General features: G+C 44.3%; 2 protein-coding genes across 2 annotated transcripts; one reads left to right on the plus strand and one right to left on the minus strand.

The window, feature by feature from the left end:
• Window positions 1-34,994: 34,994 nt before the first annotated feature.
• On the plus strand, window positions 34,995-106,830 carry LOC141133580 (NXPE family member 3-like). The gene is made up of 6 exons (XM_073623043.1): window positions 34,995-35,286; window positions 53,719-54,216; window positions 82,777-82,997; window positions 86,771-86,844; window positions 100,165-100,371; window positions 105,882-106,830. The coding sequence occupies exons 1-6, from the start codon at window positions 35,233-35,235 to the stop codon at window positions 106,412-106,414; spliced, it is 1,587 nt and encodes a 528-aa protein (XP_073479144.1). The 5' UTR covers window positions 34,995-35,232; the 3' UTR covers window positions 106,415-106,830.
• Window positions 106,831-114,266: 7,436 nt separating this feature from the next.
• LOC141134183 (olfactory receptor 11A1-like) lies at window positions 114,267-115,241 on the minus strand. Its single transcript, XM_073623766.1, has one exon. The coding sequence runs from the start codon at window positions 115,239-115,241 to the stop codon at window positions 114,267-114,269; it is 975 nt and encodes a 324-aa protein (XP_073479867.1).
• Window positions 115,242-137,413: the final 22,172 nt, after the last annotated feature.

The raw sequence follows: 137,413 nt of genomic DNA on the forward strand, positions 1-137,413 counted from the left end.
ACAAGATAAAGTCAAAACATACATTAAAACTTCTTATATAAATAAGAGTTAATAAAATAAAGGTATGATTGTATTATATTATGATAGATTATATAATAAATAATGCATTGTGTTAGAATATTTGCATTGAAGAATAAAATAGAATGTACAAAATAGAAATTAGATTACAAGTGTAAGAACATTAGTCAGGTATTATTATAAATACCTAATGTTAGAGAGGGGTAGTGATAACATAATAATATAAAGCATTATAAAACAAAAATGGATTATAAACAGGCAGACTATTTCTAATCAGGACTTGAAAGAATGCAAACATGTAGTGAAAACATTATTAGTGCCGTGTGTACAGTGAGAGCAGTGTGCAATACATATAAAATAGAATACAATTGTATACAGAACTCACACATTTCCTTTACAGTCTCCTCTCTTTTGATCAATATTTTGATCATTAACCAAACCTGCGATTACCTTTAACCTGGAAACTCCACACGCTTAGGTGGAGGTAGTCCTGGCCAAAGAGGCAAAATTCCATTGTGGAGAATATAATAGCTGAGCAGCTTTTTCATTACAAAATGACTTTTCATTGTGAAAAAACGATGATAAGACATATTTACAGAGTACTGGCTATACACTCCTGTGGCCAGAATGGCCTTCTAGCTAAATTGTTGGCATGCTGACTTATCAGCATATGTAAACACAGACAATTCTACATAAAATGGAAGACGTACAAAAGTACAAAAGACAAATATGACTTCAACATTGCTAAACTACTTTTCAAATCACATTTTATATACATATATATGTAGGAAGGCCAGTATGGTGGCCTGAATTTATGGGAGGAGCCCGGGGGGGGTACTTAAGCAGCCCGCTCACCTGTGGTGCTTGTCGGTTTCCTGTGCGCGATATACGTCACCAGGCCGACTATTCGATATACCAGCGTCCGCAAGTTCTTGCCTCGCAAGTTCCCGTATTCGATATTCCGTACTCAAAACTTTCGAAGTCCGCGTTTTTGTTCGTAGTTGTACCACGCGTCTGGCTTGGCTGTCGCAGGTAAGGTCCCGTCGGACTTTTCGTTTTCATATCATGTCACTAAACCGTGATTTCAAATTTTCGTTTTCACTCGCATTTTACAACTGCAATGTGTATCGCTCGTACTTTCGATATGTTACCATTTCGACAGCACCGCGACGCAGATGTCGCTTCATTTCTAGCATGTCGGCATTTAAAAAAGGAAAAAAAAAAAAAAATATATATACATATGCGTCGGTAGACAGCCATAGCGAGTCGCAATTTGCAATTTATCGAATCAAGTCAGTTCGATACCAACCATTTCTCATTTCTGAAACATTTCTAGACTCATTTCTGACATTTCAAATCATTTCTCATTTCAGTCACTTACCGCGCTCCGATTCGAATCCAGTCGCACCAAAAGGTGCGCCGATTCGTTCTGGTGTGCCCCAGTTATTATGGCCTCATTTCTATACATGCTCCAGAGTTACGTTTTATCAGTCATTTGTACCTCTGTCATGGTTATCATTTCATTTCCACGTATCACATTCCGACATGAATTCAGTCGCATGGAAATGCACCGATTCGTCTCGGCGTGCCCCAGGATTGGCCTCATTTCTATACATGCTCCAGAGTTACGTTTTTCAGTCATACGTACCTCTGTCATGGTTATCATTTCATTTCCACGTATCACGTTCCGACATGAATTTAGTCGCATGGAAATGCACCGATTCGTCTCGGCGTGCCCCAGGATTGGCCTCATTTCTATACATGCTCCAGAGTTACGTTATTATCAGTCATTCGTACCTCTGTCATGGTTATCATTTCATTCCACGTATCACGTTCCGACATGAATTCAGTCGCATGGAAATGCACCGATTCGTCTCGGCGTGCCCCAGGATGGGCCACATTTCAGTACATGCTCCGGAGTCCGATTCGCAGTCAGTCGCTACAAACAGCACCACCGATTCGAGCCTCCGTCATGGTAAACGATATGTTACATCCTCACTTACCGCGCTCCGTTTCGAATCCAGTCGCATCTTCGATGCACCGATTCATTACGGCGTGCCCCAGGGCTTGGCCTCATTTCTGATACATGCTCCAGAGTCCGGATCATAGCTAGTCGCAGACATCGGGGGATTGATCCATATCTCTGTCATGCAATTACTACCATTTCACTCCCACAACGCATCACCGTTCCGAAACCAGTCGCATCTGACATGCACCGATTCGTCACGAAATGCTTCGCTGGTTCCGATCGCATTTCATACCTATACCAGAGCTCGGTTGGTTGCCAGTCGCAAACACGGCACAACCAATTCGAGCCTCGGTCAAAGTAATCATTTCTCCCATTTCATTTCATACTGCGCTCCGATTCGAATCCAGATGCATCAAACAGGCACCGATTCGTCCTGGGTGCACCAATGTTTTCAGTTGCCTCATTTCAATACATGCTCCAGAGCCCGGTTCACGGTCGAATAAATCATGACGACCAGGCCGGACCTCTGTCATGGAAGGGCATTCATAATCAAGGCAAACATTTCGAATCATTTCATTGTCACAAGATTGCAAGCACCATACAAATCGTTGCTTCAAGTTAGTTAGCAATCCCTTCACAAATTGTCACCTTTTCATTTTCCTCAGGTCAGTCAAAGTTCAGTAGGTCCACCCTGCACCAGGTTGGACGATATCCCCCCAGGTAAAAAAAAAAAAAAAAAAAAGGGGAATGGGAGAATAAGTCGGGTAAGTATGTCTCAGCGGATCAAAGGAAAAACTTGAAATTCATGTCACCCCCAATAGGTTACAGTCAACCAGGAAATAAAGCTCAAGAGATCCTCACCAGAGCAACCATGTCCCAGGCCGGCAGCGAAGACTTCACGGCCCCTCTGTCACCTTCTCCGGTCTCAGAAAGCGGCAGCGTGCAATCCCTCAGGGGATGGACTATCCCCAAACTGACGGCAGAGCTCAGACGCAGAGGTGTCCCCTTCCCCGCCACAGCGAGGAAAGGCGAGCTCTTCAAACTCCTCTTTCCCCCACCAGCAGCAGGACCCAGTACCCAACAGGCATCCCTCCAGTCGATATCATCGGCCATCTCGCAATTACACACGATGGTGTCATCTCTATCCACCTCAGTTGCAGACGTCCACACCAGGGTTGCACTTCTGGAGGCCCGACCGGCCACGGCTGTCCCCGATCCAACTGCAACTCAAACCTTGACACCTCTTCCTGCAGGTACCTCAGGCTCGAGCCCCATTGTCTACCCCTCCCATCTGGTCCCAACCAGTATCAGGAAGGACATTTTGGACGGCAAGGACGTCAACCTGGCCTCTCTCCTTATTTCCGTACATGATTTGGCAGAAAATAAAACCTACTCCTGGGGCGACATATCGGTGGTCCTTAAAGCCAAAGACCCCAGATTGAACCGCAAGCTATCAGTCCCAGAATTTACCCTGGCCTTTGGCATGCTCAGAGATGTCCTGTGCTCAGCCACCCCTAGCAGGCGTGAAGAGCTGGACTTGTATCTCCATACTGTGGTAGACTTGGGCCACAAGTATGGAGGTTTCGCCTTTTACGATTATCATCGTTCCTTTTCAGCCAAGGCCGCCGCCAGACTCGTACAATTCCAGACTACGACAGATTGGAGTCTCATGGACACAGAGCTCTTCTGCCGCCACTTTGCCGGCTTACGCTCACCTCTGTGTGCGATTTGCCAGTCTTCCACCCACACTGCCACCTGGTGCGCCAATACGGCGATCAGACGGCCCTTCGAGTTTCCCTCTACCTCAGGTACAGTACAGGGTCAGTCGATCCCTGAACCAACGCCTCAGGTGGACAAACTCGGACGCCCAGTCCGAACCGTGGGAGGGGCAGCCATCTGTAACAACTTTAACTATGGGTCCTGCAACTTCAGCCAGTGCCGTCTACTTCACATCTGCACCTTATGTCAAAGAGCACACCCTAGGAATTTGTGTGAAGTCAAGCAACACAAGAGGGCATGACTAAGCCGGATCAACCTCTTATGGTTAGGACTGTATCTCACTTCACATCCCACCCCTTCCCTGGCCACCTACCTTATCCAAGGCTTCACAGCAGGCTTTCACACCGGCCTCATTTCACTACCCCACAGTACTCACGAATGTGCCAATCTTCGTTCGGCAGCCATTGACGAACAAGCCATAGATCAGCTCTTACAGGCAGAGGTAGATCGAGACTACGTGATAGGCCCTTTCACTTGCCCCCCTTTCAGCACATGGAGAGTCAGCCCTATTGGGCTTGTCAAGGGCAAGTTCTCAAATAAATTGCGTTTGGTGTACGACTTGTCTGCGCCTCATTCTTCCCACATACCCAGTCTCAATTCCCTGATCCCCTCCGAAGAGTTTTCCCTAAAATATTCCTCCGTGGACATGGCAATACAAGCGATCATCAAAGCAGGCACAGGTGCCTGGCTCTCCAAAGCCGACATCTCGGATGCTTTCAAGCTCCTGCCCATCCACCCATCCCTTTGGTGCTGGCATGGCATCAAATGGAAGGAAGCATATTATTTTGCTACAAAACTCACCTTCGGTTCGAAGAGTAGCCCGTGGCTCTTCGACACGTTCGCCCAGTCCCTCGTTTGGATACTATTACACAAGGGTCAATGCCATGAAGTCATCCATTATCTGGATGACTTCCTACTGATAGAACCGCCCAGCAAGCCCCCAGGAGATCTCGACAAACTTAGAGTAATTTTTGGAAACCTCAATGTTCCTATCGCCGAGCACAAAGTTGATGGCCCAGTAAACATCATCACCTTTCTCGGGGTCAGCTTGGATACCTGCGCAATGCAAGCCAGTCTCCCCCCCGACAAACTAACACGCATTAGGGCAGTCCTTCACGAGTTTACACACACCAAGGGCTGTACCAAAAAACAGTTGCAGTCTCTCCTGGGTATGCTCAACTTCGCTATGCGAATTATCCCACAAGGCCGCACATTTGTAGCACGCCTGCTCAGATTTCTGTCAGAAACTCAAGACCCTGATCAGATTTTGAATTTAGACTCCGCAGCTATAGCGGACCTATCCATGTGGGAGGAATTCTTGTCCGCCTGGAATGGCATATCTTTATTTATACCTATGGTTTCGGTCCATTCACCCCAGGTGGTGACGGACGCTGCAGCCTCCACAGGTTTCGCGGCAATTTTTGGCCATCATTGGTTTTCAGGACCCTGGCCTCAACAGATACTATTGATACCCGGCTTTACTCAAACATCTGCCCTCTTTGAGCTTTATCCCATAGTGGCAGCCGCACAACTCTGGGGCCACCACTGGACAGGACAAACCGTAGTCTTCACTAGGGATGAGCCGAACACCCCCCGGTTCGGTTCGCACCAGAACCCGCGAACGGACCGAAAGTTCGCACGAACGTTAGAACCCCATTGACGTCTATGGGACTCGAACGTTCGAAATCAAAAGTGCTCATTTTAAAGGCTAATTTGCATGGTATTGTCCTAAAAAGGGTTTGGGGACCCGGGTCCTACCCCAGGGGACATGTATCAATGCAAAAAAAACTTTTAAAAACGGCCGTTTTTTCGGGAGCAGTGATTTTAATGATGCTTAAAGTAAAAAAAAAAAAGTGAAATATTCCTTTAAATATCGTACCTGGGGGGTGTCTATAGTATGCCTGTAAAGTGACGCGTGTTTCCCATGTTTAGAACAGTCCCTGCACCAAATGTCATTTTTAAAGGAAAAAATCTCATTTAAAACTGCTTGCGGGTTTAATGTCATGTCGGGTCATGGCAATATGGATGAAAATCAGTGAGACAAACGGCATGGGTACCCCCCAGTCCATTACCAGTCCCTTTGGGTCTTGTATGGATATTAAGGGGAACCCCGCACCCAAATTAAAATAAGGAAAGGTGTGGGGCCACCAGGCCCTATATACTCTGAACAGCAGTATACAGGCGGTGCAAACAAGACAGGGACTGTAGGTTTGTTGTTAAGTAGAATCTGTTTGTAATTTTGAAAATTTTTAACGTGTTTAGCTCCAGCCAAAAAATCTTTTCTAAGCTTTTTGGAAAACATAGGGAAGGGTTATCACCCCTGTGACATTTGTTTTGCTGTCTTTCCTCCTCTTCAGAAGATTTCACCTCACTTTTTTGTCCCAATGAAAAATGTTTTTTGAAAATTTGGGTTTTTTTGTGGAACAAGGATTGGAAAGCATCAGTGGAAAGGAGAACTTGTTTTCCCATATTAACTCTTACAGGAGAGAATTTCCCTTCCTAGGGGTAGATTTCATCTCACTTCCTGTTGTCTCCTTCCGTTTGCAAGTAGGAGTCGTTTGTAAGTTAGATGTTTGAAAGTAGGGTCCTGCCCTATATACTCAGCAGAAATTTGGGCCTTAGGTGTTGCTGTGGCCACAACACTGTAAGCCCTCACAGGGCCCTGCTGTGAAATATTAGATCAAGAATTGTAATTACATGCCCCTGTTGAACAGGAGCTGAAAAATTAGGCCTTAGGCACTGGTGCTGGTGCCACAACACTGCAACCCCTCACAGACACTCTAGTTGGAACGCAGGAACGAGCCCTGCTGCAAATTATTGCTTCAAAAATTGTAATTACACGCCCCTGTTAGACAGGGGCAGAAAAATTGGGCCTTAGGCACTGGTGCTGGTGCCACAACACTGCAACCCCTCACAGACACTCTAGTTGGAACGCAGGAACGAGCCCTGCTGCAAAGTATTGCATCAAAAATTGTAATTACACGCCCCTGTTAGACAGGGGCAGAAAAATTGGGCCCTAGGCACTGGTGCTGGTGCCACAACACTGCAACCCCTCACAGACACTCTAGTTGGAATGCAGGAACGAGCCCTGCTGCAAAGTATTACATCAAAAATTGTAATTACACGCCCCTGTTAAACAGGGGCTGAAAAATTGTGCCTTAGGCACTGGTGGTGGCGCCCAGAACCAAAAATGTTCTTACAAGCTATCAGCGTGATGATTGAGGAGGAAGAGGATAATTACTCAGGGATAGTCACTCAGCATCAGCATAGGCAGTCTTTGAAGGGATCTGAGATTTCAAAAAAAATTATTCGGTTACATCAGCATCAGGTGCTTGGTAGCTGGTGGTGATCCAAGACTCATTCATTTTTATGAAGGTCAGCCGATCGACCGAGTCGGTGGACAGACGCACCCTGTGATCGGTTACCACGCCTCCAGCAGCACTGAATGTGCGTTCCGAAAGAACGCTGGATACAGGACAGGCCAGTAGCTCAATTGCATACTGTGCAAGCTCTGGCCAGTGATCCATCCTCAAGACCCAGTAACCCAGAGGATTTTCGGTGGGAAAGGTGTCCAAGTCTGATCTTGCCCCTAGGTATTCCTGCACCATGTAAAACAGACGCTGGCGATGGTTGCTGGAACCGATCATACCTTGGGGCTGCGGACCAAAAAATTGTCTGAACGCATCGGTCAGACGGCCACCTTCTCCACCGCTCCTTCTTTGACTGACCGAAGCCTCAGCAACACGTTGTCCAGAAACAGGAGTTTGTAACCTCCCAGTCTCTGGGAACGCGTTGCACAGACCTTTCTGCAAGGCCTCCCGAAGATGTTTCATCCTCTGCTCCCTCTGCGATGGCAAGATAAGGTCCGCAACCTTACCCTTGTAACGTGGATCAAGGAGGGTTGCCAGCCAGTATTGGTCCTTCTCCTTGATACCACGAATACGAGGATCCTTACGCAGGCTTTGCAGGATCAGGGAGGCCATGCAGCGTAGGTTTGCTGAGGCATTCGGTCCGGAGTCCTCTGGGTCACTAAGAACGACATGGTCCGCAGCCACCTCCTCCCAGCCACGTACAAGTCCATGTGTTTCTTGGGACTGATCCCTTAAAGACTGCTGCTGATGCTGAGTGCCAGGCTCCACCTCCATACTGACACAATCTTCCTCCTCCTCCTCTTCCTCCTCGTCCTCTTCCTGTGTGATCGGCGGGCACGCAGGAACACTGTCTGGATAAAGGGGGCCTTGAGAGCTAAGGAAGTCCTCCTCTTCCTGCCTCTGTTCTGCCTCAAGTGCCCTGTCCATTATTCCACGCAGCGTGTGCTCCAACAGGTGGACAAGGGGGACAGTGTCACTGATGCATGCACTGTCACTGCTCACCATCCTCGTGGCCTCCTCGAATGGTGACAGGACAGTGCATGCATCCCTGATCATGGCCCACTGGCGTGGGGAAAAAAAACCAAGCTCCCCTGACCCTGTCCTGGTGCCATAGTCGCACAGGTACTCATTGATGGCCCTCTGCTGCGTGTGCAGCCGCTGCAGCATGGCCAACGTTGAGTTCCACCTGGTGGGCATGTCACAGATTAGGCGGTTCTTGGGCAGGTTAAACTCCTTTTGGAGGTCCGTCAGCCGAGCACTGGCATTATATGACCGGCGGAAATGCACACAGACTTTCCTGGCCTGCCTCAGGACATCCTGTAAGCCCGGGTACCTGCCCAAGAACCGCTGCACCACCAAGTTAAGGACGTGAGCCAAACAGGGCACATGGGTCATTTGTCCCTGTCGGAGGGCAGAGAGGAGGTTGGTGCCATTGTCGCAAACCACCATTCCTGCCTTAAGTTGGCGTGGCGTCAACCACCTCTGAACCTGCCCCTGCAGAGCTGACAGAACCTCTGCCCCAGTGTGGCTCCTGTCCCCCAAGCACACCAGCTCAAGCACCGCATGGCATCTTTTGGCCTGCGTACTTGCGTAGCCCCTTGAACGCCTACGGAGCACCGCTGGTTCCGAGGAAGAGGCCATGGAGGAAGAAGAAGAGGAGGGGGTGGAGGAGAGAGGTGTGTCACAATCAGCATTTTGGAGGCGTGGTGGCGGAACAACCTCCAACACTACTGCACCTTGTCCTGCATCCTTCCCAGCTGCCAGCAGAGTCACCCAATGCGCCGTGAAACTTAGGTAACGTCCCTGTCCATGCCTGCTGGACCATGAGTCAGCGGTAATATGCACCTTACCGCTGACCGCCCTGTCCAGCGAGGCATGGACATTGCCTTCCACATGCCGGTAGAGAGCCGGAATCGCCTTCCGTGAGAAAAAGTGGCGTTTGGGTACCTGCCACTGAGGAACCGCACATTCCACAAACTCACGGAAGGGGGCAGAGTCTACCAACTGAAAAGGCAGCAGTTGAAGTGCTAGCAATTTTGCCAAGCTAGCATTCAACCGCTGGGCATGTGGATGGCTGGGAGCAAACTTCTTTCGGCGGTGCAGCAGCTGGGGCAGGGAAATTTGCCTGGTACAATCTGACGTCGGTGTACCAAAAGCAGATTGCCCACAAGTACTTGGCTGTGACACACCTAATTCTACACCTTCATTCCTCTCACTGCAGGTCTCAGAGAGGACTGAAGGTCTAGTGGGGTTGGAAATCTCAGCTGATGAGGAGCAAGGAGAGATCCTCTTTGTTCTTTGGTGTGGGTCTTTTAGATACGCTTGCCAACGAACTGCATGGCAGGTCAACATATGTCTGGTCAAGCATGTGGTACCCAAGCGGGAGATATTTTGGCCACGCGAGATACGCTTGAGACATATGTTGCAAATAGCAGCGGTGCGATCTGATGCACTCGTCTCAAAAAAGGCCCACACCAAAGAACTTTTTGAATAACGCGCAGAGACTGCAGCGCCCTGCACATGTGGAGCTTTGGGGTGTGATGCAGTCAATGTGCTGCCCTTAGGCTGGCCCCTGGAGGGCATCCTGCCTCGTTGGTGATGTGCTGCCGCCTCCTCCTCCTCCTCCTCCTCCTCCTCCTCTCTCCTATCAGGCACCCACGTTGAGTCAGTGACCTCATCATCCCCTCCCTCCTCATCACTGGAGCAAACCTGGCAGTATGCTGCAGCAGGGGGAGCATGACTGCCAGATTGCTGTCCTTCTTGGGCACCCCCTCTGTCCGCGCTCATGTTACTGCCTTCATCGAGCTCAGTATCGTCATCAGAGCCTTCCAAACGCTGGGCATCCTCCTGGAGCATGTACCCAACACTGTGGTCAAACAGTTCGAGGGAATCCTCATGAGGACATGGTGGAGCTAGGGAAGGAGTCACTGATGACATTGAGCTGAGGGAAGAGGCCGCTGCTTTGCCAGACAAAGCACCCTGGGCATGGGTGAGAGAGGATGAGGAGGATGAGGACGGCTTGGTCATCCACTCGACCAAGTCTTCCGCATGTTGCGGCTCAACATGGCCAGCTGCCGAAAAAAAGGCCAAGCGTGTCCCATGGCCACGTGCTGATGAGGATGCACCGTCTCCACGACCAGCACTAGACACAGAGCCTGCTTGCCCTCTCTTATTGGCTTGTGACTGTCTGCCTCTCCTTCTTGGCCTTCCAGACATACTAATGGCCTGTAGCTGCACTAAGCTGGGATAGAACACCTGTAATTTTCTTCAAGTAGCTTTATATACTGTAACCAGACAAGCCTGCCTGTCAGTAGGAAGATAACAGGAACGGATCTAGCTGAACACTGTGAGCAGGACGCACTGTACTAAATGTAAATAGTCTAGCTGCCTGACCGTGGTACTAATAGGATCAAATAGAACACCTGTAATTTTCTTCAGGTAGCTTTATATACTGTAACCAGACAAGCCTGCCTGTCAGTAGGAAGATAACAGGAACGGATCTAGCTGAACACTGTGAGCAGGACGCACTGCACTAAATGTAAATAGTCTAGAAGATAACAGGAACGGATCTAGCTGAACACTGTGAGCAGGACGCACTGCACTAAATGTAAATAGTCTAGAAGATAACAGGAACGGATCTAGCTGAACACTGTGAGCAGGACGCACTGCACTAAATGTAAACAGTCTAGAAGATAACAGGAACGGATCTAGCTGAACACTGTGAGCAGGACGCACTGCACTAAATGTAAATAGTCTAGAAGATAACAGGAACGGATCTAGCTGAACACTGTGAGCAGGACGCACTGCACTAAATGTAAATAGTCTAGAAGATAACAGGAACGGATCTAGCTGAACACTGTGAGCAGGACGCACTGCACTAAATGTAAATAGCAGGAACGGATCTAGCTGAACACTGTGAGCAGGACGCACTGCACTAAATGTAAATAGTCTAGAAGATAACAGGAACGGATCTAGCTGAACACTGTGAGCAGGACGCACTGCACTAAATGTAAATAGCAGGAACGGCTCTAGCTGAACACTGTGCGCAGGACGCACTGCACTAAATGTAAATAGCAGGAACGGATCTAGCTGAACACTGTGAGCAGGACGCACTGCACTAAATGTAAATAGCAGGAACGGATCTAGCTGAACACTGTGAGCAGGACGCACTGCACTAAATGTAAATAGCAGGAACGGATCTAGCTGAACACTGTGAGCAGGACGCACTGCACTAAATGTAAATAGCAGGAACGGATCTAGCTGAACACTGTGAGCAGGACGCACTGCACTAAATGTAAATTGCAGGAACGGATCTAGCTGAACACTGTGAGCAGGACGCACTGCACTAAATGTAAATAGTCTAGAAGATAACAGGAACGGATCTAGCTGAACACTGTGAGCAAGACGCACTGCACTAAATGTAAATAGCAGGAACGGATCTAGCTGAACACTGTGAGCAGGACGCACTGCACTAAATGTAAATAGCAGGAACGGATCTAGCTGAACACTGTGAGCAGGACGCACTGCACTAAATGTAAATAGTCTAGAAGATAACAGGAACGGATCTAGCTGAACACTGTGAGCAGGACGCACTGCACTAAATGTAAATAGCAGGAACGGATCTAGCTGAACACTGTGAGCAGGACGCACTGCATTAAATGTAAATAGTCTAGATAGAAGATAACAGGAACGGATCTAGCTAAACTGAATACAGTGTATATATATATATGCAACACCTGGGATGCATATATATACACAATACACTGTAAGTGCAGCTAACTGACTGACTGTTCTGCCTAATCTATCTAACTCAAATCAAATGACACTGTCTCTCTCTCTCTCTATCTCTCAGCACACCGGAACACACACTACACAGGGCCGCCGTGTGGGGTGTGTACTAAATCCCCTGAGCCATAATTGGCCAAAGCCACCCTGGCTTTGGCCAATTACAGCTCTCTCTACTGACAGCGCTGTGATTGGCCAAGCATGCGGGTCATAGTGCATGCTTGGCCAATCATCAGCCAGCAATGCACTGCGATGCCGCAGTGAATTATGGGCCGTGACGCGCCACACGAATTTAGCGCGAACGGCCCATAACGTTCGCAATTCGGCGAACGATCGAACAGCCGATGTTCGAGTCGAACATGGGTTCGACTCGAACACGAAGCTCATCCCTAGTCTTCACCACCGACAACCAGGCCACGGCAGACATCATCAACAGAGGCAGGTCCAAGTCCCTAGCAGTCATGTCCTTCCTGCGCAGGTTGGTACAACTGTCTTTACAGCATCAGTTCAATATACACTGTACATTTATTCCCGGCAGATACAACTCAGCAGCTGATGCACTGTCACGTTTCAATTATCCCTCCTTTTTCAAACAGGTTCCCGATGCCGATCCAATGTCGGCCCCTATCCCTGTCTGGTCACAACTGACCCTGGACTAGTTCAACATCTACACGGAGCTACGCAACTCATAAATCATTCCCTCTCCCACAACACACTCAAAGCCTACCAGACAGCTTGGAAGGCCTTTAATAAATTCCTCACGTCCTGCCGTAAAGGACCAACAGATATCAAACAGGTACTGGCCTTCACTGCACACTGCCACACGCAGCTGGCCTTATCCTACAATACCATCCGGCTATACCTAGCCGGCATTCAACATTTCATGGCGCTTGAAGACCCCACGAAATCGTCACTGTTCTCATCTCACGCTATACGAGCCATTCTAAGGGGAATTCAGTCATCAGCACTAAGCGCTTGCCCATTACGGGGCCCATCTTTAGGGACATGTCAACTATTCTGGCTACTTCGCCATTCGGTCTGCTCCCCAGCACGGTCTTACAAGCAGCCATATATTTAGCTTACTATGGGTTCTTGCGGCCTGGCGAATTCACCTCTAACAAACCCACAGACCAAGTACTATGCAGACGACACTTGCTTCGATACCAAGACCACTTCATCCTGCACCTCAAGGTCTCTAAAACCCAGCAAACGGGCTCAGGAGTGAACATTCACCTCTACAAAACCAACAACAGCTGGTGTCCAGTCGCCGTACTCAACCGACTCCTGTCACTCCTGCCTGAGCAACCAGACAGCAGTCCCCTTCTACCATTCCCAGTTAAACCCTTAAACGCCTCTCAGTTTGTGGAACACATAAGGATACTTCTCCGCATTCTTCACCTTAACCCTAGTCAGTATTCCGGACACTCTTTCCGCATCGGAGCAGCCTCCTCGGCGTCCCGCCACGGGGTTCCAGACCACATCATCAAAAGACTAGGCAGGTGGAAATCAGCCTGCTTCGCCCGGTATATTCCCAATCCACAAACAGAGATGGCACAGGCATTCTGCAAATTGGCTCAATAAATAACTGAAAACCAATAAAATTATAACCCTACCTGAATGTTTTTGCCCCCTTATTTTGGCATACCGGCCATTAGACCAAGGCACACTTTCAGGTCCATTTCATATGGTAAGTCCACACTTTCAGGTCTATTTCCGATGTTAAGTCTTATCTTTACTATAAGTGTTATCTATGTACATATCGGACATAGGGCTCCAACCATAAGTAGGAAGGCCAGTATGGTGGCCTGAATTTATGGGAGGAGCCCGGGGGGGTACTTAAGCAGCCCGCTCACCTGTGGTGCTTGTCGGTTTCCTGTGCGCGATACCCACCCTCCCATCCCCATGCCCGGGGGGGTACTTAAGCAGCCCGCTCACCTGTGGTGCTTGTCGGTTTCCTGTGCGCGATACCCACCCTCCCATCCCCATTTCACAGCATTTCTCAAACTATTCATCTCATTCATTTCTCTTACAGAATAATCATTTCTTAAACCAGGGTATGCCCCCTTATTTTGGCATACCGGCCATTAGACCAAGGCACACTTTCAAGGCCATTTCATATGGTAAGTCCACACTTTCAGGTCTATTTCCGATGTTAAGTCTTATCTTTACTATAAGTGTTATCTATGTACATATCGGACATAGGGCTCCAACCATAAATACATACATATATATATATATATATATATATATATATATATATATATATATATATATATATATATATATATATATATCCCTTACAATTAAAGTATTTGAATAAATAGTACCCTAGACTGATTCCATGAGGGACAAATCAAACACAGAGATTTCTTTAATTTAGTCATTTTTGCAGTGTCTGGTGTGGATCCAGGAGACTTTTCCTTCAAGTTTTGCAAAACTGTACATGAAATAGTTGTATAGTATTGTCTCCAAACATTTCCTTCTATATATATATATAAATGTCTATTAACAATCCACAAGTCACCTGGCTTTAGTTATAGATCCTTCCAAACTTTTAGGATCTGGAATTGGGGAGAAAACACATAAATGGGTTTGTCAAAAACCTTAAAAGATCAGCAACGTTCTCTGTGAGTTCCGAATGGAGGACTTCAGCTGCTGAGAAGATAAAATATAAGCAAGTGAGTAACACACTCCCAAACCAAATCCCATAGGGAGAGAGTCCAACAACCCCTTAGGGGGCTTGATAAAATATAAGAAAACATTCAGGCAAAAGTTTTCTAATTTCTTACTCTACTTTTTACGCTACATTGTAGACAGTAGGGGGTGTAAAGATAAAACCTCAAAACTTCTAGTAAGGACTCTCTTATCAAAATGAATTCCCCTGTTACTCTCTGTTGATTCTGCACTCTGTACTTACAAACTACTTCTGATAACACTTTTTACTGTGGCCTTTGCTGTAGCATTTGCTACTGGACATCCAGAAAACATGTCCATACAGACAAAATGCATACTCGCAAGATCCTGACTTGGGCATCTGGATATATCTTTTTGTAATCTCTGGAAGGGATGTTCAGCTTTTGGTAACACCTTTGGTAACAGGTAAAACAAGAAGTGGTATGTTATAAAAACAACTGTGGAGAACCCTGGCTCTATCCCACGCTCATTTACTAAGGCAGCCATAACTGCTTGCGACCGATGACACGGTCCATGTGTCAAGCTGGTGGGAAAACATAAAAGATCGCATTTTTCCAAAGTCCTGTTTCATAAGAAGTTGCCCCCTGTGGACCACTTGTTCTTCTCGTTCTGGGGTCCTTAACCACTTCAGCCCCGGAAGGATTTACCCCCTTCCTGACCAGAGCACTTTTTACAATTCGGCACTGCGTCGCTTTAACTGCTAATTGCGCGGTCATGCAATGCTCTACCCAAACGAAATTTGCGTCCTTTTCTTCCCACAAATAGAGCTTTCTTTTGATGGTATTTGATCACCTCTGCCGTTTTTATTTTTTGCGCTATAAACGGAAAAAGACTGAAAATTTTGAAAAAAAATGATATTTTCTACTTTTTGTTATAAAAAAAATCCAATAAACTAAATTTTAGTCATACATTTAGGCCAAAATGTATTCGGCCACATGTCTTTGGTAAAAAAAATGTCAATAAGCGTATATTTATTGGTTTGCGCAAAAGTTATAGCGTCTACAAACTAGGGTACATTTTCTGTAATTTACACAGCTTTTAGTTTATGACTGCCTATGTCATTTCTTGAGGTGCTAAAATGGCAGGGCAGTACAAACCCCCCCCAAATGACCCCATTTTGGAAAGTAGACACCCCAAGGAAATTGCTGAGAGGCATGTTGAGCCCATTGAATATTTATTTTTTTTGTCCCAAGTGATTGAATAATGACAAAAAAAAAAAAAAAAAAAAAAATTTACAAAAAGTTGTCACTAAATGATATATTGCTCACATAGGCCATGGGCATATGTGGAATTGCACCCCAAAATACATTCAGCTGCTTCTCCTGAGTACGGGGATACCACATGTGTGAGACTTTTTGGGAGCCTAGCCGCGTACGGGGCCCCGAAAACCCAGCACCACCTTCAGGATTTCTAAGGGCATACATTTTTGATTTCACTCCTCACTACCTATCACAGTTTTGAAGGCCATAAAATGCCAAGATGGCACAACCCCCCCCCAAATGACCCCATTTTGGAAAGTAGACACCCCAAGCTATTTGCTGAGAGGCATGGTGAGTATTTTGCAGCTCTCATTTGTTTTTGAAAATGAAGAAAGACCAGAAAAAAAATTTTTTTTTTTTCTTTTTTCAATTTTCAAAACCTTGTGACAAAAAGTGAGGTCTGCAAAATACTCACTATACCTCTCAGCAAATAGCTTGGGGTGTCTACTTTCCAAAATGGGGTCATTTGGGGGGGTTTTGTGCCACCTGGGCTTTCCATGGCCTCCGAAACTGTGATAGGCAGTGAAGAGTGAAATCAAAAATTTACGGCCTTAGAAAGCCTGAAGGCGGTTCTTGGTTTTCGGGGTCCCGTACGCGGCTAGGCTCCCAAAAAGTCCCACACATGTGGTATCCCCGTACTCAGGAGAAGCAACAGAATTTATTTTGGGGTGTAATTTCACAAATCCCCATGGCATGTTTGAGCAATATAACATTTAGTGACAACTTTGTGCAAAAAAAAAAAAAAAAAAACAAAAATTTGTCTCTTTCCCGCAACTTGTGTCACAATATAAAATATTCCATGGACTCGACATGCCTCTCAGCAAATAGCTTGGGGTGTCTACTTTCCAAAATGGGGTCATTTGGGGGGGTTTGAACTGTCCTGGCATTTTATGCACAACATTTAGAAGCTTATGTCACACATCACCCACTCTTCTAACCACTTGAAGACAAAGCCCTTTCTGACACTTTTTGATTACATGAAAAAATTATTTTTTTTTGCAAGAAAATTACTTTGAACCCCCAAACATTATATATTATTTTAAAGCAAATGCCCTACAGATTAAAATGGTGGGTGTTTCATTTTTTTTTTTCACACAGTAATTGCGCAGCGATTTTTCAAACGCATTTTTTGTGGAAAAAACACACTTTTTTAAATTTTAATGCACTAAAACACACTATATTGCCCAAATGTTTGATGAAATAAAAAAGATGATCTTAGGCCGAGTACATGGATACCAAACATGACATGCTTTACAATTGCGCACAAACGTGCAGTGGCAACAAAATTAATACATTTTTAAAAGCCTTTAAAAGCCTTTACAGGTTACCACTTTAGATTTACAGAGGAGGTCTACTGCTAAAATTACTGCCCTCGATCTGACCTTCGCGGTGATACCTCACATGCATGGTGCAATTGCTGTTTACATTTGACGCCAGACCGACGCTTGCGTTCGCCTTAGCGCGAGAGCAGGGGGGACAGGGGTGCTTTTTTTTTTTTTTTTTTTTTTTTTCTTTATTATTTTTTTGCTTTTTTATCTTATTTTTAAACTGTTCCTTTCATATTTTTTTTTAAATCATTTTTATTGTTATCTCAGGGAATGTAAATATCCCCTATGATAGCAATAGGTAGTGACAGGTACTCTTTTTTGAAAAAATTGGGGTCTATTAGACCCTAGATTTCTCCTCTGCCCTCAAAGCATCTGACCACACCAAGATCGGTGTGATAAAATGCTTTCCCAATTTCCCAATGGCGCTGTTTACATCCGGCGAAATCTAAGTCCTAAAATGCTCGTAGCTTCCGGTTTCTTAGGCCATAGAGATGTTTGGAGCCACTCTGGTCTCTGATCAGCTCTATGGTCAGCTGGCTGAATCACCGGCTGCATTCTCAGGTTCCCTGTTGAGACAGGAGAGCCAGAGAAAAACACGGAAGACGGTGGGGGGGGGGGCATTCCCTCCCACTGCTTGTAAAAGCAGTCTAGAGGCTAATTAGCCACTAGGATTGCTTTTACATGAAAGCCGACCGCTGGCTGAAAAGAATGATACCAAGATGATACCTAAACCTGCAGGCATCATTCTGGTATAACCACTCAAAGTCGTGAATGGCGTACCTGAAGACAAAAAAATGGTTAACAATAAAGCACAGTAAACGGTAAAGTATAAAAAATTGCATACCTGAAAAGCAAACATGATAAAACATAATAACAATAAAACATTGCAGAATAGAATACAGTAAAAAAGAGCAGAACACCAGAGAGAGAATAGAGAGAGAGAGAACAATAAAACGACAACTATTTTTTTTTATTTTTGTTTGTGTTTTTTTTTTTTTTTTTTACACTTTTTTTTTGTAACTGTAACTTTTATAACTGTAACCGGTTCCAGGTTCGGGTCTCTCAAAATGCGATGGCATCTTGGGAGACCCTGTGAAAGTGTGCCTAGTCTGTGCAATGCTGTACCCTACGCTAATACTCAACTAGTGAATGGTAGCGTTCAAAACATTCACCAATGCAAAGACCAGGATTGTCAGGACAGGAGGGACAATAATAGCGGGTGTCATGTCTATATACGCGCTTGCTGCAGACACATCTTTTTTGGGGGGGTTCGTTGGGTAGGGGTACTCGGGAGGACATATAAATGCCTCTCATGCAGCCGTCTGCATTTGGTTGGGGATGTGAATGGGGGAAATACGGGCGCTGCAGAAGTGGTGGGTTCCCAATTAGGATTGGCGAATGCAGCAGGAAGGGCATTATGGGCACGACGGGCCTGTGTTTGTCTTTTTGGTGGCAGCGGGACACTACTTGTGCTTGCCACCTCACCAGCTTGAACTGCACTTATGGGACTCGCCACGTCACCAAGTGTTACTGCAGTGCTGGTATGACTACGACCGGGGTGTACTAGGCCGCTGGTGCTTGCCAGTTCACCAAAACGCTACAAAAAAAAGTGACAGTGATCGATCGATACTGCACTTGGGTGGGCTGGGCTGGGCCGGGCGGAGGGGCAAAACACAGGTGCTAGCAGGTATCTGGGCTGATCCCACTAACACTGCGTTTTTGGGAACCCTAAACTGCTGGGGACGCTAGTATAGATCTGATCGGATCAGATATTGATCCGATCAGATACTATACCACTAAGGGAGGCGTATGCTGCATGCGTGGGTGTTAGTGCTACTGGCGCTAATCTGACGCTGCCTGGGGCTGGTGCTTGCCAGTTCACCAAAATGCTACCAAAAAAACTGTTAGCGATCGCAGGGATCAGGCCTGACTCTGCGAACGCTGCAGTTATGCGTTTAGTGTTTTGTAAGTGACAGTGATCGATCGATACTGCACTTGGGTGGGCTGGGCGGAGGGGCAAAACGCAGGTGCTAGCAGGTATCTGGGCTGATCCCGCTAACACTGCGTTTTTGGGAACCCTAAACTGCTGGGGACGCTAGTATAGATCTGATCGGATCAGATATTGATGTGTTCAGATACTATACCACTAAGGGAGGTGTACGGTGCGTGTATGGTGCGTGCGTGGGTGTTCGCGGTACTGGCGCTAATCTGACGCTGCCTGGGGCGACGCATATCACCGCCGGGCGATCAGGTGGCTAAACCTTTATTCGGTAATAAACGGCGGGTGCCCTGACACTAAAAAAAATAAACGAACTAACCAGCGTCACCCGTAACAGTTATACGGTGATCAGTGGTGAAAGGGTTAACTAGGGGGCAATCAAGGGGTTAAAACATTTATTCGGTAGTATATGGGGGTCCCTGTCGCTATAAAACGCTGACAGCGAACCTAAATATTTACGTTCCTAACTAGCGTCACCAGCGACACTAATACAGCGATCAGAAAAATGATCGCTTAGCGACACTGGTGACAGGGGGTGATCAAGGGGTTAAAACTTTATTAGGGGGGGTTAGGGGGGTATCCTAGACCTACAGGGGGCTAATACTAACTGTCTTACCACTGCTAACTGTCACAAACTGACACTATGCAGTAATCAGGAAAAAAACAAAACAAAACAAAAAAACCTGCTTGGTGTCAGTTTGTGACAGGGGGGGGGGTGATTGGGGGGGATCGGGGGGCGATCGGGGGTGTTTAGTGTGCCTGGCATGTTCTACTGTGTGTGTGTGTGTGTTGTGCACTTACATGTCTTCTCTCCTCGGTGCTGGAACGGAAACTGGCCAGCCGAGGAGAGATGACATCACATCCTCTGCCTCTGTGTACTATACAGAGACAGGGGATGTTTCTCATTGGCTGGGAGCGATCGCGAGGGGGGGGCCACGATCGGATGGTCTCCCCCTCGTCTCTCATCGCTTCCAACCAAATGCCGACCGCCGATGGCACCGGGGGGGGGTCCGATCGGACCCCCCGCCCGCGGGAAGGCAATCACGTACCAGGTACGTGATTTTGCCTGCCCGTGCCGCTCTGCTCACGTATATATGCGTGAGGCGGTCGGCAAGTGGTTAAAGTTGAATTATCAATCCGAGCTATACTGGGCCAGAACTAGGGTGGAATCTGTGAGTTGCACAGACCCAGCAATTGTCCGGGGCTGTAAATGCAGCATCCTTATGGGGCGTACACACGGTCGGACTTTTCGTCTACAAAAGTCCGACAGCCTGTCCAACAGACTTTCGACGGACTTTTGTCAGACTTTTGGCGGACTTGCGGCAGACTTTCTTACGAACGGACTTGCCTACATACGATCACACAAAAGTCCGACGGATTCGTACGTGATGACGTACACCGGACTAAAATAAGGAAGTTGATAGCCAGTAGCCAATAGCTACCCTAGCGTGGGTTTTTGTCTGTCGGACTAGCACACAGACGAGCGGATTTCTGGGTCCGGCGTAGTTACGACGTAAAGATTTGAAGCATGTTTCAAATCTAAAGTCTGTCAGATTTGAGGCTGGAAAAGTCCGCTGAAAGTCTGCTGAAAGTCCGGGGAAGCCCACACACGATCGGATTGTCAGCCAGCTTTAGTCCGTCGGCGTCCGTACGTACACCCCATTAGTCGCCTGGTCTGCTTCCATGTGTGTTAGTATGGCTACCTCAGCAAGAAGCTGGAAGGCTGAAAACAGCCAATCAATTTATCTTGCCATGCTTGATTGGTTTACCTGCCGAAGTAAAAACAAACTTCTGGCCCTTCAAATTGAACTAAAAGCTCTCTATATCTCTACTATCTATAGAAATAAATATATACTCTTTTAATAGCTCAACGGCTTGCTAAAACATGGAGCTCTGCTTCTTGAGCTGGGCAAAAAGGATCCAATGACTGAATATCCTTCTGGGTAATAAACTGCATACTCAGTATGGGTATTGCCATCCTCAGTATACAACCGGGATCAGATCTACAAAAATTAAAGATCTAAAACGTAAGTTCGACTCAAACATCGGGTGTTCACCTATTCGCCGAACAGCAAACAATATGTGTTGTTCATGAGGAAGCCATGGGGAGGTCTCTACGGGGACTTCCCCATGGCTTCCCTGTGGTGTCAGAGGGGGACGGGGTCACCCGTTTATGTAACCGGGTGGTTCCCTCCCCTCTGATGCCACGGGGAAGCCATGGGGAAGTCCCCGTGCTGTCAGAAGGGGCGAGGTCACCCGGGTACCTCACCGGGTGGCCCCGCCCTCAGTTATATAAGAGCTGTCACAGCAAAGAAGCGTAACACGGCGGGAGTCTCCCATGAAGGCGGATCGGTTGCGGATTTTTTTTTTCTTTTTCGGTCCGTCAAGCGGTGTGATAGAAGAAGATGAATGGACATCATGGGACATTTTTAGTTATTTTTTTTTAAATAAAGGACTTGTCCCAAGCTGTGTCTTGTCTTTTTTAACATTTTGACACTTTTTTTGTGAAATGGTAGGGGTACAATGTACCCGGTTATCATTTCACACAGGGGGGAGAGCGGGGTCCCCTTGTTGAAGGGGGCTTCCGGATTCTGATAAGCCCCCTGCCCGCAGACCCCCACATCCACCAGGTAAGGGTTGTGGAAATGAGGCCCTTGTCCCCAACAACATGGGGACAAGGTGCTTTGGGGGGCTACCTCAAAGCACCCTCTCCATGTTGAGGGCATGTGGCCTGGTACGGTTCAGGAGGGGGGGCGCTCTCTCGTCCCCCTCTCTTTTCCTGCGGCCTGCCAGGTTGAGTGCTCGGATAAGGGTCTGGTATGGATTTTGGGGGGACCCCTATGCCATTTTTTAAAAAATGTTGGCGCAGGGCTCCCCTTAAAATCAGGTCTGGTATGGATTTTGGGGGGGACCCCTACGCCATTTAAAAAAAAAATTTGATGCAGGGTTCCCCTTAATTTCCATATCAGACCCAAAGGGCCTGGTATGGATTTTAAAGAGACCGCCACGCAATTTTATTTTTTAATTTTGGTTCAGGGTTTCCCTTAATATTCATACCAGACCCAAAGGGCCTGGTAATGGACTGGGGGGGGGGGGGGTCTCACGCTCTTTGTTTCAATGATTTGTATCTATATTGCAGAGACCCGACAATTCGTTACAGCCGCGATCAGTTTTATATGACAATTTTTCCTTTAGAAATGTCATTTTGCTGTGGTACTGTTCTAAACAGGGGAAAAATGCGTCACTTTACAGGCATACTATAGACACCCCCCAGGCACAATATTTAAAGGAATATTTCATTTTTATTGTTTAACTTTAAGAATTAAAAAAAATCACTGCTCCCGAAAAAACGGCCGTTTTAAAAAAAATTTTTTGCATTGATACATGTCCCCTGGGGCAGGACCCGGGTCCCCAAACACTTTTTATGACAATAACTTGCATATAAGCCTTTAAAATGAGCACTTTTGATTTTTCATGTTAGTGCCCCATAGACTTTAACGGTGTTCCGGCAGCTTTCGAATTTGTCGCGAACACCGCATGTTGTTCGCTGTTCGGCGAACAGGCGAACATCCGATGTTCGAGTTGAACTTACGTTCGAATCGAACATCTGGCTCATCCCTAGTTACCATTGAAATACACGGGATGTTAAGCGTTTAGGAGCTTCAAGCTACAAAATACTTAGGTGTGACTTGGGCATTAAAGCAGAACTAAAGCAGATTTTTTTAAAGCAAGCACTTCCAAAATTGCAAAATAAAAATTCAGCATGCATAATGGCAATTCTGCATTACCTCTTGTATTATGCATAACTGAAATGATCAATTTGCATTCTTGCTGAGTTTGTTCATCAGTATTTAGGAGAGGTGATGAAGGTGAGGGAGTGGGAACCATCTAAACGGAATGATGAAATGATTCTCTCAAAGGAAGTTCTCTGTAGAAATGACTTCTCTTTACCAGGAGCTGTGCATGTAATAGTTTTTTTTTCCCCATTCCCTTCAGTTGATGGTAAATAGTTTTCCATAAATTTAAAATGTTAAATATCACATTTGACCACTAGATGGTGCTAAGTATCATGGAATACTCAGCACCATCTAGTAGACAAAAGTAGTATTTTTTTTTGTCACATTAAAGTTTATATTCAGAAAAATACAGAGTGTTGTGTAAAAGGGCATAAACATATATCAACGTTTATTGTTACAGAAGATATTATTTAGATATTAGAAGATATTAGAAGATAATATAATGTGCCTCATATCAACACTGTACCATTATTATGATAAAGAAGAAGGTAGTAATATACAGTGGGGATGGAAAGTATTCAGACCCCCTTACATTTTTCACTCTTTGTTACAGTACCTGACCGCGAGAATGTGTTTCCAGCGCGATAGCATCGCGCTGGTTCTCGGCGACAGGGTACTGTGCATGTTGCGCTGGCTCACTCATCGGGAAAGGAAAACTTTGTTTTCCTTCCGCGATGAGTGACAGGCAGTGCTGACAGCTGTCTGGTATGAATCCTGAAGCGGGAACACCGCACCAAATTTTAAATGAAAAAAACGGCGTGGGTTCCCCCCCCAGGGGCATACCAGGCCCTTAGGTCTGGTGTGGATTGTAAGGGGAACCCCCTACGCCGAAAAATTGGCATTGGGGTCCCCCCAAAATCCATACCAGACCCTTATCCGAGCACGCAGCCCGGCCGGCCAGGAAAGGGGGTGGGGACGAGCGAGCGCCCCCCCCCACGCCGTACCAAGCCGCATGCCCTCAACATGGGGGGGTGGGTGCCTTGGGGGAGGGGGGCGCCCTGCGGTGCCCCCCACCCCAAAGCACCTTGTCCCCATGTTGATGAGGACAAGGGCCTCTTCCCGACAACCCTGGCCGTTGGTTGTTGGGGTCTGCGGGCGGGGGGCTTATCGGAATCTGGGAGCCCCCTTTAATAAGGGGGCCCCCAGATTCCGGCCCCCCACCCTGTGTGAATGAGTTTGGGGTACATGGTACCCCTACCCATTCACCTAGGGAAAAGTGTCAATATAAAAAAAACACAGTACACAGGTTTTAGAAGTAATTTATTAGTCAGCTCCGGGGTCTTCTTCCAACTTCGGGGGGTCTCCTTCCGACTTCTCCCGGTGTTCGGCCTCTTCTCCGGGCCCCGCCGCTATCTTCTTCCAGCTCTATTGCCAGCGAGGGGCCCGGTCTGCTGCCGCTGTCTCGCCGCCGCTGTCTCGCCGCCGCTGTCTCTTCTTCTCTTCTTCCCCGATGTTGACACGACGCTCTCTCCGGCTTGAATGCTGTGTGCGAGCTGCGGAGCCATTTATATAGGCGGTGACCCCGCCCCCTTACGACGTCATGGTCCCAGCATGCGCAGGGACTCTGGGGTCATGCCCCCTTATGACGCTAGAGTCCCTGCGCATGCTGGGACCATGACGTCGTAAGGGGGCGGGGTCACCGCCTATATAAATGGCTCCGCAGCTCGCACACAGCATTCAAGCCGGAGAGAGCGTCGTGTCAACATCGGGGAAGAAGAGAAGAAGAGACAGCGGCGGCGAGACAGCGGCGGCGAGACAGCGGCGGCGAGACAGCGGCAGCAGACCGGGCCCCTCGCTGGCAATAGAGCTGGAAGAAGATAGTGGCGGGGCCCGGAGAAGAGGCCGAACACCGGGAGAAGTCGGAAGGAGACCCCCCGAAGTTGGAAGAAGACCCCGGAGCTGACTAATAAATTACTTCTAAAACCTGTGTACTGTGTTTTTTTTATATTGACACTTTTCCCTAGGTGAATGGGTAGGGGTACCATGTACCCCAAACTCATTCACACAGGGTGGGGGGCTGGGATCTGGGGGCCCCCTTATTAAAGGGGGCTCCCAGATTCCGATAAGCCCCCCGCCCGCAGACCCCGACAACCAACGGCCAGGGTTGTCGGGAAGAGGCCCTTGTCCTCATCAACATGGGGACAAGGTGCTTTGGGGTGGGGGGGCACCGCAGGGCGCCCCCCTCCCCCAAGGCACCCACCCCCCCATGTTGAAGGCATGCGGCTTGGTACGGCGTGGGGGGGGGGGGGCGCTCGCTCGTCCCCACCCCCTTTCCTGGCCGGCCGGGCTGCGTGCTCGGATAAGGGTCTGGTATGGATTTTGGGGGGGATCCCAACGCCAATTTTTCGGCGTAGGGGGTTCCCCTTACAATCCATACCAGACCTGAGGGCCTGGTATGCCCCTGGGGGGGGAACCCACGCTGTTTTTTTCATTTAAAATTTGGCGCGGTGTTCCCGCCTCAGGATTCATACCAGACAGCTGTCAGCACTGCCTGTCACTCATCGGGGAAGGAAAACAAAGTTTTCCTTTCCCGATGAGTGAACCATCTCGGCGCTGGCTCCTGCGACGGGGCTCGCAGGTGTCAAATCTCGCCGAGAAATGCGGCGAGATTGACACAATCTCGTGGTCACCTACTGTATATTGCAACCATTTGCTAAAATCAGTTCATTTTTTTTTCTCATTAATGTACACACAGCACCCCATATTGACAGAAAAACACAGAATTGTTGACATTTTTGCAGATTTATTAAAAAAGAAAAACTGAAATATCACATGGTCCTAAGTATTCAGACCCTTTGCTCAGTATTTAGTAGAAGCCCCCTTTTGATCTAATACAGCCATGAGTCTTTTTGGGAAAGATGCAACACCTGGATTTGGGGATCCTCTGCCATTCCTCCTTGCAGATCCTCTTCAGTTTTGTCAGGTTGGATGGTAAACGTTGGTGGACAGCCATTTTTAGGTCTCTCCAGAGATGCTCAATTGGGTTTAAGTCAGGGCTCGGGCTGGGCCATTCAAGAACAGTCGCAGAGTTGTTGTGAAGCCACTCCTTCGTTATTTTAGCTGTGTGCTTAGGGTCATTGTCTTGTTGGAAGGTAAACCTTCGGCCCAGTCTGAGGTCCTGAGCACTCTGGAGAAGGTTTTCGTCCAGGATATCCCTGTACTTGGCCACATTCATCTTTCCCTCGATTGCAACCAGTCGTCCTGTCCGTGCAGCTGAAAAACACCCCCACAGCATGATGCTGCCACCACCATGCTTCACTGTTGGGACTGTATTGGACAGGTGATGAGCAGTGCCTGGTTTTCTCCACACATACCGCTTAGAATTAAGGCCAAAAAGTTCTATCTTGGTCTATTCAGATCAGAGAATCTTATTTCTCACCGTCTTGGAGTTCTTCAGGTGTTTTTTTTAGCAAACTCCATGCGGGCTTTCATGTGTCTTGCACTGAGGAGAGGCTTCCTTCGGGCCACTCTGCCATAAAGCCCCGACTGGTGGAGGGCTGCAGTGATGGTTGACTTTCTACAACTTTCTCCCATCTCCCGACTGCATCTCTGGAGCTCAGCCACAGTGATCTTTGGGTTCTTCTTTACCTCTCTCACCAAGGCTCTTCTCCCCCGATAGCTCAGTTTGGCCGGACCGCCAGCTCTAGGAAGGGTTCTGGTCATCCCAAACGTCTTCCATTCCATCTTCCATTTTTTGGTCGGCACATTTTTTGGTTAACACTTCTCTCACCTTCCCTCACAGCGCAAACACCATTACTATTTTATTTGTCTTCCCTTTAAGGATTATGGAGGCCACTGTGCTCTTAGGAACCTTAAGTGCAGCAGAAATTTTTTTGTATCCTTGGCCAGATCTGTGCCTTGCCACAATTCTGTCTCTGAGCTCTTCAGGCAGTTCCTTTGACCTCATGATCCTCATTTGCTCTGACATGCACTGTGAGCTGTAAGGTCTTATATAGACAGGTGTGTGGCTTTCCTAATCAAGTCCAATCAGTATAATCAAACACAGCTGGACTCAAATGAAGGTGTAGAACCATCTCAAGGATGATCAGAAGAAATGGACAGCACCTGAGTTAAATATATGAGTGTCACAGCAAAGGGTCTGAATACTTAGGACCATGTGATATTTCAGTTTTTCTTTTCTTTTTTTTTTTTTTTTAAACAATAGCTTTTTATTGGTATTTTTGCAGAGTATACGAAATTCAAAATTCAAGCAGGTTATACATTGTTCATATGTACATATTGTTCGACATTCAGGATCTTACTACATCAATAGCGTAAAACAGATTAACTGGTAGGGTTACTAGGAAATATTCTCAGTGAAGCATTGTGCATTTGTCAAGCCTGTCACCCCTTGTGGGTACACACTGTGATCCCGTGACCTTGTCCTGTTGTGACGAAACGACGTAGGGAGGAGAAGCCACGCCCCGACGACACTGCGATTTGAGTACCCGGAAGGAACGGGTTGTTTTGGAGCCGGCCGGCTTTTCCTGTATACGCTCATTTACCACTGACGTCTGTAAGTGCATTTCTGATCTTGCCATTCAATAAATGTAAGGTTTTACGCTATGTGGAGCTGTTTATTTCTTTTTTGGTGACCTATCCTAACCATTACGGTGCGGCCGGCTGAGGAGGTTTTTTGCAGACCGGATGACATCTAGTGCCTGTCACACAGATCCCGGGTTGGGGTTACAGCCATCCGCCCAGTAAGGTCTCCTATCATTTAGAGACCAACATCTTTTGGTAAGAGGCAGGAGTTTTTGAAGGTGGAGGTTCATCAACGCACCCTATTCACTGCAGCAAGATTACTAATATTCACCTGTCACTTGGGGATATTTATTATTTTCTTATTCAGCCTTTTGGACTATTACCAATTTTGCTTTATGTACTGTTATTAGGGACATCATTTGCACCTTGAAGATTTGTTTTTATTATTTAACTCACATTTTTTCATGTTTTTTCTGAGATACTTATGTGTTACAGTGATGTTTGTTTGCCATATTTTCGTTAGAGTGTTTTGAGGCATTTATTTGTCACCTTATCACGTTCCAACTTGTCTATTTATATATTATATATATTATATTTTTTGTAGACATAGGAGCAATTCTTGTGTTTCACCAGTTTAATTTTTAGGCACAGTGATTACCACTTATGTGCATATATTCCTCTAGGCTATAGACATTCGATTCTGGCCTTTTTCACATTTTAAGCGCAACTTTTTTATTTTACACACACTGTAAACAGACTTTCTGCTTAAGTTGTCCAAGTTAGCCCTGAGGGGACCTTACTGAGGGTCCACTCAAACAAACTATCATGTAAGTTCCTTTTAAGCTTGTCGTTAACCAATAATAATAAACTTAGATCGACTGATGTATATCAGTTAGACTTTCTCATTCCCTTAATATGAGGTAAACCGTGTATTATTGCTATGTTACGTGCTAACTATAATACCATTTCCTATATGACCATACCCAACATTGGATTTTACCACTAGACATTTGGTGGCTGGTGTTTCAGTAGTGGAAAGGTAGGGATAACTTTCACACATGTGAGGAGGCATATTTGGAGGAACTACAAGTTTCCCAATGTTTGTGGAAACTCGGGGTTTTCTTTTCTGTATAAGCTAGCATTTTTTCCATAGTGTATTGAGCATTCACTCTAGAGATGACTTCTGCAAATTTGGGAGGTGATGTAGAGCGCCATTCCTTGGCTATTGCTATACGTGCGGCAAACAAAACATGGGTTACTACTTTTCTCGTCAAGGGAGGATAGTTTTCGATACCTAGGCTTAGAAGAGCAAGAGCAGGACTAATGACACAGTCAGAGCTGGTCACTTTTCTAATTAGTGACTGTATTTTTTGCCAGAAAGGTTTTATAGTTGCACAGTTCCAGAATATATGGAGGATGTTGCCAATAACTTGGCAGTTTCTCCAGCAGAGAGGCGTGATGCTAGGGTTCATTTTGTTTAACCTATACGGAGTTATGTACCATCTATGTAAGAGCTTTTGTGCATTATCCCAGTGATCTACGCATACTGAGGATTTATGGTTATATTTTATCGCTTCATGCCATTGGGACATAGAAAATTATTTTTGTAATTCAAATTCCCATTTCACCATGCTGGGGGTGTTGGATTGCAAGTAGAGGGGGGGGTGGTGAATTTGTAAAAGAGTGATATTCCCTTACGAGTATTGGAGGTTTTGCTTAAAAGGAAGTCCCACAGAATCCGTGGTATGGCTATCTGTCGTGTTGGGTTTTTGCTCACGTAGTGGTGTATTTGATATGCTCTATATCTATCTATCGCATTTAAATGGGGTGGAGCAGGTGTGGTGAAGTTACCTCCCGAAGTTTTCCATGTTTGGACTGAGAAGTTTGGGATTAGGTAGGATGCTAGTGGTATGTTTAGTTTTCTAATTGGGGTGTCTGTAAAATGATTATGCACTAAGGAGGACCAGGCATCTATCGTTGCTCGTATAGTTAAGTAAGGTGGGGTGTCTGGTCTGCAGTGTATACAGGCTGCTATGGCCAATGCAGGGAGGTCATGACCTGGTGTTACGGTGCCAGTTTTTCTTTTTTAATAAATCTGCAAAAATGTCAACAATTCTGTGTTTTTCTGTCAATATGGGGTGCTGTGTGTACATTAATGAGGAAAGAAATGAACTTAAATGATTTTAGCAAATGGCTTCCATATAACAAAGAGTGAAAAATTTAAGGGGGTCTGAATACTTTCCGTCCTCACTGTATACACGTTGGAAATGAAAACATGTCACTGCCATTTACATAACATGTATCTGGAAAAAAAAAAAAAAAACAAACATAGTAGAGGAAAAAAATATATAACCTGTTCTGTGGATATCAATATTATGGTGACATTAGGAATTATCTAAGATTATTATTAACCACTTGCCTACCGGGCACTTTCACCCCCTTCCTGCCCAGGCCAACTCTCAGCTTCCAGTGCTCTCACACTTTGAATGACAATTGCGCGGTCATACAACACTGTACCCAAATTAAATTTTTATCATTTTTTTTTTTACACAAATAGAGCTTTCTTTAGGTGGCATTTAATCACCGCTGCATTTTTTACTTTTTGCTAAACAAATGAAAAAAGACCAAAAATTTTGAATAAAACGATTCTTAGTTTCTGTTACCAAATTTTGCAAATGGGTAAATTTTTCCTTTCACTAATGGGCAGTGATGAGGCTGCACTGATAGGTGGCACTGATGGGCACTAATAGGCAGCACTGATGGGCACTAATGAGGCGGCACTGATGGGCACTGGTAGGCTGCCCTGATGGGCACTGATAGGCTGCACTGATGAGGCGGCACTGCTAGGGAGCACTGATAGGCAGTGATGAGGCGACACTGATGGGCACTGATAGGTGGCACTGATGGGCACTGATAGGTGGCACTGATGGGCACTGATAGGTGGCACTAATAGGTGGCACTGATGGGCACTAATAGGCAGCAGTGCTGGGCACTGATAGGCTGCACTGATGGGCAGTGATGATGCGGCACCTATGGGCACTGATAGGCAGCACTGATGAGGCGGCACTGATAGGGAGCACTGATGGACACTGATAGAGAGCACTGATGGGCAGTGATGAGGCGGCAATGATGGGCAGTGATGAGGCGGCACTGATAGGGAGCACTGATGGGCAGTGATGAGGCGGCACTGATGGGCAGTGATGAGGCGGCACTGATAGGGAGCACTGATGGGCAGTGATGAGGCGGCACTGATGGGCACTGATAGGCAGCACTAGTGGGCACTGATGAGGAGGCACTGATGAGGCTGCACTGATATGTGGCACTGATTGGTACTGATAAGCAGCATTGGTGGGCACTATTGGGACTGCACTGATTATCTAGACACGGATGATCAGTGCCCTGATTATCAGTGTAGATGTCCCCTTTCACACTGACCAATTACCGGCTCTCCTCTCCTCACACTGTGACTGCGTGAGGAAAGGAATGCTGATAACCGGCAAGTGTGTTTACATCATGATCAGCTGTGATTGGACACAGATGCACACAAGAGTCTCTGTGATTGGATATTTACCCCAATCTACGATCACAGAGCGCCCTGGACGCCCGTCACGCAGCGGGCACATGGGGGGGTGTGGTTCTGGGAGGATGTCAGTAGGCGCCCTCCCAGAACTGGATAACCACACTGTAGTCATCATTCGGTTATAGTGCGGTCAGCAAGTGAGCATTTTGTATACTGGTGGTGGGAGATCACTGAAGCACCCCTGAGAAGAACTGTGTTATCAGGATTGGTGTCATTATTTTGCACTTATTATCACGTTGGACACTTTATCAAGATTACAGTTTTGCTATCTGGACTCTAATATAACATTTATTTATGTGTTTTTTTTTAAATATGTCTATGAGGTGCTACACTTTTATTTTGCATATTTACATGGAAGCACTGATATACTGCTTGCACTGAATTCAGTCTCTGCTCTCATTCATCCCAAAGATGTTCTATCAGGTTGAGGTCAGGACTCTGTGCAGGCCAGTCAAGCTCCTTCAACCCAAACTCGCTCATCCATGTCTTTATGGACTTTGCTGTCTGACCCGCTGCAAGGTCCCACCGCTTGCCGCCGTCACCCGCATGCCTCACCCACCACCGAGACAGGGTAAGTGCCGGGCAGACGGCAAGCGGGCGCGCAGGGTGGTGTCACAGTGGCAACTTTTGATCGGCACAGTTGCAACTTTTGACGGGCACAGTGGCACCATTTGATGGGGCACAGTGGCAGCATTTGATGAGGCACCGTGGCATCATTTGATGGGCACTGTGGCAGCATTCCATGAGGCACAGTGGCAGCATTTGATGGGGAAAATTGGCAGCACAGTGGCACAGTGGCTGTGCTTGATGGGCACAGTGGCTGTGCTTGATGGGCATAGTGGCTGTGTTTGATGGCACAGTGAACCTGCAATTGATGTTTTTTCTTTTCAGAATTTTTCAGTTTGTTTGTGCCCCCCCTAAAAAAAAAAAATTTGAGCAGCAGCCCCCACTGTGTGTTGACGCTGAAAGAATACTGTCTTTCTTCTACCTCTATTTCTAATTAACACCTTTGTATTATGTTATACAATACTGACCTTTGTCGGTCACCACACCCAGACACACAGGACACCTGTGGGATGAACACTAATCAAAGTCACACTAATGTCACGTTCACACGAGTGGTTTTGCCGTCGGAATAAACTCTGAAGGTTTCTCCAACTGAACTCCGACAGAATTCCGCTCAAGCTGTCTTGCATACACACGGTCACACCAAATTCAGACCGTCCATGAACGCGGTGACGTACAACACGTGCGATGGGACTAGAAAAAGGAAGTTCAATAGCCAGTATCCAATAGCTTCCGACTCGTACTTGCTTCAGAGCATGCGTCGTTTTTGGTACCTTGGAACAGCATACAGACGAGCGGGTTTCCAGATAGTAATTAATTCCGTCTGAAAAATTTAGAACATGTTCTCTATCTAAGTCCGTCTGAATTTTCGACAGAAAAAGTCCGATGGGGCATACACACGGTCGGAATATAGGATGAAAAGCTCCCATCGGACTTTTTCTGACGGACATTCCGCTCGTGTGTACGCGGCATTAGATAAAGACTGATTTCAAGGTATGGTACATTATTAAATACAGTGTACAAAACAAGATATGACCGGGCAATGTTAAACCAATAGGGACTCGTCCATCCACATACATGGGGTGTGTTCTATGTACCCCAAACATTCCTCATCCAATCATAAAACACGTATTAAAGCATACACTAAATATTCATGAGCATAATTAAAGATTCGCTTAATCAAGCAGTTTCTTATTTGTTATAGAAATATTCCATTAAGCAAAGTTCCTCTTTCCCCGCAAGCTTTACTTCCTTCTTTTCCTACCGTGGTGTTCTGGGCGTCTAGCCAGGTTTCTTTCTCTGCAATATACAGTATGTCACAGTATCTCACAAAAGTGAGTACACCCCTCACATTTTTGTAAATATTTTATTCTATCTTTTCATGTGACAACACTGAAGAAATCACACGTTGCTACAATGTAAAGTAGTGAGTGTACAGCTTGTATAACAGTGTAAATTTGCTGTCCCCTCAAAATAACTCAACACACAGCCATTAATGTCTAAACCACTGACAACAAAAGTGAGTACACCCCTAAGTGTAAAATGTCTTGCATTCACACATGGTTATATTTGTTTTGTGCTGTTTGATTAACCACTTCCCGCCCGCCATATAGCAGAATGACGTGCGCAAGGTGGTTTCATTATCCTGACTGGGCATCATATGACGTCTGGCAGGATAAGCCGCGATCGCATGCCCATCGGCTGATACACCGCATCACTGATCTCGGTAAAGAGGCTCTGACGTAGGCTCTTTACAATGTGATCAGTCGTGTCCAATCACAGCTGATCACAGCGTAAACAGGAAAAGCCATTTATCGGCTTGTCCTCCACTCACACTGACAGACGTGAGTAGAGGAGAGACGATCGGCTGCTCTCCTGACTGGGGGGGTCTGCACTGATTGATTATCAGTGCAGCCCCCCTGAGGATGCCCACCAGGGATGCCCACCCAGGACCATCAGGTATGCCCACCCATGACCACCAGGGTTGCCAATCAGTGCCAATTAGAGGTGCCAATCAGTGCCCATCAGTAGTGCCTGGCAGTGCCTCCTCATCAGTGCTGCCTATCAGAGCCATCTATACGTGCCCAACAGTGCCCATCAGTGCCACCTATAAGTGCCCATCAGTGCAGCCTATCAGTGGCACCTATGCATGGCCATCAGTGCCACCAATCAATGCCCATCAGTGCTGCATATCAGTGCCACCTATCAGTGCCCATTAGTTCTGCCTATCCGTGCACATCAGTGCTGCATATTAGTGCCTTATCATTAGTGCCAATCAGTGCCATCTTATCACTGCCCATCAGTGCAGCCTCATCTGTGCCCATCAGTGCCACCTAATTAGTTCCACCCAATCAGTGCCAATCAGTGCTGTCTTATTATTGCCCATCAGTGCAGCCTCATCAGTGCCCATCAGTGCCACCTCATCAGTGCCAATCGGTGCCATCTTATCACTGCCCATCAGTGTAGCCTCATCAGTGCCCATCAGTGCCACCTCATCAGTGCCAGTTAGTGCCATCTTATCACTGCCCATCAGTGTAGCCTCATCAGTGCCCATCAGTGCCACCTCATCAGTGCCAGTTAGTGCCATCTTATCACTGCCCATCAGTGCAGCCTCATCTGTGCCCATCAGTGCCACCTAATTAGTGCCACCTCATCAGTGCCAATCAGTGCTGTCTTATTACTGCTCATCAGTGCCACCTCATCAGTGCCAATCAGTGCCATCTTATCACTGCCTATCAGTGTAGCCTCATCAGCGCCCATCAGTAAAGGAGAAAACTTTCTTATTTACAAAATGTTATAACCGAAACAAAGAAATAATTTTTTTTTCAAAATTTTAGGTCATTTTTTATTTGTTTAGCAAAAAAGATAAAACCCCCCTGAGGTGATCAAATACCACCAAAAGAAAGTTCTGTTTGTGGGAACAAAATGCTAAAAATGTTGTTTGGTTACAGTGTTGTATGACCGCGCAATTGTCATTCAAAGTGCGACAGCGCTGAAAGCTGGAAATTGGCCTGGGCAGGAAGCGCGGGGGGGGAGAGTGCCCGGTAATGAAGTGGTTAATGTTATAATTATTGGTTTATACAACATTGATACACATTTGAGTTGTGTATTACACACATATGTCAGCGTAACACTGTAACATTTCTACCGGCTATTATTGATGTGTACAATATTGTGAGTGCGGCTGCTTCACCTCACTAATTATCAACCATAATTTCTAATCTTTTTTTAGTAAGTTGTTCGCTAAGTGTGGGTAATTTTACAAGACTGCCAGAGTGAAGCAGATGAACAGGTTCGGCAGGTAAAACAAGTTTCCATATGTAGATCAGCTGTAATCCAGATCTAAGATGTAATATATAACAAGAAACAGTTGGATGTACTCGGCATTCTGTACATAGCTCTAGCTACCCATTGATGCTCTCATTATTTACGACACCGAAACTTTATTGCTCTGGCTTTCACCTTGGGGTGTTAAATGCATTTTATTAATCCATTGTATTCTCCGATGTATCACAACAAGGCAAAGGGCTATACTGTTTGTCCTTCAAAACTGTCCAAGATACATTTGTTATTATAGAGTGGTAAGCATCCCTTGAAGAATATGAGGAAACCGGGTGTCTTTCTCTGTGCATTGGTCATCATCTTTTTTATGGGGGTAAGTCTAAATTTCAGTATATACTGTATATCTTCCAGGCAAATTGAACTCATTTCTTGAAGTCGTTTTTAGAAATATCAGGTTTCAGTGTTAAATGATCATTCCAATAAAAATGGATATTTCAGGTTGTGGTAGACACTAAAGATCAATTTATAACTAACTTTTGAAAGTAAGGTGGACACGGAAGGGCTTGGCATATCACAACCAAACAAAAGATTTCCCAGCACCCTTACCAGTTACCAAAATAAATAAATAAAATATATTTGACCCTGTCTAACAGCTTACGTTAAAAACGGAGGGTTTAGAGTTGCACACATTTGCAAACATACAGTTGCGCTCATAAGTTTTCATACCCTGGCAGAATTTATGATTTCTTGGCCGTTTTTCAGAGAATATGAATGATAACACAAAAACATTTCTTTCACTCATGGTTAGTGTTTGGCTGAAGCCATTTATTATCAGTCACCTGTGTTTACTCTTTTTAAATCATAATCACAACAGAAACGACCCAAATGACCCTGATCAAAAGTTTACATACCCTGGTGATTTTGGCCTGATAACATGCACACAAGTTGACACAAAGAGGATTGAATGGCTATTAGGCTGGATTCACACCTATGCAGTTCTAGCGCTTTTTGCATTTTGCAGATTTGCACTAGAGTCCATTTAACATGGTTTCCTATGGAACACGATCTGTAGTGCTAATCTGCAAAATGCAAAAAGCACAAAAAATGCATATGTGTGAATCCAGCCTTAAAGAGAACCATCTTCACCTGGGATCTGTTTGCTTGGTGTGTGTGTATAAAAGGTCAATGAGTTACTGGACTTCTGACAGACCCTTACATCTTTCATCCAGTGCTGCACTGACGTTTCTGGATTCTGAGTCATTATAGTGGAAATATTCCACTTCTGCCTCTAAAAAAATTTTTTTTTTTTCCTTTCTTTTCCAAAATAAAAAATTATTTATATAGTGATTAGTGGCAGCTTACACTTGCCACAGCTCCCAGCGATATACAGGATTATGGACCTGCTTCATAATGTAAGAACATTTTCAGAGACACTTATGCCGCATACACACGGTCGGACTTTTCGACCGGACTTGTCTGATGGACGCCGACGGACCAAATCTGCTCTATCCTGGTTCTCCTCCTACCTATCACAGTGCTCCATCAGTGTTACCTACAACTTTGTCTCCTCTGCTCCTCATTCTGTAGGGGTCCCCCAATGTTCTTGGATCGCTTCTCTTCTCTATCTACACCTCCTCATTGCGTGCCCCTGGGGGTGCGAGATCGCGGTGAGACTGAGCGACATCATATAATAAATTGAGGATACAAAATAAGGTAGTACTGAGTATTACCAGGGAGGCGGACTTTTTAGGCTAAGGAACAGTGGAGAAGATATAGCAGTATAAAAAATATAAATTTATTGAAAAATACAATATCTAAAAAACAATGACAATTGTAACATATAGCATCTATGATTATTGTGCAGTGAGCCCTTGTATGTCTACGTGTTTCACCGTTAGGCTTCCTCAGGACACGGCCAAGGTTCACAGATGAGACAGAGAAGGCAATATGTCTCTCTATCTTAAATTGGAATGCAAAATCATGCAAGTCACGGTAGCATGAGAAAGTTCAATCAGCAGTAAGAAAGTATATTAGATATAGCTAAATATCTCAGCAGAGGTATGTAAACAATATTCCTAATTAAGGGAACAGCCATTAGAAGGAGGAGGGCCAACACCGGATGCACCACTTAGATCCTGGATTTAGTATCAGCAATGCTGAAGGCTCAATACAATCCCATCGCTGCATATTCAGGATACAAATAATCCAGCGTGCCCCTGGGAGACAGCATTACACTGCAGAGGAAACCCATGCAGGCACAGGGAGAACATGCAAACTCCAGGCAGGTAGTGTCATGGTTGGGATTTGAACCAGCGACCCTTTTTACTGCTAGGCGAGAGTGCTATCCACTACACCACTGTGCCGCCCAACAGTCAGTTGGTAGATTGTATATCAATCAATTAGGTGGGTTGTATATCAATCAATCAGGACAACTATGTACCCAACACTTCTCTAATTTCTTCCTGCACAACTCTTGCTTGCAGACTATGGCTCTCTTTCTCTCTCTCTTCCTCCTGCACAACTCTTGCTTACATAGTATTTCTCTCTCTCTCTTCATCCTGCACAACTCTTGATCTCCCAGGAGCAGCTAGCACATGTTTAGGTCTGACACTGGCTCAGCCTGGCCTAAGTAACTTGCCCTTTGCAGGCAGGGGCCGTGGTCCTATGGTGTAGCAGAAAAAAGGAATTATTTTGTGCTAGCTGTCCTATAGGTGGACTACTGCTCCCAGTCAGTCTTCTTTAGGCCCTGCCAGCCCTCCTCGCTGCAACTGCCCGACTGCAATGCCCATGATATTGCAATCCTCCCTACTGGCTCTGCACCCAACTCTGTCTGTTTCCTCTCAGTCCTACCTGGCATGCCTTTCCAGTCCTTCTGACTGCACATGTCACTCACCAGCCCTCCTGGCTGCAACCGGGGGTTCCCTCCTGAAAACTTGCCCGTCAGTACTAGCTCCTGCTGTCCTCTCTTGCTCCTCATGTGCCTCCTGTTCAGAGCCTCCAGGAGGCACATGAGGAGCAAGAGAGGACAGCAGGAGCTAGTACTGCCGGGCAAGTTTTCAGGAGGGAACCCCCGGTTGCAGCCAGGAGGGCTGGTGAGTGACATGTGCAGTCAGAAGGCACGCCAGGCCCAGGGTCACCCCCCAGACTGGGGAGCTTCTTCCAAGGCCCCGACAGTCTAGTACTCCATCTCCAGTTCTTCCACCCGACAACTCCTCCCCAGCTGGGCTGACTCTAGGTATTTAAGAAGGCCTGCCCCCTGCCAATCCAGTTTGGAGATTGGTCAGAGCTCCTTAACACACCCCAGGCAGCTCCACCTCTCTTCTCCTCCTCTCTTTCTAGTACCTTCTAGAAGGCTCTAAAAAGAAGAGGGAGGTCTTAGTGACGCTGCCTGTAAGTCCCCAGCTGCTAACTCTGAGCCATTCCCAGCCCACACAAACTAAAACAAACAGGCCAGCTAGGCCTGCCTACATTTGCCTATACTCACAAAAAAAAAACAAATCGAGCACCTATCTATGTAGAGGGTGCTACATGGGGAAAGTCGCACCCAATTCGCACTAGTGTGAACCTGGCCTTAGGAAGGGAGGATTGGGGTGGGGACAGAACTGCCCTATTACACACACAATTCCTGGCAAATAATTAACATATTTTCTGCAGCAAAACTTTCTGTGCTACTCTCAGATGGTAGCACTGCCTCATCTGCATCTAATTTTGATAAATATAGTAGGCAAGACTGGATATAGATAATATAAAATAAGAATGATGCAAAAGGTTTAACAGATCTGCAATTATGCATGCACTATTTTTAACTGTGCCTTACGCCCACACAGGGCTGAAACATGTAAGCAAGGAAGAACACTTGGCTTTTTAATCCTGTGCTAAATAAAGGAGTATCGTATTTCCACCAACATGTGATGGTCTACAACTTCATATTACTATTTTTAATTTACATTTTCAGAGTGCATAAAAACTTAGCTCTGCTAGGGCTTGGCTAGATTCACAGTCTTGCAGGTTTGCGGCCCTTGTCTGTGCCGGCATGGCAGCCCATTCACTTTAAAAATGCAGTGGCTGAAAAGGCACCATGGGGTTTCCTTGTGGTTTCCGCACCCACAAAAATGCTGCGTTTTTTAAATGCATGGGCATGCCATTAAGAATGAATGGCATCCCTGTGTGTTTTTAAAGAGCACCACGTTTTGAATGCTGGTGGTTGCGAGTGTGGGTTTTGCTCCAATTCTTGCACCTGCAACCACCTAAAATAGTTTGAACGAGCCTAATACCTTGATTATCTGCTGAGCTACAAGAACATTTCCTGCCCTAATCTGATGCCAGTAGAGGTCTGAGGAAAAAGCGGATGCTTTGAAACGCGTCATCTAACACGTCTTGACGTCATGTCCGGTCCAGCTCTGAGTGCGTTCCATGCTGGTTCCACACACCACGTGGCAGAGACCTGGCCAGTTCAGACATCGACCCTGCCGATGCCACGGCAAACCCACAGTGATACTCCATGGGGCACCTATATTGACCAAAAACTTCACTCATAATGCTCTTTCATTTTCAATTTCATATGAGTAGCCATTTGGCTGTCTTTGAATAAATCCTCCTTTGACTTCTGCCACACTTAGTTTGACACGCCTTGCTGTTCCTTTGTTTGTTTCCAGAAAATTGCTTCACTCCCAGGGGAACTGCCACAAGTGTTATGCCCTGTACACACGACCGGTTTTGCCGTCGGAATAAACTCTGAAGGTTTTTCCGACGGAGTTCCGACAGAATTCCGCTCAAGCTGTCTTGCATACACACGGTCACACCAAAGTCCGACCGTCCATGAACGCGGTGACGTACAACACGTACGATGGGACTAGAAAAAGGAAGGCCAATAGCCAGTATCCAATAGCTTCCGACTCGTACTTGCTTTAGAGCATGCGTCGTTTTTGGTACGTTGGAACAGCATACAGACGAGCGGGTTTCCAGATAGTAATTAATTCCGTCTGAAAAATTTAGAACATGTTCTCTATCTAAGTCCGTCTGAATTTTCAACGGAAAAAGTCCGATGGGGCATACACACGATCGGAGAAGACGATGAAAAGCTCCCATCTGACTTATTCTGACAGACATTCCGCTCGTGTGTACGCGGCATTATTTTCTCACTCTAAGGACATTATGAACACCTGTTCAGTTTATTATAGATTATTGATTCCGGCTTGTCACTGGCAAATTTCTTTGCACCATTCTTTTTCTATTTGTTCTGATGCCAGTAAGCTCTACCACTCTCTATTGGAAGCCTTAGCACTATCTGATTGTAACACTCTCAGGTCAACTGTTTAGGCTTCAAATGTTATTCATAAAGCGATTTTTTTTTTAGAATAACAAACATGTTATATTTACCTGCTCTGTGTAAGGGTATATTGCACCGAGTGGTCCCAAACCTCCTCTTCTGGGGTATCCCACTGGCACTCTAGGCTCCTCCTCTCCTTGGTGTGCCCCCATAGTAAGTTACCTTTCCTATGGTGGTGCACCTGTGGGCTCACTCCTGAAGCCAGGCTGTGTGCTTCTATAGACACACACAGCATGGCTCAGCCCTGCCTCCTGTTCCATCCTCACAGGATTTGATTGAGACTAGCAAGAGCTAATTGTTCCTGCTGCCTCATAAAATCTGTGAGAGTGGGGACAGGGGAGAGATACATTACAGATGGGCACAGTGCTGGGTGGGCTAAGGACTCAGGTAAGTATTTGGGGAGGGGGGGGGTGAAGTGGCAATGCTGTCACTGGGACAGTTTTATCTGAATGCATAAAATGCATTAGATTAAACCAGGTGTAACCCTGGGGTCATATGAAGTTGCCTTCTCCACTCCACACAGGCTATGGTGCTAACCTGCAGGTAACCAAAGGAGCCAGAGCCTTCGCTAAAGGAAGAGTGGGCTATGAATATATAATTGGCAGTGCCTCCACCTAGAACATGGCTCCAGCGTATGTAGAGATGATCCCTTTCTAGGACAATAACTAGTAACTCACCCAAAACAACTGACAGCAGTAGTACTAATACAACAAGCATAGATTTCTAGGAGTAAAAATATGCAGACATACCAGTAGGTGATTAGTGTAACCCTATATATGGTAAAGTGATGGCATTACATACAACCAAAGCAATAACAGGAAGACTGTACATATGTCTGAAAAGAACAGTGTATATATGTATCCATATATCCAGATATACAGTATCTCACAAAAGTGAGTACACCCCTCACATTTTTGTAAATATTTTATATTTATATATATTGTCATGTGACAACACTGAAGAAATGACACTTTGCTACAATGTAAAGTAGTGAGTGTTCAGCTTGTATAACAGTGTAAATTTGCTGTCCCCTCAAAATAACTCAACACACAGCCATTAATGTCTAAACCACTGGCAACAAAAGTAAGTACACCCCTAAGTGAAAATGTCCAAATTGGGGCCAATTAGCCATTTTCCCTCCTCGGTGTCATGTGACTCATTACAAGGTCTCAGGTGTGAATGGGGAGCAGGTGTTTTAAATTTAGTGTTATTGTTCTCACTCTCTCATACTGGTCACTGGAAGTTCAACATGGCACCTCATGGCAAAGAACTCTTTGAGGATCTAAAAAAAGGAATATTGCATAATGAATCTGCATAAAGATGGCCTAGGCTATAAGAAGATTGCCAAGACCCTGAAACTGAACTGCAGCACGGTGGCCAAGACCATACAGCGGTTTAACAGGACAAGTTCCACTCAAAACAGGCCTCTCGCCATTGTCGACCAAAGAGGTTGAGTGCATGTGCTCAGCGTTATATCCAGAGGTTGTCTTTGAGAAATAGACGTTAGTGCTGCCAGCATTACTGCACAGTTTGAAGGGGGTGGGGGGTCAGCCTGTCAGTGTTTAGACCATACGCCGCACACTGCATCAAATTGGTCTGCATGGCTGTCATCCTAGAAGGAAGCCTCTTCTAAAGATGGTGCACAAGAAAGCCTGCAAACAGTTTGCTAAAGACAAGCATACTAAGGACATGGATTACTGGAACCATATCCTGTGGTCTGATGAGACCAAGATAAAAATATTTAGTTCAGATGGTGTCAAGCGTGTGTGGCGGCAACCAGGTGAGTACAAAGACAAGTGTGTCTTGCCTACAGTCAAGCATGGTGGTGGGAGTGTCATGGTCTGGAGCTGCATGAGTGCTGCCGGCACTGGGGAGCTACAGTTCATTGAGGGAACCAAGAATGCCAATATGTACTGTAACATACTGAAGCAGAGCGTGATCCCCTCCCTTCTGAGACTGGACCGCAGGGCAGTATTCCAACATGATAACAACCCCAAACACACCTCCGACCACTGCCTTGCTAAAGAAGTTGAGGGTAAAGGTGTTGGACTGGCCAAGCATGTCTCCAGACCTAAACCGTATTGAGCATCTGTGGGGCATCCTCAAACGGAAGGTGGAGGAGCGCAAGGTCTCTAACATCCACCAGCTCCGTGATGTCGTCACGTATGAGTAGAAGAGGACTCCAGTGGCAACCTGTGAAGCTCTGGTGAACTCCATGCCCAAGAGGGTTAAGGCAGTGCTGGAAAATAGTGGTGGCCACACAAAATATTGACACTTTGGGCCCAATTTGGACATTTTCACTTAGGGGTATACTCACTTTTGTTGCCAGCGGTTTAGACATTAATGGCTGTGTGTTGAGTTATTTTGAGGGGAAAGCAAACTTACACTGTTATACAAGCTGTACACTCACTACTTTACATTGTAGCAAAGTGTCATTTCTTCAGTGCTGTCACATGAAAAGATAGAATAAAATATTTACAAAAATGTGAGGGGTGTACTCACTTTTGTGAAATTCTGTATAACTAAAGGCCTTTAACACCAATACCTCCAATTATGCCCTGTGGCACAGTTCAGTTGCAGGGGCCCCTGATGAGCTGGCTTGCAGGGTGTAACACAATCCGGCTTGAGAGGACATACGCTGATGCATATGTGGAGCGGTGGCTTCCTGGGGAAGCTCGTACAGATGAACACACCGATGGCGAAGAAGTCTGGAACACGCCACCTGCAAGGCAAATCAGGCCTATCTAGCCTATCTCTTGGTCCCTAACCTGACTATAGGCTATCAATGAGACCGGACCTCTACCTATCTAAGTGGCCATCGGAAGCCTATAGTGACACTGCCCTGAGTTGTTTACTGTTCCCTAGGCGAATACCAGCTTGGAACCCCCCAGACCAAAAAGGAACACTGTTGCTTTAAATAATGAAGTGGCAGACATACACTTCAACACAAACCAGTCACTTGATAGGTTATAATCAAATGAGCTTTGCTCTCATAAACTTGAGAATAGCCTAAGTATATTGCAGTATGCAAATAGAAAGTTTCAGTGAAACAGAGAAGCCTCTAACAGATATCTCTGATTCCCACACAGGAGTGACAGTAATATAGCAAACAGTGAGCTACACCATGCAGTGACACTTGTCCCTTTTCAGCCTGGACGGATGTAGAACAAAATCAGCCTCCAGCACCTCCTGGCTTGCAAAGCATGTGTCTAGTCATACTCCCTTTCACTTCCTGTAAGACATCCATATATATAGCCTTGAAGGGTCTCCTGACCTTAAGCAAGGACAGGAAACAACCTCTTAACAGGAAGAATCCATTTGTAATAAGAAAACTATGATAGGAACCAGGCATGAATGTAAACAACCTCACAGGCAGTGTACAAAAGAACACTTCCCTACACATGTCTAGCCTTTTCACTTTAAAGGGGTTGTAAAGATAAACATTTTTTCACCTTAATGCATTCTATGCATTAAGGTGAAAAAACTTTTGACAGTACCGCCGCCCCCAGCCCCCCCGTTTTACTTACCTGAGGCCTCGAATCTTCGCTGCTCGTCCTCATTGCAGCTCAGCCTGGTCGCTGATTGGCTGCAGTGGATGGATTGAAAGCAGCGCAGCCATTGGCTCGCGCTGCTGTCAATCACATCTGATGACGCGGCGCGCCGGGGGGCGGGGCCGAGTGATACAGCGAGCGGCTATAGTCACGGGAGCGCGCCCGCAAGCACTCACCACCATGCGAGGGAGCTCGCATTAAGGTGGTAAATGCTTGCGGGGAGGAGCTGAAACAGCCGCCGAGGGACCCCAGAAGACCAGGTTCGGGGCCACTCTGTGCAGAACGAGCTGCACAGTGAAGGTAAGTATGATATGTTTGTTATTTTAAATTAAAAAAAAAATTACCTTTACAACCCCTTTAAAGTAGAACTCCAGTCAGATAACCTAAATGTGAGTTCTGGGCTGCTTCCACAAAGATAGCGAGGCACATGGTCAAAAAAGTACCTCCATGTGTACCCTAACCTGTTTTTATCTGTATAACTGCCTCTGATATTTTCAACAACATATGATATTGCACTATAGGTTTAAGCACAGCAACCCTTCAGTAGCTGCTTTTGAATAACAATAATTTGTGGTAGAGTTATGAATTATCAATTTTTAATGGCCAAAACAAGGGTCAAAATTAATGGTCAGATTTGGCCAGTTAGCCTACTTGCCCAGTCACCTGAACCGCCAGCTGCTGCAGCCAGAATTTATTAATTATTGGCAGTATTACTACTCTCACTAAATGATGCTTCCAGCTACCCACCTACAGTGCCTTGAAAAATTATCATACCCCTTGAAATTTTCCACATTTTGTCATGTTACAACCAAAAGCGTATTTTATTGGGATTTTATAGGATAGACCAACACAAAGTGGCACATAATTGTGAAGTGGAAGGAAAATGATAAATGGTTCTCAATACTTTGTAGAACCTCCTTTTACTGCAGTTACAGCTGCAAGTCTTTTTGGAGATGTCTCTACAACCTTTGCATATCTAGAGAGGGACATTTTTGCCCATTATTCTTTGCAAAATAGCTCAAGCTCTGTCAGATTGGATGGAGAGCGTCTGTGAACAGCAATTTTTAAGTCTTGACTCAGATTCTCATTTGGATTTGGGTCTGGACTTTGTAACTGTGCCATTCTAACACATAAATATGCTTTGATCTAAATAATTCCATTGTAGTTCTGGCTGTATGTTTAGGGTCGTTTTCCTGCTGGAAGATAAACCTCCGCCCCAGTCTCAAGTCTTTTGCAGACTCTAACAAGTTGTATTTCGCTCCATCCATCTTCTCATCAACTCTGACCAGCTTCCCTGTCCCCACAGGGACACAAATTGATGCTGCCACCACCATGTTTCACGATGGGGATGGTGTGATCAGGGTGAAGTACAGTGTTAGTTTTCCACCACAAACACTGTTTTGCTTTTAGGCCAAAAAGTTCAATTTTGGTCTCATCTGACCAGAGCACCTTCTTCCACATGTTTGCGGTGTCCCCCACATGGTTTTTCGCAAATTGCAAACAGGACTTTCCTATGGTTTTCTTTTCATAATGTCTTTCTTCTTGCCACTCTTCCATAAAGGCCAGATTTGTGGAGAGCATGACTAATAGTTGGCCTGTGGAGAGATTCTCCCACCTGAGCTATAGATCTCTGCTGCTCCTCCAGAGTTGACATGGGCCTCTTGGCTTAAATCCAGAAATGCAATCAAAGCAAAGAAAGCTCGACCGCTCAGGTAGGTCTGGATCAACAGTGGAAAACTAGTTTGAATCCTTCAGAGGTGGAGAGTCCCAGGTGCTGGCTGAATGCAAGGTAGAGCAGAGGTGAACGAGAAGATCTGGATGCCGCACACCGGACTGAATAACAAATGCCTTTATTATAAAAGCTGGATCACAGAGTATACAGGACACTATAGCAGGAATGTACAGGGCTCAGCTGATGCGTTTCGCACTCATGACAAGTGCTTACTCGCGATGGGCCTCTTGGCTGCTTCTCTGATGAATGCTCTCCTTGCCGGCCTGTCAGTTTAGGTAGACGGCCATGTCTTGGTAGGTTTGCAGCTGTGCTATACTCTTTCCATTTTCGGATGATGGATTGAACAGTGCTCTGTGAGATGTTCAAAGCTTGGGATATTTTTTTTATAAACTAACCTAAGCTTCTCCACAACTTTATCCCTGACCTGTCTGGTGTGTTGCTTGGCCTTCATGATGCTGTTTGTTCACTAAGGTTCTCTAACAAATCTCTGAGGGCTTCACAGAACAGCTGTATTTTTACTGAGATTAAATTACAGGTGGACTTTATTTACTAATTAGGTGACTGCTGAAGGCAATTGGTTCCACTAGATTTTAGTTAGGGGTATCAGAGTAAAAGGGGCTGAATGCAAATGCACGCCACACTTTTCACATATTTAATGTAAAAAAAATTGAAACCCATTTATCATTTTCCTTCCACTTCACAGTTATATGCCACTTTGTGTTGGTCTGTCACATAAATTCCTAATAAAATAAGTGAAAAATTTCAAGGGGTATTAAGGCATTGTACTTGCGTGTTTCAAATTGCTCATAAGCTGGCAGGCATCCCAGCTGATGACATTAACTAGGTCATGACGAATGGTATCTGCCAACATCACCAGCCAGTTTGTTGACATTCAGCTAGATAGGGAGCTGTAATTTGTGTTTATAGTGTGTCAAGAGAGGATCGTTGGCACTGATCATTGTGTTTGTGTGGGGTATCATTTATAGTGATCAATGTTTTTAATGTTTTACTATGTACCCTGTACACATGGAGGACTGGATAACAGGGGACACCCTTGTTTTAAAGAGGGCTTCCAGATTCTGATACATCCTTCCTGCAGACCCCCATATCATAATTACAGGACCCACTTGCCAAAGGTATTCTTCCCATGTTAAGGTCTGGTGGCTTGGTATGGTGCAGGTATGAGATGGGTGCAATTCACTGTCCTCCCTTTACTGGCCAGGCTGCATGCCTGAATAAGGATCTGGTATGGATTTTGGAGGGGACCTCCACCATTGTTTTGTTTTTTTGCATGAGGTTCTCCCGAATTCAGTGACATGGTAGCCGGGGGGGGGGGGTGCTGAGTCCTGCTGTTGGTGTCAATGGACACAGCAACAGGACACGGGAGCCACCCGCACGAATGCCCCCATGGAAAGTGGCTCTCCCTGGGGGCACTCAGTGAAGAGGAGGAGCCAGGAGCGCCATGGAGGGACCCCAGAAAAGGAGGATCGGGGCCGCTCTGTGCAAAACCTTTACAATCACTTTAAGTCTTCTGTAAACCAGAAGTGATGTCTTGACATTGCTTCCAGATTACTAGATCCGAGACCCCAACAAAACCGTTCAGGTCTCTGGCCAGCCTGCGGATGTGCTGGCTGGTTGCTTGGGCCTTCCGGTGGGGTGGGAGAGCCTGGGCGAGCCACAGAATGCGGGGGGGGGGGACGTCCCCTCCTGGTTCTTGGGGATAACAGCTGAGTGGCTTTTTAGCCACTCATCGTTTGGTATCCCAAGAAAGCCAACCGCCGGCTCTACAAAAAAATGTTCACAGGCCAGGTGCACGTGAATTCCTCATATGAAATGACAGGCTGGACATTTAGAAGCGGCGGGCCGGGTGCAGCCCGCGGGCCATAGGTTACCGATTCCTGCTGTAGGGGGTGAAAGACTTTCTAGTGGGTTTCATTGAATAGTGGTGAGTTTAGATAAAGTAAGGCGTGAGCAGTCCACCAGGGACTGATTCAGAGTAGTAGCAGCACTGTAAAGATGCGGGGGGGCAAAACTCATGTATTATTTTAAAGGGATTTCTTGCCTGAATACCAGTGGGAAGCTTCAAGTGGATTGGTTTAATGCTATGCTCCAGTTTCCTATTGGGCCTGGGCTAAGAATGTTGCATGGTATAAGTGCCTCGATCTGTGGTCCGATTTCTCAGCCGATTCTGTCAGAAAGAGACCAAGCTTGCTTCGAGCTTTATCTGGACATGTTTAATTATCTGTTGTTGGGGCGTTTTGGAAGGAGGTGTAGCAGCTTTGGAATTTGGCATCTAATTTTTGGTGTAGAAGGCAACAGTCCTTCTTGAATGGAGATGCTACTTGGATGCAAGTCTCTCAAATGGCTGGTTTATGAGCTTCCCACAGGTAAGCAGTAAAATTTCAGAGGTTGTGTTATGAGTGAGATATTCTTTGATTGCTATTTGTATGTCCATTTTAAGAGTCGGGGGAGTCAGTAGGAAATCATTAATACACCAGGATCGGTCAGGACTCAGGTATTAATGAGGTAGGAGTCAAGATAACTGTGTTATGGCCTGACCATGCTAACGAAGTATGGAGGACAAGATTATTACTGGGCTAGTCCCAATGGAGATAAAGATATGATCTATTCTCGAATGGGTGGGAGTAGAAAGTGCATTGATGGATTTCATTCCCCCAAGTTTACAGCAAGGAATGTTGGTGAAGAAGTGCTTGCAGGGTAGCAAAGTCCGAAGGTGTAGAGTGAGTTGCAAAATGGGTGTGCTGGAGACAAACTATATGGGCCTTGTAGGTGGCAAATGATTTTAAGGCCTCAAAAGTTATTCCTGATTAGTTAAATAATCAATTACCATCTTGATTTCTTCACAAAAAAAAGATATATATTTTCTGTTGTTTGGAAACACTGTTTAAGCCTTTATATGGGGTCTCATGCATTTAGGGATTGTGGAGGCGTGCTATAAACAGTTTTTAATGTGTTCTTTCCAGTTACAGTATACAGTATATGGGATAAATTGTTTATGGCAAATCCAAGTTAGTTAGACTTTTTAAATGTTTTAAGAGTTTTTTGTAGATTCAATAAACCTGTATTGGCAAGTGTCAAAACAATGTGATATAAAGTATATTGTGTTACTGATGCAGCCTAATCTTAATTTGGGACATTCATAGTAAAAGTCCTACAAGCATTTTTTACATTTTTTCAAAGTACAAAGCCTTATATAAGCTTGTCGTGTATACAATCCATAAAAATAAGAAAGTAACATAAGAAAGTTAGAGGTACATAGGTCATGAAAGTACAATAAAGCAAGTTGAAGGTTGTCTTATTAGGTAAGAGGGTTAGTAAACGCTAAATCTTAAAGTGAGAGAACTTTGAATGATTTGTAAATATAAGTCAGGAGGGGTAATATACATATGGGGGGGTTAAAGCCTAACTTACATGTTAGGAGTGGTTTGTGGCAGGGACATTGCATATGGGGGTGTTCGGATTGAGCACATATAAAAGCCTACATACATATCGTGCTAACAGTTCAATCATGAGAGGATCAGGCACTTAGGGTGTTTGTGCCAAAATTCGAGATGAGATGAGCTTTGTCATACATGTATTCTATTCAGGATGGAGATCATTTCTGAAATAGAAGGAGGGAAAGGGGCTTTCCAGTTTCTGGCAATAACCGGGCGGGTGGCTATGAATATTTGAGAGATGACTGTGTGGGAGGAGCGGGGTCAGGTATCTATGTCTAAGCCTAATAGTACCATCTGTGGTGAAAGGGAAAATGGTATTGGTAAAATAGAGAAAATAAAATTAGACAGAATGGTCCAAAATCTAGTTATTTTAGGACAGTTCCACCAAATATGTAAAGAGGATCCCGAGTTACCACAGTTCCTACAGCATAGGTTAGTAGAAGAAGGGTAAATGTGAGCAAGTTTGGAAGGGGTGAGATACCAGTTGTAAAATATTTTCTGGGCAGATTGCCAATGTAGTATGCAGCGGGAGGAATTCAGAGGCATTTGTAGGGAACAGTACCATTGTTTAGGGGTGTAGTCGCAGTGTAGCAGTTTTTAAGTTATGTGAGGTGTCGATGAGGAATTTATAAATATAGGAGATTCCTCGGCGGTGAGGGGAGACTTGATCGAAGAATTTGATCATGTGCCAGAATGTGAGATTGACTGACCATATTGCCCAGGAGAGGGCTGAGCGGTGCCTGAGGTATTTGAAGAAGTCCCTCGAGGCAACATTCCTACTGGTTTGCAAATGTTGGAAGGAGAGGAGTAGTGAATTCTCATATAAATCCCCAATAGTGGAGATGCCTGCGGTGGTCCATTCAGAAAAGGAGACGTCAGGCATGATAATTTGCAATACAGCAAGGGGTATGTAGGATAGCAGGCAACGTGGCACGCCTTTGGAGCATTGAATAACAGCTTTCCAAGTTTTGATAGTGGCACTGGCGGTATCATGGTAAGAGCGTGTTCCATGATGTTGTAGAAGTAGGGCACCAAGGATCAGCTTAGGTTGTGTGGCAAGAACCACTTTTCCATTTGGAGCAAGGTATTTTGTTGGAAGGGTCTCCACCAGACTTTAGTTTGGTCCAGGATGGTTGCTTTGTAATAGGCTTGGATATCAGGTACACCCTTTCCCCCAGAGGAGACAGGTGTGCATAACATATTACGTTTAAGTCTAGAGTGTTTTCCGTTCCATATAAAGGTGGAGATGATGGTTTGGAGCCTGTGAAGTTGCGATTGGAGGAAAGGAAGCGGGATAGTCCAGAATGTATATAGTATGTGCGGTAGCAAATACATTTTGGATAATGCGATTCTGCCTGCCCATGAGGCTTGGGTGTGTTGAAGAACTTGTATTGTCTTCTGAAGTTTTGAGATGAGATTGGTGAAGTTAAGAGATAATAAGCGGGAGGGAGGAGAGATCAGTTAAATTACCAGATGAGAAAGAATTGAATTAGGGGTCCACGAGAAAGACGTGCAGGCAGAAATGCTATTTTTAGTAGCTTGGTCAAGATGTATGCCTAACATAATGGACTTGGAGAGGTTGATTTTATATAGGGAAGCCCTGCTGAATAGGTTTAAGGTATGGTGAAATTTGGGGAGCGATTTTATAGGGTCGGTCAGGGATATGATGACATCATCAACATAGAGGCCAATTTTGTGTGTTGCATCACCAACCTCAATACCCGAGATGAGGGTATTGTTACGAATAGATTGTGCTAGGGGTTCCATGATGAGGGTGAATATTAGAGAGAAGAGTGGACACCCTTGACGTGCCCCATTAGAGATGCTGAAGGGGTCTGAGAGCAAATCTGGTGTTATGACTCTGGCACTGGGAGAGGAGTACAGAGACAGGATGGCTTTTAGAATCGCCCCAGAAAAGCCAAATATCAAACTCCTTCTCCGCATCAAGGGAAATGAGCAGAGAAGTTGTCTGTCCACTGTAGTAAGTCAATAAATCTACACGTACCATCCGATGCTTGCCCACCAGCCACAAAACCCACCTTGTCGATATGTACTAATTGTGGAATGATAGCAGATAGGCGCGTTGTTAAAATTTTGTGTAAAGCTTAGTATCAGTGTTAAGTAGAGATATGGGTCTGTAGCTGGCAGGATCATCAGAGGATTGGCCTGGTTTTCGGTATGGTGGTGATAGTAGCTTGTAAGGATTCTGCTGGGATAGAGCCTATAGTAGCAATGTAGTTGAAGGAAAGACATAGATCTATTATTTGGTTGAAATCGTCACAAATGATTAAAGGACCTTGTCTGAACGGTTCCAATTTTCTCATAATAGGCTGGTAGAAACGGTTTTGATTGGCATTAGGGGCAAAAATATTGGTAATGTCACGGTATGATTATTGATTGAGGCACTCAGGATTATGTATCTGCCATCAGGATCTATCTCTGTATGAAACAATTGAAAGGAGACAGAGGAGCATACAGCGATCATAACCCCAGCCTTCTTTTTAGTAGCATTAGCAAAGAAACAGTTGTGGGAACTGTTTGTGGGAGCAGGACGGGGGTTTGCAAGAAGAAAAATGTGTTTCTTGTATGCATATTAGGTTAAGAACCTTGAGCTAGTGCTTCTTTCCATAACAAATTTTGTTTGTACAGGGAATTTAGACCTTTAGCATTAAAGAGCATGATGATAATAGACATATTTGAGGGTAGCCAACAGATAAAAAGGGAGAGTATAAGGATTACTCTTTCTAGAGCTGCACACAGAAAGAATCAAATGATAACAGACCTATGACAATATTATCCAGCAGACAATTTTAGTGTAAATGTTTTAAAATTACCAAAATAAACAATATCACATATAAAAAGTTGTGAACAAAGATAAAACAAGGTAGAAAATGTAAGAAGGTGCTTGGCACCTTTTCCTTTTCGGGGGAAGAGAGAATAAAGTGTAGATGGTAGCACGCTAGCTTAGGGCAATAGTTGGAATGAAAAAGTGCTAGAGTGTCATACTGTAGATAACAAGGGTCATTTTTCAGATTGGTGGTATGCAGAAAGTGCGGTTATCTTACATTTTGATTAACAAGGGTCACCGTGGAACTTGGAGGTATGCAGAAAGCACTATTAGGTTATATTGTAATTAACAAGGGTCACGTTGTAACTTTTAAGTATGTGGATGCGAGGACAGTTATCAGCGTGTTGACGCAGAGGTATTGTGCCAAGGATCCTGGGTGCATGTAGGCGGATGGTGTGGTTGAGGATCAGTCGGAGACTAAGTGATCAGGCCCCAATTCAACAATCTCTTGATACCGCCTTTAGGTGTGAAGATATTGGTGGTTAGGTTCTGAAATGGTACCACTAGTTTAGCAGGGAAGCCCCACTTATATGGAACATTGTGATCCCTGAGGATCGCCATAACCTGAGAGAATTCTCTTCACTTTTGAGCGGTGGCATATAGATATCCGTGAATAGAAATGGATGAATAGGGGTCTGGTAGTGGAGATTTGGATCAGGCTGCAGCCCTGGTCCGTTCCTTGGTGTGAAGGAAGTGAATACGTGCCAGCACATTCTGTGGGATGGACACAGGGAGGTGATTAGGTTTGGCAATTCGATGGGTGCGGTCAATAATTAATTCTGCTTGACTAAGTTGAGGAATAAGCAGAAGGAATAGTTGTTAGATAGAATAGCTGATAGAGATAGGGGACTAGGTTCGGAGGTTTAACGGGTTCTGGTATACCCCGAAATTTTATGTTATTCCTCCTGGAGCTGTCCTCCAGATCAGCCACTTTGGCTTACAAAAAGCGTATTTTTTCAGTGTGGTGGTCATGGGTATCCGCCATTTCGTTATAGGTTGTGGTGTGTTCAGTTGCCAATTTTTCCAATTCATTCATGCGTTCCTCAACTATGTCAATTCTAGAATGTAATGTAGTGAAAGAGGACCTGAGCTCATTACACATGTCTTTTTGTAGGGACAGCAACATGAGTTTCAGGGTATGTTCAGATGCTGGCTGGTCTGTGGCAGGGAGAGCAGCAAGGGAGTCAGAGTAAGTCTCCTTGGAGCTGCTGTCTGCAGGGGAATCCCAGTGCTGCTTCTTTATTAAGGGAGCTTTATTAGGAGAGAGGGCTGGTGACTGTGAAGCTCACTTACCTCTGTCAGCAGGAGATAGCTGAGAGGAGTTGGGGTCAGGAGCTGTGCTATCCATCTCATCTTTTTCAGCGTCATGTTCCTGCAGTCCTCTGGTGTCGAAGGAGGAGGCACAGGCGCCTCTCCGGCGCCATCTTTGGTGTATTGCATGGGCATCTGAGAGAAATAGTCTGTGAGGCGGCACGGCTTGTGGAGGCTGCGTTCCGCCTTCTAGACATACTGCCGGAGTGACACTTGTTTTCTCTCCCCTCCAGTGTGACAGAGAGGGGAGAGCTGCTGCAGGATTGTGCTGAGAGCCGCTGTGAGTCCCGAGGCTGAGCAGAGAGATCAGGCAGCTATCTCGCTCCATGGCCGGCCATGCCCCCTCCTGCAAGCATTTTTTGAAACCAAGGGCTCAAGTGAAATTACACAGGCAATAACCGCATTTTTCTAAATAAAATTGACAATGGTGATTGGGCATTTGGTTGCCATACATTGTTGGCGGAAAGTCCGACAAAAATATGTAATTAGAAAATCATTCAGTGAACCTGTACTTTTACTTTATGGATACTTAGCATCAATTATTATTAACATTAATTCATCAATGTTTCTTTCCAGTTCATTTACAACATTTTATTCAGAAACTATTCCAGTGCAGACAGTCATCCAGCTCCACTGATGGCTACATCTACACCAACAAATCCAGTGACCAGCCCTCAAAGTGAAGAGCTTAGCAATCTGCTGAAGGTGATTGAATGGCCCCTGGCTCCACCCAATGTATCCTTGGAATTTTCCACCCACCCAACAACTTCTCAATATTTTATCATCAATCCTCGGGCTACTTATGTGATTGGTGAATCACTGGAGGTTCTAATTATAGCTAAGGACCACAAAGGTCGGACAAAGAACTATGGAGGGGATTTTTTTCATGTGAAGCTTCACTCTTTAAGTCTGAAAGCCGGAGTGAGTGGCTCTGTTACAGACCATAATAATGGTTCCTATACAGCAAGGTTTATTCTTCAGTGGTCTGGAGAAACTAAGATCTCTGTTAGACTCATGCATTCCAGTGAACTTATTGCAATTTTACATCAGCAGAGGGATTCTCGACCAGACAAGGTAATACAATTAATCAGATAAATGTAAATGCAAAGTAGTTAGTTAAAAAAATAATGAAAAAGTTCTCCAAGAAAGAGCAGAATGTATCACTATTTGCTGCTTATAGAGAGCTTATGGAGTAAAATTCGAAATTATCCCAATTTTGCTCATTAAGCTGCTGGTGTGAAAAAAACAAACAAAAAAAAACATTAATTCTGTGACACATGCATCACAGTTTGAAGGCCTTGCCTAGACCACTACACAAAATAGTAATACCACTCGGTTAGTCAACATTTCCACAGATGGGTACACATCCAGCTCAGGGCTGAAGAGCATTCTTCGAACAAGCAACAAATGAGGGTATTATCGGACATATAAGACAAAATCCTTTGTTGGAGTAATTGGGGTACATACAGGCAACAAGTATTTAACATGCTGCATGCTAATGTATCGGGCACTCCTTGTTTAGGTGCCAAGACTCTTTCCTAGTAGTAGCACCCACAGCCAGCACACAATGACAGTCACTCTCTTGGTTCAGTAGTCAGTATTGGGGTATGATTTGCTGATGCTTTATTGCAATAACTTGAACTTGGATAGGTGTAGGATAACTGTGGGATAATCCAGCAACTTTAACCGCTTCAATACCGGGCACTTTTAGCCCTTTATCTGCCCAGCGCTGTCACACTTTGAATGACAATTGCGTGGTCATGCAACACTTTACCCAAATGATATTTTTATCTTTTTTTTCACACAAATAGAGCTTTTTTTGTGGTGGTAGTTAACCACTTCACGCAAATTAATGTTCCCTTTAGGATTCCCTTTAGGATAAAAGTGGTCTCTGCGGCGGATTCACCACAAGATCAGTTTTATCGGGGGAGGGAGAGGCCCCATCTCCCGCCGCTAACCGGACTAGGCAGTAGTGGCGGAGACGATTGTGTCCACCCCCCTCACTGCCTGGATGCCGAGTGAGGTAAAAGATGCCCCCCCGCTCGGCTCCATATTTTTTATTAAAAGGACAGTATAAAAATAAAAGGTAAAATAAATAAGAAAAAAAAAAATTTAAAGTGCCCCATCCCGCCGAGTTTGCGCGCATAAGCGAATGCATACTTAAGTCGCTCCTGCATATGAAAACGGTATTCAGACCACACATGTGAGGTATCACTGTGATCATTAGAGCAAGAGCAATAATTCTATTACCAGACCTCCTCTGTAACTCAAAACTGGTAACCTGTAGAAATTTTTAAACGTTGCCAATGGAGATTTTTATGTGCCAAAGTTTGTCACCATTCCACGAGCGGGCGCAATTTTGAAGCATGACATGTTGGGTATCAATTTATTTGGCGTAATATTATCTTCCACAAAATAGAAAAAAAATTGGGCTAACTTTACTGTTTTCCAATTTTTAATTTAAAAAAATTGTTTGGGGGTTCTAAGTAATTTTCTAGCAAAATAAAAATGATTTTAACTTGTAAAAAACAAGTTAGAAAAATAGGCCTGGTCCTTAAAACACAAGGAAAAAATTAAAACAATATTTCACATTTTATGAATATACAGGGATACAGTTTGTGTGTGTTGACAGCACATCATTGAGAGGACTTTCAGGTGTCAAAATAATACAGAGAACAAGCAATAAGTCACAAACTTTGTAAAAAAAAAAAAAATACCGTATATATATATGATATGATGTGCCTATCATATGCAACCACTGTGCCCATCATATACAGCCAACTTTGCCCATGATATACAGCCACTATGCCCATCATATGCAGCCAACTGTGCACTTCATATGCAGCCAACTGTGCCCATCATATGCAGCCAACTGTGCCCGTCATATACAACCAACTGTGCCCATCATATACAGCCAACTGTGCCCATCATATGCAGCCAACTGTGCCCATCATATGCAGCCAACTGTGCCCATCATACAACCACTGTGCCAATTAGGGATGAGCTTCGAGTTCGAGTCAAACTCATGTTCGACTCGAACATTGGCTGTTCGCAAGTTCGCCGAACAGCGAACAATTTGGGGTGTTCGCGGCAAATTCGAATGCCGCGGAACACCCTTTAAAAGTCTATGGGAGAAATCAAAAGTGCTAATTTTAAAGGCTAATATGCAAGTTATTGTCATAAAAAGTGTTTGGGGACCCGGGTCCTGCCCCAGGGGACATGGATCAATGCAAAAAAAAGTTTTTAAAACGGCCGTTTTTTCAGGAGCAATGATTTTAATAATGCTTAAAGTCAAACAATAAAAGTGTAATATCCCTTTAAATTTTGTACCTGGGGGGTGTCTATAGTATGCCTGTAAAGGGGCGCATGTTTCCTGTGTTTAGAACAGTCTGACAGCAAAATGAAATTTTGAAGGAAAAAACTCATTTAAAACTACCCGCGGCTATTGCATTGCCGACAATACACATAGAAGTTCATTGATAAAAACGGCATGGGAATTCCCCAAAGGGGAACCCCGAACCAAAATTAAAAAAAAAAAATGATGTGGGAGTCCCCCTAAATTCCATACCAGGCCCTTCAGGTCTGATATGGATATTAAGGGGAACCCCGGCCAAAATTAAAAAAAAAAAAATGACGTGGGGTTCCCCCTAAATTCCATACCAGACCCTTCAGGTCTGGTATGGATTTTAAGGGGAACCCCGCGCCAAAAAAAAAAAAAAAAACGGCGTGGGGTCCCCCCAAAAATCCATACCAGACCCTTATCCGAGCACGCAACCTGGCAGGCCGCAGGAAAAGAGAGGGGGACGAGAGTGCGGCCCCCCCCCCTCCTGAACCGTACCAGGCCACATGCCCTCAACATTGGGAGGGTGCTTTGGGGTAGCCCCCCAAAACACCTTGTCCCCATGTTGATGAGGACAAGGGCCTCATCTCCACAACCCTGGCCGGTGGTTGTGGGGGTCTGCGGGCTTATCGGAATCTGGAAGCCCCCTTTAACAAGGGGACCCCCAGATCCCGGCCCTCCCCCCTGTGTGAAATGGTAAGGGCCTACCATTTCACTAAAAAACTGTCAAAAATGTTAAAAATGACAAGAGACAGTTTTTGACAATTCCTTTATTTAAATACTTCTTCTTTCTTCTATCTTCCTTCATCTTCCTTCATCTTCTGGCTCTTCTGGTTCTTCCTCCGGCGTTCTCGTCCAGCATCTCCTCCGCGGCGTCTTCTATCTTCTTCTCCTTGGGCCGCTCCGCACCCATGGCATGGGCTCCTGTTCTTCTCTTCTTCTTCATCTTCTTCTCTTCTTCTTTTCTTCTCTTCTTCATTTTCTTCTCCGGGCCGCTCCGCACCCATGCTGGCATGGAGGGAGGCTCCCGCTGTGTGACGGCTCACCTCGTCTGACAGTTCTTAAATAACGGGGGGCGGGGCCACCCGGTGACCCCGCCCCCCTCTGACGCACGGTGACTTGACGGGACTTCCCTGTGACATCACGGGGAATGCCACAGGGAAGTCCCGTCATATCCCGTGCGTCAGAGGGGGGCGGGGTCACCGGGTGGCCCCGCCCCCCCTTATTTAAGAACTGTCAGACGAGGAGCGCCGTCACACAGCGGGAGCCTCCCTCCATGCCAGCATGGGTGCGGAGTGGCCCGGAGAAGAAAATGAAGAAGAGAAGAAGAGAAGAAGAGAAGAAAAGAAGAAGAGAAGAAGATGAAGAAGATGAAGAGAAGAGCGGGAGCCTCCCCCCCATGCCATGGGTGCGGAGCGGCCCGAGGAGAAGAAGATAGAAGACGCCGCGGAGAAGATGCTGGACGAGAACGCCGGAGGAAGAACCAGAAGAGCCAGAAGAACCAGAAGATGAAGGAAGATAGAAGAAAGAAGAAGTATTTAAATAAAGGAATTGTCAAAAACTGTCTCTTGTCATTTTTAACATTTTTGACAGTTTTTTAGTGAAATGGTAGGGGTACCCCCTTACCATTTCACACAGGGGGGGGGGCCGGGATCTGGGGGTAACCTTGTTAAAGGGGGCTTCCAGATTCCGATAAGCCCCCCGCCCGCAGACCCCCACAACCACCGGCCAGGGTTGTGGGGATGAGGCCCTTGTCCTCATCAACATGGGGACAAGGTGTTTTGGGGGGGCTACCCCAAAGCACCCTCCCAATGTTGAGGGCATGTGGCCTGGTACGGTTCAGGAGGGGGGGGGGCGCACTCTCGTCCCCCCCTCTTTTCCTGCGGCCTGCCAGGTTGCATGCTCGGATAAGGGTCTGGTATGGATTTTTGGGGGGACTCCACGCCGTTGTCAGACTGTTCTAAACACAGGAAACATGCGCCCCTTTACAGGCATACTATAGACACCCCCCAGGTACGAAATTTAAAGGGATATTACACTTTTATTGTTTGACTTTAAGCATTATTAAAATCACTGCTCCTGAAAAAACGGCCGTTTTTAAAACTTTTTTTGCATTGATCCATGTCCCCTGGGGCAGGACCCAGGTCCCCAAACACTTTTTATGACAATAACTTGCATATTAACCTTTAAAATTAGCACTTTTGATTATTCATTATTCATGTTCGTGTCCCATAGACTTTAACGGTGTTCGCGTGTTCGAACGAACTTTTTTCCTGTTCGCATGTTCTGGTGCGAACCGAACAGGGGGGTGTTCGGCTCATCCCTAGTGCCAATCATATACAGCCACTGTGCCCATCATATGCAGCCAACTGTGCCCATTATATGCAGCCAACTGTGCCCATCATATACAGCCACTGTGCCCATCATATACAGCCAACTGTGCCCATCATATGCAGCCAACTGTGCCCATAATATACAGCCACTGTGCCATCATATACAGCCACTGTGCCCATCATATGCAGCCAACAGTGCCCATCATATACAGCCACTGTGCCCATCATATACAGCCACTGTGCCCATCATATACAGCCAACTGTGCCCATCATATGCAGCCACAGTGCCCATCATATACAGCCAACTGTACCCATCATATACAGCCAACTGTGCCCATCATATGCAGCCAACTGTGCCCATCATATGCAGCCAACTGTGCCCATCATGCAACCACTGTGCCAATCATATACAGCCACTGTGCCCATCATATGCAGCCAACTGTGCCCATTATATGCAACCAACTGTGCCCATCATATACAGCCACTGTGCCCATCATATACAGCCAACTGTGCCCATCATATGCAGCCAACTGTGCCCATAATATACAGCCACTGTGCCATCATATACAGCCACTGTGCCCATCATATGCAGCCAACAGTGCCCATCATATACAGCCACTGTGCCCATCATATACAGCCACTGTGCCCATCATATACAGCCAACTGTGCCCATCATATGCAGCCACAGTGCCCATCATATACAGCCAACTGTGCCCATCATATGCAGCCAACTGTGCCCATAATATGCAGCCAACTGTAACGGAAGGGAGTAACGTGAGCCTAGAGAGAGGGGGTGCCCAAGAAGGTCAAGAAACTGGCAGTCATGTTCCCCGAGCTTCAGCATACTGCCATGTTTACTCTAGTGATGAGGAGGGAGGGGATGATGAGGTCACTGACTCTACTTGGGTGCCTGATAGAAGAGAGGAGGAGGAGGAGGAGACACATCTCCAACGAGGCAGGATGCTCTCCAGGGGGCAGCTTAAGGGCAGCCACCCTATTGCATCACACTGCAGAGCTAAGCAGGTGCAGGGCGCTGCTGACTCCCCACATATTTTGAAAAGTTCTTTGTGTGGGCCTTTTTTGACACGTGTGCAGCAGATCGCACCATTGCTGTTTGCAACATATGTCTGAAGCGTATCAAGCGTGGCCAAAACAGCAGCCGCCTGGGCACCACATGCTTGACCAGACATATGATGACCTCCCATGCAGTCCGTTGGCAATAGAACTTAAAAGACCCACATCAAAGAACAAGGCGGAACTCTCCTTGCTCCTCATCAGCTGGTATCTCCAACCCCACTATACCTCCAGTCCTCTCAGAAACTCGCACTGAAAGGAATGAAGGTATAGAAATAGGTGTCCCAAGTACTTGCGGCCAATCTGCTAGCAGTACACCAACATCGGATTTTAGCAGGCAAATTTCTCTCCCCCAGTTGCTAAACCGTTGAAAGAAATTCGGTCCCAGCCATCCACATGCTCAGCGTCTGAATGCTAGCGTGGCCAAATTGCTAGCACTGCAACTGTTGCCTTTTCAGCTGGTAGACTCTACCCCCTTTTGTGAATTTGTGGAATGTGCAGTACCTCAGTGGCAGGTTCCCAAATGCCATTTCTTTTCACGGAAGGCCATTCCGGCTCTCTACCAGCATGTGGAAGGCAATGTCTTGGCCTTGTGGGACAGGGCAGGTCAGCAGTAAGGTGCATATTACTGCTGACTCATGGTCCAGCAGGCATGGACAGGGACGTTAACTTTCTTTCACGGCACACTGGGTAACTCTGCTGGCAGCTGGGAAGGATGCAGGACAGGGTTCAGTATTGTTGGAGCTTGTTCGCTAGTGGTGATTCTGCCATAGCTCTCTCCTTCTCCCCCTCCTCTTCTTCTTCCTCTATGGCCTCTTCCTCTGCAAATTTCTCCTCTGAACCAGCGATGCTCCTTAGGCTTTCAAGGGGCTACGGAAGCACTCAGGCAAAAAGATGCCATGCGGTGCTTGAGTTGGTCTGCTTAGGGGACAGGAGCCACACTGGGGCAGAGATTCTGTCAGATCTGCAGGGGCAGGCTCAGAGGTGGTTGACGCCATGCCAGCTTCAGCCAGGAATGGTTGTATGTGACAATGGCACCAACCCCCTCTCCGCCCCCAACAGGGACAATTCACCCATGTTCGCTGTTTGGCTCACGTCCTGAATTTGGTGGTGCAGCGGTTCTTGAGCAGGTACCCTGGCTTACAGGATCTCCTGAGGCAGGCCAGGAAAGTCTGTGGTAATTTCCGCCGGTCATATAATGCCAGTGCTCGGCTGGCTGACATTCAAAGAGAATGCAACCTGCCCAAGAACCGCCTCATTTGTGACATGCCCACCAGGTGGGGCTCAACGTTGGCAATGCTGCACATGCAGCAGAGGGCCATCAATGAGTACCTGTGTGAGTATGGCACCAAGACAGGGTCAAGGGAGCTTGGCTTTTTTTCGCCACGCCAGTGGCTACTGATCAAGGATGTATGCACTGTCCTGTCACCATTTAAAGGAGGCCACAAGGATGAGCTACTGGCCTGTCTTGCATCCAGCGTTCTTTCTGAACGCACATTCAGTGCTGCTGGAGGCTTTGTAACCGATTACAGAATGTGCCTGTACACAGACTCTGTTGATCGGCTCACATTCATAAAAATGAATCAGTCTTAGATCACCAGCTACCAAGCACCTGATGCTGATGTAACCGATTGATTTTTCTATGGATGTGGGATCCCTTGAAGTCTGCATATGCTGAGTGACTATCCTATTATGCTGAGTGACTCTCCTATTCCTCCTTAATCTTCATGATGATAGCTTCTAGGAATATTTTCTGTTCAGGGCACCACCACCACTGCCTAAGGCCCAATTTTTCTGCCCCTGCTTAACAGGGGCGTGTAATTACAATTTTTGATCTAATATTTCACAGCAGGTCCTGTTCCTGCGCTCAACAAAAGTATCTGTGAGGCTTTACAGTGTTGTGCCACCACCACCACCACCACCACTGCCTAAGGCCCAACTTTTATGCCCCTGTTTAACAGGGGCACGCATATACAATTTTTGATCTAATATTTCACAGCAGGGCCTTTTCCTGCGCTCAACAAAAGTATCTGTGAGGCTTTACAGTGTTGTGCCACCACCACCGCCTAAGGCCCAATTTTTATGCCCCTGTTTAACAGGGGCACGTAATTAAAATGTTTGATCTAATATTTCACAGCAGGGCCTGTTCCTGCACTCAACAAAAGTATCTGTGAGGCTTTACAATGTTGTGCCACCACCACCGCCTAAGGCCCAATTTTTATGCCCCTGTTTAACAGGGGCACGTAATTACAATTTTTGATCTAATATGTCACAGCAGGGCAGGTTCCAGCGCCCACCAAGAGTAACTCTGAAGGCTTACATTTTTTGCATTGATACATGTCCCCTGGGGCAGGACCCAGGTCCCCAAAAACCTTTTTATGACAATAACTTGCATATTAGCCTTTAAAATTAGCACTTTAGATTTTTCACGTTTGAGTCCCATAGACTTTAACGGTGTTAACGTGTTCGCACAAATTTTTAGCCTGTTCACATGTTCTGCCGCGAACCAAACCGAGGGGTATTCAGCTCATACCTAGCAGCCAACTGTGCCTATCATATACAGCCACTGTGCCCATCATATGCAGCCAACTGTTCCCATCATATGCAGCCAACTGTGCCCATCATATGCAGCCACTGTGCCCATCATATACAGCCACTGTGCCAATCATATGCAGCCAACTGTGCCCATCATATACAGCCAACTGTGCCCATCATATACAGCCACTGTGCCCATCATATATAGCCAACTGTGCCCATCATATACAGCCAACTGTGCCCATCATATGCAGCCAACTGTGCCTATAATATACAGCCATGTGTCCATTAGCACGTACAGGCAGATTAACGTACCTGTACGTTGCCCTTTAAGAGGTGGCTTGCGGGCATGCTCGCGCCCACCAGGAGCTCCGAGACCATGAGACTCGATGTCCGCGGGGATACCCGCAATCGTCTCACGGTGAGGAAGAATGGGGAACTGCTAATGTAAACAAGCATTTCCCAGTTCTGCCTAATGACACTGTCACTGATCACTGCTCCCTGTAATCGAGAGTGGTGATCAGTATCGTGTCACACACAACCCCCCCCCCAGTTAGAATAACTCCCTAGGACACACTTAACCCATACAGCGCCACCTAGTGGTTAATCCCTTCACTGCCAGTCACATTTACACAGTAATCAATGCATTTTTAATTGCACTGAACGCTGTACAAATGTGAATGGTCTCAAAATCGCGGCAAAAATGTCCGATCTGTCCGCCATAATGTCACAATCACAATAAAAATTGCCAATCGCCGCCATTACTAGTATAAAAAAAATTATCAATAAAAATGCCAAAAAACTATCCCCTATTTTGTAGACGCTATAACTTTTGTGCAAACCAATCAATAAACGCTTATTGCGTTTTTTTTACCAAAAAATATGTAGAATACGTATCGACCTAAACTGAGGAAAAAAATGTTTTTTTATATATTTTTGGGGGATATTTATTATAGCAAAAAGTAAAAAATAGTGCGTTTTTTTCAAAATTGACGCTATTTTTTTGTTTATAACGCAAAAAATAAAAACCGCAGAGGTGATCAAATACCACCAAAAAAAAGCTCTATTTGTGGGAAAAAAAAGGACGTCAATTTTGTTTGGGATGCACGTCGCACGACCGCACAATTGTCAGTTAAAGTGAGGCAGTCCCGAATAGCAAAAGGTGCTCTGGTCTTTGGCCAGCCAAATGGTCCGGGGCTTACGTGGTTAATGGACGTACTGCCACTGCTCACCAGCCACTTTATTAGGTACACCTGTTCAATTGCTTAGTAACACGTGTGCAATTTCTGAATCTCCAAATTTTCGGATTTCTGAATTTTCAGATTTTTGGATTTTCAAATTTTCCAATTTCCCAATTTTCTATTCTTCGAATTTAAAATTTTCCAATTTACGATTTATGAATTTTCAAATTTAAGAAAAAAACAAAAAACGAATGAACGGAAAACAAACACATTTTTCAGCAGTGCACATGTCTATTGCTAACCAGCCAATAACAGGACGGCAACTCAATGCATTTAGGCATCTAGACATGATAAAGACGACTTGCTGAAGTTCAGCCTGAGTATCAGAATGGGGAAGAAAGGGGATTTAAGTGACTTTGAACGTGGCATGGTTGTTGGTGGCAGACGGGCTGGTCTGAGTATCTTAACCGCTTGCTGACTGCCCACCATTGATTGATGGTGGCAGAATGGCACTCCTGCGCAAAACGCTGTAGTTTTATGGTGGGAGCTTTAAGGAGTGTAGGGCGCGCGCGCGCGCCGGAGCCCATGTGCGTGGCTGGAGGCTGTGATGGCCGTCGGCTACCCGCGATTGCTCCTGAGAAGGAGTAAACAGACAGATCTCCATTCTGTCAGGGGTGAGGAGAGCGATCTGTTGTTCCTACTGCTTAGGAACAATGATCGGTCTCCTCCGCCAGGCAGTTCCATCCCCCCCCAGTTAGAATCACTCCCCAGGGCACACATTGAACCCCTTTATCCCCCCCTAGTGTTAACCCCGTCCCTGCCAGTGACATTTATACAGTAATCAATGGCTATTTATAGCTCTGATCGCTGTATAAATCCCAATGGTCCCAAAATAGTGTGAAAAGTGTCCGATCTATCCACAGCAATGTCTCAGTTCCAATAAAAATCGCAGATCGCTGCCATCACTAGTAAAAAAAATAATAATAAAAATGCCATAAATCTATCCCCTATTTTGTAGACGCTATAACTTTTACGCAAATCACTCAATATATGTTTATTGCGATTTTTTTTACCAAAAACATGTAGAAGAATATATATCGGCCTAAACTGAAGAAATTATTTTTTATTTATATTTTTGGGTGATATTTATTATAGCAAAAAGTAAAAATATTGCTTTTTTTTCAAAATTGTCTGTGTTTTTTTGTTTATAGTGCAAAAAATAAAACCGCAGGGGGGATGAAATACCACCAAAAGAAAGCTCTATTTGCGGGAAAAAAAGGACACCAACTTTGTTTGGGTACAGCGTCGCACGACCGCGCAATTGCCGGCAGATGCAGTGCCGTATCACAAAAAATGGCCTGCACATTTTCACGCACAATCATCTCTTGGGTTTACAGAGAATGATCCAAAAAATATCCAGTGAGTGGCAGTTGTGTGCAGGAAAATGCCTTGTTGATGTCGAGGTCAGATGAGAATGAGGTCAGGAGAAGAGGACCCTTGTTGAGGTCAGAGGAGAATGGGCAGACTGGTTCCAGATGATAGAAAGGCAACAGTAACTCAAATGCAAAAGGGTAGCCAGGAATAAGAGGTGGTGCTCACCCTACTAATTATTACAAATACCACAAAAAAATGATCTCCCAAGGGTTTTTAGGCAACAGGAACAACTACTAACTATTATCATGTCAAGATTTTTATTAGTATAAACGTTAAAAATTCAAATCCACATACAGTTTTTAAAACATAAGCTCTGGCGTGCCCCAATTTACAAGAAACTGATGTCCTATAGAGAAATGCCAGGTGACAATATTTACAGGAATTTCCAATGATTATTACACCTGTCCATGAAAACCCCAACGCGTTTATATTGATCAAATTCTTCCTCAGGGGGATGAGGACATCTTGAAAAAAGTAAAGGGGATTGTTTGAACCTCAACCTCAAAAATTTCAAGCTGTCTCTCGGCTGTTTGTGACAAATAGATAGCAAGGGTTCACCTGTGGCTCATAGGGGACCAGACAGGTAATACTGGGAGGATGCAAAGGGCAACAAAGTATAGGCAGTTCAGTTTAAAGAGAGATCCATCCAAAGTATTGGTCAGAGGATATTATAAGGGGATCCATCCAAGATGACAATAAGGGAATGTTGTGGTATATATGAGAAGGATATTATAGTGCAGGGCTTACAAACATTAGCTCATAACAAGATCCTAATGGCAGTGGCATTGCTAGGGGGCTATAGCCCCAAGTCTCTGCAGAGGTCCCCAACCACCGGACCATGGTCTCCCTGCAGTAGGAACGCGAGTGCGGTGGTCGGCATGACAGAGCCGGCGGGCAGAACGGGAGGGCCAGAAAGTGGGCGGGCTGCATGACAGAGCAGAAGAGCCAGCCGGTTGGCAGCACAGGAGAGCCGGAGAGCAGAGAGATGACATCATCTCTCACCACCCGCCCTGCATCACCACTGTTCCGTCCTCACTGTGCGGCTGCGGGCAGCAGAGAGATTACATCTTCTCCCACTGCCTGCCCTCTCTCTGTGGACCCTGATGTAAGGGGAGGCTCTCTGGGGACCCTGATGAAAGAGGAGGCTTTCTGAGGACCCTTATGTAAGTAGGGAGGCTCTCTGGGGACCCTGATGAAAGAGGAGACTTTTTGGGGACACTGATGAAAGAGGAGGCTTTTTGAGGACCCTTATGTAAGTAGGGAGGCTCTCTGGGGACCCTGATGAAAGAGGAGACTTTTTGGGGACACTGATGTAAGTAGGGAGGCTCTCTGAGGACCCTGATGTAAGTAGGGAGGCTATCTGGGGACCCTGATGAAAGAGGAGGCTTTCTGGGCACCCTGATGTAAGTAGGGAGGCTCTCTGGGGACCCTGATGAAAGAGGAGGCTTTCTGAGGACCCTGATGTAAGTAGGCAGGCTCTCTGGGGACCTTGATGAAAGAGGAGGCTTTTTGGGGACACTGATGTTAGTAGGGAGGCTCTCTGAGGACCCTGATGTAAGTAGGGAGGCTCTCTGGGGACCCTGATGAAAGAGGAGGCTTTCTGGGGACCCTGATGTAAGTAGGGAGGCTCTCTGGGAACCCTGATGTAAGGAGGAGGCTCTCTGGGGACCCTGATATAAGGGGGGGCTCTCTGGGGACCCTGATGTAATGATATAGAATATATATAATATATAATATATATATATATATATATATATATATATATATATATATATATATATATATATATATATACACCCACACACACATGTATATTATATACATGTGTATGCCCACCCAAGTGTATGACTTTCTTCACTTCGCTGCTATGGGCTCTAGCCCCAGATCTAGCCCCTTGGGAGATTATTTTTTTGTGGTACAGTAACTTAAATAAACACTCGTTACAACCAAAGTATGCAGAATACAATCTCTAAATGCAGAACACATAAAACCTTGACCACTCCAGCCCCGGAAGGTTTACCCCCCTTCATGACCAGGCCATTTTTTGCGATACGACACTGTGCTGCTTTAACTGACAATTACGCTGTCGTGTGATGTTGTACCCAAACAAAATTGATGTCCTTTTTTTCCCACAAATAGAGCTCTCTATTGGTGGTGTTTGATCACCTCTGCGGTTTTTATTTTTTGCGCTATAAACAAAAAAAGAGCGATAATTTTGAAAACTATAAAACACATCCATCTAACCACATGCCGACTGTCGCACGCCGATTTACATCAGCAGAATGGCACGTGCAGGCAAAATGGCGTACCCGTACATCCCTTTAAAAACCCCGCCAAGCGGGTGCGTGCCCGCCGTGTGCCGGGAGCGTGCCGGCGGGTCACGCAAACTCGATGTTCACCGGCTGCCCACGATTGCGGTGAGGAGAGGCAAAACAGGGAGATGCCCAGGTAAATCACAGGTACGTGATTTTTGTGCTTAAGGGCCGCCCTGCTGCAGTATATGTATGTGGGGCGGTCCTTAAGAGGTTAAAGAGGAAGTAAACCCTGATGGGTTTTTACTTTCTTTTTTGTTCCCTGCAAAGTAAAAGCATAATGTGCTAGTATGCATCTAATACTAGCACATTATGTGACACTTACCTGCAAACGAAGCCTGCACTGTCCCCGCTGGAGGCCGCATCCATGTTCACCCCTCTTCCTTCTGGGGCTGCGAACTATGGCTCTGTGACTGGCCGGAGTCGCGTGACGTCATTCCCGCGCATGCGCACGGGAGCTGCGCATCATGTTACTCGCTAGTGAAGAAACAGCAAGGAGGGCCATTTCTTCACAGAGCGGGCGCCAATGACATCATCGGCGCAGTACAAAGTAACTATCTCCTAAACGGTGCATGTTTAGGAGATATCTACTGTACCTATAGGTAAGCCTTATTATAGGCTTACCTATAGGTACAACTTGAAAATGGAGGTTTACCTCTTTAAAGAAGATGGGCTACAGCAGCAGAAGACCACACCAGGTGCCACTCCTGTTATCTAAGAACAGGAAACTGAGGCTACAATTCGCACAGGCTCACCAAAATTGGACAATAGAAGATTGGAAAAACGTTGCCTGGTCTAATAGGTGATAGGTGGTATGTCCTATTAGATACGGCACCTCATCCCTGTTAAAGAATATTCAAATGGGGAAAAGGGGGGAATGGGATTATTGCGGTGCCACAAATAAAGTAGAACAGTTTTATTATAAAAATTTTTTTTTTTTATTTTAATCGTATCAAAAAAGCTAAAAAACACTAAAACAAGAAAAAGAAAAAGAGGAATATGTTATTAGATTAGGTCCACATAATCTGGTATCGTTGAGGCGAACTGTCATATCACAAAACGGTCAAATTACTGTCCAACCCATGTCCCCGGCCTCCCAGTCCCCACAACCAGAACATACCATGCAGGAACTCCAGGACACAGAGAGGACACCACCAGAGCACTCTTTTTCTTTTTCTTGTTTTAGTGTTGTTACTTCATGTGTTAATCTGTACATTTCCCTGATGAAGCCAATGTTTTGGCGAAACTAGTTGGGAACAAGTGACCAGCGATCACCCTTTAACATCTTTGGTGACGGTCATTATCGTGAATCATATATTGCACTCTTTTGTTTTTGTAATTTCCTATATATGTATGTCTAATGTACATTTTTTAGCTTTTTTGATACGATTAACATAAAAAAGAAAATTTTTATAATAAAACTGTTCTGCTTTATTTGTGGCACCGCAATAATCCCATTCCCCCCTTTTCCCCATTTGCCTGGTCTAATGATTCTCGATTTCAGCTGTGACATTCAGACGGTAGGGTCAGAATTTGCTGTAAACAACATGAAAGCATGGATCCATCCTGCCTTGTATCACCGGTTCAGGCTGGTGGTGGTGGTGGTACTAAGGGCTTTGGGCCCTTAGTACCAATTGAGCTTCATTTAAATGCCACAACCTACCTGAGTATTGTTGCTGACCATGTCCATCTTTATGACTAGTGAACCCATTTTCTGATGGCTCCTTCCAGCAGGATAATCCATTATGTCACAAAGCTCAAATCATCTCACCACTGGTTTCTTGAACATGACAATAAGGTCACTGTACTCCAATGGCCTCCACAGTCACCAGATCTCAATCCAATAGAGCACCTTTGGGATCATGTCAATATGGACCAAAACCTCTGAGGAATGTTTCCAACACCTTGTTGAATCTATGCCATGAAGAATGAAGGCAGTTCTGAAGGCAAAAGGGGGTCCAACCCAGTACTAACAAAGTGTACCTAATAAAGTGGCCAGTGAGTGTATACAGAATATATATATATTTTTTTATTTTTTTCCACTTGATGATCCTGGCAGTAACTCCATCCTAGAATGACAGTGCTCACTCACTGTACTTTATGGGGGAACTGCCAGTCGCCCACTCATTAAACCAACATTACAATTTTGACTGGATATCTAATAAGAAAAGCTTAAAGCAGAACCCAAAAGTAGAAGTTCCTCTTTTCTGCCTCCTTCCTTCAACTTTTGCCACTTTATTTTTTTTTTTCTGGGGGTGGGTGCGGGTTGACAGGTACCTGCTCTTACTTTTGCCCAGATCGCCCAGGCTATTTGAGTGGATGCTCTCTTTCCCCTTTGCCTTCTGGGACATGTCTCCATTCCCAGAAGGCTGTGGGATCATTCACAAAGCGCATGTGTGGCTCACGCATGCACAGTGGGAAGCTGAATGTACAGTCGCAAGGAGTCACAGACGGTTTTCCATGCTAAAAATGCTGGCCTTGGTGAGTACAGTGCTGGATCGTTGAAAAGTGTCCTTTTTATTAACCACTTAGCACAGCCGAGCCATTCTGCTGCAGTATAACTGCGGCGACTGGTCGGAAAGCTAATGGTCTGAAAGTTAATCAGCTACGATCTCAGGTTGAGGATCTCGACAATCGCAATTGCAGAAACAATCTGAGGATTCGTGGAGTCCCTAAAACGATCACTAATCTTTTCCCTGCCATGCTTAAGCTATTCCAATCACTTCTGCCAAACCAAGAGGCTAATTCTTTCATGTTTGATCGCATACACAGGGCCTTGTGACCAAAACCAACCCCTGATAAGCCTCCTTAGGACAGTGTGCTCTGCCTTAAGGACTTTCTGTTAAAAGAAGAGATCCTGAGAGCAGCCCGCAATTCTCCTGCTATCTCCTTGGATGGAATACCATTACAGATTTACCCAGACATCTCTCCAACCACTCTGGATAGACGATGTAAAATGAAGGAGTTCACCACAATTTTGGCTTTATATTCACTATAGATGGGGTTTCCCCTTCAAGCTTTCTATTCCCATAATGGTACAACATACAAAGTTACAAAGTTAGAGGGGTTTTTAAACTAGGCGATGGGGGGGAGGGTCCAGAGACAGTGATAGCCAGCGCGGAAGATATTCCAGAGGGTAGTATTGGGGGCATTAGTGGTAGGTTAACCAAAGCACAAAAACACAAGGTGAGTATAGTAGCAAGTCCTAGTTGCAATCTTGAAACACCCAATACGAGGACAATATGCGACCAGTCTAAACTATGTGGCATGTTCACCAATGCCAGGAGCATGGCGTACAAGATGGGTGAACTAGAGATACTGTTGTACAAGGAGGATTTGGATTTTGTGGGAATTTCAGAGACCTGGTTCAACAGCTCTCATGATTGGCTGGCAAACATTCAAGGGTATACCCTATACCGCAAGGATAGAGAATGTAAAAAGGGGGGAGGGGTATGCCTATATATCAAGAATAATGTACAAGTGAGTGTGAGAGATGACATCACTGAGGGGGCTAGGGAGGAGGTGGAATCTTTATGGGTAGAGCTCCAAAGGGATGAAGCTAAGGGAAAAATAATACTGGGAGTATGCTATAGGCCCCCAAACCTGAGGGAGGAAGTGGAGACGGATCTCCTATCACAAATTGGATTAGCAGCAAGGATGGGAAGTGTTATCATAATGGGGGATTTTAATTATCCAGACATAGATTGGGCGGAGGGAACCGCGCATTCATTTAAGGCTCGCCAGTTCCTCAGTGTCTTGCAGGACAATTTTATGGGTCAGATGGTAGACGCACCAACTAGAAATAAAGCATTACTAGATCTACTGATTACCAACAATACAGACCTGATAACAGATGTGGAAATACGGGGCAATTTAGGTAACAGCGATCACAGGTCAATTAGTTTCAGTATAAATCACACAAATAGGAAACATGAAGGGAACACAAAGACACTGAATTTCAAAAGAGCCAACTTCCCTAAACTACAAACCTTGCTAAAAGGCATAAATTGGGATAAAATATTAGGAACAAAGAATACGGAGGAGAGATGGGTTTGCTTTAAGAGCATATTAAATAAGGGCATTAGCCAATGTATCCCATTGGGTAATAAATTTAAAAGAGCGAACAAACACCCTGGATGGCTTAACTCCAATGTAAAAATGCATATAAAAGCAAAGGAGAAGGCATTCAAAAAATACAAGGTTGAGGGATCATCCTCAGCATTCAGAATTTATAAAGAATGCAATAAGAAATGTAAGGGTGCAATTAGGATGGCTAAGATAGAACATGAAAGACACATAGCGGAGGAGAGCAAAAAAAATCCCAAGAAATTCTTTAAGTATGTAAACAGTAAAAAAGGGAGGACAGACCATATTGGCCCCATAAAGAATGAGGAAGGACATCTGGTTACAAAGGATGGGGAGATGGCAAAGGTATTGAATTTATTCTTCTCCTCAGTCTTCACAAATGAATCGGGGGGCTTCAGTAACCAAAACTGCAGTGTTTATCCTCATGACACAACACAGGAAGCACCTACATGGTTAACAGAGGACGGAATTAAAATTAGACTTGAGAAACTTAACATTAATAAATCACCGGGACCAGATGGCTTGCATCCGAGGGTACTTAGGGAACTCAGTCAGGTGATTGCCAGACCGTTGTTCCTAATTTTTACAGACAGTCTATTGACTGGAATGGTACCAGCTGATTGGAGAAAAGCCAATGTAGCACCAATATTTAAAAAGGGCCCAAAAAACATCCCTGGGAATTACAGACCAGTTAGCCTAACATCAATAGTATGTAAACTCTTGGAGGGGATGATAAGGAACTATATACAAGATTTTAGTAATAAGAATGATCTCATTAGCAGTAATCAGCATGGATTCATGAAGAATCGTTCTTGCCAAGCCAATCTATTAACCTTCTATGAGGAGGTGAGTTGCCATCTAGATAAAGGAAGGCCCGTAGACGTGGTGTATCTGGATTTTGCAAAAGCATTTGACACAGTTCCCCATAAACGTTTACTGTACAAAATAAGGTGCGTTGGCATGGACCATAGGGTGAGTACATGGATTGAAAACTGGCTACAAGGGCGTGTTCAGAGGGTGGTGATAAATGGGGAGTACTCAGAATGGTCAGGGGTGGGTAGTGGGGTTCCCCAGGGTTCTGTGCTGGGACCAATCCTATTTAATTTGTTCATAAACGACCTGGAGGATGGGATAAAGGGTTCAATCTCTGTATTTGCAGACGATACTAAGCTAAGCAGGACAATAACTTCTCTGCAGGATGTGGAAATCTTGCAAAAAGACCTGAACAAGTTAATGGGGTGGGCGACTACATGGCAAATGAGGTTCAATGTAGAAAAATGTAAAATAATGCATTTGGGTGGCAAAAATATAATTGCAATCTATACACTGGGGGGAGAACCTCTGGGGGAATCTAGGATGGAAAAAGACCTGGGGGTCCTAGTGGATGATAGGTTCAGCAATGGCATGCAATGCCAAGCTGCTGCTAATAAAGCAAACAGAATATTGGCATGCATTAAAAGGGGGATCAACTGCAGAGATAAAACGATAATTCTCCCGCTCTACAAGACTCTGGTCCGGCCGCACCTGGAGTATGCTGTCCAGTTCTGGGCACCAGTCCTCAGGAGGGACGTACTGGAAATGGAGCGAGTACAAAGAAGGGCAACAAAGCTAATAAAGGGTCTGGAGGATCTTCGTTATGAGGAAAGGTTGCGAGCACTGAACTTATTCTCTCTGGAGAAGAGACGCTTGAGAGGGGATATGATTTCAATTTACAAATACTGTACTGGTGACCCCACAATAGGGATAAAACTTTTTCGCAGAAGAGAGTTTAATAAGACTCGTGGCCACTCATTACAATTAGAAGAAAAGAGGTTTAACCTTAAACTACGTAGAGGGTTCTTTACTGTAAGAGCGGTAAGGATGTGGAATTCCCTTCCACAGGCGGTGGTCTCAGCGGGGAGCATTGATAGCTTCAAGAAACTATTAGATAATCACCTGAATGACCGCAATATACAGGGATATTTAATGTAATACTGACACATAATCACACACATAGGTTGGACTTGATGGACTTGTGTCTTTTTTCAACCTCACCTACTATGTAACTATGTATATGTGGCCACTACGCTATTGGAAGGTCAAGAAGTACTAGTAAAATTGGATCTCATGGAAGAGGATGCTCTGCTCTGCCATCAGAAGATGGGTACTGTAGTCATAAAGGAATGGACACGGTCAGCAACAATACGTGGTGTTTAAACGATGCTCAGTTGGTACTTAGGGCGCCCAAAGTGTGCCAAGAAAGTATCACCCACCACCCTCTGCCCCGGCCCATTACCTGGCATACCCCATCGCCAAGACTCTAAAGTAAAAATGTAGCAGACATGAAATTGGCTGAAGCTGCAGCTGATCACTTCTCTTCTAATCCATACAGAAACCAGGATTATATCTATCCTCTAATATTAAAACTATACCGATTACTAGCTACTAAATTTCCCATATTCATGATTATATAGCACCACCTCGTGGCCTTTTTTGGCGTATACTTATTGCAGTCTATTATACAGCTTGGGTAATTACTTTTATCATCTCTCAGAATAGAAAGATGGAAGAGAAAGTCAAGAGTTTCCACTATAGACAGCTCTATGAATCAGCAAGACTGACCAGCACTGCCATCTAGTGGCCTTTTCATATTACACCCTCAAATGTTTCCTTTTTTGGGGGGGGGGGGGGTGAAAAGGTACTTAACAAGTGGTTTGGTGACATGGTTATACCGCTCTAACTAACTTAAACGGACCCTATGAATATACTGTATGTTTATAACAATACCTTACAATTTTATTGTAAGCTATTACTTGACGTGCAACTTATAGCTTTAAAACATGCTCTCAGCAGGCTAGGTCTGCGGAGGTTGATGCTACCTCACTTCACTCATATCCTTATTTCTCTTTATATCTCTGGATATGGCTCATGGAGTTAGGGGCTTTTTTGTCCCTTATATTGTAATTTCTTATGTTTCAGGTTTATGTTTCTGGCAGCCTGAACCAATGTTATACCAGCACCAGGCATGTATTGATCATTGGGACAATCAGGAGTTTCCCGGTGGGCCGATGACTCAGTGGGCCGTTTTTTTATGTAGAGTTCGGCGGCAGCAGGAGCGTGGTAGCAAACAGTGGCAGGGATTAAGGGAGGGTGGCCAGCGAGGAGGGCAGTTAGATGTGAGAACCCAGGAGGGAGAAGAGCCCCCCCCTCCCTGACCACCAAACAGATGAACAGGAGCGGGCCTGGCCACCCCAGCGCTCCCAGAACCTCGATTTGTCCACCTCCTCTTCTCTCTGCTACAAGAACAATGCAGTCCAGGCTAGAGGACAGGTTGACTGGGGGCCCGGAGGAACAGGACAGGCGGAAGGCGGGAGGCTGCCAAGGAGCCGCTGAAAGGAGCAGAGCAGCAAGAGCACCCCCGGACAAGAGAAAGACTCAGCGCTGCCAGCCATCAAGTACCCAGCATTCTACACATACCTGCCCGCATACACAGCCTGCGGGGGGCAGAGGAGGGACTGGAGATAAGGATAGTGCTATGTGGTCTTCTCAGCCCCCCCCCGTCTCTCAGCACCCTCTCCTCTGTCTCTCAGCCCCACTTTGTATCTCAGCCCCCCCGTCTCTCACCCCCCCTCTGTCTCTCAGCCCCCTCTCTCTCATTCATCCCCTCTCTCTGACACTTACCCACAACCTCTCACCCCCTTTCCCACAACCCCCCTGTCTCTCACTCCCATCTCTCTCTCTCTCTCACCCTCTCATGATATACAATAATGGATGTGGGGGCCTTTTAGTGGGCGTTATTTTTTTTTTTTTTTCGGGGGGGTGGTCAGCATTTTATTTTTGAACCCAGGCAGCACGATGTCTTGCCCTGCCTATAAGAGAAATAAAGTAGAACGGCTTACGGCTAGTGAAGGGGGGAGGGCTTGGGTGGACATCGGGGCTGGCCGGGGGGGCGGGCTTGTCCGGCCGGCTGGTATGGGAGAGACCTGTCATCCGCACTCCCCATCACCTCACTTCATAGTGTGCAACCAGCTCAGCCTCAGCGCTGCCAATGGCTGTGCAGCAATGCCGGTTTCTGAAATTCCAGCCAATGAGGCTGTAGCAATGTTCCTGCATGACGTTAGCCCTCCCACTTCACTTGTTCACTTGTTTTTGTGCGTGTTTGCAAAATTAAAGTGGGCTGGTCTGGATGAAGTCCAGGGCCAAATTTTTGTCCCAGTCCAGCCCTGACCAGCACAAATCTCAAATTCTGGATTTTTCTATTTTCTCTAGCTCCCTCATCATCTCCTCCCATGCTCGCCTCCAGGACTTTTCCAGAGCCTTCTCAATCCTATGGAACACCTTACCCCAATCTGTCCGATTATCTCCTACTCTATTAGCTTTTAGACGATCCCTGAAAACCCTTCTCTTCACAGAAGCCTACCCTACCCACACCTAACAACTGTATTTTCATTTTCTCCATCAGCTCATCCCCCACAGTTATTACCTTTTGTTTCCACTTGTAAGCTCTAACAAGCAGGGCCCTCTGATCCCTCCTGTATTGATTTGTATTGTAGCTGTACTGTCTGCCCCCACGTTGTAAAGTGCTTCACAAACTGTTGGCGCTATATAAATCCTGTATAATAATAACTCTTCGCCTTTTGAGGTTCAGCACATTTTCAGGGATCCAGATAGCAGATTTCTTACACTTAAAGGTATTTTGGCTGGGTGTGAACTTACGATAGCAAATGTGTATGCCCCTAATGTGGCACAAGCAACATTTTTTTTCAGCCTTCTTTAAATGTTCTGGAACAATACACCTCACCCGTTCGTTGGTGATTTTAACCTTGTGGCCCACCCACAATTAGATTGAAGCACCACTTCTCTATCCTCTAAAGCAGGCATCACAAAACGCCAGGCCGTGGTCCGGTTCCAGCCCCAGTAGTCATACTACCCGAACCGCAGCCTTGCCAAATAGTTGCCTGTGTGTCCTCTCCCTGCCGCCGGCTCGCCTGCCTGCCTGCTGCTGCTGCTATGTTCACAGCATGGCAGGCGCGCCGTGCATGGGTCTGTCCCTTGGATAGGATCACTGCACTGCCCCCTCCTCACACTGCCTGTCCTATTCAAACAAGATGAGTTTTTAAGTTAGGAAGCGGGTGACTGGTTGCTACACAGCGAGGCTGTCCCTGCAATCAATCACTCACCATTAATGTGATGGGGGGGCCAGACTGTGAAGGGGGGCCAGTCTGTTAGGGGGGGCAGTCTGTGATGGGGGTGGCCAGTCTGTGATGGGGGGCCAGCCTGTGGCTGGGGGTCTGAGATGAGGGGCCTGTGACGTGCACAGGGGGCTACAATGTGGAGGATATAATGTGGAGTCATAGCACCAATATGACACTCGGACCTCCGCTAGAAGAAAATTTTTCTGACCGGACCCCCGTGAATTATAATTTACTGCCCCTGCTCTAAAGCAGGGATCTCCAAACTACGGCCCTCCAGCTGTTGGGGAACTACACATCCCATGAGGCATTGTAAAACTCTGACATTCACAGACATAACGAGGCATGATGGGAATTGTAGTTCCTGAACTGGAGGGCCATTGTTTGGAGATGCCTACTCTAAAGCATTCCCCAAATCACTAACTAAATCACTGCAGTCATTCCAATTGATAGACTCCTGACGATCTCAAAACATTGGAGCTAAAGACTATACATTTTACTCTTACCTCATGATTCTTTCGTTAGACTGGATAATATCCAGGCTGTCTTTAACATTAATTGGACCCTGGGCAAACATTTTCTTGGGCCCCGCCAACACCCCCCATCCCCTCCATGCAATTTCACTCTCCATCTGCTCTGAGACATACAATAAATAAATCTGTCAGATCAGGAAGCGAATGGTTGCCAGAGGTATCATTACCGTTTACCGACTGGCTGCTATAGGTTGCAGCACACATTGTGGATCACTAATTATTTTCTAGAAGTTACAGCACATGACTTCTGCTTGTTGATTGATTGCTAGAGGTTACTGTACATCAATATTGCTCACTGATTGGTTGCTAGAGGTTACTGGACATCCTTACTACTCACTAATTGGTTGCTAGAGGTTACTCCCAGTCTGCAGCTATTTACATATTAATGCCACCACTATTTACATATCAATGCGGGTTATTTACAGGTAAACATAGAGTCTGCAGATGAGTCATCTGTACACGGCAATACGGCAGAGCTGGGCAGCATTAGTAACATAACTTCACACTGAGATATTGGGACACAGCACGGGACAAGGGAATTTAAACTGGGGTAGTTGGCAAGTATGAGGCAGCTGCTTTGGGCCCCACAATGACGGGGCCCAGGGCAGTTGCCCCTTTTGCCCTGCCTTAAAGACTGCCCTGATTATATCTATTGTACTCCCATCATTTTAGTCAATTCCACCATGTCTGGAATTCATCTCTCCCCATGGTCAAACCACAATATTATAGCTTTATCCACCACTCTTATCGGTCTATCAGAGACTATGCATACATGGCTTTTGAATGACTCTGCTCACAGACCCAACTGTTCGTCAGGAAATTTCTGACGCTATGCTGGAATACTTTACCTTAAATTCCACGCCACATATCTCCCCTAGCACATTGTGGGTGGCCCACAAGGCTGTTTTACAAGGCCGTCTTATTAGCAAAGCATCAGCAAAAAATAAAGAACGCTGGCAACAAATCTCTACTCAAACTAAAGAGCTTGATAAGTTACACAGAGTACAAATTGGAAACCCTATAATATCTAACAGGCAACTGATAGCTCAGAAGCGGTTAGCGCTGAATACCTTGCTATCAGCCAAAGTAGAAAAATCCCTCTGTTGCTCGAAAGCTAAATTTCTCCTACACAGTAACTCTGCATTGTCCATGTTCGCCTGTAAACTTAACCATACATTACGGACTGTTATCCCCATGTATATAAACTCCGCAACTCCACAGGTAACATAGCTTCACTCCCTAAGGAGATCCTTAGCATTTTTGAAAAAATTTATTTGACTCTGCTTGCCCCCCCCCCCCTTCCTTCCCATCTCAAGAGTCGCTAACATGGTTAGCCTCCCTTCCTCTCCTTACTCTATCAACCATTCAATTAGACATTCTCAATGCTCCCTTTACAGAGGAAGAGATCCTTCGAGTAATTAAATCCTTAAAACGATTGGTGGCCCTAGGCCCAGATGGATTTACTGATACTTATTGCAAACACTATGCTCCTATCCTAACCCCACAATTAAATACTATGTTTAATGATGTCCTCAGGGGCAAACACTTCCCAGAAGAAATTACCTTAGCCAATATGTCCCTTCTACCTAAACCCCTCAAGGACCATTTATTACCACAAAACTGTAGACCGATATTGGTTATTAACAATGACCTCAAAATATTTGGTCGAGTTTTGGCTAATAGGCTAGCTGCGATTATCGAGTCTTTAACTTCTTCTGACCAATCGGGATTTATCCCCAATAGGTTTACTACAGATAATATCTGCCTTACCATGAATGTTCTCTAGGATGCTAATTTACACTCAAAACAGGTCTTATTATTAAGCCTTGACATTAAGAAGGCCTTTGATAGTTTACTCTGGCCTACCTATTCTCAGTGCTGCAATGTATGGGCTTTAGAGCTGGATTTCTATCTGGTGTACAAGCCCTTTACCACTCTCCACAAACTAAAATAAAATTATCAGGTTGCAACTCGGATTCCTTCGCACTTGGCAGAGGTATTTGCCAGGGATGCCCCCTCTCCCCCTTATTATTTGCCTTGGCCCTAGAACCCCTGGTGATTGCTATTAAAAGACACCTTATACATTATTGGATACCCCATTGAAACTTCACAGTTTTAACTAAGCAGATGATATTATACTCTTTCTGACTCAACCCCATATATTCATATATCCTTACCCAACTTATTCTCCACACTGTCTAAATTTGCCTCTATATCCGGACTCTCAGTCAATATCACGAAATCGACAGCTGTCCCAATCAATATAATGTCTGCCCATTGTGAAGCCCTCTGAGGGTTCTTTCCATTCCAGTGGTCTGTTGATAAAATAGCTTATCCCGGAATTTATGTCACACCACAGATATCTTCCATTTTTGCTGCAAATTATCCTCCATGTGTATCTCGGGTCCAAAATTTACATAAAGTCTGGCATTCTTATCCAATCTTGTTTTTAAGGAGAGTCACAGCCATGAAAATGAATCTGTTGCCTCTCAAATGTGGAGAGTGACTAAAAGGGAGGTGGGTGAAGTACCTGAAAGCTGCTATATGGGGATAGAGGGATTCCCACACGCCCTCCCTTAAGTCCACTGGGTCTGGGGGTGTGAGCCTAGAGAATGTCACCATAGGAGAGGGCAGCAGAAGATGCAGTGTCAGATTCATGTAGCCAGTTTTCAGTAATGGTGAGTAGATTAAAGTTAGAGATAAAAAGAATGTAGAGAGAGGTGAGTTTCTAACAGACAGAGCGGGCATTCCAGAGGGTGCAGGAAAAGGGGAGTCTGGTTTTTGATAGAAGAGGAATGGGAACTAAATTGTGTGGATTGCGGCTGCTGCCAGAGGGTGCAGGGTGATGGGTGCGTTGAGTGCAGTTAAGTGATGGAGGCCCAGGGTTTGGAATATATCCCTAGAGGTTAGGAGAAGCATAAGGGTGAGGGAGGTAATGTGGGAGTGAGATTTATATGAAAGGACATGCCCCAGGGTTCTGGAGATTTTGTGTGCATGTGGATTTAGAATTAGCAGGAGTTGGTGGGTGCCGTAATAAGAAGAGGACAGAAGTGAGGGAGTTATATATACCGCGTAAAATTCAAAATGCTAACCATAACCTACAAGGCCATTCACAACATCGCCCCCATCTACATCACCAACCTTATCTCCAGATATTGCCCAAATCTTCCCCTCCGCTCCTCCCAGGACCTCCTGCTCTCTAGCTCCCTTGCTACCACCTCCCATGCTCGCCTTCAGGACTTCTCCAGAGCCTCTCCCATCCTCTGGAACTCCCTGCCCCAGTATGTCCGATCAGCCCCTACCCTGTCCACCTTTAGGAGATCCCTGAAAACTCATTTATTCAGGGAAGCCTATCCCACACCCACCTAACAACTGTCCCCGAGCCACCCCCATCAAATCATTCTTTGCAGCTATTACCTTTTGTACCATCACCCCCTCCCTTTAGAATGTAAGCTCTGCGAGCAGGGCCCTCCTGTACCTTTTGTATTGAACTGTACTGTAATTGTGTTGTGCCCCTATACATTGTAAAGTGCTGCGTAAACTGTTGACGCTAAATAAATCGTGAATAATAATAATAATATATAAGCTGTGGGGTGGAGAAGAGGGGTGAAGGAAAGGGAGTTTAAGGAGAGAGGACACAACTGTCAGAAGGAGTGGTAGAGATGGCATGTTACAGAGTGGATGAAGAGCTGAAGGGGTGTACAAGTTCACCTGTCTTCTGTGTGGTGTTTTTCGAAGAATTTTCACTTCGTGCATTTGCTGAAGTGCAGAGTCAGAAGTTCTCCCACTTGAATAAATATTATTACCATTATACAGGATTTATATATCGTCAACAGTTTGTGCTTTACAACGTTGGGGCAGACAGTACAGTTACAATACAAATCAATACAGGAGGAATATGAGGGCTCTGCTTGTAAGAGCTTACAATCTAGAAGGGAGAGTCAGTTGATACAAAGGGTAATAACTGTGGGGGATAAGCTAATGAAGAAAATTAAAAAGTACAGTTGCTAGGTGGAGGCAGGATAGGCTTCTCTGAAGAGAAACGTTTTCAGGGAACTCCTAAAGGTGGATAGAGTTGAAGATAGTTGGACAGATTGGGGTAGGGAATTCCAAAGTATGGGAGAGGCTCAGGAGAAGTCCTGGAGGTGAATATGGGAGAAGGTGACAAGTGAACTAGAGAGTAGGAGGTCTTGGGAGGAGCAAAGAGGATGATTTGGTTGGTATTTTGAGATTAGGTTAGTGATGTAGCTGTTGTGGATGGCTTTGTAAGTTATTGTTAGTTTTTTAAATTTAATTTGTTGGGCGAGTGGCAGCCAATGCAGGAATTGCAGGTTGAGGCAGCATGCTTTAGAAAGTGATTGGATGTGGGGCCGAAAGGAGAGTTCAGAGTCCAGGATAACTCCTAGTACCCTGGCATGTGGGGAATGGTTGATGGTTTTGCCATTCCTCTGGACAGAGAAGTCAGGAGAAGAGGCACGTGGGGGAGGAAATATTATGAGCTTGGTTTTGGACAAGTTGAATTTGAAGAAGTGGTGTGACATCCAGACAGACATGTCTGTTAGTAAATTAGTGATGTGTGAGGAGTCTGATGGAGTGAGTTGAGGGGTGGAGAGATAGATTTGGGTGTCGTCAGCAAAGAAATGATATTGAAAGCCATGGGAGGCTATCAGCTGACCCAGGGAGGAGGTGTAGATTGAAAATAGGAGAGGTCCAAGAACAAAACCTTGGGGAACTCCAATGGAGAAAGGAAAGGGAGAGGAGGAAGTAGAATTGTAAGTGACACTAAAGGTGAGGTGGGATGGGTAGGATGAGGGCCAGTGAAGAGCAGAGTCATGGAGACCAAAAGAATAGTGTTTTTTTTTGAGGACGGGTGGTCAACTGTATCAAAGGCAGCCAGAAGGTGCAGAAGTAGGAGTACAGAATAATATCTATTAGTTTTTGCTGTTAGTAAGTAATTTGTGAGTTTTAGAAGAACAGTTTCAGTGGAGTGTGAAAGGTGAAATCCAGACTGAAGGGAATCAAGAAGGTTATTCCTATTGAGGTGATCACTCAGTTGGTTGTAGACCAGGCGTTCAAGGAGTTTAGAGGAAAGGGGGAGCAAGAAGATGGGGTGTAGATTGTTAAGATTGGTAAGGTCCAAGGAAGGCTTTTTAAGTATGGGCGTGACTAGTGCATGTTTAATAGAGTTGCGGAAGATGGCAGAAGAGAGGGAGAGATTGAAGATGTGGGTTAGAGAATGTAGGATAGAGTCAGAGGGTAATCATAGTATTAGTGAGGGAACAGGGTTCAGGGGACAGGTGGGTGTGTGGGCTTTAGAAATAAGTTTAGCAACCTTGTCTATATTGGTAGGATTGAATAAGGGGAGTATTGATTGTACCTGTTGACATGGGGTGTTAAGTGAATAACCATAATATATGACTGCATGTAATTGGTAATTCTCCAATATTAAAAGATGTACGCAACAGCTGAATGGGAGTCTCATTTTTTATTTATATGGGAGTTACAGTGGGTAGGTATACTTTGCTATAAGGATACACCAGTCAGATAGGTATTATTCAATTTTTACTGGAAATTTTTAGTGGAAATCCTCATTAACAGTTTGTTAGAACTGAATGTGCATAGTTTTGGCTTACAGGTTCTCTTTAAAGGCTACTTTGAGAAAAATGGAACTCGTGAAGAGGTTACGTGCAATTTCGATCTACCTGGGCAGGACGTCTGTGAATATTATGATCGGCAGAATCAAGAAAAGTGGGTGTGTCAACGGCCAAAAAAGCTCCCTTGTGACTCATACCGGGAGCACTCAGGGGGAGAAAACCGCAACATCCAAAGCGAAGAAGAGAAACCGTTCTTCTCAGGGTAATTTTTCTTTGTTCTTTCTACCTTCACTTTGTACTGCAATAATATTCTTGAATCAATGAGTGGTTTTGTCAACCATCTAGTAAGGTTTAGTTAACCACTTCAACTACAGAAGGTTTACCCCCCTTCATGGCCAGGCCATTTTTTGCGCTATGTCACTGCGTTATTTTAACTGACAATTGTGCGATCCTACTGTATGACTCTGTACTCAAATACAATTTATGTCCTTCTTTTTCCACAAGTATAGCTTTATTTTGGTGGGATTCGATCACCTCTGCTGTTTTTATTTTTTGCGCTATAAACAAAAAAATACAGACAATTTTGAAAAAAAAAAACTATATTTTTTACTTTGTGCTAGAAAACATATCCAATAAAAATTAAAAAAAAAAAATCAAATTTCTTCATAAATTCAGATCAATATGTATTCTGCTACAAATTATTGGTTAAAAAAAAATAAAAAAAAACAATAACTGTATATTGATTTGTTTGTGCAAAAGTTATAGTGCCTACAAACTATGGGATATTTTTCTTTATTTTTTTCTTAATATAATTTTTTTTTTATCAACTTATAACGGGACTGCGATATTGCGGCAGACAAATCAGACATCTGACACTTTTGACACTTTTTTGGGGACCAGTGACACTAATACAGTGATCAGTGCTAAAAAAAAAAATTACTGTCACTGTACTAATGACACTGGCAGGGAAGGGGTTAACATCAGGGTGATCAAAGGGTTCCTAGGGAGTACTTGCTAACTGTGGGGGAGGTGCTTTGACTGGGGGGATATCCTGCTCAGCAGAAACACGGGATCAGTACATTCCTCTCTCACAGAATGACCGCCTGCCTTGTTTACATAGGCAGACAGCCGTTCTGCCTGCCTCCCGAATGATCGGCGGGTCCCAGCAGACACAACGTCCAATCACAGCCGAAGTGGGTCGCCGGCGGCGCGCGCATGCACCCCAGACCAGGAAGTGTCGGATCATGTACTAGGTACGTGATCTGGCACAGAGCGACTGCCTTGCCGCAGTATATCAAGGGATGGGTAGAATACTCTGCAGTGTCATAGGTTGGGTGGAATGCTCTGCAGTGCATCATGGGATGGGTGGAATGCTCTGCAGTGCATCATGGGATGGATGGAATGCTCTGCAGTAACGTGGGATGGATGGAATGCTCTGCAGTGCGTTATGTGATAGGTGGAATGCTTTGCAGTGTATAATGGGATGGGTGAAATCCTCTGCAGTGTGTCATAGGTTAGGTGGAATACTCTGCAGTGTGTCTTGTGATGGATGGAATGTTCTGCACACATATACACACATACAAACAGATATAGAAACACACATAAAAAGTCACACACACACAACCCCACATCCTTTAAAACAATCAGCAGTACAGTACCTTCAATCACACAGCCAGGTACTGCTCTGTAGGGGGAAGCAGGTAGCACAGCACTCAAGAAGACACCTCTTCCTCCTTTGCTTTCACTTTTCTGAGTGTGTTCACTGTCTGATGGGGCTCCCTGTGTCGATGCACGAAGAGGAATTTGGTCTGACAGCCTCTCTCTACCAGATGCACGCCCCCCCTTCTATCCCAGAGCAAGGGCAGGGTCACCATTGTGACCCATGTGACCCCTGTAGCTACGCCACTGTGTACCCCATTGAAATCAATAGGAGCTGAATCTGTCAAATTTAAGATGCCCATTTTCTGGGCCAGTTAGCAAAGGGTTATCAAAAAACAGCATAGAGTTAGAGAGGAAGAACTGCCCTGGAAAACATGTACTAATGCACAAAAGATTTCGGACTAGGATCAGTGTTTTTCTTAAGCACTGACCTAGACAAAGGCAAAAAAGTTTTGACAAATCACATTTCCCTGCTGGATTATTTAAAATAAAAAATGGCACACAGACCCATCCAAAGGTTCCCCTAAGATATAGAATTATGTTATGTACAGTATTTAGGGGACCTAGGTGCTGTTTTTTTTTTTTTTTAAGGAGACAGCAACAAAATGTAATTTGCTGCCAATTTAAACTACTGGCAAAGCATTTTGTCCCTATGTTAATGAGGATGAAAGCCTCTTCCCCACTTTCCCGGCCTGGTGACTGTGGAGGCCACATCAGAATCTGGGAACTACCTTTAAAAATAATGAATTCCCAGATGCTGCCCCCCATAATGTGAATGCTTAATGGGTACCCCACTTATTCACAAAAAATGCAACAAAGAAATAAAGACACCCAAACATTTGAAAAGTCCTTTATTGAAAAAAAAAGAAAATCCCCAAAATATCCCTCATTGCAAATCCATCATCAAGCATTGATGCTCACCAACCACCAACTGTCCAAAAGTAAAAACCTGACAGATGCAGCACATGACCAATCCCGATGCTACTTCTTGCCTCCCCAAGCTGTCATCAGCAATATCAAAAGGGCAGATATATTGGTGACATTACTGACCAAATATGACCAGTGACTATATTTGAGCAGTGATGTTACCAGATATGTAACCCAATGTGATGGTGGCATAGGCAGTTGCCTTGGGCAAATAGTGGCACCCTAGTTCTTGATGGGGGATACGGAATGAAAGGCTGCAAATGGGTCCATGGTAATACAGCAGTTTTTTTTTTCCTAATGTGTACTAGAAATATTGGGAAATAACTGAATTAATATAGTGACCAAAATACTCAGCAGACATGCCTTTCTTTTGCCCAACTTTTTGTATTGTCAAGAGTATTGGGACTCCTACCTTTACACGCATATGAACTTTAATGGCTTCCCAGTCTTAGTCCGTAAAATTCAATATTGAGTTTGCACACCTTTTGCAGCTATCACAGCTTCAATACTTCTGGGAAGGCTGTCCACAAGGTTTAGGAGTGTGTCTATGGGAATGTTGGACGAGAAGGCCTGGCTCATAGTCTCCGCTTTAATTCATCCCAAAGGTGTTCATTTGGTTGAGGTCAGGAATGTGCAGGCCAGTCAAGTTCCTCCAGCCCAAACTCGCTCATCTACGTATTTATGGACCTTACTTTGTGCACTGGAGCACAGTCATATTAGAACAGGAAGGGGCCATTCCCAAACTGTTCCCACAAAGTTGGAAGCATGAAATTGACCAAAATGTCTTGGTATGCTGATGCCTTAAGAGTTCCCTTCACTGGAATTAAGGGGCCAAGCCCAACCCCCGAAAAAAAACATCCCAACACCATAATCCTCCCTCCACCAAATGATTTGTACCAGTTCACAAAGCAAGGCCCATGGATGAGCACGTTTGGGGTGGATGAACTTGACTGGCCTGCACAGCCCTGACCTCAACCCGATAGAACACCTTTGGAATGACTGCAAGCCAGGCCTTCTCTCCAAAATCAGTACCTAACCTCACAAATACGATCTGGAAGAATGGTTAAACATTCCCATAGGCACATTCCTAAACCTTGTGGACAGCCTTCCCAGAAGAGTTGAACCTGTTATAGCTGCATAGGGTGGGCCAACTCAATATTTAACCCTACGGACTAAGACTGGGAAGATATAAAAGTTCATGCACATGTAAAGGCAGGCGTTCCAATACTTTTGGTAATATGGTGTATTATTATTATTATTATATCTTTAAACATGATTGCCAATAATTTGTTCAGAGCTTTACAAACTAAAGGAAGACAGTACAATTACAATACAATTAAATACAGGAAGTTTAAGAGGGCTCTGCTCATAAGCTAGCGTTAGCTTTAATAATAAATGTATACCAAGACTTCATCTTTTAAGCACTTTTTTTTTATTTGGCCCTTTCAGGTCACTGATTGACCAAGAAATCCCATCAAACCTTGGGTCACTAAATGTCTTACCTCAGAAGAATGTCACAAGTGGTAGGTGTTTTTACATTCTAACTTGTTTGAACCATGTGCCTTTTTTGTTCCTCTAGATAACTAAACCCTTGCATTTTTTATTGCTCAGAATTGGGCTTTAACAGAGATTTCCAAACTTAAGAAAATAATTTTCCTAAAAGAAAGCATTTGATTTTTTTTTTCAGCAGGAACTGAGTATGGAAAGTTTTAAACCATTGTCAGATTTTTTTTTTTTTGCTGTCTGTATTTTGTTGGGGAGATTTCCCTTCACTTCCTGCCCCATAAACACAACAGGAAGTGAGAGCAAACATCTCCAAAACAAAGACAAAAACCCACTTAGACAATTTTTAGTAAACACAGGTATCTTCATTGGAAGGTTCTTCCTCCTGTTACAGTGACAACTGTAAACGTTTTGATTTGCCACCATTTTATGTCCAGACGACAGTGGTCACATGGATAAAAAAGCACACAAAATTCTCATTCAATGAAGAAAACCTGACAGCAACCTGATAGACAGCAATTTTAAACACACTCCTGGCTGGCAAGGTGAAGTAAATATTCTCTGGTTAATATGCTTTTTTTTTTTAAACAAAAAAAATACTGTTGTAAAAGCAGAACCTTGATCCCTTTGATTCCTTTTTTTAAGAAATCCTATCAACCATTTTTAAAGTTTTGCTTTGGCACAGACAAAACTGAGTGCCTGGCATTACCTTTAGTAGACAGAAACCCTTATTTGCTCTTGTAGCGCTTACCCCCACAGGAGCCACTGGTGATGATGGGTCCTCTGTTCTACCACTACGCTCTTAACCGCTCGGTCCTTCCTGACATACTTGGTCATAGACTAAAGCTATGTACTGTATACTTAAGTCCACTCTTTCCTGATAGCCCTAGTTTTATATTCATAAAATACTCTATTTTGGTGATCGAGTTATTAAGGGTATTCTGTATCCCCCCAATAGGCAATTAATATTTTTAGATCACAAGGGATACTTCTCTGGCAGTCCTTGAGTGGCATGTAGAATGAGTAAAGTGAATAGAAAAATGAGGGATCACTTTATATGCCAAGCCACAGGGAAAAATATGAGTCGAGACACCTCATTACCTGTAATACAACATACGCTGTTTATGTATTACAATGCCCATGTGGATATCAGTATGTAAGGCAGACTAAAAGAAAAAAAGGTTAGCAGAACACATTAATAATATGCGGAAAGGATTTAAACAGCACAGTGTTTCCCTTCATTTTAGGAAGGAATATAATCGGGATCTATCACGTCTGCAATGATGAGGTATAACTAGGGTCCTACCACAGTGGCAGGGTTTCAATGGAGTGAGGGAGGTTCCCAAAGAAGAGACCAAATGGATTTATTTACTGAATGTTCCTTCTAAAAGCGGCCTTATCATAGAAATAGACTTGAATTGTTACATAAAGCATTATTAGGAGATAGGTACTGATAGGTATATAGGGACACTAATTTAAGGCACTCCCTGTTTAATTATTTGATATGAAAATGGGATTCTAAAGGTTGGTTTATCTATGTAATACTGAAGTATTACATAGATAAACCAACCTTTAGAATTGATTTTGTTTAATCTTTTTTAAGAATTCATGTATTTCATGTAATATTAAATTTAACATATTTTTAAAATAATTTTTAACAATTTTTTTTATAAATTTATTTATGTTTTTAATGTATTGATTGTAAATGTATAACTTAAGTCCGTGAAGAAATAAGAATATAGTGTTCAAGATAAATTAAGAAATAGAATATTTATATGGATTTTGTGAATTGTTTGGTTCTAGGATATTTTAACAGGTACGTTTTATTAACTTTTACACAATGTAAAAATACAATAATAGAAAAGACAAAAACAATAGTGGCAACGGAGATTGGTAATAAGAAACTACAACGCACAGCCTTAGGCCAGCCATAGATGGTGCAAATTTCTTTCCTGCAGCCTTGGGTTGCAGGAGCATGAGCCAATCATTGATAAAGGGAAGATAGGGGCTTATCAACAGGCATTCTGCTTCATGGGATGCCATCTCAAGTGGAAAAGTAAATTGAGCCTGGGCAGCGTACCTAAGCTGTAAGTATTTTGTTAGGTAAATCAGATATAGCTTTACACCTATTAAAGGTTAACAGCTGACCCTGTGAGATAATGTTCTGCAGAGTTTTATTACCATATTTAGCCCAAAAAACTGGGCCTGGCATGGACAAGTGTGGGGAGACCATTCTTCAGCAGCCCCCGGAGAGACCCCCGCATGTCTCCAAACCTGTAGGGCAATCTTTATAGGGTTAGAGCGAGGTCCCCAAAACACCAAATTGCTCAACTCAGAATAGAACTCTTCCATAAATATCAAAGCCAGTAGGGGTAACATACAGGAGTTGTAGACAGGAGACGAACTGAGGGCCAGATTCAAACCTCCATAGAATTGCCCACAGATTCAGCCATTCCACTGAGCCTAAAGCTTTTTGAGCCAGGGAGGCAACTACACCTGGGGGTTGCATAGATGCAGAAGAGGCTAGCACAGTGAACAACCTATGGAGGTTGATATCTGGGCCCTTGTCAGGCATGAAACCTGACTGATCACTGTGTACCAGCGATAAAATGACACAGTTAAGCCAAGTAGCCAAGATCTTAGTAAAAAGTTTAGCATCCATGTTCAAAAGGGATAAAGGTTGATAAGAGGAGCACAATACAGGGTCTTAACTCAACTTAGGAAGAGCAATAACAATAGACTGTGACATGCAAGTTGGGAGACAGCCTTCCTCCAAAGCAGCATGCAGCATTTCACACACCTTAGGAGCAAGCACCTCAATATGGGTCCTATAAAATTCAGAGGGGAGACCTTCCACTCTGTGGGTTTTCCCCGACTACAGAGAGTAGATGGCCTGTTGGACAGCCTCCAAAGAAATGGGGCTTCCAACTGTTGCTGCAACTCATTAGTAACAGTAGAAAATTCTATGCCATCAAAATAAGTGTGGCGGTCCCTCACAGAATGCTGGGCTCTGGAGGAGTAAAGCTTCTGATAAAACTGTGCAAATTGAGTATTGATTTTGATTGGGTAATTTACAAGGGTGCCATCTGAGTCCCTGATGTTAGCTATATAAACCATAGAGAATTGTTTCCTAGAGAGCCAGACCAGAAGATGTCCTGTGTCGTCACCCTGCTCAAAGATGCTCTTTGTTTGGTTCACATGTTGCTTCCAATCACTCTCTATTCTAAGGAGCTCAACCTCCCGGTATGCCATTTGCATATCCAAAAAAATACAGATTGTGAGTTATCAATAAACTACTGCTCAAGATCATGAGCCCTAGTCTAGAGTCTAGTCTAGAGTCCTTATGTCAGCTTATGAAAGTGGGAGATCTGTATTGGCAGAGGAAGATATACCCCAAAATCCCCATATCCATAGCATCAACCACAGCATATAAGAGAACATAGTTCCTCTCTGGGTCCAGCTTAAGGTTCAGAAGGGAGAATGCCAGGGTCTTCCGAATGATAACACTGACTCCCCTAGCGTAGGAAGAGTACGTAGCATGGTAGTAGTGACCCACCAACAATTTCTTAAGGCTTAGTACTTTACTGCCCGTTAAATGGGTCTTTTGCAAAACACTAATGTGGGGGCTATACACTTTAAGATGGTTAAACACTAAGGATCTTTTAATCTTGGCATTTAGACTGTTAACATTCCATGATACAAGTGAAGTCATGAGCACCATTTAGGAAATCTTCCCGGTAAGACCCAGAAGTACCCCGCTGGACCAGGATGGAGCAAGAATTCCAGTATATCAGCATGGTATTACATACAATGCAACCTAGGCAGTGTGACAGGGGAATACAGTAAAAATTCCTAGGAAAAGCCCTTCTCCAGCATGCCAACATAAATAACTAACCCAGCAATCAAGCCTAAAATAACCCCCTGTCCCACCCCCCCAAAACATTGATTGTGCTTAGATTCCAGAACAGTCAAAGGTACAACACCCACTGGGGTCATGTAAAAAGCAAACAACCATAACAAAATAGGAGTCCTCCTAACATAATTCAGCAGGTAAAAATTAGGGGAAAGCAATGCATCAAAATGGAGGAGCAACAACAGTAGGTGGGTTGATCCACTGTAATATAGCATGTTCTTCTGTTCATCTTCAGAAGCACCCCTCAGCAAAAAATACACAGGGTGCCCACCCCCCAAAAAAACCTCTTCCAGCGCTACCGCTCAATAAACAGAACCAGTAGAAGGATGTAAAGACTACAATTGCAGAGCAAATTGCAGGGCATCAAGCCATGTGGCGGACTCCTCAGGCACTGTAAAGAACTTGATGGATTTGCCATCTTGTACTTGTGGCTGGGCAAGAAACAGCATGCTGTATTTGATGCCATGATTGAAAAGCTGTTGTTTCACATTGTCAAAGCTGCAGAGGGACCATTATGTTTTAATGGAGTAATCCAGAAAGACCATCAATCCAAAACAAGCAACTCTAAAATGGAAAAGTAAAGATACATATGTCTCATAAGCCCCCAAACAAAATCCATTTGTAACTTTGAGGATTCTAAAGGACAGGCAAGTCCATTTGGGGTTATATGTGGCCCCCAGGGTATACCAAGAGCCACCTCCACACCATGAGAGGGCCTGGAAACTCAATAAGGGAAATATAATATACCCATGTCATCTGGGTGGGCCTTTCCCCTCCACCTGCTGGTGCCTAAGTTGCACCAATTGATGTAGCAAAATGGCAACCGGAAGTGGGACTTTTTAAAACCATAAGTTGCGCCAGCCTGCTCTGTCACTCCACTCTGGGAGGCCAGATGCAGTGTCACAACAAAAAGTGTATCCAGAGTTTGGATCAGTCTGGACCAAACACTGGTCAACAACAGAAGGACACACAAAATACAAAACAATACATAAAGCAAAACAATACTAAACAAAACACACACAAAAAAATACATTTAAAAAAAAATCAACCAAAACCGTAAACTTGTAGGTGTCTTACCCACCGAGAAGCTCACATTCCAAATGAACAAAAAAACATACTTAAACTTTGTATGTATGCAGACGGCATTATGTTATTTTTTCCCAACCTTTAATCTCCCTTCCTAACCTCTTCTTGGTCCTACACAAATTTACCTCCCTCTCTAGTCTGAAAATTAATCTAAATCAACAGCATTACCTAAAAATGTATCCTCAGTCACGCAGGAAAGTCCTTATTTCCCTTTGTCTGGTCCAGTACTTCTGTCTCCTATTTAGGTATTACCCTTGTTGTGTAATGGTATCAGCCAAATGATCAGACCAGTGGTGATATGCAATTTCTACTTTACTAAACAATGAAAATCAACATAACATTGTATAGGGGGTGCAGTATAGAACATTAAAAAGGCGGAACTTCAGTCATTTTCTCATCTTTCCATCTATTAAATCTTCTGCCCTTGTTGTTTTAACTTTGGATAGTAAAATTTTTTTTTTCTGCAAGTAAATACCTTATACAGCCCACTTCCTGTTTCTTGTCGGGTCATTAGCCTAGGCTTATGACATCATGCCCAGCTCTCTCTCTCTCACTCTGGTGAGAGTTTGCCAGGAAGGGAGGGGGGGTCAGTCATAAGAGTGCCAATGAAAGCTGCAGAGCTGGAGGTGTGCCTCTGTGTGTCTGTGTAAATCCAGGAAGTCAGCAGGCAGCAGCTTCAGCTGCCCACAGTTAAAATGGATGCAGCCAGACTCAGTGGAGGTGGATTTCTGCAGCATATTTGGCAAGTACAGAATCACAGTATATATAAAATAATATGCAAAGTGGTTGGAGGGAAGCTTCAGAATGGCAAAGATGTTTTTATTACAAATTATGTGAGCAGACTGCAGTTCCTCTTTAATATTAACAGTAGGGAAAACAGGAATGGAACATATGAGAACAATTCTACAAATGGCCATTAGATGACAGTAGAGTTCCTGAGTTCAGTTCAGCTTATGAGAGAGAAAGAAGATAACGTCTTTCACGTGTCCACCTTATGAAGGAATGTTCTGAAAAGCTAGTGGCTGGGTACATCTGTGGCTGGCTTCACACTGGCACCGCTGCTGTTGTCTTTGGACAGGAGGTTCTGGTGGCTGAAGATAGGGCCACCCCACTGCATGGATAACCTCTCCAAACTGACTGTAGCAAAGTCCTCTCCAGTGACTGGGGCTTAGATAGATGCTGCATGCTCACTGCTGGTGGCCTGTACACCAGACTTCACCGGAGAGAACCCAGCACATGGTGACAGTTCACTTTGCCTTCCCAGTCACTGCTGTCCTATCAGGCCGGGTCTCTGTGAGCACAGGAAGCAGGGAGGAGCCAGAATTGGGAGTGTCCAAGAGCTCAGGGGATGCTGGGAGCCCAGAGGATTGTGGGAGTTTGAACTAAAGGGACCTGCACTCCGCCACACCCTCACACCTACATATTCTGACATATTTCAATATAATTATTTCCCTGCCTTTTCAAAAAAATGTGGTTGGCTAAAACTGTGGAAATACTACCCTATTTCTTTATTGGGAAGAGTGGAGACAATTAAAATAATTGTATTACCAAAATTGCTCTACCTCTTTAGGGCTTTGCCTATCATGGTTCCTAGATCCTATTTAGATGGTCTTTAAAGAGAAATTATTTATTACATTTATTTGGGTATTTAAACACCCTAGATTCTCTAAACACTTCTTATATGCCTCTCCATTGTCTGGGGGTTTTGGCCTTTCACAGTTTCAGCTATACTATCTGGAAGCTAGATTCACTCAGCTAGTGCAATGGAATATATTTGAATCTAGAGTTCCCTAGATTCAATTCGAATCCGCTTCCATTCATCCATATTGTTGGGGACTTTCAGAACCGGACGGCTGGGGAACTCCCTACGAAGCCTCAGGATCACAAAGAGGCATCACACACAGGATAGACTCAATGCATGTTCAGTTTATTCAGGGGATTTCCATAGTTTGTATACAGTTTGATGCAGTTTGATCAATAGGGGGATTGGTTTCAGGTTAGTTCTGATATGACTCACATGATACTTTTGGTAACACATGTTAAGATGTTCTCACAAGAAACTATTTCTGCAGAGTCAGGCATATCTAAACATGTCTGAACAAACAAGATGTTGTGACTATGAATCACACATAATTCCATGAGAAATAAAGAAAAATATACAGCATAGAAACACCATTAACGCTTCAATCCCCTCTTTTATCATGAATATGATAAACCCTTCTAAATTATTTGGGCAGCAGGCTTGTCCAAGCCTGATCATCAGCCTTATTAATCATTGTGTTAAACTTCTTCTTGATAGTGCACACTAGATAACAATTATACAGAACAAGTATAACCAAAACAGCAACACAAACAGCAAGTAGGTAAAAGAAAGTTCTTACTACCAAACTTTCTGTGGGTGACCATCTTGTAAATACATCACACTGTACCTGCTGGGTTTAATATGGTCATCTTAATTTTTCACTCCCTCATAGCCCCTCTTAACACCATAGTATCACAATCCCTCTGTTTGTGAAACCAATCATAAGTATTACTTAAAGTGGATGTAAACCTGATTCATTAAATTTGAGCTGGGCAGTGGCACATATACCTGCAGTGTTTTCTTATCTCTCTTCAAAGCACTTTGTTCCATAGCTTTCTCCTGCTCCGTTCTTCTGTTATCAGCCTGATAACTTCTGACTATTTCTCCATCACGTGATAAAAGCAGCCTGAGTTTTGTGTTGGGGAGGATGCTATAAATAGATTAATAGAGCCCTGAACTATTCTACAAAAAGATCTGAAAGTCTCTACCTATGAGGAGAGGGGTGTGTGCCTTTCCTCCAATCAGCTGTCTTGGCTGTATGCCCAGGCTTCACTGCAGTGTTGAACAGGAATAGAAAATCTCCTAACACGATTTGAACTTTCTAAACAGTATATAAAGCTGAAGACAGCAGATATACATGCAAAAGGAGATTTGTTTAACCCCTGTGTATCATCTGAGGCTGCTCGCTGGGAATTTGTGAGGGTTTACATCCACTTTAATCTCCAAAGTATTTCCCCTAGCTACATTTTTGGGAGACCCACCATTTTCAGCCGCCGTTCCCTTTTCGGCAGTGGCGTAGCGTGGGGGGTGCGAGGGGGGCGTAGGCCCCGGGCGCAGCATTTGGGGGGGCGATATCCTGCTCCAGTATGTGTCACCCTCTCTCCATATAGCTAAATTCTGTTCTGTGACCCCGCGCTCCGGCCGCCATGATAATTCTCAGGCCGGCCCCTGGCGCCCTGTGATTGGGCGAAAGGGGTCATGTGCGGCAGGTGGGGCTGGCCTGTCCTCAATCGCAGGGGTGAGCGGGGCTGTCCTTCGTTGTGGCCGCCGTCTTCTCCTGCTCCTCCTCTCCGGCCCGGGTCACCAAATATGTCGGCCGTCACGGAAGGCAGTCTGTGGCCGCTGTCTTCTCCTTCTCTCCTCCTCTCCGGCCCGGGTCACTGATCATCATGTCCCCGCCGGGGCAGGCAGTATGACAGTCGGCGGCGCAGAGGCAGAGCAGATGGAAGAAAGAAAGGTAAGAGACTCACTCGGCCCGGGGGGAGTAGATATGGTCTGGGGAGAGGGAGCAGCCAGAAAGTTAGTGTATAGTGTAATGTATAGTGTTGTAGGTAGTGTATAATGTATTGTGTGCAGTGTATTGGTCTGTGAGTAGTGTTGTGTAGCAGTCAGTATGTAGTGTATTGAGTAGTAGTGGTCTGTGGGTAGTGTATTGTGTAGTGGTCAGTGTGGTGTGTAGTGTAGTGGTCAGTGTGTAGTGGTCAGTGTGGTGTTTGGTCGGTGTGTAGTGTAGTGTGTAGTGGTCAGCGTGTAGTGTAGTGGTCAGTGTGGTGTGTGGTGTGTAGTGGTCAGAGTGTAGTGGTGTGTAGTGGTCAGAGTGTGGTGTAGTGGTGTGTAGTGGTCAGTGTGTAGTGTAGTGGTCAGTGTGTTGTGTGGTCGGTGTGTAGTGTAGTGGTCAGTGTATAGTGTAGTGGTGTGTAGTGGTCAGTGTGGTGTGTAGTGTAGTGGTCAGTGTGTAGTGTAGTGGTGTGTAGTGGTCAGTGTGTGGTGTAGTGGTCAGTGTGGTGTGTAGTGTAGTGGTCAGTGTGGTGTGTGGTCGGTGTGTAGTGTAGTGTAGTGGTGTGTAGTGGTCAGTTTGGTGTGTGGTCGGTGTGTAGTGGTCAGTGTGTAGTGTAGTGTAGTGGTGTGTAGTGGTCAGTGTGGTGTGTGGTCGGTGTGTAGTGTAGTGGTCAGTGTGTAGTGGTGTGTAGTGGTCAGTGTGGTGTGTAGTGTAGTGGTCAGTGTGTAGTGGTGTATAGTGGTCAGTGTGGTGTGTAGTGTAGTGGTCAGTGTGGTGTGTAGTGGTCAGTGTGGTGTGTAGTGGTCAGTGTTGTGTGTAGTGGTCAGTGGTGGTCAGTGTGTAGTGGTTAGTTGTGTGTAGTGTGGTCAGTGTGTAGTGTAGTAGTCAGTGTGGTGTGTAGTGTAGTGTGGTTAGTGTGTAGTGTGGTCAATGTGTAGTGGTCAGTGTGTAGTGGTTAGTGGTGGTCAGTGTGTAGTGGTTAGTGGTCAGTGTGTAGTGGTTAGTGGTGTGTAGTGGTCAGTGTGTAGTGGTGTGCAGTGTAGTGGTCAGTGGATAGTGTAGTGTATTGTGTAGTAGTATAGTGTAGTGGTCAGTATAGGAATCAGGTAGGTCAGTGTGTGGTGTTTTTATTTAGTGGTCAGTGTGGTGTGTAGTGGTCAGTGGATAGTGTATTGTGTAGTGGTCAGTATAGGAATCGGGTAGGTTGGTGTGGTGTAGTGGTCAGTGTATAGTAGATTGTTTACTGGATTGTATAGTGTAGTGGTCAGTGTGTAGTATAGTGATCGATGTAGGAATCGTGTAGGTTGGTGGGGTCTGTAGTGGTCAGTATAGGAATCAGGTAGGTCAGTGTGTAGTGTAGTGGTCCTTGTAGGAATCGGGTAGGTAAGTGTAAGGGTCAGTATAGGAATGAGATAGGTCAGTGTATTGTATAGTGTAGTAGTATAGTGTAGTGGTCAGTATAGGAATCAGATTAGTGGTCAGGTAGGTCAGTATTATTGTAGGAAGGGAAGGGACTCAGGGAGTGCGAATTGTCCGCAGGTTAGGGGGCGCAAATTACTTGCCTTGCCCCGGGCGCTGGCAACCCACGCTATGCCACTGCTTTTCGGACACCTTTTTATGGTAGAAGCTTAATCATTTGACCACCCTGTCTGCATTGCAAGTTATTTATAAGCTATTACTGCTTCTGCCGTATCCTTCTGATCATCTGCTTTGTTGTTACTGACCCCGGCCTGACTGCTAACTACTCTTCTGCCTGCCGCCCGTGTCTGATCTGCCTGCTAGTTGCTGACCTGGACTGTCTGACCTTGCCTTGGCTCTTCTTCCTGCACCTGATCCAGCCGTAGCTGTGCCTGTCATCAGTTCCTCCTCTTCTGCCAGTCAGTTGCTCTTGCGTAACCTGACGCACATCAGCATTCTCCATCAGAAGTCTTATCATGCACTTGTGATCATACTCTGTGCTCCTTCATTCGCTGTTACTTTACCAGGGCTCCTGACCCAGAGCTGTAAGAGAGGCCTTCCTCTACACTTCAGGTTCCATCAACAGGTACATTACAGGTAGTGTGAGGATTTGTGTAAAGTGAGTTACTGGGCAGCGAATGAAAGAACTACCCCAACTATTGTTTGTCTTATAAACTTAAAAATTAGCTCCAGGCTCCCCTCCAAAAAATTTTCAGTCACCAGCTACAAATACTGTAGTTGCTGACTTTTAATATTAGAACACTTAGCTGTCCAGCAATCCAGCGGTGTCCTCACCCGAGCCAATTTTTCAATTGGCTATTGGGTGCTGGCGCCACATCTTGATTAAGGGAAACCTTGACTAAGGGTTCCTTAATGCGCAGTGCGAAGCATGCTGAGCTTTGTGAATGCTGCATGGGAAATGGACTTATGGCTCAGTTCGAGTTTGCCCCCCTCCAGAACAGAGCCAGAAGAGGGAGCGGGTACCTGTCAAGACCAGGTTTCGCTCCCCCCCAAAATGTGCCAAATGTTGCAGTGGAGGGAGGGGAGGAAACAGACTCCTTTCAGTTCACCTGCCCTCATTTATCCATCAGAATGTATGTGCCTCCACTGTCGGGACACTTATATTTTAGTGTTAGGACCACAGATACCAGGGTGCCGTGACGTGGCTCTGTGGCTCACGCATGCATTTGCAAATGCGTGTAGACTAAACCCCTGTTTTTAACGCATACTGTTAGACAGGTCAATTTGGTTGTCTCCGAGCAGGTTGTAAGTAGGCTTTGGTTTTTTCCTGGGCATTCCCCAGATTTTGTTTTCACTCCTTTTGGGTGGAGCCCGGCTCTAAGCCGGCCATAGACAGTTTGAATCTTGTTCCGTTTTAGCAAGGACTGGCCGAGATTCAAACCATGTATAGGCAGGCTGATTGTACCCAAGTCGATTAACTTTGGTACATTAAGAAAGTTCAGTTTTCATGTGATTATTGCCAGCAGTTATAGCAGCTAGCAATAATCACTGTGTTTTCTCCTGGCTGGGACAGCTCCCTGCTCACACCCCCCCCCGCCCCCCGCTGGGAGAACACAATAGCTCCACGGGAGGAATTCACACAGTCAGTGTTAATGGGAAAATCCAAGCGATTGTCTTTCCTTTATTGCCAGCTTAAGTCAGTAGTGTTGTATTTATTATTACTATCATCATCACCACCATCGCAATTGGAGCAATCCTGTTTACTTGAAGCCCATTAACCCGCTAAAAATAAATCCTCACACTGCCATTATTAATGTCAGTCTGTTCTCCTATCTACCCTCTAAAACCCTGGGCTGACAGTGATAGGTAGGGCTGCTTTTCTATGATGCTATTCACAAGCTCATTACCCACTTCAGAGAAGCCCCGAACTGCACCAAAGCTGCCACTGTTTTAGGTTGAGCATTATAGTGTGATAAATGCAACTGATTCCTCATTGCTGTCCTTCCCACTTCCTGACCGCTGTCTCTGCCCAGAGGGGGGGCTGATTGTTCTCATTGCACCGCTAGCTACCTGCATGTTCTTCACTGTATTTATTTCTGCCAGTCATCTCCTTACCTTGCTCCTGTACACATTGCTTTCTTTACACCCTTCTTTGCCACACCCAGCGGTGGAACCCCTGGGGACCTCTCACGGAACCCTAGGGTTCTGCAGAACCCAAATTGAGAAACCCTGGTTGACTTTCCTGACTTGCAGTCTAAGCCCCATAGACTCATCATCTCCCAATACAATTGTATTGTACAGTGCTGGTGTAAACTAAATAACCTATGCAATATTATAAAAAAATCCAACTAGTTACATGAATATTCCCCTCGGAGAAAGTCACATGAGGTTCGACAAAATGTGTAGGAGTGGGACTTGGATGACTTTGTGACGCTCAAGCGGAATGAATAAGTGTGGTAAGTTATACACAATACAGGGTCTCCAGACTTATCAAACAATGCTGTGTATACTGTATCTGGTGCGATTTAGCACTTATAAGTGTGAAGTTGTTGTTTTGTGGCATAGCAATAAAAGTTTTAAAAAGGATAAACACCATATTTAGTTTTTTGCATGCATGGTGCTGAGTGGAGTAAAAGGAGGAGACGTGTACTGAAGATTAAAAAGAGGGTACATCCAAGCATCAACCATGGCCCAGAAAAAGGGACAAAAAGCACAAATTGACCAAACATAATATGTCAAAAGGTGAACTTAGCCTTTAATAATGGAGAAAATGGAGCCATTAGTAAAGCTAAACAAGAATATTATAATCATTTAGAGAGGAACTTTACCACTTTAACTTTAACAGCTTGATAAAAAATAATGTTATTTAGCAAGGATTCCACATTAATAATTATGCTACCAAAATTAGTATGTTCTGTAAATTGCCTCCAGCCTTGTTTCTGTTTCTTCTTGCTGGAGGCAGCCATTTTGCTGAAGCCCATAGTCCCTTAGCAGCAATAGATCTTTAGGCTGTCAGCAGATCGGCCTCTAGTGGTTATGATTTTCAGCACAATGCCAAAAATGGAGAGCGACTAAGCAAGGTGAGACAGTGTAATACTGGAATTTCAACAATATAAGCACTCGTTTGTAATGTTTTCTGACTAAAGTTCCACTTTAAGACTAAATATTCAGATTGCTTCAAGAGTCTACGTATGGCTTTCTCTCTTACAGCTTAGTTCATCAGTAATTTTGCAACTACTCATAATAAAATATAATTAGAGATAATAATTGTCCATAATTAAAAATAAAGATTTGATGTTATTGGCACGAGAAGGGTGACCTTTATTATTTTTTTTCTCTAGGTACAAATGTTCCATGTATCGCTGGGCTAAAGAATCCAAACCCCTCAGGATTCTATTACCAAGATGTCTGGAAGTCTCTGGTCTGCTCCAATAAACAGTTTGATAATCATACTTTGGCAGCAAAATGCCTTGCTGGGAAGATTGTTCACATGTTCGGAGACTCTACAATGCGACAGTGGTGGGAATACCTTGTGGCTTTCATACCAAGTATGTTACATAACAGGGAATAAGTAGAACCCCTATCAGGTATTTATTGTTATTGGTGTCCTGTTGGGAAGATTTCCCTTTGCTACCTGTCCTAGTGACTTTGGGGTCAATTCACTAACCTTTACCGCATGCGGTAAGGGTATCATGTTACTCATTTGCATAAATTATCGCACACGGTAAATAAAGTCTAATTCATAAAAAAATAACAATTTTGCACTAAACAACAACAACAACAAAAAAATTGGTGGTAAATATCACCAAAAAATTGTGCGATAATCTGTCCAATTCACAAACTAAACAGGAAATAAAAAAAAAGGTTTTTGGTGGCAACACCCACAGAAGACCCACAGAAAGGGGCCTAATTCCACCCACCGGGAGCCTAATTCAACCCACAGAAGACCCACAGAAAGGGGCCTAATTCCACCCACCGGGAGCCTAATTCAACCCACAGAAGACCCACAGAAAGGGGCCTAATTCCACCTGCCAGGAGCCTAATTTCACCCACAGAAGACCCACAGAAAGGGGCCTAATTCCACGCTAGGAGCCTAATTCTACCCACAGAAGACCCACAGAAATGTGCCTAACTCCACCCACCGGGAGCCTAATTCAATCAACAGAAGACCCACAGGAAGTGGTACTATTCCACCCACAGAACACCCCCAGGAAGGGGTACTATTCCACCCACAGGAAAGGGTACTATTCCACCCACAGAAAGGGGTGCAATACTAACCTCAGAGAGGGGTCTAATTCCACCCACAGAGGACCCACAGAAAGTTGACACTATTCCACCAGCAGTGGACACACAAAAATGTGGCATTATACATACACAAGTATTTATTTCTTTATTTTTTTAAAATCAAAAAGGCATGACGTGCAGTGCAAATTAAATGCACACATCACCTGTAATTTAACATTCAGAGCTTTAAAAAAAAAAAAATATATATATATATATATATATATATATATATATATATATATATATCTTTTTTTTTAGAGTAAATGTTGTTTACAAAAGTGCAACAATGGAGTATGTCAACCATGACAATTACTCTACCTAGAAGTTACCTCTTGAAGTGGCCACTGTAATATCTTTGGTTATAAACACCATTACAACAAGCAACCACTTGGATAGGAACATGAAAAATAAATAAAAATGTTTTTTTTAAAAAGAAATGTGTAAAAAAATTATAAAAAAAATAGTTTTCTTCAGTTTCAACAATATAAACATAGGCAGCAGGCCAAAAACATAGAACAATCTAGTAAAGAGCACTTTCAACAGCTCTAGTAGGCCATACATGATGATTTAATGATTTAATCTAACATAGTAAAAATGTTAGATTAAAAAAAAAGAAGATTTTTGTAAAAGAAAGAACACAAACATGTTAAAATGTAAAATGTTATAAGGAAATTACCTTAATCAACCCTTAACCTCCGACACATGCGATAAATTACCACATGAGAAAATACGGTAGTTAATGAACAATTGAAAAAATACTGCATTAGTTATTTAACGCTAAATTCTTAAACTTTCACAACTGACTTACCGCATGCATTATTTTACCGCATTTTATTTGCTGTTATTTAACTCTTAGTAAATTGACCCCAATGTTTTCATTGTGGAAGGAAAAAAAATGTCAAATCTCCAATTGGGACACATGCAGCAAAGAAATGTTAAAGTAGAAGTATATGCAAAACTTTTGTTTTCATTTTGGATGAAGCAAGGGAGGGTTATAACTCATGTCAGCTTTTTTTTCGCCATCTGTGTCCCATTGGAGAGATTTTCCTTCACTTCCTGTCCCAAAGCCAAACAGGAAGTGAAAGGAAATCTTTGCAAATTAAGGGAATTACCTGGGGCTCCAAAGATCGCCAGAACTAGTGTCTCCATTGGAAGATTTCCCCTCTATTTCTTTTCTAGGGACAACCCAAAATTTGGAATTTTCTTTTACTTTCACATGCAATAATAATGGTAAACAGCACAAATAGGGTAAATCTCCTTAACGGGGCACAGAGAGCAATAAAAACGGACAAGCGTTCTAATCCCTCCCTACTCTATGCAAAGCTAAAAAAAAAGTTTTGCCTTTAGTTATACTTTAATGTTCGTTCCAGCCTTTCCCTACATTGCAAGCTATCTCTTTTGATTTCATTTCTATGCCTGTTAGAGAGATTTACTCTTACTTCCTGTCTTTGTGTGGAGCAGTGAAAAAATTTCCAAACAGGGCAACAAACAGCAAAAAAAAAAAGTTTGCCTAGAGATACACAATATTGTTAAAAGTATTGGGAAGCCTGCCTTTACACGCACATGAACTTTAATGGTATCCCAGTCTTAGACAATGCACACAGCAAGGTCCATAAAGACATGGATGAGCAAGTGTGGGGTGGAGGAACTTCACTGGCCTGCACAGAGTCCTGACCTCAATCCGATAGAACACCTTTGGGATGAATTAGGGTGGAGACTGCGAGCCAGGTCTTCTCGTCCAACATCGGTACCTGACCTCACAAATACGCTTCTGGAAGAATGGTCAAACATTCCCATAGACACCCTCCTAAACCTTTTGGACAGCCTTCCCAGAAGAGTTGAAGCTGTTATAGCTGCAAAGGGCGGGGCCAACTCAATATTGAACCCTACGGACTAAGACTGGGATGTCGGGGGGGCGTGGCCGGCAGCCAGAGCTAATGGCTGTGTAGAGAGAGAGAGCTCCGAGTGTACCTGCAGCATCCAGCCTAATCCTGCAATGTGGGAGACCATCCATGACAACTACCTGGCTCTCTGCACCCTGGAGATCACCCTGGACAATGTGGGGAAAAGAAAGAAAGACAAGACGCCGCGGAAAAGTACAGATTTCTATCAGGCCGAAAGCATGCCTAGGCCGCAAAATGGCGCCGGGGGCCTCCGGCCTACGACACGGCCTGCAACATGGCGGTCACTGTGCGGGCTCAGGTCCACCTCCACATGGCTCATCCTACTGAGGCAGCAGCGGAGGGTCCACAGCAGGCACATTACCGATCAACAGTCCTCAGAAATCATCCCAGGAACCATCGTCAGCACATACATATGCAAGAGAGACTGGTGATCACAATATGTCACAGGACAGTACTAGGGAATTTGTAGAGCAGCCTAACGAATTCCCCACCACAGGACAACCATTAAGTGACACTGTAATGAGAGACATGTTGATCACCCTCAGAGGATCCCTACATAGAGATATGATGAACTGTAGAACAGAACTAAGAAACAATGTCTCTTCTATTGGTGACAGAGTCAGCCATATTGAGGATAAGATGGGGGAATTTACAGTCGCCCATAATGAGCTGGTGGATGCACATAATCACACAGAGGGGGACATGCAAGCCATGAAAGAAAATCGCAGATTTAGAAGATAGATCGAGAAGGAACAATATCAAATTGCGGGGGGGGTGGAAGAAGCGATGACTCCAGCAGAACTCAGGCAATACGTCCAGAAGTTTATAGCAACGTTTCTACCTGATATCCCTGACAGAGAAGTAATAGTGGACAGAGCCCACCGCCTTCCAAAACCAAAGTTCCTACCAGAAAAAGTCCCCAGAGATGTTATTGCCCGCATCCATTTTTTTCCACGTCAAAGATGAGGTCATGCGATTTGCTAAGAAGAACAAAACACTACCAAACCCCTACTCTGACATATCAGTGTTCGCTGATCTGCCTCAACATACAGTGGAAGCATGCAGGAGCCTGGCTACACTCACCAAACTGCTCCAGAATCATAAGATCCTATATACATGGGGATTTCCCACTAAAATCCTCATCACGAGAGAGAATCGCACTCATGTCATAACGACACTTGAAGATGGATTAGATCTTGCAAGGAGATGGGACCTGCTCCCTGAGGAGAATGACAATCTCCCCTCAAAATCCCCACCACTCAGGGTGGCTCCGGAATGGAAATCTGCATAAGTTCCACAACAATACTACCCTCCAGATGCTTGTGTACAAGTTGCCACGGCCACACTCATATCAGGATGTGTGTCTCTGGTTACTGGGAGATAAAACCCTCTCTAATCCTTTGCGAAAATTTTGCACGCTGTGAACCCGTTCAATTTTTTATGTTCATGTTTCTGTTTCTAATTTTGTTTATCTTTCATGTTTTCACTGTACCCGTGGATCACAAAGAAAATCTCATCCTTACCCTACTCTGGATACCTAGGACTGAAAAATCCATCTTCATAAAGCTGATCTTGTCACCCATCTGTTTCCTAGAATCCACCTTGGCGAGAAGATAACATAATGACATATAAAGAACTACTATCGAAACAACCAAAACCCACCTCATACACCCTGATCCATCTAAAGCATTTCCATGCTACCAACTCAGATTTACACTACAAAATGACCCAATACGATGAACCTAAAGGCTTATCCTGGTTCTACTCCCTACTTCAAAACAATAATAATTTTGTAAAGACATCTAATATGTCTAACTGGGAAAAAGAACTTGGATCAGTACACTGCCATCCAATCTAACTTCCGCCATTCCCACTGCACCAATCACTGGGATCAAATGCTTAAAATTCTTCATAGATCATATCTCACCCCAGCAAGACTATCTTTAATATTTCCATCTGTAACGAATACATGTTGGAGACAATGTGGGTCAAAAGGTAGTATTATTCACATAATATGGGATTGCAAAAATATACGTAGCAATCTTCAAACTAATAACCTCAGTAACTGGATTAATTATTAAACCTACCCCTCATTTAGCTCTACTTAATCTAATATATAGACACAATACCATTCCAATTTAGAAGTATTGTAACACATATACTAATAGCAGCTCGATTAACTATCACAGCCAAATGGAAAACCACCCTATGCCCTAACACTGAGGAAGTGGTACACAGGGTTAAAACTCAACACTCTTATGAAAAATACTTTGCCACCCAAACTAATAATCTAAAATCCTTCAATAAGCAATGGGCACCTTGGACATCAAGATTTCCTGATAATGATTGACCTCATCAGTAAAAATCTGACAAATAGGTATTAAAAGAACTATTCTCGTGATCTGGTACAGTTTTTTCTTTTTTGTTTTCTTTGGTATCTTTATACTTGTGTTTTCTTTAAACTTTTATAACTATCACAGATAATGCAATGGTAGTCTGCACGATTCAGGCGACAACTTGTATGTGCTGAAATCTTATTGCTAACCTGTGACCAGAGCGTTCATGGGGGCGTGACATCACATTGTGTAGTAGGATGTGCGCACCCTCTGAATAAAGGATAAATACTCAGGTAATATCAATGTAACCTTACTACTATTATCTATGATCATATGCATTGCTACTGTTGTACTTTAATTTACAATGTTATACCCTAATAAAAAATAATTGAAAAGACTGGAATGCCATTAAAGTTCAAGTGCGTGTAAAGGCAGGTGTACCAATACTTTTGACAATATAGTGTACATTCAGACATTATCTTAATTTTGATTAATTTATTAATTTTACCTTGCATTTTATTTCCAAAATCTTAGCTCTGAAGAAGATCGATCTTCATACGGTCCATAATACGGGTCCAATTCTAGCCACAGATGCAGAATTTAATTATTTGATCCAGTGGAGAGCCCACCAGAAACCTGTACGCATGGAACGTACTGGAATACATGAACTGCGCTACATTGCTTCAGAATTGGATAGACTGGGGAACCTGAAAGGGATGATCATTGTGATAACATGCTGGAGTCACTTTGTTACTTACCCTGTTGGAGTGTATATCAATAGGTTACATCACATTCGAGAAGCAGTAGTTCGGCTGTTAGAACGCAGCCCTGAAACAAAGATCATCATCAAATCAGCCAACACTGGCTATGGGTTTTTCCATGGAAGTGACTGGTTATCATTGCAACTGGACACTTTGATGAGGGCTATGTTCTCTAAGCTACCAGTCACAGTTCTAGATGTTTGGCAGATGACCTCTTGCCACCGTGAACCTGAAAATATCCACCCTAAAAAGGTCATTATTAAAAATGAGATAGATTTGATGCTTTCATTTATATGTCCTCATTAACAATCAGTGGTGTGTTTTATTATTGTTTAGAGCACATTCTTCAGTTGGAAGTCCAAGTCTAAGTAACAACTGCTATATATATATATATATATAGATATATCTATATATATAGATATATATCTATATATCTATATATAGAGATATATCTCTATATATAGATATATAGATATATATCTATATATATAGAGGACAGAAAATGTTATGAACTGCTTTGGTTGCAGATGGACAAATCTACTGAGCAGATAGCTACATATGCGGGCAAGTGTAGACAAGCCTACTGTGGCTTGATTGGTCTGCAGCTTTTATTTATATGCCTCTCAATGTAAACTTGATTGTTTGATTAAATTAAAATAAATAATGTATTTTTTTCTTATCTATCTGAAGTGAATGTAATCAGCATCAAGGAATAAATATTATGCCGAAGTGGACCTTCGTGAACCCTTTTAAAGCCATCAATATATGTCAAAAGTCGGTGGCAGTGGGGGGGGCATGGGGGAGGGATGGGTTTACACACTCTCCATAAGCTAACTTTCTGCTTTCTGGTGGAACTGAATGGGTGTTTAAATTGTGCCCCCCCTACGTGATTCCCCTGCAATGCTGCTCGGTCTCGCTGTCCCACCTGCATCCCGCGACCCACATTGTGGGTGTCATCGAGTAGAGGTGAGGGAAACCAGGCTAGATCCATTTTCTGATCTCCCTTAGTTGCAAAGAACCAGGAGGTGATGTGTATAACATCACTTCCGGTTTCTTGTGTCAAATTTTCCAGCTGCTGTGACCAGGGATGAAGCTAATGGAGCGTGATCTGTGCTCTATTAGTTTCAATGGAAGGCAAGTGAGACCTCTAATAGACCCTGATTTCTCACCACTTGAAGACCAGATCTTTTTCCGACATGTGTTGCTTACAAGTTAAAAATCAGCATTTTTTTGCTAGAAAATTACTTAGAACCCCCAAACATTATATATATTTTTTAGCAGGAGAGGCCCTAGAGAATAAAATGGTGGTGTAATATTTTATGTCACACTGTATTTGCACAGCGGTCTTTCTTACACAATGTTTTTTTTTAAAATACACTTCAATGAATTAAAAGAAAAAAAAAAAAAAACATCAGATGATGTTATGTTAAGTAAGTAGATACCTAACACGTCATGCTTTAAACTTGTGCACACTCGTGGAATGACAACAAACGGTGGTACTTAAAAATCTCCATAGGTGACGCTTTAAAAAATGTTTCTTATTTATTTTACATTTTTTTATACTGTCCGTTTTATTTTTTTTTATCACTTTTAGTGCTGTCACAAGGAATGTAAACATCTCTTGTGACAGTAATAGACAGTGACAGGTACTCTTTATGGAGGGATGGGGGGTCTATAAGACCCATACACCTCCTCTGCACTTGAAAGTATTCAAAATGCCAAGATCTGCTTTTTTGAATACCTTGGATTTTTATTAACACTGGCGCCGTTGGCTTCCGAGTAAACTGGAAGTGACATTGTGACGTCGCTTCCAGGTTACTACATCCAAGACCCAATCAAAGCCAATTACGGCTTTTTTTGGGTCTCCGGCCAGCCGGCGCATATGCCAGACAGTCACTCGGGTCTCCCGGTGGGATGGGAGAGGCCGGGCGAGCGGCAGAAGGCGACAAGAGGGGGGGACATGTTGTTAATAACAGCTGAGCAGCTGCTTAGCTGCATCTGTTGTTATTACTAGAAAACCGACCGTCAGCTCTAAAAAACAGTACCGGGGTACCACTTGAAGCCAATGACGTACAGGTATGATATGGCAGCAAGAAGTTAAAAAGATCATATCATAAAGTAACATGTGATATAAATAATATTTAAAAATGAGTAAATAGTTACACCCAAGTAGACATGTGCTGAACGGAAAAAAAATTGTTTCGTTTTGTTTCGCATAGATTTGTTATGTTACTAATTTTGTTTTGTTATGGAATTTGTTTAGTTTGGTTTTGGAATTTGTTTAGTTTAGTTTTCGTTAAATTTGGTTTAATTTTTGTTAAAATTAGTTTCATTTATAAATTTTAACTTTTCAGAACGATTAGAATTCGGATGGGAAATAACTGGTTGTTAAGCAGTGGGCCGGGAAGCCAGCCGCCTGCATACTCAACAACCATGAGTCATCTGTGAGCCGGCTTCTCCACTGACAGATGAATATAAGGATAAGGATACTGGCAATTGCCTGGCAATAGAAAAATGTTTTAAAAAATGGTGTATGATCCCCCCAGTCCATACCAGGCCCTTTGGGTCTGGTATGGATTTTTTAAGGGGAACTCCACGCCAAAATAAAAAAAAAAAACGGCATGCCCCCCCCCCCCCAAAATCCATACCAGACACTTATCCGAGCACGCAACCTGGCAGGCCAGGAAGGGGAGGGGGAAGAGCAAGCGCTTCCCTACCCCAAAGCACCTTGTGCCCATTTTGATGGGGACAAGGGCCTCTTTCCGACAACCCTGGGCTGTGGTTGTCAGAATCTGCGGGTGGGGGGCTTATCGGAATCTGGAAGCCCCCCTTGGGTTCCTGGAGGACTGGGCCGACTTCTCAGTCGATAACCAGTACTATAGAAGGGATGGACTGCACCTAAATGAGGAGGGTTCAGATCAGCTGGGAATGAAGATGGCCAAAAAGTTAGAGGGGTTTTTAAACTAGGTGATGGGGGGAGGGTCCAGAGGTAGAGATAGTCAGCGCGGAACATATTCCAGAGGGTAATATTGGGGGCATTAGCGGTAGGTTGACCAAAGCACATAAACCCAAGGTAAGTATAGTAACATGTCCTAGTTGCAATCTCGGAACACCCAATAAGAGGATAGTATGCGACCTGTCTAAACTACATGGCATGTTCACCAATGCCAGGAGCCTGGCGGACAAGATGGGTGAACAGCTCTCATGATTGGCTGGTAAACATTCAAGGGTATACCCTTTATTGCAAGGATAGAGAGGGTAAAAAAGTGGGAGGGGTATGCCTATATATCAAGAATAATGTACAAGTGAATGTGAGAGATGACACCACTAAGGGAGCTAGGGAGGAGGTGGAATCCTTATGGGTAGAGCTCCAAAGGGATGAAGTTAATGGGAAAAATAATACTGGGAGTATGCTATAGGCCCCCTAACCTGAGGGAGGAAGGGGAGACAGATCTCTTATCACAATTTGGATTAGCAGCAAGGATGGGAAGTGTTATCATAATGGGGGATTTTAACTATCCAGACATAGACGGGGCGGAGGGAACCACACATTCATCTAAGGCTCGCCAGTTCCTAAATGTCTTGCAGGACAATTTTATGGGTCAGATGGTAGACGCACCAACTAGAAATAAAGCGTTACTGGATCTACTGATTACCAACAATACAGACCTGATCACGGATGTGGAAATACAGGGCAATTTAGGTAACAGCGATCACAGGTCAATTGGCTTCAGTATAAATCACACAAATAGGAAACATAAGGGCAATACAAAGACACTGAATTTAAAAAGAGCCAACTTCCCTAAACTACAAACCTTGCTAGAAGGCATAAATTGGGATAAAATCTTAGGAACAAAGAACACGGAGGAGAGATGGGTTTGTTTTAAGAGCTTATTAAATAAGGGCATTAGCCAATGCATCTCACTGGGTAATAAATTTAAAAGAGCGAACAAAAGTCCTGGATGGCTTAACGCCAATGTAAAAATGCATATAAAAGCAAAGGAGAAGGCCTTCAAAAAATACAAGGTTGAGGGATCATCATCAGCATTCAGACTTTATAAAGAATGCAACAAGAAATGTAAGGGTGCAATAAGGATGGCTAAGATAGAACATGAAAGACACATAGCGGAGGAGAGCAAAAAAAAAGTATGTAAACAGTAAAAAAGGGAGGACAGACTATATTGGCCCCATAAAGAATGAGGAAGGACATCTGGTTACAAAGGATGGGGAGATGGCGAAGGTATTGAATTTAGTCTTCTCCTCAGTCTTCACGAGGGAATCGGGGGGCTTCAGTAACCAAAACTGCAGTGTTTATCCTCATGACATATCACAGGAAGCACCTCCATGGTTAACAGAGGACAGAATTAAAATTAGACTTGGGAAACTGAGCATTAATAAATCACCGGGACCAGATGGCTTGCAACCCAGGGTACTTAGGGAACTCAGTCAAGTAATTGCCAGACCATTGTTCCTAATTTTTACTGACAGTCTACTGACTGGAATGGTACCAGCTGATATAATAAGGTACGTTGGCATGGACCATAGGGTGAGTACATGGATTGAAAACTGGCTACAAAGGTGAGTTCAGAGGGTGGTGATAAATGGGGAGTACTCGGAATGGTCAGGGATGGGTAGTGGGGTCCCCCAGGGTTCTGTGCTGGGAACAATCCTATTTATTTTGTTTATAAACTACCTGGAGGATGGGGTAAACAGTTCAATCTCTGTATTTGCGGACGATACTAAGCTAAGCAGGGCAATCACTTCTCCGCAGGATGTGGCAACCTTGCAGAAAGATCCGAACAAATTAATGGGATATCAGCGGGGGCATTGATAGTTTCAAGAAACTATTAGATAAGCACCTGAACGACTGCAACATAAAGGGATATACAATGTAATACTGACATATAATCACACATGTAGGTTGGACTTGATGGACTTGTGTCTTTTTTCAACCTCACCTACTATGTAACTATGTAACAAGGGGGCCCTAGATCCCAACCACTCCTATGTGCATGGGTATCGGGTACATTGTATCCGAACCCATTCACAAAAAAAGCGTCAAAAGGTAAGAAACACAGGAAACAGTTTTTGACAAATCCTTTATTAAAAGAAAAAAAAATAGTGTCCCTCTATGCCCATCACGACGCCCGCGGACCCGGAAAACAGAAAAACTTTAAAAAGTGCTTCGCCTCCTAAGAGGCTACCCGTTGATGTAACCGAGCCCCTTGCCTATATAAGAGCTGTCAAAGCCGTAGAGAGGGCAGACAGCGGGTAGCTTCTTAGGAGGCAAATCGCTTTTTGACATTTTTCTATTTTTTGGGTCGGTGGACATCGTGATGGACCATGGATGTTACACTGAGGGACACTATTTCTTTTTTTTTTCTTTTAGAAAGGATTTGTAAAAAACTGTCTCCTGTGTTTCTTACTTTTTGACACTTTTTTGGTGAATGGGTACGGTCGCCCCAGTGTTAAAGGGGGCTTCCAGATTCCGATAAGCCCCCACCCACAGACCCCGACAACCATAGCTCAAGGTTGTCGGGAAGAGGTCATTGTCCCCATCAACATGGGGATAAGATGCTTTTTTGGTGGGGGGGCGCGCCCCCCAATGTTGAGGGCATGTTGCCTGGTATGGTTCAGGGGGGTGCCCACTCGTCCCCCCCCCGTTCCTGACCTGCCAGGCTGCATGCTCGGATAAGGGTCTGGCATGGATTTGGGGGGAGGCATGGGGTTCCCCTTAACAACCATGAGTCATCATCTGTCAGGGGGCTTCCCAACTGACAGATGAATATAAAAATAAAGAATGCCAGCAAATGCCTGTCAATAGAAAAATGTTTAAAAAAATGGCGTAGGGTCCCCCCTCTTAAGTTCATACCAGGCCTTCCGCTGACAGATGATGACTCATGGTTGTTAAGGACCCTGGCGGCCAGCATCCCGACCCGCTGCCTAACAACCAGCTATTTCTTCACACAGAATTCTAATTGGTCTATCGTTTTTCGACTGATCCGAATTCCAATTGTTCTGAAAAGTTGGAATTTGTTAGAAAACGAATAAACAAAACAAATTTAATGGATTTCAACTGAATTTGTTACTATTTGTTACTATTTCATTCAAAGATTCGGATACATCTGAATCTCTGCATAACCAAAAATGTGTCCGAAATGAATTGCACATGTCTACACCCAAGCATTTAGAAACCCCCCAAAAAAGTTTAGCCTATCCTGCCCCCCCACATATGTGCACATAGGAACTTAAAAACATCTGTCGGGGGAGCCTAGGTACGAAAATGTATTTTGCGCTACCCATAGTAAATATCACCACGCACACCCGAATGAGAACAATAATTCTAGGGCAATTATTCAAGGATAACACTACAGTAATGACTTCCAGTGACTTTTAAACTTTTGCCTATACCAGATATAATGTACCAAAGTTTGGTGTTGTTTTATCATCCTCTTTTTCGATCCTATGATCTCTCACTCACGTATTCCATCTCTCTCTCTATTGGTATCTTCCCTTCCCCTCTAAAGCATGCACAGATCACCCCAATGCCTAAACAGCCCTCACTGGACCCCACCAACCTTAATAACCTAAGACCTATCTCCTTGCTCCTATTTACCTCTAAACTTCTAGAATGCTTAGTCTACAACCATCTGAGCTCCTACCTCACTGCAACAACATTCTTGACCTCTTACAGTTTGTCTTTCGCTCACAGCACTCCACAGAAACTGCCCTACTAAACTCAACAATGATTTACTAACTAAAACCAACAGTCATTCAATTCACTTCCTCTGAGCTCAGACTGTCCCGGACCAGCCCCCAATTTGTGTCTGGACTTGTGAAAGGAGAACCAAGACAGTGATAAGCTCTCCTCTCTGTCACTCTGCCCTCTTCTGCTATCAGCATGTTCATTGTCAACACATGAACTGATTGGATCCTTCTGTTGATTTTTCCTTTCACACTTGAGCCCTACTGAAAAGGGACTTTAAGAGGCTGATACCAGAAATTGACACTAATTGCATTTAAAAATTAAATTTAATGATTTATTAAAGATTAAAAAGTTGCGCTTTAACAGTTTAGAGTTATAATGTGCAGCTTTAAGAAAACTACCGTGACAGCAGATAGAAATGAAAAGGTACATTGTAGTTACATTAAAGCAGAACTTCACCCTAAAAGGAAAGTTAACACCTCCTTCCCCCTCCTCTCCCACTTTTGGATTTTTTTTTTCTTGGAGGGGGGAGAGGGTACCTAGGTTTAGCAGGTACCTGCTCCTACCACCTAGGTGGTCAAAACAGGAATGCCCCCCCCCCCCCTCCCTGCTCGCAACCTTCTGGGACACATCACAGGTCCAAGGAGGCTGCTGGACCATTTATAAAGAACAACTCACCCATGGGTCACAATGAGTCACAGCCAGCTTCCCACAGTTAACATGCCAGGGCCGGGGGAACCGAAGACCGACAAAGATCCAGCCCAGGTGAGGACAGCACTGGATCTTTGGACGGGTAAGTGTCCTTTTTAAAAAAATCCACAACTACACTTATCTTTGTGCGCAGCCTATTGCATTATGGTGTGCACCCCAAAGCTCAAACACACATGCATATGTGAGATATATATATATATATATATATATATATATATATATATATATATATATGACCCATTCAAGCAAATGGAAGCACTCTGCAAGCACCCAGAAATGCATGCAGTGCGTAGTTGAAGGGGTTAAAACAGGCGGTGTGGAGGCAATACAGCGCTGCCTCACTGCCTCTCAAATGCTCTTAAAAGAGTGATCTAGATGCGGATCACTCTTTAGAAACCAAAGCACATGTGAATGAGCCACTACATATGCCTACATGTCTGTAGTAAAGGGGAGTTCAAACAATACCTCATGTCTTTTACAATGCTGGACCACTCCTAAACAGTGACTGTGGTCCCTATCACAGTCCTAGCCGAGGATCCCCCCTGTCTGTCCCTATAACAGTACTAGCAGAGGATTCCCTTTGTCCTTCCCTATCACAGGATCCCTCCTGTTGGTGCCCATCCCAGTCCTCTCCCTGGGCCCCTCCTGCCCCCCTCCCGGCTGATAACAGTTTCTGGAAGTTGGGAGGAGTAGGTGGGACTAAGGATGACTGTGTGGCCTGTCGGTGATGCAGATTTAGACTTAGTTAGGGTATGACTGGAACTCTGCCTTAACCTTACTTAAATTTCTATAGCTTGTCCTGCACACAGATAGGTATTTCTGAATGGCCAACTTGATCTCTTGGTTCCTCAAGCTGTAGATTATAGGGTTCAGTAATGGGGTGACCACAGTGTACATCAGTGAAACCACCTTTTTCATGGCCACAGATTGCTGTCCTGAGGGCACCGCATACATGGCAAACAGTGCGCCATAATAGATACATACAACGGCAAGGTGGGAACTACAAGTGGAGAAGGTTTTCTGTCTTCCGGTGACTGAAGTGATCCTCAAGATGGTCATAAAAATGCAGACATACGTGAAGGTGATGAAACCGAATGGTAGAACTGTTGCTAGACTGGATAGGGCAAACACCACGTACTTTGCTACAGATACATCTGAGCAAGATAGTTCCAAGAGCGGGACAAAATCACAGAAGAAATGGTCAATCACATTGGGACCACAGAACCACAAGGTTTGCATGATCAATACTGGGATGAGTGTTGCAGTAAATCCCAAAAACCAGGAACATAAAACCAGATATAAACAAAGTTTAAGGTCCATAATTGTGGTGTAGTGCAAGGGATTACATATGGCCAGGTAGCGGTCATAGGACATAACAGTGAGCAGAAGACACTCCATGCATGCTGAACCTCCATACACTAAATACTGCACAATACAGCTTTTAAGGGATACAGTGCTAACCCCTAATATTGTTACATTGAGCATGCTAGGGGCAATGTTTGTGGTTAGCAGGACATCAGAGAAGGACAAGTTACCCAGCAAAATGTACATTGGTGATTGAAGGCGATAATTAGTTGACACCAATAAAATAATGACAGCATTTCCAGTTATGGTCAACAGGTAGATGAATAAGAATAATAAGAAAAGAAAATACTTTAAATCTTGAAGTTTTCCAAACCCAAGAATTGTTATTTCTGAAATGTGTGTCCCATTCATTGCATGTGCTGTAGGCAAGTAAAAATTGAGAGCAGAAGGAGAAAGAGAAGGAGAAGGAGAAAAAGGAGGAGAAGGAGAAGAAGAACGAGGTAAGGGAGAAGGAGAAGAAGAAGGAGAAGGAGAAAGGGTAGGAGAAGCAAGAAAGGGAGAAGGAGAAAGAGGAGAAGGAGAAGAATGATGAGAAGAATTAGAATAAGAAGGTGAAGGAAAGAAAGAGAAGGAGAAAGAGGAGAATAAGGAGAAGAAGAAGGAGAACGAGGAGGAGAAGGGAAAGGAGAAGGAGAAGGGGAAGGAGAAGGGGAAGGAGAAGGAAAAGGAGAAGGGGAAGGGGAAGGGGAAGGGGAAGGAGGAGAATGGGAAGGAAAAGGAGAAGGAAAGGGGAGAAGGAGGAAAAGGAGGAGAAAAAGGAGGAGGAGAAGGAGGAGAAGGAGAAGAAGGAGAATGAAGTAAGGGAGAAAGAGAAAGAGGAGGAGAAGAAGAATTAGAAGGAGAAAGGGGAGGAGCAGCAAGAAAGGGAGAAGGAGAAAGAGAAAGAGGAGAGGGAGAAGAATGAGGAGAAGAATGAGATTGTGGAGTAAAATGAAGAAGGAAAACAAAGAGAAGGAGAAAGAGGAGAACAAGGAGGAGAAGAAGGAGAAGGTGGAGGAAAAGGAGATAGGGGAGGGGAAGAAGAAGGAGAATGAGGAGGAGAAGGGGAAGGAGAAGGAGAAGTTGAAGGAGAAGGGAAAGGAAAAGGAGAAGGGGAAAGGGGAGAAGAAGGAGGAAAAGGAGAAGTTGGAAAGAGGAGGAGGAGAAGAAGGAAAAGAAGGAGATGGTGAAGGAAAAGAGAGAAGGAGAAAGAGGAAAAGAAGGAGAAAAAGGAGTAAAAGAAAAAGGGGAAGGAGAAAGAGGAGGAGAAGAAGGAGAAGGAGAAGCATTGTGATTACACATATATAATAATGTAACATACTACCGTATTATACTATACATGTCTCATTAGGCTGTATTCACACCTGAGCAAAGTGAATTTCAGATGTCTTCAGGCATATTTTTGTATGTTTATACAAACATGTTTCAAGCTTTTACATGTGTATTGAACTTTCACGTGTTTTTGTTTTGCCAATGGAAAGCGTTACATGAAAAAATGCTTGAAAAACATCTGGTTAAATCATACGAAAATGCTTAAATAATGTGTTTTCAGGCGTTCAAGTGTATGGGTTCAATGCAAACATTTTGAAATGGAATGTGCATGCATAATTGCAATTGTGCATTACCTCTTGTATTATCCATAATTCCATAATTGAAAAGATCGATTTGCCATGTTGCGGAGTCTGTTCTTCAGTATTTAGGAGAGGTGAAGGTGGGGAGAACATCTAAACATCCAAATGATTCAGCTATTCTCTCACAGAAAGCTGTTTGTAGAAATTACTTTCTTTACCAGGAACTGGAAATATAGTAGAGTGGTTCTATACCCCTTCCCCCTCTTCTGCTCTTTTAAAGCCATTTGTTCCTGTGGCTGGTCAATTGTTTTTCATCAGTTTAAAATGTTAAATACCACATTTGACCACTAAATGGTGCTAAGTATCATGGGGAATGTTTTTTTCTCAATAAAAGTGGAGCTACTCTTTAATGTCATATGTAAAATCCTAACTTGTGTGCATTCCTACATTTTGGCACAAAAGAAGACAACACATAAATAGAGAAGCTGTATATTAAGTAGCAAAAGTATATTAACAAACCTTAAACAAAAAATAAAACTTCCTTGCCATTCTCGAGCCTCAACCCTTTGTGTGCTTCTAAACATGTTCCTTTTTTTCTATGATCCTTTCATGACTGACCCTAGGTTCACATCCATGCATTTTTTAGTGCGTTTTGCAGAAACACACTACAGTCCATTTAACATGGTTTCCTATGGTACACATATACATCTATGCATTTTGCAGCCAGTGTGTTTTTGAAAAGGGTCGGGGACTTTTTTCCGCATTTTGTGTGTAATAGACTTCAATGGAAGCACACCAGAAATGCAAGTATTGTGTTTGTGATACCGTTTTGCGTTTTTTATTTTTCTCTTTTAAACACTGTATATAGCTGGTTGCTAAGGAGTGGGCTGAGAAGTGGGCCGCCGTGTCCTTAACAACCGATGAGTCATCAGTTGCAAAAATCATGTGATGCCACAAGGGGCGGGCTCTCCGGGTGATGTCACCGGATGGCCACGCCCCATTCTATATAAGACATGGCAAACAGTGGGAGTTGACACAACAAAGACAGACAGAGACGGAGGAAGACCGTGGTTATTTTTAGCAGCGGTGGTGGTGGCGGACAAAGAAGACGACATCAGCGAACAGGGGGAAGAAACCACGGAGGAAGAAGAAACACCAGAGAGAGAAGATACCATTGGAGTGAGAAGAAACACCAGAGGGAGAAGAAACCACCGGAAAGAGAAGAGGATGAAGAAACACGGGAGGAAGAAAACACATTTTTAATAAAGGACCTGTAAAAAACTGTCTATTTTGTTTTGTAACGCTACACTTCATTTTTTTTGGGTGAATGGGTAGGGGTACAATGTACCCCATACTTATTCACATGGGGGGGGCTGGGATCTTGGAGTCTCCTTGTTAAAGGGAGCTTCCAGATTCCGTAAAAAAGCCCCCCGCCCGCAGACCCCAACAACCACCACCCAGGGTTGCTGGGATAAGGACCTTGTCCCCATCAACATGGGGACAAGATGCTTTGGGGTGGGGGGGCAGAGCCCCCCACCCCAAAGCACCCCCCCTCATGTCATGAGGGCATTTGGCCTAGTATGGTTCAGGAGGGGGGAGGGGCTCGCTCATCCTCTCCCTTTCCTGACCTGACAGGCTGCATGCTTGGATAAGGGTCTGGTATGGATTTTAGTGGGGCCCTGCACCATTTAAAAAAAAATGATGACGTAGGGGTGTCCCCTCAAAATCCATACAAGACCCAAAGGGCCTGGTATGGACCTGGGGGGGACCCCACCTTTTTTTGCCAGCAACTTTTTTTTTACATTCAGCTGTCAGTGGGGAACCCCGCTGACAGCTGATGACTCATCATTTTTTAAGGACACAGTGGCTGGCTTCCTGACCCGCTCTTTAGCAACCAGCAATATACAGTGTGTTTACAGTGTGTTTAACCACTTCCCTACCCGCCCATTGTCATATGACGTCCGCAGATGGGATCTCCCATCCTGGGTGGGCGTCACATGACGTCCTCGGCTTCCCGGCAGTATAGGGGGCGCGCGCCCGCTGCGTCACCGAGGAGATGATGCACGTGCTTGGTGGCCGTGATGTCCGCTGGGCACTTGCAATTGCTTGGTACAGAGCACGACCGTGGATCTGTGTGTTTGTAAACACACAGATCCACATCCTGTCAGCGGAGAGGAGGCAGATCATGTGTTCCCAGTATATAGGAACAACGATCTGTCTCCTCCCCTAGTCAGCCCCTCTCCCTACAGTTAGAATCACTTCCTAGGCAACACATTTAACCCCTTGATCGCCCCCTAGTGTTATCTCCTTCCCTGCCAGGGACATTTATACACTAATCAGTGCATTTTTATAGCACTGATCACTGTATAAATGTGAATGGTCCCAAAATAGTGTCAAAAGTGTCTGATATGTCCACTGCAATGTCACAGTCACGATAAAAATTGCAGATCACCGCCATTACTAGTTTTAAAAATAATAATAAAAATGCCATAAATCTATCCCCTATTTTGTAGGTACTATAACTTTTGTGCAAACCAATCTATATACGCTTATTGCGATTTTTTTTTACCAAAAATATGTAGAAGAATATATATCGGCCTAAACTGAGGAAAAAAATAGTTTTAAAAAAAAATAATTGGAATATTTATCATAGCAAAAAATAAAAAAATATTGTATTTCTTTCAAACTTGTTGCTCTTCTTTTGTTTATAGCGCAAAAAAACAACAACACAGAGGTCATCAAATACCATGAAAAGAAAGCTCTATTTGTGGGGAAAATTTCATTTGGGTACAGTGTTGCATGACCGCGCAGTTGTTATTCAAAATGTTACAGCGCTGTAAACTAAAAATTGGCCTGGGCAGGAAGGGGGTGGAAATTCCCTGTATTGAAGTGGTTAAAGAGCAAAAAAAAAAACGTAAAATGCAAAACGTATGAAAACTGTATGCAAAAATGCATAACGCACTGCAAAACATGCCTGAAAAATGCATCAAGCGCGGCCGCATAGATGTAAACCTAGACTTACCATAATACTGTATGTACTGATCCTCCAAGACGGATCAACTGTTTGTTGTCTACAACTTTATTTATGCATTATTTCTTGTATTTGTTAAAACCTTAATAAAGAATTATTAAAACTGAAAAAAAAGTCCGCCCTGCACAGTGGCTCTAAATCAGAGACAACATGGGTGACCACTGCTGCTTACACACAAAGTGCAGTGGTCCTACTCTACTGCATGGCAAACTTTTAATATGACTGTGGGCCATGTATATAAAGGTTAACACTCTGCTCACTTACCATTACTGTAAACCGTACAAGGATTGCTGTTAGAAGAGTTTAAAGCCCAATTCTGAGAAATATAAAAATTCTCCCTTGCAGTGCGGTTGTGCCCACACTGATGGGTTAACTGCTCATTTACTGTTAGGAGATCCTCTGATTTCCCAGGAGAAGGCACCTCCCTATGCTCTAGTGGTGGACTGTCCCTCTCCAGGGTTCAATTGGACTTCAATACTTCCACACTCTTTCTGAACTGAAAAGGAAAAGTTTTGGCTTTGGATAGATTTTATTGACAGACAGGGAGCCTTGGGTGGCTGGAGGTGGTAAAGCCAAGACCATCATTTACAAGAAAACTTGAACTTTGCAGTTATCTTTATTTGCCTATATCTCAGGATTTACTGTTTTTTTTTTTTGCTGAAGGTAAGTACCGTGTACACATTTTTTCATGTTATGCCTTATCCGAATTTGCTTTAAGCTGGCCATAGATGGTTCAGCAGGGCCCGGTCAAGATTCAAACCACCTATGGATAGACTGATTGTATCCAAGTCGATTCATCCATTGACTTGGGTAAAACGAGCATGTCGGAGTCGTCCCCCTCCCCCCCTCCACCGGGAGAACACAAGAGCTAGACAGTCAGTGTTGATGGAGGAATTGAGTGATTTTCTTTCTTGCAGCCATCTATGGCCTGCTTTACTTTGTTACAGGTTTACTTTAAAGAATTCCAAAATGTGTTACAAATCCGAGGGTGCATATGCTAAAACTGGCCATACATGGATTGAAATTTGGCCAGTTCAACAGCCAGGGACAGGCTGAATTTTGATCCATGTATGGGCAGGCAGATTATGTCCAAGTTGGTCCATTAATTGATTTGGGTACAACCAGCATGTTGGATTTTTAGTATGCGATTATTGCCAGTGGCTATAGCTGCTAGCAGTAATCCCTGTGTTCTCCCGGCAGGGATGGCTCCCCACGCCCCCCCCACTAGCAAAATACAATGGTGCTGTGGGAGGCATTCCCCTCATCCACAGGGAATAAGAAGTAATAGATACCTTATTCTGTACTCCAGTAGGGTCACTTCAGCAATCCCTTCTCTTTAGGGCACTCCTGGCCATGGTTGCATGCTTGAATAAAAAGGTTAATACTCTGTTAATAGCCCTGCATTGTATGTGGTAATACCAACACCACCCACAGACTGGAGCTTCGGGGAGAATAGGAGAGCACTGGAGCTGGCAAAAGCCAGGTATGGGATAAGTAATCATCCCTGTTCCTGTACCCCCTAGACATTTAAGCCTTGAAGTATGGGGGGGGGGGGCACTGCAAAGGTAGAAATTTTGTAATTCCTGGAGGTGAGCTTTAAAAGTGAAGTCCAGGCTTTTCTTACCTAAGCTTAAACTTGTTCCAGCCCCCCATATTACTCCTATTCTAACTCTGCTCTGGTTTTGGCCACAAACCCTCCCCAGCAGTTGGCTTTAGGAGAGAGAAGAGATCGCCAATGCTTGTGCAGTGACGCCATCCACAGACATACTATGGGGTATCTGTTGTTGGCTTTTCCTCCTCTTCCCTGAAGCCACCACTGGGAGCCAATCACATGACTGGACCAGAGGGCTCTCACGATAGGTATGTATACACATCTTCTTTTCACAGAGTATGACTGCCTTTTGAAGTTGCTGTGCTCATCTCGGGCATAGGCCGGCCTTCTTCTGACAGTGCACCAGCTCTTTGGCCCTGTGGATCATACCCAGGAGACTCTGGTCACACCCCTCTGTTTCTAGGAGAGGATGAGCCAGTATTACAAACCTTGGAAAGTAGCTGCCTGGTACACAAGCTGAACCATCTTGCTCTGCTCCCTCCAAGATGATGTCTTGTTCCACGAGAGATATCAGTTCCCCCAAGCTCCAGGCTGACTCAGAGGATAGTGAAAACCTTCTCCCAGAATATCACAGAGTAGTTAGACTAAGAGTTAGAAGGAATGTGGGAGCAGGTTTAAACTTAGTTAGGAAATGCCTGGACATCCACTTTAACTGTGTTTTCAAGTGTATGTAAACTCTAACAAAAATGTATTTTATTTGGTTTCTTTTGGCCAGTTAAACATACCATTGAAAGCCTTTTGATAAACGTGAAGTGCAAAACGGACTACAGAATCCATCTCATCTGTGTTATCGAGAAAAAGAAAGAGTGAGATTTCTGTAGTCCTACCCTAGGGTGACAAGATTGCTTCTTCATAGACACAGTATTGTGAGTACATGGTGTTATCTAGGACAGTCAGGGCAGGACTTAGGATGGTGGGGGCCCCTGGACTTGAGTCACTTTCGGGCCCTACCCTTCTATACATATGCACAGCTCTACAAAACAAATAGAAAAGGACAAGGTGCGCCAGACTCAGTGCAGTATTAAAGAACTTCTGTTTAATTGGAGAAGACAAAACAGCCAAATGGCTACTCACAAAAGTAGGTAATATATAAGCGTATAAGTCGGGGGTACTGTACTGGTATTCGTCCTGGGTCCACGATTAATAAAAGCAATAAAAATGGATAAAATGATAATTACTGTATTTATCAGCGTATAACACACGCCAGCGTATAACACACACCCCAAGCTTAGGAGGGAATTTTAAGGAAAAAAACTTACATTTAAATGCCCATCAATGCAGCCTTGTCAGTGTCATTACTGCCTTGTCAGTGCAGCCTTTCAGTTTAAAAATGGCGACGCCGAGATACAGAGGCAGATGTCCTGTGTATCTTGGCGGCTTTCATACGCTCTCGGCGGCATTCGAAACGGGCGGGGCCCATGGGGCCCCCTATTGGCCAGGGCCCATAGGCTTGAGCCCAGTCAAGCCCAATGGTAAGTCCGGCCCTGAGGACAGTAGGTGGGTTACTAGCACGAGTAACAGGGAAAAATGAAGGGAAATAAACCTTTAAAAAAATAAAGCCACCACATCTAAGGACAGGCCTTGGGCAACAAACATGTTAATGATCATCTAAAGAGTGCCAGACAAGTAAATTATATTTTTTATGTGACATATGTGATCTCTTTATATATAGTCTTGCCAACTGCATTGAGTGCAAAGTGCCCTAAAGTGCAACATAAACCCCTGTTTCATTACAAGACACGGGTTATGAATTCCCTAACAAGGGTTACCATTCCTAGAAGTGATGGTAAGAGTACAGTGTGATGGTACATTGATCTGGAATTGTGTAAATAAGGATTTAGCCTTTTAACTTGCCTGTTTGGTTATGTATCCTTTTCACTTTTCTATTCTGTTCTCCTAATAATATTCTAGCAAAAGATGTAGAGAGTGAGCAACTTGAGTGGTGACATCAGTCTCTGTATTCGAGGAGCTGGGAGTCTGGATGTGAAAACCTGTAGAGTAAGAATATAAGCAGGAAAACTGCAGAGACAGAAAGAGTGAAAGTACAAAAAAGAAAGCTTAAGGAGAGATAGATAATTAGATAGATAGATAGATAGATAGATAGATAGATAGATAGATAGATAGATAGATAGATAGATAGATAGATAGATAGATAGATAGATAGATAGATAGATGGACAGACAGACTTGAAGACAGATATTTGGAGTAGCTCTGCATGTTCATGGAGTGAAGGTTTTTATGTATACGCAGATCCTTTCAAGCCTGTATTTTACATTGTTCAGTCTCTACGGGATCAATTAAATCTTTCATCCCCAGACCACAGTGGGTAGTCCCTCAGTGGAAATATTATATACTTAACCTTTTCTGGCATGGAACATGGCATTGATAAACAAACCTGTATATTTTCTAGTGTCCTATTTACCACCTTTTCTACCCTAACTTAAAACTTTAAAATATAATTTAATACAAAACCTATGATATATGAAAGGTAGTTTAACCACTAGCCGACCAGCTCACGCAGATATACTGCGTCAGGTTGGCTCTCCTGCGTAAATCGCCCTACCTGTACGGTGGCCCGTTCAGGCGCAGTTGCAGGCAGGAGAGTGCCGCCACCGGCGCGCTCTCACTTCCCCTGCACGCTGCGGGAGCGTGCCCGCGGGTCGGGCACACTTGATGTCCGCCGGCAACCCACGATCGCTTAGTAGAGAGGCAGAGCGGGGATCTGCCAGTGTAAACAAGGCGGATCCCCGTTCTGACAGGGGACATGTCAGAGATCTACTGTCCCCAGTGATCGGGAACAGTAATCTCTGTCATCTCCCAGGGAGCCCACCCCCCTGAACAGTAATCTTTGTCATGTCCCAGGGAGCCCACCCCCCCAACAGTTAGATTACACCCAGGAAACACACTTAACCCCTTGATTGCCCCCTGGTGTTAACCCCTTCCCTGCCAGTGTTATTTTTACATTGATCACTGCATTTTTATAGCATTGATCAATGCAATAATGTCACTGGTCCCCAAAAAGTGTCATTTGGGGTCAGATTTGTCCGACGCAATGTCGCAGTCCCGCTAAAAATCGCAGATTGCCGCCATTACTAGTAAAAACAATAAAAAAAAAATAAAAGTCCTTAAATCTATCCCATAGTTTGTAGACGAGATAACTTTTGCGCAAACCAATCAATTTATGCCTATTTACGATTATTTTTACCAAAAATATGTAGAAGAATATATATATCGGCCTAAACTGATGAATCAATTTTTTTTTTAATATATTTTTTGGATATGTAATTTAGCAAAAAGTAAAAAAGAAATGTTTTTTTTTTTTTCAAAATTGTCGTCAGCAAACTTTGTTTGTTTATAGCGCAAGAAATAAAAACCACTGAGGTGATCAAATACCACCAAAAGGAAGCTGTATTTGTGGGAAAAAAAGGACATCAATTTTGTTTGGGTACAGCCTTGCGCCACCGCGCAATTGTCAGTTAAAGCGATGCAGTGCCGTTTCGCAAAAAATGGCCTGGTCATGAAGGGGACAAATCCTTCTGGGGCTGAAGTGGTTAAAGACCATATATTGATATTCTGTATAATCATCAGATTGAGTACTGTTAACAATATAGCTATGTTTCCACTATACATTGGTCTACTCTTTATGCATGTTGTTATCACAGTAAAATAGTCAATATAAAGTATTTCTTGTCATCATTGGTGTGATAGTACTCTGTAAATATAGTCTAAAGTAGCAATTACAGACATATTAAAAAGTGTATGTATTGCTTCTTATATGGGCAAAAAGGAGAAATGCCATTAAAGATAAGCAGGGCTAAACAATGAATTAGTTGGTAGAAGCTCAGTGCTAGAAATAATTTTAGTCCATGCCGGTCTGAACTGTGGTTTATGGCTTGATGGTCCACTTTTATAAAAATAAACTCAAAGTTCAGCAAGAAAAAATAGTTCTCCATGCAAGTGTTTCCATTGTCAAAACACAAAATGAAAAAAAAAAATTCTGAGCCATTTGGCTCCCTCATCAGTAGCTCCTCTGCTCAGGCCTTAAACCTTGGCCATATGTTGGCTCCTCAGACTGTCTCACACAGTACCTCTGTGGTTTCTGTGACCCTTTCTCAGCCCTCCTGTCTCTCTCATCTGTTTCAGGTTCAGCACCCTGGCTGCATGGGCCCACTCCTTGGCCTCTTGATAGGGGTCCTCCTGAATTCCAGGCTATTTCACTCCTCTGAGACTTCCAGATCCCCTCGGTCACTTGGATTCACCTAGGCATCTTGGCTCTCAGTCTCAGACTCGCTTAGTTGTCAGCTCAAAAAGTTTCACAAGAGCATGAGAAAGCTTCATTTGAGAATGTCAGTTCCAACTATCACTTATCCACCAGAACAATTCATTTTCAGCATTATAAATGTCTAATCATAACGTCAGTCAGGATATCAAACCCGCTAATAAAGATAACTTGTTCCACCATTAATAAGCCTCCTCATGATAACAAGGATAACAGATACAAAATATCAACTCATGCTGGCCAAAGTTGGCATGGGAACCCTAAACACGGTCAATGTCTCAATGGTATGGATCAATACATTGTCATCTTACTTCCTTCTGCTGTTAAAATGGAAGATAACATTGATGTCCAAGTATTCAGAATGGACAGAAATCATATCTCAAATGACTACTTCCTGTGGAGAGAGCAAATCAAACTCAATAAAATGATAACATAAAAATAACCCACTAGGGCAAATATAAAATAGTTGACTAATAACTTGACTAAAATAATTGACTAATAATTGACTAGTAACTCTGACATCTCTGGAAATGCTTTCCCAACCAAATTCCCGAGAGGCCCATTCATATCCTCTCAGAACTTGTATCACAATTATCCAGTTTTTGGATTGCAAGTATTTTCATGGTATGAATTCTTTGATCATTGGGCTGATCTATATAGGTGTGTGGATTTTAGATATTCCAACCAAAGAGATAAACACAATCACTAAAATCTCATACAAAGCTCATCTCCAGGCAGGGTTAAACCACCCATTCAACATTTTTAAAGCCTAACTCAAACCTAACTAGGCAAAGCTAGTCAAGTTTATATTGCTGTCTGTGCCCTGTTAGGAAGATTTACCTTCTCTATTTGTCCCGTTTACTGTTATCACCGAGAATGAAAGTGAAAGAAAATCTCAAGTTTTGGGTTGTCATCAGAACAGGAATAGTGGGGACATCTTCCAAAGGGGAGACTAGTTCTGGTGACCATAGTGACAACCAGGGATTCCCTTCCTTTGGGAATCCATTTCCTGTTGTGGTTATGGGACAGGAAGTCAATGCAATCTCTCCAACAAACTTTAAGAAATACCCTTCTAAAAAATAGTCATAATGTAAATCTGGCTATACAAGCTAAGACCGGCGCTCACAGAATTGTCCACCCAACTCCAAAAGTCAATTGAAAAATTTGCCAGGTTGGGTGATATGGACAGGGTCATCCAATGAACATACTTTGGCTGATTCCATGGGAATTGGGTTAAATTTGATCCGTGTATGGCCATCTTGCGTCTGTGGGTCGACAACACTAATATCTTATCTCAACAACTATTAAGCATGAATGTCAGTGATTGCAGTAGCCAGTGGCGGCCATCCATTAGGGGCGCAGAGGCGCCCAGCCCCTTATCTGCATGCAGGGCACCTAATGCATGTATTCTAATGGGTTTTATTTTTTTTAGAAGCACGTGATTAGAACCAGAGGCTCTAATAGGCTTCAAAAAAGGGTGGGCTCGGGGTGCAGAGCACTGTGCTCTGAGCCCACCCAGTTGTGTGACAATAGTGAATTAATATTCATTATTGTCTTCCTGCTTCTCCTCCTGGCCAAGCAGGAAGCGGGTCGACCAGATTGGCTGAGAGGAAAAGCGATTGTATTGGCCACCGATGGAAAGAGAAGGGAACCCACCAAGGATGAAGCTGCCGCTATGGAGGAGGAGGAGACGCAAGAAGGAACCGTACTCTACTATCCCCCCCACATTTACAAGCCATCAAATAATAAAAAAACATTCTGCACAGTTTAAAAATGTATTTCAATAGCAGAGGTTTTTATTACATATGTATGTTTTTACTTTCAATCATTTTTATTGAAGAGTTCTGTATCAAGAAATATCACATCAGACATTACAGCAGCCAGAACCCTGGCACATATCAAAAACAGCTGGAAATTAACAGAAAATAACTTCTAATATGGGTAGGCCAGAACCCAAACAATGTAAAGGAAAGAGAAACAGTGGTGCTAGAGGGAAGCCTTACAAACAATAAAATCAATAGTAATCACGTAGTCATAAATCATAAGTCTTGGACGTGCATCTTATCGAAAACAATAAACGGGGATATGGGAAATAATTTTTCTACACACACACACCTACACAGGTTGAACTGGTGGACTGTTGTCTTTATTCAACCTTACCAACTATGTAACTATGTAACTATATAAGTCCAAAAATACAAGTGTCCATTTGATAATGAGGATATATGGTGGAGATGATTAAAAGCAGCATCCTTTAGAGTGAAGCAAGCAACTCTGTAGACATACAAAAAGAAAGCACAGAGGGGCGCCGGACTAAGTGCAGCATTGTTAGTATAAACATCTATTAAAATCAAGAGAAAGGGCAACTCACATCTTTAAAAGATCCAACAAACATGTGTAGATTCCTTTGGCCAACCTTAGAAGTCTCTCTGGCAGTCCTGGATGAAAATGGCACTAAAACCAGTGGAGTTGTGTTCGTGGATAGCGGCAGGAAGCAGGATGGTGCCAGACCGGACATGGGGTCACTTGGGAGGCTGTGCTGAGGTAAAAGGGGCAGTAACACGTTTCTAAGCTTTCGCTTCTTCATCAGACCTGATTGGCTATTGGTAAAATCAATCTAATATGGGAAAAAAGTCTGGGAGGCGGGCTTTAGATGTGGTAATCATTTTTAAAGGGGAACTCGGACTCACCGTGTCAGGGCTGGGCTCAGCCCTTCCTTCTCAGAGCTCTGTGCTCAGCTGTGGTTGCCAGCACTCTTCATTCCACAGTGACTCACCTGGTGTCAGGGTCGGGCTCAGCCCTTCCTTCTTTGAGCTGGCCACTCAGCTGTCAGCTAATTGCCAGCTCCTATCTCTCCACAGTGACTCACCTGTTGATGATATCCTGCTCGTCAGCCCTACCTACTTAAGCCGTCCAGTCCAGATGATCTCTGCCTTCACCATGGTCACATCTCTAGAGACGCTTTCCTGTGTTCCTGTTAAAGACTTGCTTTTCTGAATTCCTTCTGGCTCCAGATCCTGCTTGCTGTTCTACTATGCTCTTCTCTGGTTCCCTGACAATTTGGCTTGTCTGACTATCCGTTCCGGTTCCTGAATTCTGGCTATGTTTTGACTATGTTTACTCTGTTTACCTTTTTAAATTATTATTAAACAAGTGTGATTTAACTGTACTTCTGTCTCAGTCTGATTCATGGTTTCTGACAGTATGAATTCAGAAGATGCAGTCAATCCACTTGTTGGTAATATTTTTTCCAGATTGGATGAGCAGGATCACCGCATGGCTCAGTTTGCCATGGCGTTACAAATGCTCCTGAGTCATACGGCTCACCTGGAATCTCCCACTGTGGCTGCTCCGGTACAACCTGTGTTGCAGGCCATCCCTGCTGCTGCTCCAGTCTCTGTGCAGGCACCCGCCTTGAGTATTATCTCTATATGAGGTATGCCTGGTTCCGCTCTGCTTCCCCAGCGATTTGGGGGTGATCCAGTCAAATGCAGAGGGTTTCTCAACCAGGTTGAGATATACTTTGAGATGCTGCCCCAGGTGTTTCCCACGGATAGAAGCAAAGTAGGTTTCGTGATATCTTTGCTTTCTGAGAGAGCCTTGGCCTGGGGAAACCCTATATGGGAGACGCAAAAACCTGTTGTCTTGAGTCACCCTGAGTTTGTGGCTTCTTTTAAAAGTGTATTTGACATTCCCACATGCTCCACTTCTGCTGCCAAGTGCCTCATGTCCATCAAACAGAGTACGAGAACTGTTGCTGATTACGTCATTGAATTCCATACTCTGGCAGCAGAGGTTGCGTGGAACAATGAGGCGTGGCTGCTTTTTCTCATGGTCTCTCAGATACCATCAAGGATGAGATAGCAGCCCGATATAAACCCATTGAGCTGGAGAAGTTGATCACGTTTCCTCATTGACTCCAGACTCAGAGAAAGACTCTCTTTAAAGGAGCGCTTTCGGAAGCCTCTTGTACATTTGTCTCCGAGCTTTGCAGTCCCACCCTTGCCTCCCTCACCTCCCATGCCTTCTGGTACTGAGTCAGCCAGTGAAGATGAACCCATGCACTTGGGATGAGAGAACCCTTAGGAGGAGTGAGAGATTGTGCCTTTATTTTGGCCAGGCAGGTGACTTTTTTGAAGTCTTGTCCCACCCGTCCAGGGAAAGCCCGAACCTTGAGGTCCTGTCACGGACAGACCTTAGGTGGCTTGGTTTCGTCCCCAGTTATCCTGAAGGATAAGCTCTGGGTTTCGGTTACCCTTTCTTGGACTGAGCCATCTTTCGAGATATAGGCTCTAATCGACTCTGGGGCTACAGGCCTGTTCATTGATGCTGGCTTTGTATCGAAGCACTCAATTCCGCTGCAGCTGCGTGACACTCCACTTGCCATTGAGGCTCTTGACGGGAGACCTCTACAGCCTGCCCATGTGACTCATGAGACTGTTTCATTGTCCATGGCCGTAGGGACTCTTCACCATGAGATAATCTGTTGATTACAGAGTTATTTGACCGCCTCAAGGGAGCAACGGTTTTCACGAAGCTCGATTTGACAGGGGCATACACTCTTGTGAGAATCAAGGAGGGTGAGGAATGGAAAACTGTGTTTAATACAAGGACTGGACATTACAAATACCTTGTAATGCTGTTTGGTCTCTGCAACGCTCCTGCAGTTTCTCAGGAATTCATCAACGATGTCCTCCGAGATATATTGCAACAATGTGTGGTGGTTAATCTCAACGATTTTCTCATATATTCAAAATCCCTAGAGAACCACCACACAGATGTCTCCCGTGTGCTACAGAGGTTGAGAGATAATAACCTGTATTGTAAGTTGGAAAAGTGCACAAGTTCCATCATGAACAGGTTCAATTTCTGAATTATTTCTACTGCCAGTTTTTCGATGGACCCAGAGAAACTATCTGCAGTTCTACAGTGGCCTTGACCCATAGGTCTACGTCCGCTACAACATTTTCTTGGTTTTGCCAATTATTATCCAAAATGAATTTGTAACTTCTCTTCTCTGGTCAAACCCCTGACTGATATGACCAGGAAGGACGGCAACCCACAGAATTGGACTCCGGATACAATTAAAGCCTTTGAGTCTCTCAAGGCTGCCTTTGTTTCAGCTCCTGTGCTGGCACATCCTGATCCTACGTTATCATTCATTCTTGAGGTTCATGCATCTGAGACTGGAGTAGGCGCCCTTCTGTCTCAACGTCCTACCTCTGAGAGTGCTATGCATCCAAGTGGCTACCTTTCTAAGAAATTGTCTTCTGCAGAATGCAATTACGAGATTGGGGAAAGAGAATTGCTAGCTTTCATTTTAGCTCTTAAAGAATGGAGGCATCTCCTCGAGGGTACCATTGTGCCAGTCCTCATTTTGACTGACCATAAGAATCTCACATTCTTGGCTGAGGCTAAATGCTTATCTCCCAGAAGGGCACGATGGGCTTTTTTTCTGTCAAGCTTCAATTACATAGTCTCATTATTACCCGGTACTAAGAATGTAAGGGGTGATGCATTGTCCCAACAGTTTACCTCCTCCTCCAAGATGGAGTCGGTTCCTACTCCTGTGATACCTCCAGATCACATTCTAGCCTTTATTTGCACTAGTCTCACTTCACCTTTGGTGACAAAATTCTTGCTGCTCAGATCCATTCTCCTCCTGAAAAACCTTGTGACCGCTGCTTTGTCCCCGAGAATCTCTGAACTGTTTTGCTCCAGACATACCTTTCTCCCAAGGCAGCTGGTCAACCAGGGAAGAATCAGCTTATCTGGTCTCTTTCTCAACAATTCTGGTGGTCTAGTCTCTGCGCTGATGTTACTGCCTTCGTAGCCGCTTGTTCTGTGTGTTCTCACCAAAAACACCACAACATCTTCCAGTGAGCCTCCTACAACCCATACCCAATGGAGAGAGGCCTTGGACCCACTTGTCTACCAATTTTTTGTGGAGTCAACCAACTCCTAGGGCAGCACAGTTATTCTTATGGTGGTTGACTGGTTCTCGAAGATGTTCCATTGTATTCCACTTAAGAAGTTGCCTACATCCAAAGAACTGGAATCCATTTTCGCTCGGGAGATCTTTCTGTTACATGGGCTACCTAAAGGTTTTCATCTTGGACAGGGGTAGCCAATTTGTCTCCAAGTTTTGGCGAGCCTTTTGTGCATGGTTGGGAATTCAGATTTCCTTCTCTTCAGGTGTATCACCCACAGTCCAATGGGGCCGCAGAATGAGTCAACCAAGCCTTGGAGCAGTTCCTACTTTGCTATGTTTCTAACTACCATAACAACTGGTCAGACCTCTTACCTTGGCCAGAGTTTGCTCACAATAGTGCCGTCAGTGCCACTTCCAGATTGTCTCCTTTTCTGGTGAATTATGGTTTCCAACCATCCATGCTGCCTGACTCATTTGTTCCTGAAAAAATTCCTACGTTAGAGGAGCATCTCCGTGATCTCCATTCCACTTGGGTGCAAGTCCAAGAGTCCTTGCAACGTACCAGTGATAGGTACAGACTCCATGCTGACCGCCAATGCCTACCTTTGCCTTCCTACCAGGTTGGAGAGAGGGTCTGGCTGTCATTTTGCAACCTCTGACTCCTTGTTCCCTCACTTAAACTGGCACCGCGGCATATTGGGCCTTTCCGTATTCACTGTAGGATTAACCCAGTGGCTTACGCATTAGACCTTCCTTCTAACATGCGTATTTCAAAGGTATGCCATGTTTCCTTATTAAAACCTTTGGTGTGCAACCATTTCCGTGGGCACATACAGTACCTTGTTCATTGGAAAGTGTAAGGTCCGGATGAACGCTCTTGGGTCTCATCCTCGGATGTACATGCTCCTGTCCTCCCCCGTGCTTTCCACTGACGTTTTCCGCTCAAACCTGGTCCCCCTTTGAGAGGGAGGGGTCATTGAGGAGGGGGTACTGTCAGGGCTGGGCTCTTAGCAGCTCCCTTCTCTGTGCTCAGGCTGCTCAGCTGTAGGATAAATATCAACACTCATTGAATTCCTCAGTGGCTCACCTGCTTATCATTATCTGCTCCTCAGTCCTGCCTACAGCCAGACCCTTCTGGCTATTTAAACTGCCTTGTTCATTCCTTCCTGCCTTTGCCTAGTCAAACATATCTGGAGATTCTCTGCTGTGTTCCTGTGAAAGACTTTGCCTAGCTGATGTCCCTTCTAGTTCCTGATCTTGTTCTTCTGCCTCTGACTATGCTGATCTCTGGTTCCTGATTGCTGGCCTGTCTGACTACCCGCTTGGGTCACCTATCCCTGGCTTATGTTTTGACTACGTTTACATCACATTCAATCACAGTGGGTCGCCGGCGGCGTGCGTAAACGCTCCAGGCCCAGAAGTGTCAGATCATGTACCATGTACATGATCTGTCACAGAGCGGCCACAGTAAAACAACTGGGGATATAAATTCCAGCTCCTCCCCGCTTCCTGTGCTCAGAGACCCTGCCTGACGGGACAGCAGTGACTAGGAAAGTGAACTGTCACCAGGTGCTGTGTTTTCCCCCATTAAGTCTGGTGAACGGGCCACCAGCAGCGAGCACGAGATCACGCAGCATCTATCTAAGCCCCAGTCACTGGAGAGGAATTTGCTACAGTCCATGCGGAGAGGCTATCCATGCAGTGGGGTGGCTCATTCTTCAGCCACCAGAAGCTTCTGACTGAAGACAACAGCAGTGGTTCCAGTGTGAAGCCTGTGCCAGCCACAGATTCACCCAACCATTAGCTTTCAAGAACCATTCCTTCATAAGGTGGACATGTGAGAGACATTATCTTCTTTCTCTCTCATAAGCTGAACTGAACTCAGGAACTCTACTTCCATCTAGTGATCATTTGTAAAATTGTTCTCATATGTTCCATTCCTGTTTTCCTTAATGTTAATATTAATGTTCTATGCTGCACTCCCCTATGCAATGTTATGTTGCTTTCCATTGTTTAGTAAAGTAGAAATTGCATATTACCACTGGTCTGATCATTTGGCTGATACCATTGCACAACAAGGGTAATACCTAAATAGAAGACAGAAGTATCAGACCAAAGGGAAATGAGGACTTTACCACATGGCCTAGGATAAATGAATAGATAAAGCTGTTGATTTAGATTAATTTTCAGACCAGAGAGGGGGGTGACATTTTTTAAAGGAGAAGGTTAGGAAGGGAGATTAAAGGTTTGGATAAAAATAATATAATGCTGTCTGCATACATACAAAGTTTAAGAATGGTTTTCTAGTATGTGAGCTTTTCAGTGGGTAAGACACCTATAAATTTACGGCTTTGGTTGATTTTTTTTAAATATATATTTTTTGTGTGTGTCTTATTTAGTATTGCTTTGTGTTTTGTTTTGCTTTATGTATTGTTTTGCATTTTGTTATTAAGCATTGTTAATTTTAAATAAAATCCATTAATTCTTAAAAAAGATTAAATAGAATCAATGAATTCATGAAGTATTACATAAATAAACTAACCTTAAGAATCCCATTTCCATATCAAACAATTAAACAGGGAGTGCCTAAAATGTGGGTCCCTATATACTTACTAGTACGTATCTCCTAATAATCCTTTATGTAACAATCCAAGTCTATTTCTATGATTAGGCCACTAGGAGCATTCAGTAAATATATCAATTTGATCTCTTTTTTGGACACCTCCCTCACTCCATTGGAACCCTGCCAGTGTGGTAAGACCCTAGCTATACCCCATAATTGCAGATGTGATAGATCCCTATAATATTCCTTCCTAAAATGAAGGTAAACACTGTGATGTTTAAATCCTTTCTGCATAATGTTATAGTGTTCTGCTAAGCTTTTCTTCTTTTAGTCTGCCCTACATACTGATATCCACATGGGCATTGTAATACATAAACAGCGTATGTTGTATTGCAGGTAATGAGGTGTCTCAACTCATGTTTTTCCCTGTGGCTTGGCGTATAAAATGATCCCTCTTTCTTCTATCCCCTTTACTCATTCTACATGCCACTCAATGACTGCAAGAGAAGTATCCCTTGTGATCTAAAAATATGAATTGCCTAATGGGGGGATCCAGAATGCCCTTAATAACTCAATCACTGAAATAGAGGCTTTTCTGTATATAAAACTAGGGCTATCAGGAAAGAGTGGACCAGTATATACTGTAGCTTTTGTATATGACCAAGTATGTCAGGGGGGACCGAGCAGTTAAGAACGTAGTGGGAGAACAGCGGACCCATCATCACCAGAAGCTCCTGTGGGGGTAAGCGCTACAAGAGCAAATGAGGGTTTCTGTCTACGAAAGGTAATGCCAGGCACTCAATGTTGCCTGTGCCAAAGTAGAACTTTAAAAATGGTTGATTTCTTAAAAAAAAGAATTTTAGGGGTCAAGGTTCTGTTTTTACAATTGGTTAAGGAATTGGACAGGAAGTGAATGGAAATCTCCCCAACAGAATACAGACAGCAAAAAAAAAAAAAAAAAAAAATTTGACAAAGGTTTAAAGCTTTCCCTACTCAGTCCCTGCAAAAAAAGTGAAAATACTTTCTTTTAGCAAGATGATTTGCTTAACTACTTGCCGACCACCAAACGCCGATATATGTCCTTACTTTGAGGACAGATATTGTTGTTATGGCAGCAGCTAGCTGCCATATCCCAGGTATCCTCCTCTTTGGCCAGCAGTCAGCTACAAGATAAAAGTGCTCCTCTTCCCCTCCGCCAGTGACACGGAGGAGGTGTGGCAACCCGGAACCGGAAAGGGTGAGGAGGAGGCGAAGGAGGGTCTGTGCATCGAGAAAAGGGTCTAGTGGAGAACGTAGGAAGATGCTGGCACAGGCGGGGAGTCCAAGCCGCAGCGCTTCATAACTCCCGGCTGATGTCTATGTACTTGCCAGTGTGAACATCCCTAGTATGACCCCAAAGTCTTTGATGTCTCATCTCGGTATAAGGCTTCTGGTCCATTGGTCGTGGTTTGAATCAGTATTGATAAACAGCTCTCACTGATCCTCTGTAACGTACAAGGGGAGGAGACCGATCAGTGTTCCGCTGTACTGGGAACACAGATCGCTCTCCTCTCACCTGACAGGACGTGGATCTGTGTGTTTACACACTGATAAAAGTGATCCCGTGGCGAATCTGCCGCAGGAACCACTTTTATCAGAAAGCCGGCCGCTGCACGAAAATGGGGATACTGGGGTTATGGCAGCTAGCTGCTGCCATAACAACGGTGTCCCCCTTCAAAGTTTGGACGTACATCGTCGTGCGTTGGTCCGGAAGTGGTTAAGAAGGCCACTCCTTGTTATTCAATGGGCTCATACACACCATGGAGTTTTTGAGCTGTAACAGGCATGGTCGTTTTTAAGCTCCAAAAAAAACAAGGACCAGCATGTTCAAAACAGCTAGAGCTGTTTTGACGCCGACGCCGAAAAAAGCTCAAAAAAGCGCATTAACTCTATACCAACGTTTTTTAGCATCAGCTTTTGTAAGCTGTAAAAATGTTTATATGGGTAATTTGGGAGTGGAAAATAGCAGAGGGATGTCTTTATTATACCCTGGATGTCTACTAGACTCTTGTTTGGACAGATGTAAGTGTTTTAAGTGTGCCTAAAATATAAAACGCCAAATTTCTATGCAAAACAATGTACCGCTTTGAGACACAAAAATCTGACATAATCATACCACCAGGGTGGTTAAACATTCTCATAGACATACTCCTAAACCTTGTGAATAGCCTTCCCAGAAGAGCTGAAGCTGTTATAGCTGCAAAGGGTGGGCCAACTCAATATTGAACCCTACAGACTAAAACTGGGATGCCATTAAAGTTCATGTGTGTGTAAAGGCAGGCATCCCAATACTTTTGGTAATATAGTGTAGCTGCCATTGTCAGTTGCAGAAAACTATAATGTAATCTTTATTCAAGATAGAAGATGGTCAGCACTGGATTCCAGAGTAGTGAGTCTGCATGGGATGGTGCCAGAAATGTTTTTTTCAAATGTACACTCTGAATAATGTAAAAAAATGAAGCTGGAGTTAGACTTTAACAAAACCTTACTAGATGGTGTAAAAAATTACTCAATGATTCAAGAAGATTATTGCAGTACAAAGTGAAGGTAGAAAGAACAAAAGCAATTACGTTGAGAAGAACGGTTTCTCTTCTTGGCTTTGGATATTGCGTTTTTCTCCCCCTGAGTGCTCCTGGTATGAGTCTAAAGGGAGCTTTTTTGGGCGTTGACACACCCACTTTTCTTGATTCTGCCGATCATAATATTCACAGACATCCTGCCCAGGTAGATCGAAATTGCACGTAACCTCTTCATGAATTCCATTTATCTCAAAGTAGCCTTTAAAGAGCATCTGTAAGCCAAAACTAAGCACATTCAGTTCTAACAAACTGTTAATTAGGATTTTCAGTAAAAATTGAATAATACCTATCTGACTGGTATAGCAAAATAAAAGTATACCTACCCACTGCAACTCCCAAAGAAATACAAAATTAGACTCCCATTCAGCTGCTGCGTACATCTTTTAGTATTGGAGAATTACCAATTACATGCAGTCATGTATTATGATTATTCAATTGGTCATGAAATCTCCTCTTTACCGGTATCTTCCCCACTTAACACCCCATGTCAACAGGTACAATCAATACTCCCCTTATTCAACCCTACCACCATGGACGAGGTTGCTAAATTTATTTTTAACACCCACCTAACCACCTGTCCCCTGAACCTTGATCCCTCACAAATACTACGGTTACCCTCTGACTCTATCCTACACTCTATAACTCCCATCTTCAATCTCTCTCGTTCTTCTGGCATCTTCCCCAACTCTCTAAAACAGGTACTAGTCACCCCCATACTTAAAAAGCCTTCCTTGGACCCTGCCATTCTTAACCATCTATGCTTCATCTCCTTTCTCCCCTTTTCCTCTAAACTCCTTGAATGCCTGGTCTACAACCAACTGAGTGACCACCTCATTAAGAATAACCTTCTTGATCCCCTTCAGTCTGGATTTCACCCTCAACACTCCTCTAAAACTCACAAATGACTTACTAGCAGCAAAAACCAATGGACACTATCC

This window comes from Aquarana catesbeiana, linkage group LG03, assembly GCF_042186555.1.
Source record: "Aquarana catesbeiana isolate 2022-GZ linkage group LG03, ASM4218655v1, whole genome shotgun sequence".
In the NCBI taxonomy this organism is placed as follows: Eukaryota; Metazoa; Chordata; class Amphibia; order Anura; family Ranidae; genus Aquarana; species Aquarana catesbeiana.

Bases quoted from the DNA above. Each gene is read 5' to 3' on its own strand.
- LOC141133580 (XM_073623043.1), top strand. From the start codon at position 35,233: ATGAGGAAACCGGGTGTCTTTCTCTGTGCATTGGTCATCATCTTTTTT. The intron at 35,287-53,718 runs GTAAGTCTAAAT...GTTTCTTTCCAG, and splicing joins TCATCATCTTTTTTATGGGG to TTCATTTACAACATTTTATT. The intron at 100,372-105,881 runs GTATGTTACATA...CCAAAATCTTAG, and splicing joins CCTTGTGGCTTTCATACCAA to CTCTGAAGAAGATCGATCTT.
- LOC141134183 (XM_073623766.1), bottom strand. From the start codon at position 115,241: ATGAATGGGACACACATTTCAGAAATAACAATTCTTGGGTTTGGAAAA.